The 144,179-nt window shown below is 44.3% G+C and overlaps 3 protein-coding genes and 1 pseudogene across 20 annotated transcripts; 2 read left to right on the plus strand and 2 right to left on the minus strand.

Moving 5' to 3' along the window:
- Positions 1 to 738: 738 nt before the first annotated feature.
- On the minus strand, positions 739 to 71,293 carry PECAM1 (platelet and endothelial cell adhesion molecule 1). Of its 17 annotated transcripts, none has more exons than XM_084837418.1 (17): positions 71,029 to 71,293; positions 70,904 to 70,930; positions 70,640 to 70,691; positions 63,828 to 63,982; positions 55,459 to 55,764; positions 53,294 to 53,563; positions 51,915 to 52,163; positions 50,639 to 50,923; positions 46,897 to 47,178; positions 45,537 to 45,644; positions 43,719 to 43,746; positions 41,145 to 41,215; positions 38,820 to 38,879; positions 36,906 to 36,974; positions 34,102 to 34,158; positions 20,961 to 20,983; positions 739 to 1,457 (listed from the first exon to the last, which is right to left on the minus strand). In XM_084837418.1, the coding sequence occupies exons 5-17, from the start codon at positions 55,721 to 55,723 to the stop codon at positions 1,428 to 1,430; spliced, it is 1,797 nt and encodes a 598-aa protein (XP_084693544.1). In that variant the 5' UTR covers positions 55,724 to 55,764; positions 63,828 to 63,982; positions 70,640 to 70,691; positions 70,904 to 70,930; positions 71,029 to 71,293; the 3' UTR covers positions 739 to 1,427. The 17 variants fall into 17 exon arrangements, with proteins under 17 accessions (XP_084693544.1, XP_084693538.1, XP_084693543.1 ...); XM_084837412.1 differs by having other exon boundaries at positions 63,828 to 64,121; XM_084837417.1 differs by lacking the exon at positions 70,640 to 70,691.
- Positions 71,294 to 83,202: 11,909 nt separating this feature from the next.
- On the plus strand, positions 83,203 to 83,301 carry LOC146353831 (U6 spliceosomal RNA; annotated as a pseudogene).
- A 32,076-nt stretch (positions 83,302 to 115,377) lies between these two features.
- On the plus strand, positions 115,378 to 126,213 carry MILR1 (mast cell immunoglobulin like receptor 1). Of its 2 annotated transcripts, none has more exons than XM_084837426.1 (8): positions 115,378 to 115,470; positions 115,548 to 115,595; positions 117,542 to 117,859; positions 118,156 to 118,269; positions 119,227 to 119,340; positions 120,814 to 120,882; positions 122,124 to 122,183; positions 123,991 to 124,753. In XM_084837426.1, exons 1-7 carry the CDS (start codon positions 115,428 to 115,430, stop codon positions 122,177 to 122,179), a joined length of 762 nt encoding a protein of 253 aa, XP_084693552.1. In that variant the 5' UTR covers positions 115,378 to 115,427; the 3' UTR covers positions 122,180 to 122,183; positions 123,991 to 124,753. The 2 variants fall into 2 exon arrangements, with proteins under 2 accessions (XP_084693552.1, XP_084693553.1); XM_084837427.1 differs by lacking the exon at positions 123,991 to 124,753 and adding an exon at positions 124,866 to 126,213 and having other exon boundaries at positions 115,421 to 115,470.
- Positions 123,463 to 134,294, minus strand: POLG2 (DNA polymerase gamma 2, accessory subunit). The gene is made up of 8 exons (XM_084837425.1): positions 133,411 to 134,294; positions 132,344 to 132,464; positions 132,078 to 132,183; positions 130,589 to 130,762; positions 129,765 to 129,905; positions 129,371 to 129,451; positions 127,279 to 127,379; positions 123,463 to 124,935 (listed from the first exon to the last, which is right to left on the minus strand). The coding sequence occupies exons 1-8, from the start codon at positions 134,129 to 134,131 to the stop codon at positions 124,770 to 124,772; spliced, it is 1,611 nt and encodes a 536-aa protein (XP_084693551.1). The 5' UTR covers positions 134,132 to 134,294; the 3' UTR covers positions 123,463 to 124,769.
- Positions 134,295 to 144,179: the final 9,885 nt, after the last annotated feature.

The raw sequence follows: 144,179 nt of genomic DNA on the forward strand, positions 1-144,179 counted from the left end.
TCATATGCAAATATGTCTCAAGGATCATTTCAAATACTAGCATGTCGACCAAGGATCTAAAGAGTAGACTATGCAGATGTTACATTAGGTAGACTGAATGTGCATAGGAGGGGAAATGGAATGCTGCTCACCAGTCCTATACATACTCAGCATAACTTTTGAAAGAGCAACGTATGTACAAACAGTCCATGCATACACTCTGCACAACTGAGAACCCGTGAGTATATTCTGTACGTGTGTATGTTTCAGAGAAAGGAGGATGAATGTGCATAGGGCAGGAGTGGGCAACTTGTGATCCTCCGAACGTTTTGGCTTACAACTCCCATCATCCCTCACCATCGGCTATGCTAACTAGAGCTGATGGTTTTGCCATGTGTATTCAGTCTGCTCTAATGAAACATCTGCACAATCCTATAGTGTTACAGTGTTACATATTTTGTGTCATCAGCATTGTAAAGAGCAGCCATTTCTTCAGAGGACAGCCAAGCTGCTCAACAGTTCATGAAGCCTTCACAGTAAGAAGGTTATTAGATGAAGAGCCTTTGATGCAAGAAGCTTTTTGACAAAGAACAACTGAAGCTCATGGCTGCACTGACATTACAAAGGCCAGAATCATTGCACAGATATTCAAGTTTAAAAGATATTCTCAGAACATTATTTGCCTTTAGTGTGACAGTGACATGCCCAGGTGGGCAAAGTAGGACGAAACACAAGAGCAATACTCATTTAGTCAGAACAGTTAATTAATAGCTGTTGTTTTATAATTGTAGCTTTAAAAAAGGCAACTCTTTTAAGGACATCTTTACTGTGCACTATAAGAAAGTGAACACTGGAGGCAGAAGATGAGCATATTAATAAACATTTTTTATCCACCCACTACAGCCAAGAAGCACCAAAGCATTCAATGAACTATGCAAAAATGACATGAAATGAAGATGTTAATGCTACTTCACACATTATGTATAAAGCACTCCTCAATCTGGGAGTAAAAACAACTCTGATGTTTTGCTACCAGCAACACTTCTACCCACACATAAATTGCCAGAATGCCTTGCGCCGTCCTCGGGGATCATAGGGAAGTGACTAGATGTTGCTTCACATTTTGGCAGGCTTCTCCTCTCTCCATAATTGCTTGGAAGATTAAAAAGAAGAAAAGTGGCAAATATTCATTATATGTACACATTTTGGTTGATTAGAGTGGCATTAAAGAAAATATAGAACAAAAATTTGGAGAGTGTACATCACTGTGTTAATTGGTGGGAATGGCAAAACAGCAATAATACTGTATAGATGTCAGGTTCACCCCACAGGGGTTACCAACAGCTCAAGCAAAATGTGACTTCTGAAGGCACCTAAATGCTGCAGAAGCTTTGGAACTGGTAGAACATCCTCCATCTTGTTTTCACGGATGTTTGTTGTCTACGTTTCTAAGTCCCATCAGGTGAGTCTTCTGTTCTCTGCAAACAATGAGATCAAAACATTGTAAGAACTAATCTTACAAGCTTATAACAAATATCATACAAAAATACAATATTCCTCTGAGTTTTGAACCCTCTTCCTTTAAAATCAGTAAGGGTGCAATCCTATCTAGATAGGCGGCCGCCTCTGAACTCGGAGGCGGCCGCCTATCCAAAGCAAGGCAGGAGAAGCACGGAGGGGATCGTTCCCTCTGCACTCCTCCTGCCCTGCAGTTTTGGCTAGACAGCTGCTTTTGGCTGTCTAGCCACAGGAGCACAGAGCGGGGAAGGAGGCTGCTGTACGACGCATAGTATGTGTTGTACAGGCAGCTACGCTCTCCCCGCCCCGGAATGCCCCCAGACACACCCCTTTCCATCCGCCCCACGTTCCTCTTGCGAGGCAGCGCAGAAGTGGGGGGAGGTCGGTTCCCGGAGAACAGCATATCCTATGCCTGTCTAGCGGCCATAGGATTGCTCCCTAAATGTATTTTAAAAAAACTAAACATACAATACTAATGTTTAAATGTTTGGCAACACATGCTGTTCAATCCCTACAACTTTCCTATATATGCTATAACTTCAACTCCATTTTATGGATTTCCACTTACAAAACAGGGAGCTTAGAACTGAACACATGAGTTCATTGTTCATTAGGACAATTCCAAGCATATTTTGAATGAAGCAGCAGCTACCAAAACAATGCATTACAAACCAGAGAAACCTCTCTATCTAGAAAGGTTTCGTATTATTTTAAAAACTCCCAATCAACAAAACACAATCTCCCCAAAGTTACAGGATCAAAAACCTGTATAAAAGGGGTGTAATTGCCTGGAGGCATTCACCAGTGTTGACGTCCAGCCTTGGGAGTATATTAAAGGATAACTTTTGGTATTGCACTTTGGCAGCTGTCAAGGGGATGCCAAGTCCTTTAAGAGGAAGAGGATGCTACGGGGTCCTCAGCTCTGCATTTCCTAGAACTGAGATTTCCTTTGTTAAAACTACCCATGCTTTGTTCTATGTTGAAGGATGACATTTTCAACATGCTATGATCTTTAAATGGTGGTTAACTGTGATTAAAATGACCAGATCAATGGAGGCACTGGAAAAAAATATTTAAGAGGGCAAAGCTATCTGAGGGGGAAAGCTATGTCCTGTATGCAGGAGTTATTGGGGAACACTGCACACTGCACATTACAAGAGCTATATAAATGATGAAGAAGTAACAATATCCCAGTAAAGGGCTAGCCTTTGAATGTTGAATGATTGCAGCAATTGGCTTCCTTTGTGCCTTGGTCTGAGATTCAAAGGACTGTTGTTGTTCAGTCGTTGTGTCCGACTCTTCATGACCCCATGGACAATAGCACACCAAGCCTTCCTATCCTCCGCTCTCTCCCGGAGCGTGCTCAAGTTCATATTCATTGCATCGGTGATGCTATCTAGCCATCTCCTCCTCTGCCATCCCCTTCTCCTTTCGCCTTCAATCTTTCCCAGCATCAGGGTCTTTTCCAGTGACTTTTCTCTTTGCATTAGGTGGCCAAAATATTTGAGCTTCAGTTTCAGTATCTGTCCTTCCAATGAGCAGTCAGGGTTGATTTCCTTTAGGATGGACTGATTTGACCTCCTTGCATTCCAGGGGACTCGTAAGAGTCTTCTCCAGCACCAGAGTTCCAAAGCATCAATTCTTCAGTGCTCAGCCTTCCTTATAGTCCAGCTCTCACAGCCATACATTGCTACTGGGAAAACCACAGCTTTTATTATATGGACCTTTGTCGGCAAGGTGATGTCTCTGCTTCTTACTATGCTGTCTAGGTTTGCCATAGCTTTCCTCCCAAGGAGCAAGCATCTTTTAATTTCATGGCTACAGTACAGTCACCATCTGCGGTGATCTTGGAGCCCAAGAAAGTCACTGCTTCCATTTCTTCCCCTTCTATATGCCAGGAAGTGATGAGGCCAGATGCCATGATCTTAGTTTTTTTAATGTTGAGTTTCAAACCAGCTTTTGCATTCTCCTCTTTCACCCTCAACAAGAGGCTCTTGAGATCCTCTTCACTTTCTGCCATTAGGGTGGTATCGTCTGCGTATCTGAGGTTGTTGATAATTCCCCCAGCAATCTTAATTCCGACCTGTGATTCATCCAACCTGCCGTTTCTCATGATGTACTCTGCATATAAGTTAAATAAGCAGGGCGACAATATGCAGCTTCGTCGTACTCCTTTCCCAATTTTGAACCAATCGGTTGTTCCATGTCTGGTTGTTACTGTTGCTTCTTGACCCTCGTACAGGTTTCTCAGGAGACAGGTAAGGTGGTCTGGTACTCCCATCTCTTTCAGAATTTGCCACAGTTTGTTGTGATCCACACCATCAAAGGCTTTAGCGTAGTCAATGAAGCAGAAATAGACGTTTTTCTGGAATTCTCTTGCTTTCTCCATGATCCAGTGAATGTTGGCGATTTGATCTCTAGTTCCTCTGCCTCTTCGAAACCCAGCTTGTACTTCCGGTAGTTCTCGGTTCACATACTGCTGAAGCCTAGCTTGTAGGATTTTGAGCATCACCTTGCTGGCATGTGAAATGAGCGCAATTGTACGGTACTTTGAACACTCTTTGGCATTGCCCTTCTTTGGAATTGGAATGTAAACTGACCTTTTCCAGTCTTGTGGCCACTGTTGAGTGTTCCAAATTTGCTGGCATATTGAGTGCAGCACTTTAACAGCATCATCTTTTAGGATTTTAAATAGCTCAGCTGGAATACTGTCATCTCCGCTAGCTTTGTTGTTAGTAATGCTTCCTAAGGCCCACTTGACTTCACTCTCTAGGATGTCCGGCTGAAGTTCAGTGACCGCACTGTCATAGCTATCAGGGACATTCAGATCTTTCCTGTATAGTTCTTCTGTGTATTTTTTCCACCTCTTCTTAATCTCATCTGCTTCTGTTAGGTCCCTGCCTTCTTTGTCCTTTATCATGCTCATCTTTGCACAAAACATTCCCTTGAGATCTCCGATTTTCTTGAAAAGATCTCTAGTCTTTCCCATTCTATTCTTTTCCTCGATTTCTTTGCATTGTTAATTTAAGAAAGGCTTCTTGTCTCTCCTTGCTATTCTCTGGAACTCTGCATTCAGTTGGATATATCTTCCCCTTTCTCCCTTGCTTTTCGCTTCCCTTCTTTCCTCAGCTACTTGTAAAGCCTCCTCAGACAGCCACTTTGCTTTCTTGCATTTCTTTTTCTTTGGGATAGATTGAGTTGCTGCCTCCTGAACATTATTACGGACCTCCGTCCATAGTTCCTCAGGCACTCTGTCTATCAGGTCTAATCCCTTAAATCTATTTGTCACCTCCACTGTATATTCATAAGGGATGTGATTTAGGTCATACCTGAATGGTTTAGTGGTTTTCCCTACGTTCTTCAATTTAAGCTGAATTTTTGCAACAAGAAGCTCATGATGTGAGCCACAGTCAGCTCCAGGTCTTGTTTTTACTGACTGTATGGAGCTTCTTCATCTTTGGCTGCAAAGTACATAATCAATCTGATTTCAATATTGACCATCTGGTGATGTCCACGTGTAGAGTCGTCTCTTGTGCTATTGGAAAGGAGTGTTTGCTATGATCAGCGTGTTCTCTTGGCAAAACTCTATTAGCTTTTGTCCTGCTTCACTTTGTACACCAAGGCCATGCTTGCCTGTTATCCCGGTCATTTCTTGACTTCCTACTTTGGCATTCCAATCCCCTATGATGAAGAGGACATCTTTTTTTGGTGTTAGTTCTAGAAGGTGTTGTAGGTCTTCACAGAACCGATCAACCTCAGCTTCTTTGGCCTCAGTAGTTGGTGCATAGACTTGAATTACTGTGATACTGAATGGTTTGCCTTGGATTCATACTGAGATAATTCTATCGTTTTTGAGATTGTACCCCAGTACTGCTTTTCCCACCCTTTTATTGACTATGAGTGCTACTCCATTTCTTCTAAGGGATTCTTGCCCACAGTAGTAGATATAATGGTCACCTGAATTAAATTCGCCCATGCTTGCCAATTCATATAACCATCTAGATACATGGGGACCATGGGAAAAATATCTCTATAGTGATTCCCATGTCCTGTGTGCCAGTTGTGTGCCACAATACAAATATGCAGGGATCAGCTTTCAGTATGAATTGATCAACACTGTTTTTCCTCACACAAGCTACCACCCATAGGGTTTTCAATTACTTTTCAAGACAGGCAGCGAGCACCCAATGGTCATGTGAATATTAGACTTTTTCTTGGAAGTAAGGTCAGGACTGACTGCAAATTTTCACACAAAAGACCTACCCAAGTGTACACATAGCTTCAGTTTTATGTGGTTATGCATTTGCTTGGTGTCTCACACACAGAGTGTAACATGTTCTCTGGAATTTAAAATGGATGCCTTATTAACTTGAATATCCTGTCCCATCATAAACAGTGCATTACTGGGCACTTCCTCTTAAAGGACATTCACATCCCCTTCTTAGATGTAGCTGATCTGAACACTGTCTTTTCTGCACTTCAAAATTCCTCCAGAACTCCTTGTGTGTGTTTGACCAGAATGAAAGCAGATCTCCAAAATGGATACAATTGTTCAAAATGTTGAATAGTAGATGCTACCCTCCAAGATGGCATCCTGTACATTTTTACTAATTTGCCACTGAAGATATACTATGCACCGACCCAAGATTATGAGACTACTTTTTGCATCTGTCCAAATAAAGCAAACAAGCAAGTCAAGATGACAAAGGGAAAAGGGTTGAAGAGGGGCTAGTAGATGAAGTCAAGCTGGACTGCTGAAGCAAATACAACACAATACCAAATTAGTATTTGGCGAAGTGGTTGTCTCATTGTTAAGATATTTCCTTTTAATATGTTTTCAGAAATTGGTGGTAGCTATTAAATAGCACAGAAAGATTGCCAGTTCTGATTTCAGGAAGGAAACCCCCACCCAGTTCCTCTCTGAGTAATTCAAATTTTGCCCATGATGCTTTCAAAACTAGCTTGAGGATAAGGAGGCTGGTGAGAGCATTTTCAAACAAGTTCAACATATGACAGTGAAGATGTCCAGCATCCTGAACCAATTAGAAGAGGCAGGCCCAGGGGTTCAAACACTGTGTCTATGGGATTGGGTGACATATATTAAAGTAATCCCATATACACCTGCAGTTCAGTATGTTCAGATCAGGGTTGCTTAAAGTTCTATTCTTTTTAAAATAAATTAAATTTAAACCTAAATAGGAATTGATTCCATTTTAATTTAAAGCAGTTTTATTCATTTTGAAGAAGTATGAATAATTAATATTTGACTGGTATACTGAAAACTATTTTGATAGTTCTTGTGATCTCAGTCCCTCCTAGGCCTCTTCACACACTAGAGTTTAGGCCTGTACAAGTTACAGATTTTGTGCGTACCAAATCTACCCCACAGAAGGGCAAACACACATGCCATAGGGCACTGGAGGCAACCATGGCTCCCTACAGTATGTTTTGCCTCTGAAGATGTGGTGAAAGAATTTTGTGTATCTATCCACCTCATAAGTTACAGGGTGCACTAAATTCTGCAAAGTGTGAATCAGCCTTGAACTCCTTGCTTGTGAGAAGTGCTGTTTAAATAAATGAAGGTTATGGCACTTGTTGTGGGAAAGCCCTTGCCAAAATAAATCCTTACATTTATAAAAACAGGGGATGAAGATAGCAAGGTCATGACCCATTGAGTTGCCAGATTCGAAGCCTGAGAACAGTCACTTGCCTTTAAATCTCCTAATGTGATGGACAATGAGACAGCTGCAGCGTCTCCTTGGGCCCCGTCGTCCATCCCACTCCCCAACTGGCTATAACTGATCAGAGCCCTGATGCGCCACACAGCAAGCAGGGGAGGAGAGTGGAGAGCATATGCAGGAGAAGCTGTGGCCACCCGACCCTCTGTTGCATCCAGAGAGTTAAAGGCATATGATTTTCCCAGTAGTGATGTATGGCTGTGAAAGCTGGACTATAAGGAAGGCTGAGCGCCGTAGAATTGATGCTTTCGAACTGTGGTGCTGGACAAGACTCTTACGAGTCCCCTGGACTGCAAGGAGGTCACATCAGTCCATCCTAAAGGAAATCAACCCTGACTGCTCATTGGAAGGACAGATACTGAAGCTGAAGCTCAAATATTTTGGCCACCTAATGCAAAGAGAAAACTCCCTGGAAAAGACCCTGATGCTGGGAAAGATTGAAGGCAAAAGGAGAAGGGGACGGCAGAGGATGAGATGGCTAGATAGCATCACCGATGCAATGAATATGAACTTGAGCATACTCCGGGAGAGAGCAGAGGACAGGAAGGCCTGGCGTGCTATGGTCCATGGGGTCACGAAGAGTCGGACACGACTTAACGACTGAACAACAATGACAGTTCTCTGGTTTTGAACCTGTCAACCCTGCTGGCCAAGCCAAAATTAAGCCTGCATAAGTTTCCCTGAATTCAGTGGAAGAGAGCTAAGCGTGTGCTTAAGTTTCCAATTGAAACCAAAAGTACTTTGCAGACCAGTCCTAAACATATTTACTCAGAAGTATGTCTATCTGAATTCATTTGGACTAACTTAAATTCACATATGTTTATGATTATAGCATTAAAAATGCTTACATTTGATTCAGTCATACTCTGTGGTATGTTTAAAAAGAAAAGCACTCTAGCTATCCATTTATTTTTTCAGAATCTGACCAAACACTTGGTACTAGTTTATAATGGTACTGAGTCCACCCCCTGCTGTCTCCTGCAGGTATATATATATAAGACATGGAACGCAGAGGCAGTGCCTCGACATCGTACAAAGTGCAGGATGCTGCAGGAGTGCACAGCAGAATCCCCACCACCACCTTGGAAGACGCAGGTACAACAGCAGAAAATAGCAGCAGGAACTTCTACGCTTGGGGGAGGTACTACCACCTGTGTGTCAATCTGTAATATGGGAGAGCGCCTGGAGTGTGGTTTTAGCGGGCCTGAAATGTGTTTACTGGTGGAGAAAGTTGGGGCCACTATAGATGTAGTGCACGGCAGAGGGTGTTATGGTGGTGGGAGGCGATGACATCGAGAGAGGGGACAGCGACTGAGACACCTGCATGCTCTATCCCCTTCCAATGTGCCTTCCAACCTCAGTAATTCTGGTGGCTTGCCTGCTGTCCCCTCTCACCTGAAGGTGCTGCTGATGAATGCCAGGTTGGCTACTAAAAAAGATAATATCATTTCTGAGCTTATTGCTGAAGAGCATGTCGACCTGGCTTGTATTACCAAAACCTGGTTGGATGAACAGGGAGAAGTGAGTTTCTCCCAAATGTGTCCGCCAGGATTTCTTATGCAGCATCAAGCTCGACTGGAGGGGCGGGGAGGGTGGGTAGCCTTGATCTATAGGGATTCTATCCCCCTGGTCAGATTCCCTATCCAACAGAGCCAGTGTTGAGTGTCTGTACCTGGTGTTGGGCACCTGAGACAGGATAGGGATTCTGTTGTTGTACTGCCCACCCTGCTGCCCAACAGTCTCCCTGCCTGAGCTGACTGAGGTGGTCTCGAGCATGATGTTGAGGACCCCAAAGCTTATGGTCTTGGGGGACTTTAATATTCATACCGAGGCCACTTTGTCAGGAGAGGTTCAGGATTTCATGGCCGCCATGTCAGCCATGGGCCCATCTCAAATAATATCTTGCCCAACACATGTGGCAGGACACACTTTGGACCTGGTTTTCTGTGCTGGATTGGGAGTAAATGATCTGCAGGTAGGGGAGCCAGTAGTGACTCCTTTGGCATATGGACAGATCATTATCTGATCAGTTTTGACCTTCAGGCCACCTGTAACCTCTGCAGGGGTGGGGGACCAAATTTGATGGTCCGGCCCCAGAGACTGATGAAACCAGATGGATTTTTGAGGTCTCTTGGGGATTTTCCTCCAGGCTTAGCCGGCAGTCCTACTGAGGTCCTGGTCACCGCTTGGAATGAGGTGACCCAGGCTAGTGATATGATGGCTCCCAAACGTCTTTGATCTAGTCGTAGAACCATGTCAGCTCCTTGGTATTCTGAGGAGCTGAGGGTGATGAAAGAACTGTGTCGATGATTAGAGCGCAAATGGAGGAAGACTTGGAATGAATACGATTGAACACAGGTAAGAAACCACTTGCAATCTTATTCTGTGGCAGGGATGGTGGTAAAAAAAACCCTACTTCTCTGCCACCATTGCATCTGCTCAGCGTCATCCAGCAGAGCTCTTTCGTGTGGTTAAAGGCCTCTTGTGTCAGGGTTGCCCCTGAGCACAGTGATTGGCAGAGCAGCTCAGCGTCTGAAGAGGAATCGCAAAATGTGGGGGAGGAAATTTCCCAGGCCTGGACAGAGATGGATAGGCCTACTCCTCAAGCTTCAAAGGCACAGCTGGATGGAGAGGGCCCCTCTTATTCCATCCCTGTGAGAGACAGCGAACAGGGGGGGGGGGGTTGGTAGAGCCTGAATTCTCAGGTGCTAGACGCAGACGCAGAGACAAGAGAGAAATGGCAGGGGCAGAGCTTAGGCGATCTGCCCGATTGGCCTGGCGGGAACAGCTGCACGTAGAGTCCTCACGAGATAGAGGCAGATCCCCCACCCCACCCCTTAAGTTAGGACAGCAAGCTCACCTGTTCCTCAAACAGTGGGCAACTTTTGTAGTTTTCCTTTGAACTCCCTGAAGGTATTTCCTTTCTGTACTGTGGGTCACTGACAATTAGCATCTGAATGACCCATTGAATTAAGTGGATTAAAAGCCTTGGAATTGAAGTCTCTTGTCTGTGTTTTGATTTGACTTTTGAAGTTTTACAGCAGGGGCAAAGGGAAATGTGACATCTTGGGCTTAGGCCTTAGAACACAAGAACTCGTGTTGTCAAAGGCTTGCTGTGAACAATTTGCCAGACACTTTGCAGATAAAATTGCTTGTATTCGTGCTGACTTGGATGACATTGTTTTGACAGAGTCTGATATGGACGGGTCTGGTGCACCATCTAGTCATGTTATGGATACCTTTCAGCTTGTGCAACCTGAGGATGTGGACAAACTGCTTGGAGGACTGAGGCCTACTACTTGCCCTTTAGATCCTTGCCCATCCTGGCTTGTGAAATTAGTCAGAGCTGGGCTGGATATCTGGACCTCTGAGGTGGTAAATGCCTCCTTGAGGGACGGTGAGGTCCTCGCAGCTTTGAAAGAAACTGTGGTGAGGCCCTTGCTGAAGAAACCAAATTTAGATCTGATGGTTCCAGATAATTACTGTGTCAAATTTGCCATTCTTGGGCAAGGTGCTGGAGCATGTGGTGGCCTCACAACTCCAAGCTGTTTTGGATGAAACTGATTATTTAGATCCATTCCAATCAGGTTTCAGGCTAGGTTATGGGATGGAAACAACCTTGGTAACCCTAGTTGATAACTTATGCTGGAGAATGGATGGGGGGAGTGCAACTCTCTTGGCTCTTCTGGACCTCCCAGCGGCTTTCCATACCATTGACCATGGTATCCTTCTGGATTGTTTATCTGGATTGGGCTTAGGAGGCACAGTTTTAAAGTGGTTTCAGTCCTTTCTGGAGGAGCGGTCTCAGAAGATGGTGCTGGGGGACTTTGGTTCCACCCCATGGCCATTAGTTTGTGGGGTGCCACAAGGTTCTATCTTGTCCCCCATGCTTTTTAACATCTACATGAAGCCGCTGTGGGAAGTCATCAGGAGGTTAGGGCTGAAATGTCATCAGTATGCGGATGATACTCAGCTCTACCTCTCATTTCCATCTGCACATCCCAGGGAGGCTGTGGAACTCTTGAATCAGTGTCTGGAGGCTGTTTTTGGAGTATGAGGGTGAACAAGCTGAAACTTAATCCAGACAAGACGGAGGTACTGTGGGTTGGGAAACCAGCTACTTCGGCTGGAGGTTTACAACTGGTCTTAGATGGGGTTGCACTCCCCCTGAAAGAGTACATGCGCAGTCTGGGAGCCCTCCTGGACTCTGAGCTAACTGGGGAAGGCCAGGTGGCTGCGGTGTCCAGGAGTGCTTTTTACCAGCTTAGGCTGGTACGCCAACTGCGGCCCTATCTGGAGAGGACGGTCCTTGCTTCAGTTATCCATGCATTAGTCACGTCCACGACTGTAATGCACTATATGTGGGGCTGTCTTTGAAGACGGTTCAGAAACTCTAGCTTGTGCATAATGCAGCTGCCTATTGGTGGGTGCAAGGCGATTCAGTCACATAAAGCCTATACTGAGCCAGCTGCACTGGTTATCGTTGTGTTTCTGAGCCCAATTCAAAGTGCTGGTTTTGACCTTTAAAGCTTTGAACGGTTTAGGCTGGTATGCCTAAACTGCACCAAGTTATTTGAAGGACCGCCTTCACCCATATCAGCCTGCCCACACTTTAAGATCAGAAAGAGAGGCCCTTCCCATTTGCCTACCCGTGAGAGCAGTCAGGTGGGTGATCACATGAGAGAGCTTTCTCTGCAGTGGCCCCACACCTTTGGAACAAGCTGCCATCAGAGGTCCGCCATGCTCCATCATTGCAGACTTTTAAGAAGGCCTTGAAAACCTATTATTTTACCTTGGCCTTCTCTTGATATGACTGCTATTTTTGCTGTTACTGCTGTTAACATTGTTGCTGGTTTTATTGTTGGCTTTTATTGTTGGCTTTTATTGTTATATTTTTATCACTTTTAATATTTTAACTGATTTTATGTATTTTATTGTTGTAAGGCGCCTTGGGAAGGCTGGTTTATCATAACATGGTGCACCCCCTTTTGTCATCAGGCAGTGTTTTAAAAGAAATGTGCAGATTGCATTTGCTCTAAAGAGTGTGATGATCCATTTTCTGTGTCCAGAGAAACCTAGACGTCTCCCCATCCCTGTGATTTCACTTTGATAACGGTGCCTTAATGCCCTGGGGAATAAAGACGTTTACTTAACCAGAGGTCAACAGCAGCCCTGTCCCCTTGACAAAGATTCCCAGTGGAATTTGGGAGGACCTGGTATGGGGTTACACGAGCTTTCTCATAAGATTATCATGCTATGAACACAGTTTGAGTGCTGAGGGCAATCATGGAATCTTTAACGGTGGAAGAGCCCACTGGTCCTAGTTCCTGCCTTGAGGCAGAATACCTTAGATGGGCAGTAGTCCATATTTTCCTTGAAAGCCTTCAGAAAAGGAGATTCTGCAACCTTCCTCAAAAGTTCATTCCACCACAGCTGGACTTGTACTTATGGAAATGTTCATAATGAACAACCTAAACATATCTTGGCTTGGATCCAGAGTTTGCTGGAGGAGGCCAGGGAGGCCATTTTCACAGATTCCTCCTCCCCCTGAAAAGGTGTTCTGGGGGGTTGGAACATCCTCTGCAACAGTGTGTGGGTGTGTGGGGGGGTGACACAGGGAGCTGCAGGGGAAAGGTGGAACTGGCAAAAATCATCTGCTCCCTTTCCTCCAGATGGGAGCCGGCACTGCATCTCTGTCCCTTCTGAAAATGCACCTAACCCCTCATAATTTGCTCTCATGGTTTTGTATCCTCCTCTCAGGGAATATGGTGGACATCTGTTCTTTCTACCATACTTCTAAATATTCTGAAAATTGTCACTGTTGGGCATGTTTTCACGATGTAAATGCACAAACAGGATGTACACCAGCAGTTATGGCACCATTCTCAAGTATGGGGTACATTTACTAGTCAAGTTAATATTTCTTCATATTTCTCTGTGTGTGAGGGCAACTTCCAGCCCTACCACATGTTCGTTCTCTCTCTCTCTCTCTCCCCCCCCCCAGATTACAGCCATCATAAAAACGTGACTCCAGTAGCATGCCACCTAAAAGCGTCTCCACTCCCATCTGTCTTTTTCAATAGGATATTGCTGGAACCCAGTTATTGTTATTGACTTGCATGTCCAAGTGGTAAGTCTGAGAACTCCCCTCACACACATTAAGAAAAAGGGACCTTGGGCCAACCATTTCTAATCCACTCTTAGATATACAAGATCTGAGCTGTTTAGGGGGTTATAATTAAAACAGAATGTTGAAATATACATGTGAGAGCTAGTGCAAAGGTAGAATTATTAGGATGAGTCTTTTTTGAAAAAGGGTTAGAGGTCAATGCCTAAGACAAATACGTTTTCTAAAGGAGGAAATTATGAAGAGTAGATCATTAGAATGGTTCTCCTAAGCACTAAGCCCTTTAGACAGCAAGGATCAGCCACTCCTGTTCATTTATCGATCCATCAAGCAAACACTGGTCAAAAATAAGCTGCTTTAGAGTATTGTTTCAGTGAAAAAGAGGGCAGAGGGCACTTTGCTCTTTTATATTACTGGAACAGCACTGGGAAGCAAAGAGGGAGGAAAAGGTCAGACATTCAGAGCACCGCAGAACTATTGCCAGAGAGAAGGCAAGCATTAAGAAACCATCTTCTTCCACACAATAAGACGCTGGTGTGAAGATGTGATTACTGCACACACATACAAACACACACACCAACACACACACAACTAGCCATGGTTCTGCCTCCCCCAAGACAGTTTAGGAAGCTTCTTTGGCCAAAAGCCCAGAGAAACCTGGAACAGGCCCTATACTTGCTGGCTTTCCCACAGCTGTGCAACTCCTTCCCTTTGGAAACAAGCCAAAGCCTCAATTGGAGCATCTTCTCAAATGTTGTATAATGCCTTGATTTGGGCTGGCTTCAGGGTGATCAGCCCTTCTAAGAGAGAACAACACAGTCAGACCCAAGGCAACAGAGATGCAAGTGTTAATGAACAGTGAGGAGGAAACTACCGTGCTTCCGTTAAGGCAGGTCTGTGTATTCTAATAGACTCAGTGACCTTCAGTCCTGTGCCAATCGGATGTAAACAATACAAAGAGTTTCTTGCTAACCTCATGAGGATATGAAGGTTGACTGACTAACAAGAGTGCTTTGTATGTTTGCATGTGCAAGCATTTTGTGTTACTGGCGGATGCAAACGATGCTAATGTGTGATCACTTACTTACACACGTATTCCTCTTTGTTGAAAATAAGAGCTTAACAGTCAGAACCTATTCACATGATTAGTGGGTATGTCATAGGCAAAAGGAAAACATTTGTGCTACCAGGTACAGAATGCAACTTTTAGCAGCTGTGAAGCTTGCTCTAGATATCTCCTTGCTTATCCAGTCCTCCCTCCTGACTATGCCCGAAGTCTACTCCTGTAGTTTAGCTATTCACATGGATGCATCACAGCATACCACAGCAAAGAGCACTCTTTCAGCATTTGTCAAATGACAGGGCATGTCAAAAGAGGCACACAATTGGCAGGTCATGATCTGGGCACTGCGATGTGTCTGCTTTTCCCTGGGGCTATTTTTATACTCATAACTGGCACAGGGATGACACACCAGGTGGGGTAGGGGAAAGCCAAAAGATCCCTCTCAACACATGGCTTCTGCTGTTGCATATTTTCAGGCCTATTGAACACACAAATGCTGCTGTGAGCTATGATGGATTCCATACTGCAGTAAAGCAATACTTTAAGGAGGATGACTAAAGATGCTTTCAGGCCATCTGCTATGCATGACTAATACTGTCAGGAAAACTGTTCTGATTTCCCCATGACAGGTGTGTTTATTAATAGACCACTGTGTATCTGTGTTGTTTGGGTTAAGTCCTAAGAAATGCACTGTTCCACATTCAAGGGTGGATTCACTGGGATTCACTGACGAAGCACCAATCAGATTCTGGTATGAGCCTAAGGGGAGTTTAGGGTTTATTTCCCTGCAGTAACATGAGCTACATATTTGGTGAAATTATACAATGACAGATTTTTGTTCATTGAAGCTACTGTCTTAAACACACTTTAAGCCCATTGAGCACAGTTGTACTCACTTCTAAGTAAAGGTGCATAGGGTTGCGTGGTTGGTAAGTGTTATTCTTTAAAGCAGGTGGGTTGGCTTCAGTCCTGTGTGGTCTACTTTATTTTTTAATACTAGAATCTCAGTAGTCCAAAGTGTATTACAAAGCAAGAGTGTGTACTCAGGGACTGTTAGGTATGAGGGCATAGCTTATCTGTGCTGAGTGATCCTGAATATAAACTCTTGCTTAAGAAAGTGCCTTGCTGGAGCAGATGAAGATTCACCTACTCCAGCAGTCTGTGCAATAATCCATTCCCAGCACCAAGCGATCTGCCAATGGCTTGTGAATTTATCTATCTTCTGCCTTACGTTGATCCTAAATTTTTCTCTCCCCTCTCTCCCGCCATTGTATCCTTCTTCTACTCACATTGGATAGGACCTATTAATTTTCCAGATATTGTGATGGTTCTGACAAGCCACTACAAGCCTCGCATCTCTATCTGAGGTCTATGGAGGGAGACAAGTTAGAAAAAGCTTGCCAAGGTTAGGTTTGCATTCGACGATTTTACCTCCCTAGACTCAGCAGCAGCAGCAGCAGCACCACTACCACCATCTGAAAGCTGCAGCTGTGGGAGATCTGGTGCTTTTCTAGATGAGGCTGTTAACCCACTGTATTTACCTTTGGTTTCACTGCAGAACTGACATCAGATCTGTACACAAAGAGCTTTTCCTTTCCTGCCTTTCCATACTTTCCACTACATAACCTCTAGGTAGCACTATGGTATAGCGGAATAACACAATTACACTAGTGGGGCCTTGTGCTTTGTTTCAGGATGAAAAAAAAAATACAGCATTTTCCCCTGCTCCAATAAAACCTGCAGAAGTGTTCTTAAGCGAAACTGGAGGGTCACAGCATTGTCTAAAGCACCCGTAAACAACTGTGCGTGAAGAATGACAAGCGCACAATAAAATCCTCATATAGAAAAGCCGCTGGAGTCAAATGGTGGTACACAGAACGTAACCTCTGTCTAGTATAGAGCTTAATTCCTGAAAACTTATCTATGGATGTATTTTGCCTTTATTTCTCTGCTGTTAAGAAATATGTCACATTCTGATCTAGAAATCATTAATCAAGCCTGTAAAATATATGTCTGCTCCTGATAGTATTAAAACCTCTTGCTATAACTATGCTACTAGGCTCATCTATGTGCTGAAGGTATTGCTAGAAAAGACAGAAGCCCCTCTTTGCTGTAATGTAAAAAAGGCATCCCCTATTCACCTTCAGGGAGATACGTCAGATGGTAGCAGTTAGACCACCAGTAGTTAATGCTGATTTTTACTGTGGGCTACAGCCCTCTTTTTGTCTCAATTGGTCTATAAGACAGTATGGCCACGGTCCCAAAGGAGGGGATTAGTAAAAGACAAAAGCAAAAAATCTGGGTTTATCCTGGACCCTTCACAGTCTCTAAGGGTGCAATCCTATGGCCGCTAGTCAGCGGCTAGATGGCCATAGGATAGGTCAGTTTACAGGAATCGACCTTGGAGCCCGCACTCCAAGGTCGGTTCCCTGAGAACTGTCCTCCACCCCCTCCCGCACTGCCTCGTAGGCAGCGTGGAACAACCCTGTGCTCCATGATCGGAAGAGGAGCACGGAGCGGCAAAATTGGGGTGTTCCTGGGGGCATGCTGGGGCAGGGAAGTCAGAAATGCCAGTATGACACATCTTACATGTTGTCTGGCTGCTGCTTCCTGCGCTCCGAGGTCCCATGGCTGGAACAGCCAAAATCAGCTTTCTAGCCATGAAAGCCAGGTGGGGGTGGCGAGGAGGAGATCCACTCCTCACCACTCCTCCTGCCCTGCATTGGATAGGTGGTCACCCCCGGGCTCAGAGGCGACCTTCGACCCAGATAGAATTGCTCCCTCCATGAAATTTAACATCATTTCATCCATCTGATGCTGATAGTACAGGTTTATTACACAGAAGGGGCAAAGCTAATCTCACCTAAATCAACTAGATAAAAGGCGCATCTATTGATTGATTGACTGATTGATTTAAAATCGCTAGATTCTGCCTTTCAATCTGACAAGTGACTTTGCAAGTTTAAGATTTAGGATGCAATCCAATGGGGGTAGTTGGCCACCTCTGAACTCAGAGGTGACCGACTATCCAACGCAGGGTGGGCGGAGCACAGAGGGTATCTTCTCCTCTGCGCTCTGGCCATCCTGCATTAGCGGCTAGATTGCCTATTTCGGCTGTCTAGCTAAAGTGAGTCAGAGCGGGAGGGGGAGGCCAGACGGCACATAGCAAACGTCCTAACGACACTTCCGCAGTCCCCTCCCCAGCCCCAGGAACGCTGCCTTTTGCCCCACTCTGGGCTGCTCTTCTGAGCGTGGAGCTGGGGACAAACTTCACCTCTTATGAGGCGGGGGGGGGGGAGGCAGTTTCCTGGGAACCGACCTCGGAGCACTGGCTCCAAGGTCAGTTCCCATAAACCGAATAATCCTATGGCCATCTAACCACTGTCTAGCGCCCACAGGATTGTACCCTTAAAGATTCCCCCCCCCGTCAATTACACGTTTTTGAAGAATATTTGAAGCCAAGTAATCCATATACATGACAAGAGATTGAGTTGATGTTAACTCTTATTTTTAGGATTACTGTGACATACTTCAGTCACTTCTCACTCTCTGTTTTCTTATACTTTGTATCCATGCAATCAATAGATGAGTTTAGACATAAGATATGTATACAAGTTGTTATGATGTACCAGAATCCTTTTCTTTTTTAGATTTATGAAATCTATAGGTTACTGATGTGAGGAAACAGCAACTCCTCATTCAATCTCATTGTGGGATGTGGAGAAAATGCCTCAGTCTATGAATCTATGGAGTTGTTCTCTTTAAGAACTCCATTTTGCCTGTCAGGGCTTGGCTGTGCTGTTTTACACTTGCCTACTCCTCACATTCCATGCACCTAGCCAGGAAATCTTATTTAATGGATCTGTCTACCAGGAAGACAGATGGACATTTTTCAGTTCTCATCTTTGCTTCTCTCCTTCTTTGATCAGAGGAGGGTACCAACTGCCCATCTCCCATGAATCAAATATATATATCCTTCTGGAACATGTCCAACCTCTGGTGTCAAAACTGCCCCAAAAGGCAAGTCCCAGCCCATCAGACCATGGGAATATCCAATCCCATTGATGAAATGCCCCATCCTGTCCCCCACTCCTCACACCTCATTGGTGGATCAAGCTCCCCTTCATCCCAGTTTCTCAAGCCCTACGGAAATCTGTCATCTTTAATTGACCTGCATGCATCTTTTGCATGAGAGTATAAATACTGGAAACGAGATGGGGTTAGATTGTCAAATGCATAGGCTCGTTAGAAACTATTTTTATTTGGGGGGAGGGCTGTTGCTTATCTGACCTCTATTTACTCCCCCTTTCTGATCCTAAATAAACATGTCTTAATTTTGATGTGGTTTTGACTGTTAACACTTTTGGAACTCAAGGAACCCTCTTCACTATGCCAGACTGCTCTTCATGCTACATTCTTAGACCAAGGACAAGGAATGGGAGGATGGGCCTCATGGCGACTGAGGGAATTTCAGCTAGCAGTTATTTTTATCCTGCTTGGAAATTAACTTGGACCCCCCATTAACTGGGTTCACACAACATGATAACCCACACTCAAGGTTGAGTATGGATGGGTTGAGCGTCGGTTGTCATTGAACCATGTAGGTTGTTGCAGAACAGGGTTGATGTTAAAATGTGTATTGTTGTGTTGTCCAAACCCAGCCGCACTAACAAACCATGGTTTGTTAACCATGAACAACCCATGAAGAGAACTCATGGTGTGTTGTTGGGTTGTGAACTGTGGGTTGCTGTTGATGAACAAACCATGGTTTGTTACTGTGGCTGGATGTGGACAACACAACAACCCACGATTCAACAACAACCCACAGTTCAACAACAACCACATTCATCGCATATTCAACCTTGAATGTGGGGTATCGAGGTGTGTGAACCCATGGTGTCTCCTGCTTAGGTGTTAAGAGTCTACTTTATGTGAAGATGGTAAACTTTGACAGGATTGGAAGCCAGTTGTGAGCCAGCCATAGTCCTAATCCAGGGGTAGGCAACATGGTGTCCTCCAGATGTTTTGCACAACTCCCATAAGCCTCAACCAGCATGGCCAATGGCCAGGATTTATGGGAGCTGCAGTCCAAAACATCTGGAGGACCACAGGTTGCCTACCTCTGTCCTAATCCATTTCAGTGCAATTCTTTTAATTCTTTAGAGTGCAATCCTATGGGGCTGGCTGTAAGCCTCCAAATTCGGAGGCTTATGGCCATCCATTGCAGAGTGCGAGGAGCAGCAGAGGCGATCTTCACCTCCATGCTCCTCCTGCTCTGCATTTCAGCTAGACAGGCTTTTTGGCCTGTCTTGCTGAAGTGTTAGGGAGGGGGAGGGAAGGAGGCTGGGGAGGCCAGAAAATTCCTCATCAACTGGTCTCCCAGTCCCCTCCCCTCCCCACCCATGGGAACACCCCCTTTCCATTCCCCCAGAGGTCACCTTTGCAAGCCTGAAGAGGCAGGCAGCATGGTTCTCTCCACCCCAGCTGCTAGGGGGAGGAGGAAGGGGCAGGGAGCTCGGATTCCTGGCTCTGAGGTCAGTAATGTCTCCAACCTTGGATCCAGGAATCCAAACTATCCTATCCCCCCCCCCCCCCAGGCACTGTCTAGGGGCCATAGAATCACTCTCTTAAAGAATTATTATTATAATTTATTTTACTGTTTTATTTATTACATTTTTATACCACCCAGTAGCCGAGGCTCTCTGGGCAGTTCACAACAGTTACAACCACAAAAAACAGCAACATCATAAAACATAAAACTGGTAAAACTTTAAGATGACAATATAAAACCAGAGTAAAAATTTATAATTTACCAAATCTCTCTTTAGTTATTTATGATGCAAATTATGCTTACCACCAAAGACATAGCCAGCAGAGAAGAAACTGCTGGTGGAACAGATTACAGGCTTTTCTAGATGAGACTTTTAACCTGCTACTTTACCGTGGCTTCTGCTTCTGGAGAATTTGTGGGATTAAGATAGGGTCCTCTACACACATTTTTCCCAGGGGGTTTCCTTCTCTGCCTTTCTATATGTTCTGTTGCATAACCTCTAGGTGGTGTTATGGTACAGCGGAATTGCACAACTACACTAGCATTTCATTCCGACACTCCCCCAAATACTGGACTTTCCCAGATCAACACCCCACCCCCCAATGCTTGGAAAGCACGGAAGAGACCTTGGAGGATGAAGTTGTCAACTAAAGCACCCACAAACTACCGTGAGTGAGGAACCATGAGCACACAACAAATGCCTCATGTAGAAAAGCATTCCCTCCACCCTGCAGCCCCCAGCATGCCTCCCAAATCTGCTCTGAAGCAGATTAGCAGGGGCTGAGGAAGGGAGGAAAGCGATGTGAAGTCCCATTGTGACATTGGATTTGACCTATTCACTGTAAGAATGAATGTGCAACATGCTATTAAAAAAAGGCATTTATTCATAAAAGAAAGATATTTTGGCTTCTGCTTTGACAACCAAAGTATTTTCTTAAGCGTATTTTCCCAATTTTTTACAGCTCAAATTAAATGCTTACTTACAGAATGCCTGTATTCCCCAGCATCTGAAAATTAGAAGATACAGTTTAGAAACTGAAACATAATGCACTAACATTGTCAGTCAAAGGTTTTATTTCAGTTGCTCTCAGGATTTTGCAGTTACATTTGCAGTGCATTTAGCTCAAATGTCAAGGTAAGATTGCCCATTCCCTCAACCCTATTTTAAACAAGTTCTTTCTGTGTATCTACTTGAGTAAACCCATTTAATTTTTAATATGGAACAGAAGCAAAGTCTTCATTGCTTTGACAGCTCAATGGCATTTCTTTGTTGGTAGCAGAGGACAATAATTTTTGGTTAATTCCTTTGATTAATTACAGAAATTCAGGAAACTTTGATCAGAAGCCTCCTGATTCAGGTTACAATTTGTATGACTTTTGCTGCAATCCTGTGCAAACTTTCCAAGGAGCCAGTCCCATTGAACAAAGTGGGACTTACTTCCAAGTAAATATGCATAGGATTAAAATGCCTGATCTATTAGAATGCTTCATATACTTGCTGACTTCGTAGCATTTGCATAGGAAGCAGAAGAAGAAATGGGCAGGTAACATGATTCTTTCAAGGACAAATGTTATTTTGAAAAGCAACAGTGATCCTGGTGACACTAATAGCAGTGGGAAAACTTGAGAAAAGCTGACTAACAAAAGAAAAGCTGATTGACAGAAGCAGACACACACGATTTCTATGACAGGTGCATTCACTAGATGCAAAACCTATGCAAGTCTCTCCAGGTGATAGGCAGACACACTGCAGCAGTTAATGAGGCAACCTGGGTGATGGAAGCAAGACCAAGCTAGACAGCTTCATCCTAGTCTTGAAAAGCAAGGATTTCCCTCACCACATGTGGTCCTCCTGCTTTCCACAGCATATATACACTACCCATTTGAAACTGGTTCAATGGGAAGGGAGTTCCCTCTCCCTAGGGAATCCTGGGAACTGTAGCTGAAACTAAAGTTCTCTAACAGAATTTTCAGCACTCTCCTCAAACTACCGTTCCCAGGGTTATTTGAGGGAAGTCATGATAGACATGACCTCCTCGTTAATATATGCTAATTCATCATTTTCTTTTGTATTCATTTTACCCATGTATCCTGTTGATATACTGAATTAGAAGAATTATAGTTATAAATGAAAAAAATACTATATAGCCAATAGAAGTTTTTACTATAGATATACCCTCACACTCTCCCCATCTCTCACTCTCTCTGGGCTTCTCTACACCAGGGTTTTATCCTGCACCTTTACCAGGGCTTTTGCTTCGGGGATCTTTGCGGGATTAAGATCAGCTCCTTTACACATGCATACACGTGCTTTTTGAGGGGATTTCTTTTCTCTGTGAGTTCTATATGTTTAATTATACTGTCACTAGATGGCACTGTGGTATAGCAGAATTGCAACACACAGCCTTTGCAGTGCTTCACTCGTGGTTCTAGAAAAAATGCTGGACTTTCCCCGTCTTTAAAAAACAAACAGGATAAAGGTCATAAAGCACAGGGGAGGCCTTGAAGGTTGACAACATCGTGTAAAGGACTCGCAAACTTCCATGAGTGACCAACCATGAGTGCATGATAAAAGCCTCGTGTAGAGATCCCCCCTCACTCTGTGTGTGTGTGTGTGTGTGTGTGTGTGTCTTAAAACAGAGAAACCTACAACAACCCTTGCACAAATTTCTTGTGCCACATAAGTGCTCCGCTGCACTCCATGAAGTAGAATTAATGGTTGCTACCTCTGCTTTGGCACAGGAGTACCTCCTAAAGTTAGAGCAAAGGGTCAGAGGTTCCCATTGTTGATCATGATCCCAGATCCCAATGCTATGCCTTGGTCTCTTCATTTAAAGCTAGCAGGGGGGAAAGATGGAGAATTTGACTTAACTCCTTTCTCTAGACTGACAGAATCAAGACAAAATATGCAACACATTTGTGATTGTTAAAGTAGATATAGCTCAAAACAGTAATTTGGTTCACTAACAGATCAAAGAGGCCATTTGAAATAAACAAATCTGAAATAAATTATTAAAGTCACATGTCGTATGCTAGGTATTGTACTACCAGGAAGGAGGAAATTATAAATTTTGTATATTTCCAAAGCTTCAAATGAAGGGATGTTTGTTAAGTATACTGTGGCCAGGGGATGGGGAAACTAGGGAAAACCAACGGATATCCCATGTCTTTGTCACCCTATATCAAAAGTCTAGGTGGCCAGCAACATTTTATGACTAAGTCTAGTCTGATCTTTATCTGTAACATATCCTTTAGATTTCTTAGACTTTGATGAAGTGATACAATTCAATTATAGTTTAACCTCCAAAATCTAGTTTAAAAGAAAACAAAGTTTACATGGTTGCTATTATTTCAAGGGCATTGCATGTCATTTGGCAAGTCCCATAACTGGACTAGATGGACCCTTGGACCCTGATCCACCATGCCTTTCTTAAGAAGGAGATATATGTTACCAACATGCTACGTAAGATGGGTAATATACAACTCCCTGGAATGTGTCCAGCATATGCTTACAAAACTGCCTTTTTCACAAGGCACATGTGATTCAATTGTAGGCTGAAAGGTCAGTCTGCTTTACTCTTTACACACTTCCTAGCTTGGGAAGCACTTCAGCAAAGGAATCAGAAGGTAACCTACTTGTAGTTCAGCATGTGTGAGTTGTAGCAACTGTCAACAGCTTCTCAGCATGTAGTATGCTGCATGTGTATACAACAACGTATAAGCAATACACATGTGGTGATTATACATTGTGTTAGGCATTTCAGTGTAATTGATACATTCTTCTTTTTTTACATGCCATAAAAGTGAATACCCCAAAGACAAAGTTACATAGCATGAGTGAGTATAACGGAGCTGACATGAAAGATGTTATGGTTCAACATTAGTGGGTCAATTGGATTAGCGTTACTCACGTTAATTATCCAGCATATGTTTACTGTTACTTTAATAGCAATAAGTCATTTTTACAGATAGTTGGAGAATACTCTGGAGCAGATTTGGGGGACACATGAGAGGGACTGTAGGAGGGAGGAGAGCAAGGGGGAAGTTCCATTGTGCAAGCAGAGGTCCACTCACGCAATGTTGGATCTATCCCCATGTTATTCAGTGATGAAAGCTTATTGTAATCACCGAGGGTTTTTTTTTTAACCTTCAAAAGGCCAACCTGGAGCGTCTCTACACTTGTGTTTTGTTGTGTGTGCATAATTCCTCAAGCACAGAATTTTCTGGGTGCTTTACATGACATTGTTGTCCTCCAGTGGTTTTCCCGTGCTTTCTCCCTTCTTATCCTGTGCTATTTCAGTATGGGGAAAATGTGGCATTTTCTCTGGTAGTGCTTTGAAAGCGCCAGCCCCAGCCCATGTACTTGTACCATGGCAAAATGAGGTGCTGTCTGTGGGTGGTTGTGGGGGGTGTGGTTATGATGACGAGGGTAGTGATGACAAAAGGGGTGGGCGTGTCACCCCGCCACGCCTGCCCTGTGCCCTTCCACCTCCTCGTCATTCCCTACTGTTTGCCGGTGCAGCACAACGCAGTGGGAGTCTGCCATATGGAAGCCCAGTGGGTTGGCATGTCAGTCTACTGATGTAACCCATGTCACCATGCTCTGACCCTGTAACTGCGGAGGCAGGGTTTTGGTTTACGTTGCTCAGCAGAATGGCTGGCACAGCGGCATTCTGGTGCTCCGCCAGGCAACATGTGCAAAAGCCATGTCTCCGGAGAGCATGTGTTTGCCTTCTTCCCTGTCCGCCATACTGCACAGCTGTGTCAATCACAATGAAGCAACCAGTAACTGCAGGGGGAGGGAAAGGAGCAGGTACCACAGAGGTAGTTGTGCAAGTCACCCGCCTTGCGTAAGGGTTTGTCTCGCAGCATTCGCGATTTAGCGATGTTTACGAGATGCTCCACCCCTCTGTGAAAAGATAATAAGCAGGATGTAGTGAGACAAAAACAGGCAATGTGCAGAACCCATGCTTGAACAGGAAGTAGAAGCAGCGATACAGTGTTGGGATAAACTGGCCATGTGGAGAAGCCCCTAGACTATGGGCTCCTTCACACAGAGTTTTTTTTAGTGCGATTGTCATTCTTCAGTCATGGTTTTTCCTGCACGCAGTTTACACGACGTTGTTGCCCTGCAGCTGTTGTCCCGCCTCTTCCCCCATTTCCCCATGTTACTTTTTAATGGGTAAAATGCAGCATTTTCTCAGGTTACTCCAACAAAATGCCACCTCCTACCTGTGTACTTCTGCCATGGCGCAATGAACTGCTTTTGTGTGGGAGGATGTTGGGGGTGTGGTTATCAGGATGACACCTGTGACAATAATGGGATGGGAGTGTTACCCTGCCAAGCCTGCACTCTTTCGCCTCTTTGCCATTCTGCTATTGGTTGTCTGCAGAGCACAACACAGATCATAGAACCATAGAATAGGAGGGTTGGAAGGGGCCTATAAGACCGTCGAGTCCAACCCCCTGCTCAGTGCAGGAATCTAAATGGAAGTCTGTAAGCGTGGTAGAGCAGCTTTGCTGCCTTTTCTTCTTGCCTGCTCCCACCACAACCCCAGCAGCATTTTACAATGGGATTGGGGGATTGCTCTGCTCTGCAAGTGCTGCCTGGAAAACTGTTAACCCTTTCTATTCAATCCCCATATACTCAAAAACAAGAGAAGTGTAACCCCTTTCTATTCAATCCCCTCTCCCAGTGTTTACACAAATGAGAAAAGTGTTACTGTGTGCAAGTCAGGACAATACTGACTTGCACATATGGTGTGGGGGGGGGGGCAGCTGCCAAAGTTGCAAAGTTTCAGCGCTTCACGATGGGATTGGGGGATCGCTCTGCTCTGCAAGTGCTGCCCAGAAAACTGTTAACCCTTTCTATTAAATCACCATGTACATACAAACAAGAGAAATGTAACTGCTTGCTTTGGGCTAGAGGAGCAGACTTCCGACGTCGCGAAAGTACTGTGGAATAGCGGCCGTGGTAGGGATTGAAGGCAGAGGAAGTGAAAAGGGGAGGTAAGGAAGTTGAAATGAAAAAGTTCATGCCATACTTATAGATGAGATAACCTTTGGAATAGCATATGAGAAATATAGAGGCTCTGGCAAACTTCGAATCTAAAAGGCAATATGGAAAAGGGAACAAAATAAGCGTGAGGTGTTGACAGCAGACCTCTTTTTCTGGAAAACTATTCTATGCTTTTGTGGACCACCCACTCTTCCAGGTTTGTGCAATGTATCCAATCTAAGCTGCTTTTCAAAAAAAAAATCTGATTAAGGTCCAAACTAGGAAAGTTACTCTGCTGTGGCACTTTGTTAGGAAGGGTCTCTCAACTCAACAAGAAGTCCCTTCAGAGGTGTAATGTCTGGAGACTGGAAGCAGGAAACTCAGTAAAGCTGGTTTCCTGAGGGACAGAACCACTTCGAATAACTTATTCCAAAGCATGAAGCAAGCAGGGGTTTCTCATGCTTCTTTCTGCTTGAGAATATTTGTTTTTCCACAGCAGAGTGTGGGTGGCCATGGGATCCTGAGTGTTTCCTGTCTCGACACTAAAACTGCCTCCCAGCAACTGACTCATTTTTCCAGCGAAAGCACCCGCAGATTAGGTTTTGATTAGAACAGTTAGAGGTTGCCATGTTACTCTGCTGCAGCAAAGTGTCTTGTTGTGGCACCTTAAAGACTAACAAATTCATTCTAGCATAAGCTTTTGTGGACCAGAGTCCGCTTCATCAGTTGTATGAAGTAATCCTAAACTGGTAGGCATATATATATATACACTTGGTTGGGGTGGGGCTGAGGACTGAGGGAAACAAAATGCAACATGGACAGCAACAATTACATAAAAGGAAAATAGTTACAGTGACATTTAACAAGGTTGTGTTGGCCATACACATCCTGGCACTGGTGAGCTAATTAACACACGTAGTGTGATAAAAAATCCATAATGCCAATTCAAGCCAGAGGTGCTAGAGCTGAATCTCTTCATGAACTGTAATTCAGTGGTCTCCTTTTGAGCTTTCATTGTTCAGGGATGGCCACCTTAACGCCAGTTACAGAGTATCTTCAGGTGCTTGCAGATTAGGCTTTTATTGTGCAATTGCCCTGCCTCTTCCACAAAATTTTATAGGGGGTCCAGACATCATCACCTTCCATTTGTAGCCCTCCAGTGTTTTCCCACCACTTCTTCCGTGTTTTTTCTTACCATAAAAAAAGGTTAAGAAAGAAAAGACAGAATAACTGCACAATGCCTTTTGATTGTTAGCACTAGAAACCCTCCATCTGGAAGCATCCCTAGTACGCTGAAATGTTCTCCTACTGATCTCTGGATATTGCCATTAGGTTAGCCATGCCAGGATATTTGTATAGTTGCCTGGCAGCAAGAAACAAATTCTTAAGGGGTCCCATCCGGCCCAGGGCAGACAGGTAGCAATGGCAGTGGGTCCTGCTGTTGCCCCCAGAGCCCTGACTTTTGTCTGAAGATGCACTGTGCTGACACTGGGCCAGTTTCCCATATTGCATACTGCCTGGGGAAACCAGTAGAGGCAGACCACCCGAGTCTAGATGTGTTTATCAAAAGGCCACCGCCAATATACTTTTGGTGGGAGACAAGAGGAGGTTGGGGGATGTTGACCTGGTGTTGAATGGGGTACGGCTACCCTTGAAAGACCAGGTCCGCAGCCTGGGGGTCATTTTGGACTCCCAGCTGTCCATGGAGGCTCAGGTGTCAGCTGTGAGCTGGACAGCGTTGTACCAACTCCATCTGATATGGCGGTTGCGCCCCTTCCTTCCCGACCATCTGCTCCCATCAGTAGTACATGCCCTGGTCTCCTCTCGTTTAGACTACTGTAATGTGCTCTACATGGGGTTACCCTTGAAGACAGTTCGGAAGCTTCAGCTGGTACAGAACGCGGCGGCTCGCCTGATTACAGGCAGGCGCCGGTGAGATCACAGCACTCCAGTGCTGAAGGAGTTGCTCTGGTTACCAGTTGTTTTCCGAGCCAAATTCAAGGTGTTGGTTTTGACCTTTAAAACCCTATATGGTTCCGGCCCAGCCTATCTTAAGGAGCGCCTACAGCAACACCAGACAGGCCGCTTAACAAGATCAACCTTGGATGGCCGTCTCTCTGTCCCATCAGCCAGGACAGCTAGGCTGGTGAGGACGAGGGAGAGGGCCTTCTCTGTGGTGGCCCCCACTCTGTGGAACTCCCTCCCTAGGGAACTCCTCCATGCCCCCTCTTTAATGAGCTTCCGCCGCGCATTAAAAACGTGGTTGTTCAGGCAGGCGGTGGGTTAGGGTAGTTTTTATGGTGTTTTTAATGTAGAATCTTATTGTTTTAACTGTTTTGTTGTTGTACATCGCCCAGAGTGGCTGGGTGACCAGCCAGATGGGCGATCAATAAATAAAATAAAATGAATAAATAAATAAGGTGAAGTCTGGCATGTTGCATTCATGGAGAAATTAACAAAAGTGGTCAGACACAACAGGTCAGAGCAATGTAAGGATAGTTTTTACAAAATACGACAGGGGTTTATATGCTATGCATATCTTTAGTAATAAAGATATCACCTGTCCTCCATCTACACATGAAACATTATGGAGAAATTTCATGGGATAAAATAATTAACTTTCTCTATTTTGTATATCAGGCACTGCAATGAATTGGTCAATGATCTCATATCCTCCCATTTGATTAATATTTCACAAATGTATTTTGTACAGTATCCCATTGTTTAATTAATGTTGGATGTTTGGTCTGAATGAAACTTATGCTTGTATTTTGAAAAACTCAATTAAGAAGTGGTATTTTAAAAAAAGGACTCTGGAGACACTCATTCATTATAGTACTAATTAAGAACCCACCATGTGTATTTAATCTATAAAATTATATCCTGTCTTTCTTCTATATTGGAATATATACAAGGTAGCTTACAACCTCAAAAATACAACAATCAACCAAAAAACAACATAACAGATAAAATAGTATAAAATAACCAAATAAAATAAAAATTTAAAAGCAGCACATTAAAAGAGGGCCTTCCTGGAAAAATGCCTGCTGGAAGAAAATGGGATTAAAAGTCTGCCAAAAAGTCCCCATTCCAACATATTGTCTGCCTAAATGTGGGTAACACATTCTAGGCACCACAGTAGAAAACGGTCTCTCTCTTTCATACCGGCCACACATCTGACAGTGGAGGGACAGAAAGAAGGGCCTCAGGTGTGGAGTGAAGTTCCTGGGAAGGTTTATATGGGAGGAAGTAATTCCTACATTTAATGAGGAAGGGAGGGAGTGGGAGAGATATCCCATTTCCCACAGCCCTGGAACTGCCTTCAGAAGGGAAAGAGGGATACTGTCTCTTGTTGCTGATGGATGGACCTTTCAATGTCAGGACTACACATACATCCTCTCTCTCTCTCTCTCTCTCTCTCTCTGTCTCTCTCTCTCTCTCACTCACACACTCACACTGCAACACTGTCATCAAGGGGGGGAACTTCATGAACTTCAGAATGAGAAGCTCGTTGGAGTATTAACCAGAGTTTCATGGAATTGGCTTTGGTCCATCAGGGACACATGAAGCAAGAAGAGCTGAGCGTTCCATACCTTTAAAATCTGGTTTTCAGGGGTCACACAGCACTTGAAAGCAACACACTTCCGGGTTGGGTGGGGAGAGTAGTATTGAACGTCATCAACCTGGCAGGGGCTGCTCAACCAATGAGAGACGCTTGTTTCCTGCCCCTGTCCAGGCTCCCCCCAGCTACTATATTATTATGAATGGAGAGTAACTAATTCACAATTCCATTCCAGCACATTGTCAAACATCAGAGGAGTGCATAATCATGGAGGCTAATTATTTCCACTGGCAAAGAGGAAGTACAGCGTGATTCTAGAGGCTCGAAAGACTGCTCTAGTGCTTTGATGTGTTGGAAAAGGAGGCTACTTACTCTAGTTACCTAGGGGGCAGAGCCAGGTGAAAGATACACCCCTAGGAATGGCCCAATCATGCCAAATTTAAAGCAGAGGGATGGGCACACAGCAGCTGAATCGCAGGGGAGCCAAATTAAAGAAGAACAATGGCGAGAAAGTACTCTGCAAAAATGCGGCTTCCCCACAGGTAAACTCCAGGGAGGCTGCGGATTGGCCACGACATCATGTGTCCCTGATGACTTTAAGTCACAGCAGCATCAGAGAAAACCTCCTACGCAAGCAGGCCCTTGTGCAGCTATTTACTTTTCTCTATAGGAATTCCTGGCAGCTGTACTTGTAGAGGAAAAAAATCAAGACATGCAGTCAGGGAGTGGGAGCAAAACCATTCTCTGTGCAAGGTGTTCCCATACGAACCAACCCTGTTCCTATCTGCACAGCTTTGCTGCCCTGGATTGTGTTTCTCAGTTACACTAAAGGGTGACCGCATTTTATTACAGATGTGTTGAAAGGCTCCTGATTCACAAAGCCAGGAAGTTTGGCGTCCTCCATTTTTGTTGCATCCCCCTTCTTTATGGGCTCCACAGCCATATGCTTGGCTCCACAGCCATCTGGGCTCCACAGCCAGCCGGGTGGATGCTTTGATATAAATGCTATCAAGAGTCATCTCCATAAACAAAGTCAACATGGTTATGTTTCAATAAGTAATGCAATAAGCCTCCAAAATGGCTTTGCTGTTGTGTGATGCCCTGCTTATCTATTTGAAACACTTTTCCTGTGTATCACTCAGGAAAAGCAGACGCAATTAGAACAATACACTGTTATTACATTTCCAAAAATAACTAAAACTGCAGCCGGGTATGTGCAGGAGAGAAGGTGGAATGCAAGATTAAGAGGTGGTTGCTTATTGTCAGCCTAATCCAGCCCACACTTTTAATCAAATCTCATTTCTCTGGACTTCCTGCCCTACAACAAAGTATCATTTTAAAAGGATTTTAAATGCTGTCTGCCCTTCTCAAACTCATTTGAGCTGATAAAGTAGCTAATACAAAAAGTTTATTTTCCAGAAGTTGCTATAATATAAGCTTCCCTTAAGGAGATTTATTGCAGAAAATATGGCAATTCCTACTTCACCAACTAAATGGGGAACAAAAGAGAAAGGTGTTCATCAAGGTAATTTAAATCTTGTGATTTATTTTGCTTGTTTATTTTCTGTACTTCTAAGTTGCTTGTCAAGATATTACTTTTTACCAGAGTGGCTTACAAAAAACCAGAAATATTAAATCAAAGCATAACTTTCAATAGAGCCGCATTAACAATTAAACATCATTTAGAGTAGGCACAAAATTCATTTCAAGATCCAGATACAATGCGAAACCTCCAGATAAAATGTCATTGATTATGTCATTAGCTACAACTGGAGATTACACCCTCACATTTTAAAATTAAAAATTGAGAGGTATGCTTGCTTGCTACAGATAGGATAAGGCTCCTGAAATCTAAAGTTTAGTTCTTTGCAGCCATGTGAGAGATGTCACTGTTCAGGAGCTGTTTCTTCACACACACCCAGCACCAAAACTTTGCATCTGGAATGAGGTCAAGTTAGTTCATGAGTTTTCCCCAGCCTTCCCCAACCTGGGCCCCTCTAGATGCATTGGACTACAACTACAACTCCCAGCAAACTACAGCTAGCACTGCTATGCTGGCTGGAGGATGGTGGGAGTTATGGTCCAACACATATAGAGGGCACCAGGTTGGTTGGAATCCAGCATGAGCAAGAAATGGTACCCAAATTAGGGCTAAGTATGCCAAGGGGCAGGACTATATAGACAGAGGGAGGCTTGGTTCTCAGTAGCTCTCATTCAATTTCATGAGATGAGAAAGTGAGCATGCTACAATCATGGAAACATTGGACGAGAATTTGCCCCCTGCCCCAGATACCAGTCCCCTAGTGAACTCCTTCTAGTGCCTTTCAGTCTTATGGGAAAACATACACAAAACCTGACAACTGGTGACAAAACAATTGCCCTGTGGAGACCGTGACCACAGCCATGGTCTCTGCAGGGCAGAAGGGAAGAAGATGGGCTGACTCCTGTAAGGAAGCACTTACCTGTATTGTCAACATAGTGATGGATTAACAGAGTAACTATTTTAATAAGATTTCTTTAGTGATTGTTTTACAGTGCAATCCTCTACATGTCTCCTCAGAAGTAAACCCCATTGAGTTCAATGGAGTTTGCTTCCAGGTAAGTGGGCATAGGATTGCAGCCTAAGGGCGCAATATCGACCTCCGAACTTGGAGGCAACTGCCTCTCCAATGCAGAGCAGGAGCAGCACAGAGGGGATCGTCCCCTCTGTGCTTCAGCTGCCCTGCATCTGTGGCTAGACAGCCAATTTCGGCTGTCTAGCCTGGGGAAGTCGGAGTGGGGAGGGGGGTGGATGCCGGATGATGCATAGGAAGGAACACCCCGTTTTCACTGCTCCGCACTCCTCCTATGAGCGTGGAGTCGATCCGTGCCACCTACGAGGCAGTGTGGGAGGGGGTGGAGGTCGGTTCTCAGGGAACCGACGTTGGAGCATGGACTCCAAGGTCAGTTCCCAGAAACCGACCTATCCTATGGCCATCTAGCCGCTGACTAGCGGCCATAGGATTGCGCTCTTAGTTGCTCTTCTCTACATTTTCCACAGTGCAATCCTATACATCTATATTTTATTTGTATTTACTTCTTTGTTATGTTTATATTCTACCTTTCCTCCAAAGAGCCCAAGGTGGCATACATGGTCATCCTCCTCTCCATATTATACTCGCAACAATCCTGTGAGGTAGTTTAGGTTGAGAGTTAGTGACTGACCCAAAGTCACCCAATGAGCTTCATAGCAGAAGTGTGGGGGGGGTCTCTATGACAATGAAAGGAGACAGAAGGAAAAGACCATCGTGGCTTACCCGGATTTTTCAAGGAGCCAGCTTTGGTCTGTGCACGGCTCCACAAACAAGTGTATCACAGTCGCTTCACAGAACATACTTCTGGGGGCGGAGGTTGGAGTGAATGTCATCTGACTGGCAGGGGCTGCTCAAGAGCCTCCCCCCTCCCGGTCCAGGCTCTCCCCTCTTTCTCCTTTGATAACATCCTGGAAGGTTTCCTCCCCTGTATCCACTGAAATCACTCTCTTTCTATCTCTCTTCCCCGCCCCCCCCAACAATCATGAAAGGACCACCGTGTTCTAGCTGCCCTGCTGCAATCAATCAAAGCTTCGAAGCTTCGAAATTAAGGCTCTCTAAATGCGTTATTTTGATTCATGGGAATCTCGGGAGTGTGCAGTTTGGGGACAAGCCTCATTGACCACAATGGGAGTTAATCCCGAGTAGACACACATAAATTTGTGCTAGGAAAGACAGGAGGGGAAACGGATGGGAAACCAGCTCCCTTTCTAACCCGATGCTGCACAGGTTCAGGATGGCTGAAGGTGGAAGTAGTTACTTCCGAATGGCAATAAACCACTCAGTGGAGAATCACAGCTTCAAGAAAGCGCTTTACAGCCTTTAGGGAATTCGTGCTTTAAAATATGCTATTTCAATTGTGTGTGAGGGCGGAATCCCTGTAAATTCTAATATGCGCATTCAGGGGACAAGTCTCACTGATCACAATGGGAGTTACTTCTGGGTAGACACTAATTGATTTGTGCTGGGAAGCAAATGGATGGGAAACACACAGGAAACACCCCTTGACCGGGGTCACGGTAAAAGACACAACCTGGGCAGGGCTAGCATACCTGAGGTAAATGCAGGGGGTTGGGGCACACAACAACTATACCGGGAGGAGCCCGACTTAAGGAAAATAAATGGACTTTAAGCAGTCTCAGGAAATCCGGTTTTTCCATGATAAGTTCTGGGGAGGCTGCTGGAAGGCCACAACGTCATATATCCCTAATGACCTCCAAATGCAGCCAGCTCAGAGTAAATCGCTTATGGAGACACTCCCTCAGGTCTTCCCAGTCCTAGACCAACACTCTAAGCACCATGCCACACTGGCTCTCTATTGAAAAGTAAGTCCCACTGAATTCAATCAAGCTTACTCCCAGAAAACTGGGTATAGGACTACAGCCCATGTGAACTCATTGTTTAGGTTTTCTTTCTCAAAAAATAGAATTTACATACAAAAGTGCCCCATGGACACCTCCTTTATGTGTTTGACTTTTTCACTCGCTTACTCACCATTAATTGCTTTTCTGATTTCAGTATAAACTGTCTCGTTCTTCTTTGTTACAGGAGCTAGAAAATGTATTAGTATGGAATCAATTACTTTGAGGGGGCAGAAGGGTGTATTTTGCAATCCTCTTTAAACCAACAGACTACGCAGTCATTTCAGTAGAAAGATGCACATAAATAATAATAGTTGCCAATTGGGAAAAAATATATTTACCATCTAGATAGACCCTACACTATGAAGCGATGTAATGTTTCTCCATAACTAAATTGAAGTTTAGCTTTCTGATTTAAAAAATATGATTGAAGCATACCTTAGTAATTTTCCTACTATTCAGCTAATCCTTTTAAGGCTATATATAACATAAGGGTAGTATATGCCATAAGCATCTCTAAAGACAGCCCCTAATGCAGGAGTAGGCAACTCCTATAATCCCTCACCACAGACTATGCTGGCTAGGGTTGATGGGAGTTGTAGGCCAAAACATCTGGAAGACCACAAGTTGCCCACACCTGTGGAAAAGATGTGTGGAGAGGCCAGAGAGAGTTCTGGAAGCCTGTGTATGTGGGGGAGAGAGAGGACCTGTGAGAAGAGTTAGAGTCCTGGCATTGTATGATCAGTAGCTGACAAATAAAAACACCTGTTATTTTCATAAAATGGATCACTGTCTTTTCTGAAAATAATCTGCCTGGCTGAGTTGCTGGAGAAGGCCACAGGGCTACATAACAATACTTTACAAAACAGGGTTTTGCTGAACCTCTGGTGCACTACTTCAAGCTTTTTTAAACACAACACACACTATTAAACACACACTTGTGTTAAGCAATTCTAAATATGGATCACACATTTCTTATGTTTACCAGCATATATCTTCTTGAGCATATAAGACTGGATTTTGGTCTCCATGACTTGCTGGACTTTACTTTACAATAAAGTAAGACAGGATTTACACCTATACCTTCCTACTTTTCCTCCTGATAGTTTGTCATGGATGTCTTCTCTAACAAAGAACATCCTTGACTCAGGCAGTTAATCCCCTGCCAAGCCCTTCTTCTGCTCAAAATATCATGTGGTTAACACTGAGGTGGTCCTTTGGCTTCTCTACATGAAGCTAAAATCCTGCATCCTTACCGGGGCTTTCTGGTTCTGGATTTTTTGTGGGATTATGACCGGCTCCTTTACACGGGCAGACACATGGTTTGAATTGAGGACAGTCCTTCCTTGCAAGTTCTAGATGTTTCTATATGTTTCATTTTACAGCCACTGGAAGGTGCTGTGATAATAGCGTTTTTCTGTCATTACACACAGCTGATAGAACAGATTAACATCCCTTGTTGCTTTATCTTCGATCTTTTTGAAAGTGGGATAAAAGAGGGAAAGTGCAGGAGAAGTCCTGGAGGTTGACGATGTCATGTAAAGGACCCTCAAACTTCCGTGAGTGGCCAATCATGAGCATGCAATAAATTACTCATGTAGAAATGCTGTCACAAATCCCCCATGAAATCTCACCAGACACAAACTCATCTTACCAAGTAAAACTCATCAGTGGTCCATTAATAATTTCATATTGTGTGGGGAGACTATCATTAAGTTAGTCCATTCCTCAATACCATCTACACAGGCAATTTTTTAAAAAAGCGACAAGAGACTTGTTACTGAAATTGCTCCACCAAGTTGATAGCCTATAAAACAACTGGAACTTTACACTCAGCCTGGGAATGAGACATTTGGGCTGGTTTTATTGAAAAGGGAAATGTGCTGGCATGATAGCTTGGAGGATCTTTAACCTTGTGAGGCTTCGTGTTTAAAATATCCCATGAGATCATCACAGCTCCTTGTAGTGCACTGGAGGTTCAGCATGGGTGTGGCTACAGTTTCTTTATACGCACAGAGCACTCACAACAACTGACTGGGCACAATCCTGCCTAAGTTATTCACAGCTAAGGCTGCCAACCTAGGATTTCAATTGGTTTAGGTGCATCTAACTCGGCTAGGACCAGGCTGCGTGTCTAACTGAAAAGCAGCCAAGCAAAAGTGCACAGTCGATGCTTCAGTCCTCCTGGATTGCACACGCAGACTACAGTGGCAGCCCAAGTAGCTTCATTGCAAAGTGTCTAAGCCAAGACCGACTAACTGTGAATAGGTAACATAAAAGTTGCATTCCAACTACCATGGTGGCCTGGCTAGTCAAAAGTGAGCTTAAGAAGTGGCGGGGGTGGGGGGGGAGAAATAGTGAGACTAGAGGCTGGGAGGGGTGGGAAAGAGCAAGGAAAAGAGACAGAGGGGAGAGAAAGAGCAAGGCTAGAGGCTAGGAAGGGAGCGAAAGAAGACTACCCTAACATTTCCCAATGTTTTTCTTAAAACAATTGTTTTTAAGGGTGCAGGGAGGGGAGAGTTTCATGGGCACCATTGGGGATCCCCACAGGTGCCACACTGGGGACCACCGCCTTATGCACTTCTGTTTTTTGTAGTCAACATGATGCGAATTCGTCCGTAGGGAGGGCAGTGGATACACTGGAGGCTGGGAGCACTATTGCATCGCCTCATGTCCTTTCCACACATGACTGTATGCAGGTGGCCATTATGTCTCAAATGAGGGAACAAAAGGGTATATTAATGAATAAACAATCTAGAAGGAACACCTGCCTTGAACGAGAGGTTTTGTTTGTTCCTCTTTACTAGTATGGAATGGCTGTTTGGGGCCTATTCCTGCCTTTCTGAAATGCATTGGAGAATTACCATTGACATTAGACAATAGCAAGGCCCATTGCTATTCCTGTTGCACAATTGCACAAGTCAGCTCTGTAATTACCTCTAGAAGGGTTATGATCCGACACACTCACTTCAGTATATTCCACTTCAGAATTCCCAGGGTCAGGACCTGCCCCCAAAATAGTAAAAAGATATTCCTTTGAATAGCACTCTGAACCTACTAAGGACTGATCTTTGCTATCCCAGGAGCAAACCAGTCACGCTCCCACTGACTTTAATGAGTCCAGAACCAAGGCACGTGTTTATCACATTAAGGAGATGATTCATAAATTGGAGTCTCCCTTGACCTGTTTCAGAATAAGACCAACAAACTCCCCCACCAGTGACCAAAATAGACCCAGAAAGTTGGAGAAAGAGATGAGGGCTAGCTTTCCCCATGCATGTGGGGAGGAGGAAAGGAAGCCATCATACATTGACCTTCACAATGGGCAGTGATATGTACCTCCTTTAAAGCAGCAGTATTTCACTCCGGCCACAGCCACTTTGGCCAATAGTAAAAGGAGAAGAGTTTCTTGCCAGAGTAAATTTATTTATTCCATTTATATCCTGCCCTTTTTCCTCTTTAAGGAACCCAAGGTGGTGTACATAATCCTCCTCCTCCTCCATTTTATCCTCACAACAACAACCCTGTGAGGTGGGTTGGGCTGAGAGAAGTACTACTGCTTTTAAAGAGCTAGGTTCTGCTACTGAAGGCAAGGATGGCAGGTTTCCATGGCTCCTCTCTTCCTCCTCTTCAGAACTGTAGGGAAAGCCAAGAGTTAAGAGCCAGAGCACATGTTACTGGAATGATGGGATGCTCGGCATTGCATGTTATGGCTGCAGCAGATATTAATCATGATTTGTTACAAAACAGGTGAACGCCTTGCCCCCACTGATATCTGAACCACTACATTCTGTACTAGCTGAAGCTTCCAATTTATCTTCAATGGTAGCTCCATGTAAAGCATGTTGCAGCAGTCTAGTCTGGATGTAAAGAGAGCATGAGTAATTGAGGTGAGAACCATACTGCATCCAGATAGGGTCAGAGCTGCCACGCCTTCACCGGTATAAGGCAGTCCTGGCTACCGTGGCTACCTGTGCTTCCCAGAGAGCCCCGAATCTAGGAGGACCCTCAAGCCGTGAACCTGGTCTTTCAGGGGGAGTGCAACTCCATCTAGAACATTTCTATCCAGATCTGCTGGCTTTCCCAACCGCAGTACTTCCATCTTGTCTGGGTTAAGTTTCCACTTGTTCACCCTCATCCATCCCTAGGCACCTGTTCAGGAGTTCCACAGCCTCCCTGGGATCAGCAGGTGAAAATGTAAGGTAGAGCTGCATGTCATCAGCATACACATGACACTTTAGCCCAAACCTCCAGATGACTTTCCCCAGCGGCTTCATGTAGATGTTAAAACATCATGTAGATGTTAGGGGACAGAATGGAGCCTTGTAATATGCCACAGGCCATGGGTTGGCAGCCTTTTTGGGCCATGGGCACTTTTGTCAATTTGAGTAACTTCCCTGGGCACCACCACAAAATGGCTGCCATTGGAGGTGTGGCAAAGGACAAGTAACTTGCCCCAAAGACTGAGTATAAGGCAGAGGAGGGGACTGAGCCCAGCGTTCTAAACAACTCCTTTGCACCAACAGTCGTCAGCACCAACAGAAACTCCAGCTGCTGTTGATAATAAAAAGGTGTAGGGCACCTGGATGGGCACCAAGAAAGGTATATGAGGGCACATTGGTGCCCATGAGCACCATGTTGCCACCCCTGCCATAGGCTAAAGTCCCCTATCTCAAAATCCAGGCAATATCATGCAATTAAGTACATTTGAAATTCATCCTTGGAAAAATAGGTACAAGTAGAATAAAGTAACCCCAAGCTAGAGGAAATAGATTCTCTGTTCTAAACCTTCAAAAATGTCATGTCTTGAAACGTTAGAAATGCACTTAGAAATGAAAATAAAGGAATTACCTTTATCATCCTCTTTTGAGTTTATGTGATTTTTTCCACCATCTTCATTATAACCTGGTTCTAAAAAGTAGAAATGAAAACAGGAAGTGAGATGTCAAATTAATTAAAAGTAATTTTTAAAATAGCTACTTCTCCCCTTTAAACACAATATTTGTATCATTACATATGTATTACTATTATTATTATTATTATTATTAACAACATTTATATACCACTCCACTTCTAAACAGATTCCAGAACAGTGAACAGTAAAAGATAAAAAGATTTTTAAAAAAACACCACATTAAAAAAAAAGTTTTTTAAATAAAACAGAATACCAGTAAACACTGTGGCTAGTCATTCAAGGACAGCTTCTTGAAATAAAGGTGTTTTCAGGAGGCACTGACACACAATGCTGGTGCCTGCCTGACCTCCAGTAGCAGGGAGTTTCATATTACATATCGCTGGCCTAAAACCTGGGGTTTTGTCCTCCACCGTCTCTGAGGTGCTCCATTTCAACCCCAGAGTTACAGGACAGACTCGCCCTACCTTTCCTTAAGCTGATTGGCCCTTGGATGCCTGTCCTGCTATAAATACATCCAGAGTTGAGCTATGCTTCAGTGTGCTCGGCTGATGGTTACACCTCTTTCCTGCCTCCTGTGCCTGAACTGATTCCCTTGTTCTTTTGGCTCACTCCTTAGATTCTTCTTCTCTGCTTCTCTTTGACTCCTTTGACCAGGCTGAACTAACTGACAATTCTTCATGCTTTTCACTATGCATCTGTGTGATAAACTTAACTTTGACCATGATTGCTAAGGTTTGGCCAGCTTGATGTTACTGTCTTTCCATTTTAGACTCCATTTTAGGAGCATGCAAAGTCAGGTCTAACTGGTATATGTGTATTATCTTCAACTTAACCCAATAACGTCATACATACGCATCCAGTTAACACATCACATTGTCTAACTGGAAGCGCCCCACAGGCTCATACCCTCCACAGTCTTGTGCAGTCCTTATCCCTCCCTTTCCTGGCTCGCAGAAATTTACTGTGGCATCTGAACCACCATAATCATAGTTACTGCTAACCATTATTTCTGCTCAAACCAGAGGCTGAACCTAGCTTCTAAATCCTGGTTTCAATCTATGGTTTTTAGAGAAAACTATGGTTAGTGGTAACTCTGATTATGCTGGGTTCAGATGTCATGATCAGTCATAACTGGAGTTATGACTGGAAAGGGAATTCAGGAAAGGGAAGGAGGAATGCAAGCAGGTAGGGAGGCGAGGGAGGGGAAGGAGCCTTCCAGGCTCACACTGCAGTTTGATCATCAGAAAGCATTGCATCTGAACTGGGACACGAAGCAAGTAGGTTGGTTATGTCTCATGTGGGACTTCTATTTAAATATTAGTAAGGGCTTCTCCACACCAGGCTTTTAATCCCACAATTTACTGGGGCTTCTGCTTCTGGATTATTTGCAGGAGTAAGATTGGCTCTTTACATGGGCTGACATGGGCGGTTTTTTCGGGGCTATTTTTCTCGGCAAGTTCTCAGCAAGTTCTATATGTTTCATTTTACAGCCACTAGATGGCACTGTGGTTATAGCAGAACTGTGCAATTTCAGTATTTCACATGGCCATTACAGCAGATTTACATTTATTACTGCATTATCCCCGACCTTTTTAAAAGCAGGATAAAGGTCAGAAAGCACAGGAGATGCCCTGGAGATTGACGACATCATGTAAAGGACCCGCAAATTTCCATGAATGACCAATCACGGGTGTACAATAAAAGCCTGGTGTTGAAATGGTCTAAGAATGTTATCAGGCAGAGATGGTGCCTCAGCTCAGGTACATGATGCCATCCGGGATTTGCTCAGCTCTGTTTGGGGATGGGTGAGCACAGGCTACTCCTGAAAAGGACTCAGACCCCTTCAGGTGGCCCAACTGAATATCAAGACCCCACAGGGGAGAGGGGGTGGAGTCCCCCTGCCAATCAGCCCATCCTGGTCCCAAAGAGGAAAAAGGTTACCTTGGGGGCTAGGACAGGGTAACCAGTTCCACTGCTGCAAGCACAACAACGTCTTGGCCAAACCCTCCTATAACATATACGAGAACTTACTCTTTGCAGTACTGCCCACACTCCTATGTAGTACTTTACCATATCTATCAATGCCTACTTTGTCTGAAAAGCAAAACACAACTACCCTTTGGATATATTAATAAAAATCTTTCACTTGGGCCTGGTCCGGATAATGTCCCTTTGAACGGTGGAGGTGCTGAGATCAAGATTTTTTAAAAACAACAACACTGAAATAGACACAGAAATCAAAGTAATTAACAATAAACTACCATAATATTCCCCTTCATTATTCTGTACTGATGGCAGCTTCTCATCCATTGAATTAGTTGCTGGTATGTGACTAAAAAGAAAACAAATCAAGGAATTAAATATGGCAAAGGAAGCATTGATATTTTAGCAACAGAAGTTCATCTTTCTAATGATGTCAGAGTTATAGTTCTGGTGTGGCACTGAGGACAAGCAACCTGGAAAATCACTGAGCATTTATGGATACTTCTAAAGGTACGTTTTTTTTATTATTGATTGGTTGATTGATTGATTGATTGATTGCATTTATACCCCGCCTTTTTTCCTCTTGCAAAGAACCCAAGGCGGCTTACATTATCCTCCTCCTCTCCATTTTATCCTCACAACAACAACCCTGTGAGGTGGGTTGGGCTGAGAGTGTGTGACTGGCCCAAAGTCACCCAGTGAGCTTCCATGGCCGAGTGGGGACTAGAACCCAGATCTCCCAGCTCCTAGTCCAACACTCTTGCCACTACACCACACTGGCTCTTTGTGGTACACCACGTACTCTTTGATGGCAAACCCACTTACAAATCCCCTGCCCCAACCACCACCTTCTCTTCAGTTATATTCTGGGTTGGCTGGACCTGTGTGGTGAGGCTGCTTTTCCTTGGAAATGTGGAATCACATAAAACACATGAGAGTCCCGAGGGGGAACTTTACAACAATGGAATGAGAAGCGCATTGGAGTACTATTACTAGGATTTAAAATCCCGTTTTCAGGGGTCACACAGCACTTGAAAAGAACATACTTCCAAGTGGGGTGTGGGGAGTAGAATTGAACATCATTAACCTAGTAGGGGTTGCTCAACCGATGAGACAGGCTTGTTTCCTGCCCCTGTCCAGCCTCCCCCCACTACTATGTTTATATGAATGGAGAGCAATTAATTTGAAATTCTGAAGGCTCTCCCCCTGCTACTACATTATCTCCCCCCGCCTTTGCCCCAATGTGTGCACTTTTACCTTGAGAAGCCAAAATCCCCGACTCTCAAGGGCAGCATCTGATGGCTTCCCATGAGAGCATCCCACCCCTCCAATTTTACCCCATTCCAGCGCTCTGCCATGAAGTTATTGCTTCTAACAATAGAAGCAATAACTTCTCTCCCTGCTTGCAGTGAGAAGCCCCTGTAAACCCAAAAAATCATTACTGCGATATGGCAGAGAAGGGACTTTACATAACAACAGAGAAACAACTTTACATCAGAGAAACTATGGAACTTCAAAGAAGTAGAGCATTGCAATAGTGATTTAAGAGAGCATCAGAGAAGCGAAAGAGCAGGCAAGTTACTAAAGTTAGCCTTTAACCCTTTAGCGCTTTAGGGAAATACTGTGGCTCTGAATGCATAGAAATATGTTAAAGATTCACTGCAGGGAAGCGAGACTTTTTCCTTACTTCTGAGTAAACATGCACAGAAGAGGGGGATATGTTAAAATTAAAAGCAGGCTACTTAAGGTAAATGAATGTCCCCACTACTGTGGTAATGTGAGGGGTCGCTGCTACGTTCCTGGGAATTCTCTCAATGGGAAAAACTACTTCCATTGGGGAAGCAAGAGGGAATGGGGTGTCCCACCCCCTTGACCACATCACTGCCAGGTCACAGAGGCATGCCCACGATTTAATGTGTGTGTGTGTGTGGGGGGGACATGGCACACTGTGGTAAAACTGCCAGGGAGCCACTTTCAGTTAAAAAAAAAAAAACAGAGTAAAAGGAGTTTCAGAAAATGCAGTTTTTCAAGAGGGAAGCAGCTGGTTGGCAGCAGATTGGTGATGTTGTCATCAGTTGCAAAGGACCTTAGACTGCTCTAAGATCACACTAAATCGCTTGTGAAGACAGCCCCCCAGACTTGTAAACAATTAAAAACTGAATTATTGTTCTAAACAAATATTTATATACATCTTTATAACCTGGTTTGGGGGCCCAATGGAGCCTCCAAAGTGACTCACAAAACATAATAAAACAGTAAGAATTCAGAAGCAAAATAGTCAGAAACAACTAATTCTGTTCTTTGGGTTGTTAAAACCCAGGGCTCTCCCAGCTCACTGCATCACTTTAAAATGCTCCAGCAGACTCAGGTTGTCAGTTGCAATCAAGGCCTGGTGGCCCCAAGAAAACACTAAGGGCACAGTCCTGTCCTATGCATGTTTAGACAGAAAAAGTCCTACAACTCCTAGCATTCCCCAGCCAGCATTTTTCTGGACTTTTTTCTGTCTAAACATGCATAGGATTGTGCTGTAAGCTGTTTTTACAGATGTGTGAAGGCATCCTTGGATTTTTGTCATTACGTTACTAGGGAGGGGATTGCACCCCAATGTTGAAATATTCTTTTTCCTTGACCCTTCTAGCATTTTTAATTTAATTCTTCTATATCTGCTTAGGTTATTGGGCCATTTTCATGGCAGAAAATTTCCTAATCCTCTCAGCAGGTAGTCTGCTTCAATTAGCTGCTGCGTCCACGGGTGCAGATGAATGATGCATACACACAGACCAGTGTTAGGGATATATCATCACCACATTGATTTGAAAGACCTCCCCATTAACAGTAAGAAACCAACCTACCGTGGCAACTCCATAGAACCACTTCCAGCTTGATAAGGGGAAAAATAACAAAAAATTAGTGTACTGTGCTGCATATATAGAAAGACAGTTGTGTAAATAAATGAACAAGGACACAAGATTTTAACCTCTGTATATTGTATTTTTAATGTTTTTAATTTTTGTAAACTGCCCAGAGAGCTTGGGCTATTGGGTGGTTTAGAAATGTAAATAATAATAATAGTAATTAGTAGTAGTAGTAGTAGTAGTAGTAGTAATAATAGTAGTAGTAGTTATGATGTTCCCCAGTGCTGGATGAGAAACTCTGGATCCAGATGGTTGTTAGCCTAATGCAGCAGTGGCTTATTCCCAACATTAAGCGTTGGTCTGTGGTTGTTAATAATTGTTAATAATGGGTTACTAACCCATAGAGTTTACACATTATGAAAAGAGGGATAGTTATGAAACATCTTGTGAATTTTTAGTTGTGAACTATAACAAAACTATAAATAAGAGAATTAAACTAAGAAACCACAAGAATCACTTAGGGCACAATCCTATGGGTTGCACTCTGAGTACTCATAAGCCCCAAACTCAGAGGTTTACAAGTATCCTATACAGAGAGGGAGGTGCTTCATGCTTCTGACACTGCATTTTAGCTAGATGGGAGATTTCACCTGTCTAGCAGAGGCTTTGGGAAGGGGGTGGGGAGGAGGCTGGGGCAGCAATAGGAAAAGAGCAAGCCAGCCACCCCGGCCTCCTCCCCACCCCCATCCCCAGGAATGCCTCCTCCCCCCACATCTCTGAGCTCTGTTTACCACGCGCAAAGAGGCAGCCGGTGCGGTTCTCTTTGCACCAGCTACAAGGGGAAAGGGGAGGAGGTGGGGAGTGTGGTTTCCTGGCTCTGAGCTTGGAGCCCTGTCTTCGAGTGCAGAGCCAGGAAACCAAAAAATCCCATGTCCCCCAGACACTGTCTAGGGGACATAGGATTGCTCCCTCCAAGATTATAATGAGCACAAACATTTTCACCATCCACAATGTAAGAATATGCCCTTTTCTAACAATCAAAAAGCCCAAGAACGACATCGTTTTGAGCAGAAATGTTATTTTCATCAGAATAGCTATATCCAAGGTTTTGTGGCCTGTCTCAAGACATTACTTTTTCAATGTTTGCAGATTTGCTTCCCATCAGAAAATTTGAATAAAATAATTTGATCCATTCATTCCAAATATTATCTATATTATTTTTAGATATACAGCCTTTTCTCCTTTAGCAGTACAAGGCCATACCTAGCAGAGGCCATCTGAAATATCTGGATCATCAGAAGTTTGTATGAATAGATTTGCACCTTGCACAGAATTACACTGGTAACCTACTACAGACGTAACACTGTCTGAGGTCCAGCCCATGGCTAGGAGATTGTGCATACTCAACAGGCTCATGTACTCTTTCCCCTTTCCTCTTGCAAGTGAATTCTCCCTTTTCTTAAATTTTTGGAGCTACCCACATTGCAGCAGTATGTCTACACTAGGGTTTTTAAGAACCACGATTAGTTCTAAACCACAGTTTGCAACCATGGTTAGATGTGGGTTTGCAAACTTTGGTATCAAACTAACCACAGTTAGCAAAACTACCTATGCAGATGTGGCACCACAGGTAGCTGAGAAATTGAAAGGGAGTAAATTTTAGAGAGTGGAGGGAAGAGAGGGAAAGGGAGTGCTCCTATGCGGTGCTCCTAATGTAGTTGATGGGCTAACATTAATTCCAATAATCAGAAGATACAGATAAAAGGGCTTATGTTCTATTCACCAAATGAGTGAAAACAAAAGAAAATATTTTACATTTTTGCTTCTTATGAAAATACCACCAGAGAGCTGCAATACCAAGAGGGAGAAGAATCAGCAGGAAAACTGCTGCAATGAGCCATTTCTTCCATGAAGCCAGAACAACTAAAAATGAGGAGAAATGTATGTCATGATTCAGGCATGATACAGCATCAATGTCAGCTTTTACAAACAATCCGTCACTGTAAGATATAGAAATATTTTCAGATGTTTAGGGATGCAAGTCCACATAGTTATGAACAAACTGTACAAATACTGCCACCACCCAGAAGATCATTACTGTTCTTGGATTACATGGCCAACATGGTTACTGCTTTGTAGTGGCTCCACTGGATCCCATTCTGCCCCAGAAGTGTTAGACTGAGGGAGATCACATTGAAGAAACTTCCAAAATGATTACTTCCCATAGAAACATCACCTGCGCCCAGAACTGGGGGGCTCCCAGCTGCCCAGTGCTTTTTCAAAGGAGAGCACAGGGCAGGTATCAGGGTCCCTCTTGGATGCCCAAGGACATTGGGCCTGGATTCGTTTTTCATCAGTAAAGGCTGAGCACTTCTCCAGTTTAATTGCAAGCACTAATATAGCCCTTTAGAAAGAAAACTGTTGTGTGGAAGAGGGTATTTAGTGAGGTGTAATTTTTCCCATCCCTGCATGACAAACTGCACCTTCTGAAATCTCCATGTTTTCACAATTCTTAAGGAAGAAAACTACATATATAATCATATGACATGGCATCCCCAAAATAATCTGGGAACTGTAGGTTTGTGATAGTGCTGACAATTTTCTGTTATGAGACCTCCAACTTCCCTCACATAACAACATTTCCAGGGTTTCCTGGGAAGTGGGAATGACAACTGAGAGCTTTGCTACATGAGGCTGTTAATCCGCTGTATCTACTTTCGGTTTCATCACAGAATTGCAATCCAAGCACTACACGAGGAGCATTTCCTTTCCTGCTTTTCCCCTACATAACCTCTACATGGCACTGTGGCGGAGTTGCACAAATACATAAGAGGAAATTGCACTTTCTTTCGCTTTCACAATTAAATGCTGCATTCTCCCTGCTCTTAAAAAAATTCGCTGAAAGCGCTGGTTAGACACAGAAGTGTAACTGGAGGGTCATGACATCATCTAAAGAACCCATAAACAACTGTGAGGAGGAAATGATGAGTGTGTGATAAATGCCTCATGTAGAAAAGCCCCGAAACCAGTTTAAGTCTTCAGTGTAGATGTGCCTTGAAATGTATAGGAGCCTATCTTACTTTTCATCTGACTACCCTACTGTACAAGCCCTGGATATACTCACAGTTCTTATCGTCTATGCTTTTTGCAGAATAAATCCATGAGCAGAACTTACCGTTGACAATTATCGCCTTGCTCAGTACACGTGATTTAGCTTGGTTGTCAGCACTGCAAAAGTACTTCCCTCCATCTTGGTTTGTAAGTCCTTCTTTGTGCCAAACAGCTCCATGGGTTTTATTCTCTGTTACCTGATACAAGGATTTTGTGTTATTTCCTCTAAAAAAGTTGAACTCAATAGGAAAAGATCCTGAATCAACAGAGCAGAAAAGTATGAGATCTTGGCCGTCTTCCACATCCCCATCTAGAGGTCTTCCCAAGCTTATGTTAACAACTGGAGCTGTGGATTAAAAAAAGAAAAATAAAAGGCTCAATGGCAGATTTTAAAACAGTGTAGTAGAAATGCTTGCTATATGGCAAATTATGAAAGTGCTGGAGGGAAAGAGGTAGAGTAGGTAAAGTGGAGGCCAACGATACATGATGGAATGCATTTCTAGCCAGCATGAGTAAGCAAGAATTTGTTTTTAAATTTAGAAAAACAAAACAAATATTATTACCACTATGTGCTTATTTGTGAATTTTAAGATGTCATGGGAACTTTATGAAAATCCTGGAAAACGCTCAGCTCATGGTCATGATTCAAAATCGTCTAAACCCAATGGCAATAAGTCAAATGTGCTTAGGGTGGCCATGTGTCCTACTTCATAGAGGATTGTCCCCTAATTGAGGGGCTGCCAAACGACAATCCTCTATTTGAAGGCACCCTCTGTTTGAAGGCCTGTCTGATTTAAAGAGAAAGATCCATAAGAAAGGAGAGCTGGGCCTTAAAGTTGACCATCCACACTTAGCACCTGGAGACCAGACTGAACAGGCACAGAAGTCAGTGGATTACGGTCTTCTCTACTATGGTGAGAAGTATTGTATTACTATTTAAATTATAGTATCTATTTCTAAATCTATTTCTAAATTTTATTTATTTCTAAATATATAGATCGGTGTCCTCTTTTGTCCAATTTTTTGGTGATGCATTTCCTCATCTGGGGCTATGCATAAGTGGGCACCCTAAGGAAAGGAAAAGTTCCTCCTGTGCAAGCACCGGGTCATTACTGACCCCTAGAGGGACGCCGCTTATGCTGGCGTTTTCATGGCAGACTATAGTGGGGTGGTTTGCCATTGCCTTCTCCAGTCGTGACTACCTTTCCCCCAGCAAGCTGGGTACTCATTTTACCGACCTCAGCAGGATGGAGGGCTGAGTCGACCTGAGCTGGCTACCGGAGACCCAGCTTCTGCTGGGATCGAACTCAGGTCGTGGGGAGAGTTTCAGTTGCAATACTGCCGCCTACCACTCTACGCCACATGAGGCTTGGGCACCCTAAACATAATCTTTTTCTGTGTTTGGGCCTGCCTGTATAGGTCTGTAGTATAGATATGCCCCAGCTTTATTTACTGTCCTGTCCTTGTATGGATAAGGGTATGGGAAGGGAGGCATAAAACAGGCATGGAATAAAATTAATGGGATCAGAGGCCAATTGTATTAGAGACTGTAAGGGGGAGGGGCAGAATTCTCATTAATTTTGCACAGAAATGCTGAGGTTTGCAGTCATTACTATTAAAATGAGGGTTACTGAATCTCACTGCACGCTGGCGAAGAGAGACCTGAAGCTGCTTTGTGTGCTGTAACAGTTGGACATACTTTGGATGTGTAGACTTTCAAGGGCAAGAAAAGCCAAGAAATTTCAATAGAGTTTAGAACGAACGAACGAACATGGGTCAGAGCACAGCTCAGTTTTCTACAGACCTTTGGGCAATTTACATCAGTTGGATGTTACAATATAATTAGCATTTCAATCTAATGGTTTGACTTTAAAAAAAAGCTTTAAAAACATGTCAAATCAAACACATTCATGATTGATTTAAAAACAGAATGCAAAATATAAATGCTTAATATTGTAGAAGTTTCACATACGAAATATTGTTTAATTCCAAAATATTGAACCAAGTTGGACAGCACTGCTAGAAACACAGTGTTCCACTTGACTGGGGCTTGCACACTGATGGTGCACTCAGGATAGGAGCCAACTGGCTGGAATCATAGAATCATACAATAGTAGGGCTGGAAGGGGCCTACAAGGCCATCGAGTCCAACCCCCTGCTCAATGCAGGAATCCAAGTCAGAGCATCCCTGACAGATGGCTGTCCAGCCTCGTCTTGAATGCCTCCAGTGTGGGGGACCCCACTACCTCCCTAGGTAATTGGTTCCATTGTCATATTGCTCTAACAGTCAGGACGTTTTTCCTGACGTTCAGCTAGAATCTGGCTTCCTGTAACTTGAGCCCATTATTCCGTGTCCTGCACTCTGGGATGATGGAGAAGAGATCCTGGCCTTCCTCTCTGTGACAACCTTTCAAGTACTTGAAGAGCACTAGCCTATCTCCCTTCAGTCTTCTCAAGGCTAAACATGCCCAGTTCTTTCAGTCTCTCTTCATAGGGCTTTGTTTCCAGTCCCCTGATCATCTTTGTTGCCCTCTTCTGAACCCTCTCCAGCTTGTCTGCATCCTTCTTAAAGTGCGGTGCCCAGAACCGGACACAGTACTCCAGATGAGGCCTAACCAGTGCTGAGTAGAGGGGAACTAGTACTTCCTGGGATTTGGAAGCTATGCTTATTAATGCAGCCCAAAAGAGCATTTGCATTTTTTGCAGCCACATCACATTGTTGGCTCCTATTCAGCTTGTGAGCCACATATTCCCCATCTTGTAACTGTGCATTTGGTTTCTTTTTCCTAGGCGCAGACCTTGACATTTATCCCTATTAAATTTCATTCTGTTGTTTTCTGCCCAGCGCTCCAGTCTATCAAGATCACTTTGAATTTTGTTTCTGTCCTCCAAGTTATTAGCTATCCCACCCAATTTTGTGTCATCTGCAGATTTGATCAGCATTCCCTGCACCTCCGCATCCAATTCATTAATGAAAATGTTGACAAGCACTGGGTCCAGGACTGAGCCCTGCAGTACCCCACTCGTTACCTCTCCCCAGTTTGAGAAGATCCCATTGATAAGCACTCTTTGAGTCCAATTCTGTAGCCAACTGTGGATCCAACTGATCATTGAAGAAGGCATTGAAGTACATGTCATTGATTGCTCTACCTCATTACTATAAAGCCCAGGTCAGCAATTCATAGCTAGCAGGGGGCATTTGTTTCTTCAACAGAGCAAGAGATAAAGAGCTGGTAATGCTGGTTCTGCCCACTGACTGGCAGTCCAGGATCCCTTTAACCCTTTCTCATTGGCAAAGCCCTTCATTAGCCACCTCAGTTTCTCACTATGATTTCAAAACTCACTGGCAGTCCTTTGGCCAGTCACACACACATACAGCCTAACCTACCACATAGGGTTGTTGTGTGGATAAAAAAGGGGGGCCACCATGTGTGGTGTTCTGAGCTCTTTGGACTAAGGGCAGGCTAGAAATCTAATAGATAAATAAGATACCCTTGGTTTAGGGTTCTAAACAGGAGTGAGCAGCTGAGATGCACAGTTAAGGGACTGTGGTCCTATCAGAGCCTCTCTTGCCGTCTACAGTTATGCTGCAGGAGTAGGGGCTAAATGCTTTGGAGAAAATGGCTGAAGTGCATAACAGTGGGTGTGAGTGAGTCCTTTGGATCAGGGGCTCTGCTAAGGATCAGATGGAAAACCTTTGTGGGCCAAACTGGGCTCCCTATCCTTACTATACAGGCTTTGAAGCTTTTACAATTCTCAAATCCCGCCCCTGCTGCAAAAAAATGCAGCAACAAATAAAAACTTACCTATCACTGTGATGTTTTCCCCGATGCTTTGTTGTGTAATAGAATGGCCATTTTGAGCATGACATCTGTATTCTCCTGGAACATGCATATTTGTTGCTTTGACCTGAAACTTTGCTGGTAAATTTCTTTCTGCCACTGTCTTGTTCTTAAGTGGTACATCTCCTCTGTAGAGAATATATGTGATAGGCAGAGTTCCGCGGTCAGAGTGGCAGTTTAAATAGAAAAACTTCCCCAACACTACTACCTGGGAACTTGGTTGGAAAAGGACTGGCCGGGAAACAGGAGCTGAAATGAAATACAAAAATGGTGCATAAGTAACTGCATGAATCATCCAGCTCAGAGTGCGCTGCATCCCTGTGAGTCCTGGCTCTGTTACGTCTCTGTCCTCAAGTGGATGCAGCTGCACCTGCAGGAGGAGATCACCATAAACGGAGCCCTGTAGTCTTCCTCCCCTGCCCCTCCCCAGCCAGCCCCCACGTATGCATGCACAGCAGCGCACCAGCCATTACATGCAAGAGGCCAGTATGTGCCTCCCATATGCATGCACCAATCATTACATTTAAGCTCCTCTCTCTTCTGCACATGGGGGTGGGTTGTGCCCATTGGAAATGGAACACAGACCATGTGAGAGCTCCCTCAAATCCTCAACACATACCTGTAGCATTGAACAATGGATGGGAGATGCATGTTTTTTTGTACTTGGGTATCCATAAACAAATGCAAAAATGCCAAATGATAGATGGCCCTGGGAGTACTAAAACTATGTTGTTATGGTTAAAGACACTCTGGCTTGCCCCTTGTACTTCAGAGGGCTCAGGAACTGCTCTGCGCTCAAGTCTCTGCCCCCTCCTTTCTCCTGGCCAGTACCAGGGACTCACTCCTCACAGACGATTTCCTTTTTGCTTGGCTCCAACCATTGGGGCCCCTTTGGGCAAGCGTGTGACGTCACACTGGCTCACCTGCTGCTGCTCAACAGGCCACTCAAGCACCTATCCTCCTCCTATCACGCCCCATCCCATTCTTCTCAGCCTTGGCAAAGGCTTTATAGTCCCCAAGAGCATACGTCAGGGCACTCAAGCATCAGCATTGCTGGTGTTTGGTGTTGTGTCCCCTCTGGCCAAGTGTACTTCCAGATGGGTTCGTTGCACACCAAGATCTGTTGAGAACCATGAGCAGTGTGACAGCTGGTACACGTGAAGTCCTCATTCTGCAAATAATGATGTCTTTTCCTTTATCAAATAAGATAAGAGACACTTGCATCTCCAAATCAACCTACCATAAACACGTAGCCGTACTGGGCCACTCTCCTTCGCAATCCCTTTTACCTCAGCCCTACAAATGTAGATTCCGCTGTCAGCCACACGGGCTGTGATATTGTAGGCACTGGAGTTTACCAGCACTCTGTTGTCCTTCATGAGTGAGAAATGTATTGGCTGTGGGCTATTAACTCGACATTCAATATGTATCTGGCTGTTTTCATTCCAGTCTCTTTCAGGAAGAATCAGTATTGGTTTGGAAAATAGTTCTGCAAAATAGATGAAGGAAACATACAAGTAATCCAGTTAGAGCCTTTCCACGCTATCAATTTATAATGTAACAAATGTGCAGTTATCATCCAATAACGGCGGGGGATCCAGTCATCTTTCACATGAATAAATCATTTCTCTTGTGGGGATATCACATTTTTCCATCACTCAAGCAGTAATAGTTGTTGATACGAAGGTATTGGGCAGTATAGAAACGAAATAAAAAATAAAAAAGATAAAATTTCCATATTGTATCTCCATACAAAGGCACCCACGGTACATCAGAAATAAATAAATAAAGCATTCCTGAAAAACAAAGATAATGTAAAAACTCTAAAGCACACTAATTAATAATACAATGGCATCAATAATGGAAAAGAAACAGCACATCAAACATTAAATGTGAATGTACATCTACCCTTCTAGATGGCAAGCTCTCAGTCAAGCTAATAACAAGTCTGGCATGATATATATACTAGTGTCATTGATAAGTGCACACAAGTTCCATGAGATGGTTAAAAAAGCACCCTTAAGACTGTCACTGGTTTTGAAGGTGCCCTGAGGCTGCTTATGTTGTCTGTTGAACCCTTTGAAAAACTGAGCCTTTAAACTTCAGCTGGACAAAAAGAACTGGTTTATTAGTGGGTCTTTATGTAGCCTTCTGGTTTCTTTGCCCTCAGACTGCTGCAGCTTGCCTAAAGGCCAAACTACACATTACACACAAATACATGGAACTGTAGCCCACCAACATGCCCTCCAACAATAAATTGCATTTGAAATCTCAGAGGAGGAAAGGCATGTGTGGGTATGTGCATGTGTGTGTGTAAAATGTGGAGTGTGGAAACAGTGGGTAGAGAAGGGATGAAGCCCCTACTCTCCCATGATGCTCCCTTGCCCTCAGGCACTCTCACCTAAAGAAACTATTCAATCTGATCATACACAGGTGATGAGTGTGTTACAGAGGCACTCTGACCAGAACTCTCATCTAACTCTCCAAACTTTCAGATTACAGATTGCAGATTAAGTTCTTCAGAAAGTGCACACTCCAAGACAACAACAACAACAACAACAACAACACAAAAATGTCTGCCCTCTGAGCTAGCACAAGTGAGGCAGAGAAAACGCTTACCAGCTACGCCAACGTTTATTTCATTGGTTTTGGACATGCTCCCAAGTTCTGCTTTGCAATGGTAATTGCCATTGTCCTCCATTGTGGCTATTCTGCAGTATGTCACAGTCTCTCTACCCTTTGTGCTGTTAAGAATAATTCCGCCCTTCTGGATGATGATTTCAGTTTGATCTGGGAGACGTAAGGTAACTGTACATTCTAGGCACATTTTATCTCCTTCTGTAATGTTCTTTGGTGGATGGATGGTTATTTTGGGTTTGGAAAATAGTTCTGCATGGGGGTGGGGGTGGGGAAATCAAGCATAAATAAATAACGTATGGAAGGATGTTATAGGACTTACATTAGATATTTCATTTCTACTAGAAACATTTCTACCAATCTCCAAGGAATTCTTCAAGAATTTACTCAGTTTAAAATATCTGTTTTTGAAAAGGAAATGCACAGGAGAGGAAAAGGAAGGGATGATCCCAGTGCCTTAATAACTGTGGTTTTTCTTTAAGCGTGTGTTGCTATCATGTGCTTCTAGAGAAAGGGATACTTAGGGTCAGAATTAGGCATAGTGGCAAATCCCTGTGGTTTTGTTTTTTAATAACATTTTAATTGCATTAATACAATAACATTGGACCAGTAACAAATTCTACTCTGCACAATGGATAAAATAAGAGGTTTTACAAGTGACACACAATTAAAATAAAAAGATAGGTGATAAGATGCAAAGTACAGAGGACTGACTGTGCCCCAATCACATAGAATGCGGTCTGATTTAAGGAGCAAAAGGGACATGTGGGTGAGAAGCAAGACGCCTCCCCATTCTGTACCTTCCCTCACCACAGTCTCTTTTCTGAAGGACTTTTCTCCTAACTGTGCTCTGACACCAGAAGTCAGCCTGGCTAAGAGAGAAGAAATAGAAAAGAGCTTGCTCCAGGGAGGGAAGAATTCACTCCCCTGTGCACCCATTTTGCTCTGTAAATTGGACTCCACAAGATACCCACAACCGACATTCTATGTGATTATGCCCAACCTGAATCTATGCACAGATCTGGCATGGTTATGTCTCATCTGGGCCTTAGGTTCCTCTCCCAAACCTTGAGTTCTGCAGTCCTGCCCGTCCAACATAGCACCAGCTCCTCCAGCTATCCAAAGTATGCTGGGCATAGGAACTGCCCTGCTGGATCAGACCAAAGACCCATCTACTATGGCAGTCCATTCTTAACAGCACTCTGACAATTATATGAGGTCACGCAAGAATATTTGGTTGATTTGATCTTTGAGTGACCCTTAAGGGCCAACCTAGCCAAGAAGCAATGTGACGTAGCCCCTTATTTAGGCGCTTAGTAAGATTGTGTATATCTGGGGGGATTGGGGCTTATGGACCCAGCTTGCAACTCAGCACTAATTCAGCCATTCAGAGAATCTATGAATACATGGATGGACAGCATCACAGCAGCAGGCTCTGCCCTGATCTACGCCTTTCGTTAGAATTCCTGAACTGAGCCCCCATATATATAGGTCTACATGCAGAGGGCTCCATCCATGTGTCCCATGCCTTTGCTAGGTTCCAGTTATCTAGACAGAAGCCCTGCCAGCTCATAGCTATGTGTATGGGGCCCCCATTCAGGCATTCTAATGAACGCACATAGTTCAGGGGCAGAGCCTGCCCTCCCACACATATTTATGAAACACAGTGTTTGAATGCCCCAAAAGGGCTTCATGTTCTTGCCAATCTAATTTTGGAAGACATTCACTTGATGCTACTGCAGTTCAGCTTAGAAAAAAGGGGAAAAAGCTAAGAGGAATTATGGCTGCATTTTATAAATACATCAGGTGAAATCCAACATCGTGCAAGTGGTCTTCCACTTGTGCAATGGGAATTTTCCTTCTCATCTGCCCCCCTGCAACCCGCCCCCCCAATCTACATTGGAGGGTCCCCCCCAACCCCCTGGAGCAGATCTGGCAGGCTGAAGGAGGGAGGAGAAGTTTATCTGTCCCATGGTGTCCATTCCACTGATGAAAGGACATTATTGGATACAACCCATCATAATGGTTAACACAGTAGAAGATGATGAGGCATTTTGGGGACAAAAGATGTCATGAGCATAAGAACAAATAAATATAAAAAATAATTAAACATTAAAGAATGACTATATGAAGGAAAATTAACTTACCAGTGACAGTAACCATTGTTTTGTTACTGGGATTTGACATCTCAGGCCCTGTCATTGAATCCATTCGGACAGCACATTCAAAATACAAAATATTATCCCCTGCATCAATTGGAAATTCCACCTCTGCAAAGTTTTTATACACTAGTCCCCGCTTCCTCTCTTTTTTTGGCAGTTTTTGAAACTGTGGAATTTTATAAAATATGAAATAAAATGGTGGGGTTTCTTCTGGCACTTCACAGCGTAAAGACACTTTTTCACCTTCCATCACTGCAGTTTTCTTGACAGTCAGTATTGGCTGCCTTATTCCTTTTGAAAAGAAAACCACCATAAGACATTAATCAGAACATGCTTCTCTGAGGAACAAACTTGACATTAATTTAAACATCCTAGAGTTGAGATTCCCCAAGTTGTTTTCTTTAGAAAAAGCAGGTAAGTGGACTCGGATCCAGATCTTTCCCCATGCCATTTTTGCACCAAAAAATTATCTCTCCTGAAGAGGTTTTTTTTTTGGCCACTGAATGGCTATTTGCAGCAAATAGCACCTTTGAGGTCAAATAGCAGCTTGGCGGGGTGGGGGAAGGTTGGCAAGAAAGTGGAGGGGCAGTGGAGACTGGTGGAGAGGTGAATCCACTCCGGGTTTCAGTCGGAACCAGTCAGAACTCTAAAGGAGCTACCTAAGGTGCTGCTTTGAATCTTGGATAGCTCCTTTAGACTTCAAACTGAAACCCAGAGCAGATTCACCACCCCACTGTCATCGGAGCCACCAGCCTCCACTAGGCAGGGAGGAGGGTTAAGAAAACCTTGCTACAGTTCTGGGGCCTGTCTTCATGGGTGAACTGCTGCAGATTGGGACCATTTGGAGGTCCTTTGTAGCACACAATGTTGTGGCCAGTCTACAGCCACCCTGGAGTTTATCTGTAGGGAAGCCGCATTTTTGCAGTGTACTTTCAGTCCGTTGTTTTTCTTTAATTCGGCTCCCCTGCAGTTCAGCTGCTGCAGTTCAGCTGCCCATCCCTCAGCTTTAAATTTGGTATGATTGGCGTTCCTAGGTGTGTATTTCACCTGGCCGTGCCCTCAGTAACCTCGGTAACTAGAGTAACTAGCCTGCCTTCCAACTCATCAAAGTGCTAGAGAGCTCTTCCATGCCTTCAGAATTGCCCTGCACTTCCTTTTCACCAGTGGGAGTAACTAGCCTCCATTCCCCAGCCAGTTCCCCTTGAGAGCCTTCTCTGATGCTTTTGCAACTTTGCTTCTCTGATGCTTGGGTTACTTTGCTGCTTCTCCACCTGGAGGGAAAGGGCTGGCTAGAGTTGCCTCCCTCTGCTAGCGCTGCTGCTGCCTCTGCTGGCTGTGTCCTCTCTTCCCTCTCTTCATTCTTTTATTTTCACTGTATCGTCATATCGATTCAGTGAAACATCGGGGCTGCAGGCTCCCATTCCTCTGGTTGCCTCCTCTCACTAGATAGCTAGTACTTCAAACAGCCTGGCTCCAGTTTTCTCAGTGGGAAAAAGACGCTATAGATTTGCAGTGGGAGGAAAGCAGGCAACAGAGGCTGCAGACTGAGAATGGGTAAAGCAGCTAGATTGCTGTATTTACCTCCTGGAAGTGCACAACTGGGGTTTTATGACTGGGCAACACAGGCTGCAGACTGTCAATGGGTGAAGTAGCTAGATCCCTGTATTTACTCCCTGGAAAAGGAGAAAGGGAGCTGTAACTCCCTGACTGTTGGCTGGAATGGGCCAAAATTGCGCTGGTGGGATGGTCTCATGGGAACCCTTCAGATGCTGTCAAGGATAATAATGTGGGAGCCAGGGGGAGCCTGGACAGGGGTGGGAAACAAGCCTCTCTCATTCGGTGAGCAGCACTTGCTGGGTTGATGATGTTCAGTTCTAGTCCCCACACCCAACCCAGAAATATGTTGCTTTGAAGCACTGTGTGACTCATGAAAAATGGATTTTTAAGGTATGGTACACTCAGCTTTTCTTGCTTCATGTGTCCCTGATGGACCAAAGCTGGATTCCATGACAATCCAGTTAATACTCCAATGCACTTCTCACTCCAAGGTCATGAAGATCCACCCTACCCCCCCACCCCGGTCTAGAGTGGAGGGTGGGCATGGCTGTTATTCTAAGGGAAGAGATACCCTTCCCTTAATAATTACCCTTGGTAATTCCCAAGCAGGGGATTCATCCACACTTTTTAAAGCAGTTCTTCTCAATTGTTTGGAAGTGGGACCCACCTGTAAACTGACAACCTTTCAAGCCACACTTTCCCCCTAAATACCAGAAAACTCAAGAATTTATCACATTGGTAGTTAACACTGAACAAGTTTGTATCTTATTTTTCATTTCTCATTTTAATATAATAAAAATGATGATATAGGCATTTGAATAGTATTTAAGCATGATATAGAGCAGGGGTCTCCAATGTGGCCTGCAAGGCCAGGCTGAGGTGTTTGCCAAGCTATTTAGCTCCCTGTGTAGGCCTATAGGGCCATTCCTCAAAGGCCGGTATAGGGAACAAAAAAACCTGCCTGCCAAAAAATGGCTGGGGGTGGTGAAACTCACTGCTAACCAAGGACCTTTGGGTGTCTCCTCCAGCTTATTTTTGGCAGTGGCAGGTGTGTGTGTCTCACCCTTTGCAAATGAGTGGAGAAATTGCACCATTCAGTTGCATGGGGATGGGGAGAGAAAAATAAAGAGAGAAAGAGGAGCCAGAGAGAGAGAGAAAGAAAGAGGGGCAAGAAAGAAAGAAAGAAAGAAAGAAAGAAAGAAAGAAAGAAAGAAAGAGCCCCAAAAGGTTGGAGACCTCTGGCATAGAGGGGGGCGGAAATCTGTCTCTTAAAGGGTCCTTCCTTACAACAGTGCGCTGCCAGCCTGGTGAAGGAAACAAATAACCCCTGGAAATTAAAAGAGGAAAAAGAAAAGCCCCTTGTAGTGCAAGTCATCCTGAAGTACATCAGGACCCACCTGTGGGTTGGGATACACATTTACTGATTCAAAAAGTAACTTCTAGTTTGGTCCTGAAGAAGCGTGCTAGCTGCTATTTATTTTTTTAAGGAATGGATCTAGACAAAATAATCTCAAATGTCATCATTCTCTCATCAGTTTGGGCTGAGTGTTTTCTGCTCAAGTTTGGAAAGACTTGTGATCTATTTATCTATTGTAGAGCCTCTTTGACTTTCACTTCCCTCATCTCTATGTAACCGCACTTTCCCTATCAGCAACCCTGTGAAGTGGAGGAAACCATGGGAACTGGGTTCATAAAATAAGAACATAAGAAGAGCCCTGCTGGGTCAGACCAGGGGTCCATCTAGTCCAGCATTCTGTTCACACAGTGGCCAACCAGCTGTCGACCGGGAACCCACAAGCAGGGCATGAGCACAACAGCATCCTCCCGCCCATGTTCCCCAGCAACTGGTGCACACAGGTTCACTGCCTCTGTTACTGCAGGCAGCACAAAGCCATCAGGACTAGTGGCCTTTGATAGCCTTCTCCTCCAGGAATATGTCTAACCCCCTTTTAAAGCCATCCAAATTGGAGGCCATCACTACATGTGGTAGCGAATTCTATAGTTCAACTATGCGCTGTGTGAAGAAGTACTTCTTTTTATCTGTCCTGAATCTCCCACCAATCAGCTTCATGGGATGACCCCGGGCTCTAGCATTTTGAGAGAGGGAGAAAAATGTCTCCCTATCCACATTCTCCACACTATGCATAACTTTGTACACCTCTATCATGTCTCCCTTTACTCGTCCTTTTTCCAAGCTAAACAATCCCTACTGTTGTAGCCTTCCCTCATAGAGGAGTTGCCCCTTGATCATTTTAGTTGCCCTTTTCTGGGATGAGGCAGAAAAATGCTGACCCCAAACCAGCATGCGCTGTCTCCAGTCCACCAGAACCCCTGTTCCCTCATCAGTGAGCAACTTAATGGGATAATAAAATAAGAGGTAGGATTTATTTAACAGGGAAGGAAAAGGGAGGGGGAGGAGGTAAACGAAACATTCAACTGGGCAAACTATTTAGAATAAGTATCTATATAATAATATCGAAGGAATAGAGGCCAATAGTTCTATAGTTCACCAATGTAGGGTTATTTCTTAAGATCTGTCTCTAGTGGTGCAATCCAGGGCTCAAAATTAGCTGTACTAGGCATCAGTCACTACAGCTAGGGTGGTCACTTATGCACCACCAAAAAAGAGGATGGTGATTTGCATAGTATTTACATGTGCTAATTTTTATATATACATGCAAATTTAGAAATAACTATTATCATTTAGGTAGAAATACAATGCATCTCACCACAGTGGGGAAGACTGCGACCAGGTGGTCACTACTGATGGGCCACAGTTCTTATGCTTCTTTATCTTTAAACCAGAATTGGACAGGACAGCCCTTCAAATAAAGGACTGTGGTCTGATAGCCCTACAAATAGAGGACTATCCTCTGTAAAGGAGGGTGCACGGCTACCCGGTAATTAGTTATGGAACTGCTGCTGACTAGTCTCTTTCCTGGTCTTTTCTTACTGTCCTCAGGACCTCTCTTTTCTTTCTTTGTCTTTCCCTCATCACAGTCTCCTGAGAAGCCTTCTTCAGGATCTCTTTCCCTCCTACTCCCAGTCTCCTCAGCACTTCTACCTCCTGTCATAGACTCTCAAGGGGCATCTCTACACCAGCCTAAAATCCTGCATTTAAAATTGGGCTTTCTGCTTCCTTTTTAAATGCAGGATTACAACTCCCTTTTTCACCTGCTTCCTTTCCCCCCCTCCCCTTTCTCCCTCCTTCTCCCCATATCTGAGTCTTCCATTATCTTTCATTGATCTCGCTCTTCTTCTTGCCGCTTTCCCTCTTTTCACAGAGGGAACTTAAGTGGAACGCAATGGGGTAATTCGATAGCTCATTATCTGCTATCTATTTATAAACGGAACAAAGGGCATTTAGTGCAGGAGATGCCCTGGAGGGTCATGGCATCATGTAAAGAGCCCACAAACTTCCGTGAGGGAGCAATCTCAATCATGGGATAAAAGCTCTGTGTGAAGCCAAGGCCAAAAAGGGTTGAACTCTAGATATACTGCCAGGGGACTAAACTGTCAGGGTGGACACTGAGCCCATAGAATCCCAGAGTAGTTCTGATTCTGAGGAAGAGCAGTCGCTCCTGGGAGAGGAGCGCGCTCCGCTTTCCCAGGGCCCACAGCTGGCGGAGATTCCTCCCACCAGCATTCCTAGACTTGAAAGCAGTCCAGGGAGTGACCGAGCAGAGATAGCAGACTTAGTGGATGCGCGGCGCAGACGCAGAGAGCGGCGCCAAATGGAGAGCGCGGAAAGGAGGCGTAGCGCCCGGTTGGCGCTCAAAGAACGGTTGCGCCCAGAGAATCCAAGGGAAAAGGGGAGGGACTCTCCCTAGTCCTTAAGTTCAGGGGTCTGCCAGTAATTGCCTTTCAAACGGGGACCAACTGTTCCAACTTAGGGCGTAGGGATGCTGCTGCTCAGATCTAGTTGCTACCTGTAGAGTTGTAAGTTGTAAAAGAAGAATAAAGCTTTGAAAAGAATCCCTTTGTCTGCGTCTGGACTTGGCTACTGGATTAGACTGAGAGAGGCCTCCAAGGAGCCCTTGACATAAACTGAGCTGAGTGACGCCTATGAGCAGTCAGAGCAGGAGTACTCTGTGGGTTCACCACAGTTTCACAGCCAGAAGGCAATGTCTGAATAGGAAGATCCCACAGTGAAATCCTATGCATGTCTACTCAGAAGTAAGTCCCACTGAGCTCATTGGGGTTTACTTCCAGGCATGTGTGTATGGGATTGTAGTCTTAAATTCCCCTTAATTTGGATATTGAGCTGCTTCTCTAGCAGGTTCAGTCCCTGGGGCTAGGAAGAGCCCTTGTTCAAATAACTCAGGGGCAGCCCTAGGCTCTCTTCACACCTGGCAATTTATTCCACTACAAACCGGTCCTTTTGATTCTAAATCTCCTGTGAAAACCAGTGATTAAAGAAGAACGATCCTGCTAAAAAACCAGCTGCCACCAACTGGAGCCCTAGGTGAACCATGCAAACCCCATGGGCAGTTCTAGGCTGAAGTTTTTGGTAAACTGGGAAACATTTTGCCCCTATTTTAATAAAGAGGCAGCCCCCCACATTTTTGGAAGTAGAAATATTATCATTTAGAATAAAACACACCCATTTTTTTTTTAAAAAAACAACTAACAAGTTTTAAAAAAACTAACAACAGCACAGAGGGTCTGATAAAAACAACAAGGAAGATGATCACAGCCTGGAGGAACGGTGCCTGGAAGAAGGGTCCCGGTTGCATCCTTGGTGCAGCATGGCCAACAAGATGCTGCCAGCCCCTAGGCTCAGCCCTCTGAGGGCAAAGGAAGCAGCTGTTCTCGGGGGCCTCTCACTCCCTGCCTCCAACTGGGAGCAGCAGCAGAGCAGCAGCAGCATATCCTGCATCACCTGAGGGAGGACCAGGTCCCAAAGGAGGGCAGGCGGCCTGACTGAGCCCCACAATCCCGTTGGTCCCTCGCTCACCTCCACAGCCTCGGTCATATTCCCTCTATATGCACATGGGAATTGAAATAATGACATCTTCGTTATTTTATTTGTATTTTAAAGTATTTCCCCCCCTCACATTTGGCGCCCCACTGAACTTGGGGCCCGAGGCAATCACCTCGTTTACCTATATGGATGGGCCGCCCCTGAAATAACTGCAGGGTCTCCCTGTGCGGTTACTGCATTTGACAAAACATTGAGAAGGATGGGGCTGCGGAGTCAGGAAGAAGTGTGTGAGCCTCAGGACAAGTCCTGCCCTCACCATGCATAGAGGTAAGGGGGAAGTAGCATCTCAACGTGCCCCTTCCCTAGATTGCATTTTAAAAGACTACTCTCACTCTCTCTCTCTCTCTCTCTGACATAAATTCATAGAATCAAGGTAGGGTTGGGAGGGGCCTACAAGGCCATCGAGTCCAACCCCCTGCTCAATGCAGGAATCCAAGTCACAGCATCCCTGTCAGATGGCTGTCCAGCCTCATCTTGAATGCCTCCAGTGTGGGGGAGCCCACCACCTCCCTAGGTAAAGTGGAGACAATGTAAGTTGTTGGAGTTATTTGTGTAGCTGAGTGGACACACAGCCTGAAGGAAAAGGATCCTTCCCCCTGATCAAATTTTTAAATCAGAGAAAGAGGGAGGGTTTGTATGGGCCTCAGGATCTAGTAAGGGAATAGGAAGTGCTGAGGCAGGAAGTCTGTGGGAGGAGGTCTCACCTTCTGCGGCAGGCCTACATGGACTGGTTGTGCACGCTTATAACTGAATAAAGGCCTTTCCTCTAATCTAAAGGCTGCCTGTGATTTATGCTGATGAAACACACTGGTAATGTTTTTTTTAAAAAAAATCTGAAGTGATTTTTAGAACAAGCAGGCATGGCACATGGACTGAAACCTTCAAGACTCCTGGGTTTTGCAGACAAGAGCTGGCCCAAGAATGGATCTGCTGGAAGCAGGCATTTGGGCTCTATATTGACCTCAGAAGAAGAAGGCAGGAAAATGAAACTTTTATTTTACCATATTGGGGAGCAGGGAAGAAAAAGATGTGCTAGCATAAAGCTCAGCACTGCCACGGGGTTGACTGGAGATGGGGCCTTTTCTGTGGTTCTGGTGCTATGCCAGTTATGAAACAGCCTCTCCAGAGATACTCACCTGGTACACATATGACTGAGCTTTAGGTCAAAACCATTTTATCCACTCATCCTTTAAACTAGCGATAAGCTGTTAATCAGCTGTTCATCCACTGTATCTACATTAGGTTTCATTGCACGGAACAAGGAATGTTTTCTTTCCTGCTTTTCCACTACATAACCTCTAGGTGGCACTGTAGTATAGCGGCATAGCACAAATACACAAGAGGAAATTGTGCTTTCTTTCACTTTCACAATCAAATGCTGCATTTTCCCTGCTCTAAAAAAACTCGCCGAAAGTGCTCCTTAGACACAGAAGCAAAACTGAAGTGTCATGATGTTGTCTAAAGAACCCATAAACAACTGTGAGTAGGGGATGGTGAGGAGCAGAGAGAAAAGGACAGAGGAAATAAAACTGGAGTTCATCGGTGTAAAAATGATACTATAACCAAGAGAAGGTTTAATGGAGCTAAGAAAAAGAATATAGTGAAGAGCAGAGGATCATCAAAGAGAGAAACCCTAAAGATACCCAACAGAGAGTGGGAAAACAAGATGGAAAAGAATAATTAAAACACACAATTACATAAAGACGCAAGGAGAATATAGTGCTCAATCTGTTATATCTATAAACAACTGCATTATTTTAGCACCAGTCATATTCTCTGCCACAAAACATCCAGGGGATGAAGAAACACCTACCTTTCACTTCAACAGTCAAAGGATCGCTGGATTTTGTTTTCCCCTCAACACTTAATTTACACTCATACTCTCCTGAATCAGAAAATCTAGCATTTGAGATTGTATACTGTGCCCGGTTTTGCTCCGATGTGTTAATGAACAGAATGTTGTCATTCCTGGAAAAAGAAAATGTATAATTCAGCTGGAAATGTTCATTCTTGCTGATGTCCACAGTGCAGTAGAGAGTGATTGGCTTTCCATTCTCCACTTGCTCAGATGGATCGGCACGGAGTGCAATTTTATTGATGGTGAACACTGGAAAAGAGGAGAAATGTTGGTGACATTTAGTTTCATTAGTAATCCAGTAGCAGTTTATTCAAAAATGGCTGCATATGATTCATGGCCTCAGTGGAATTCACATCTATGGTGTCGGCCATTTAAAGAAATCTGTGTTGGTTAGTCAAATATATTTTATTTGATAAATCAAACAATTAAGCAATTGAATCAGCACAAATTTGCATATGAATAAAGCAACTGTACTGAAGCAAAGGTTATAATACTTTCTTTGTTTTTAGATGATGCATGTACATTTTGCAGCAAGCACCATCTTAGAGGAGATATTCCCTTCTGTGAGAGAGGAGAGAAGAGTCTCTAATAAGATTCCACCTGTCACCTGGACAAGTACTTGTACTAAAAAGAATTGCAACTTTTAAAAAACCTGCTGATTTGGTGCTGCTTATTTACTGACCGAAATGTTTTTACTAAGCTAATATTAATTGACGAAACAATACAGCCCTAATTTCCACCATGTGGGTGTATGTGTCTCCCAACAGAGAGGGCAGCAGCAATGAGAGGGGCTAGTGGTCTAAATATGTCAAAAAGTTCATCCTCTGGTTGTCTGAGATGCCATGCTGTTTGATTGTTCCAGTAGGGCTATAGGAGAAATACCCTTCTCCCAGCTAGTTGGCGCAGCATCACAGGACTAGTACTCAAGACTCCCGTTTTCTAATGCAGCATTCCTTATCACTGCATTTCCACAGCAAAATGTAGGCGCCTTGCTTTGATCTCACTCTGATAGTGTCTGAATGACTCCTTTACCTTCTGCCACAGACACCTTTATTGCAAAACAGTTGTTTCTATCATATAGAATACCTGTCAGCTGAGCATCATAATTGCAGTTGTTAGCTAAAGGCAGGTATTAGAATTCAAATGGTGTCATGAGATCTGAAATATGTCTGCTCCTGCCGTTCATGGGGGAGCCCTGCATTGCACCCCATGGTGGGGTGGCCAGGCAGACCACGTGCCAGGCTGGGCTGGCCAGCAGGGTGTGGCAGAACCTCCCCTTCACCATGCCCATGCTGGCATGTTTCTCTTTTTCTGGCCAATCAGCACGACTGGTTGACTAGGGAAGATCTACCTTCTGCCCTAGGGAACGCAAGACCAGAGACGATGACGAAAGGAGGGACCAGTGGAAAAGTGGGGTTGTAAGTCGGAAAGCTCACACAGGATCTGAGGACAGGAGAGGCTCCATGCTGCTGCTGGCAAAGGACCAGACAAACAGGGCACTGGCTTAGGGTCCGAGTGACTAACCGAAACTGGAAAAGAGAAGTAATGGATTAAAAAGCAGTGGATTAAAAAGCTGAGGAAACAATAAGAGGAGGCGGCACATGCTCAAGAAAGGAGGGGGCCAAAGAGACAGGGCTGGCCCAAGAAACACTGCTGCCAAAACAGAATATCAAATGCCGCCCCTTCTCCAAGTAAGGTGCATAGTATCCAAGGCTGCTTAAGTTATTTTGGCACCTGAGGCAGAAAATTCCACAAGAGCCTTTGACTGGAAGGAAAGATATAACAACAACTATTTGATGATGATGATGATGATGGTGGTGGTGGTGATGGTGGTGATGATAAAACAATTTGCCCTTTTGCAACATCCAAATCAGCTGCCTGAGGTGACCACCTCACTCTTTCTAATGGAAGGTTTGGCCCTGCAAAGAGAAAGTGAGACTGAGGCAAAGGCCTTTGGCTCAAAAGAAACTCTGTGCTCTGGGTTGGAAGAAAATGAACAGATAACAGAGCTTTGGGAGTTGAAGGACTATGGGCAGGACGTCCAGGGGCCTCAGAATTGCCAAGCTCAAATGTAAGAGGCCTTCAATACCTTTAAGAGTTAGAAAGAAGGGGAAATCTTGACCAGGTGCAGTTTCTCCCATTACTGCAGTGCTATAGTGGGAAAAGCCACAACTGGTAGAATATTCTCTTTAGTACAACTTTTAAGGTACAGGGTCTTGACCTGGAAACCCCAAGGAGTAGTGGGGATGGCTGCATTTGACAAGCTGAATAACGAGCTGAATCCAGCCTGGACTTAAGTATATGAAGCAAACCTGGGCTCCTTACAGCCATAATAGTACTATTTCATTTCCTTAATTCTACAGGTAAGCTGGCCACAGCACAGTTTAGCAACTCCCACCGTTCGGGGAGTTGCTAAAGCTGGGATCGGCAACTTGTGGGCCCTCCAGATGTTTAGGTCTACAACTCTCATCAGCACTAGCCAACATAGCCAATGGTAAGGGATGATGGGAGTTGTAGGCCAAAATATCTGGAGGGCCACACATTGCCCAACCCTGTGCTAGACCAAGCTGTTAGCAACAGTTACAGAACTATTGCAGGAAATGTCCGTGGGCAAGAAAACCCTACAAGTGCCTTACCGCTACCATCAGCCAAAGATTCAAAGCTCTGAGAGAAAGGCTACGGCGCTCTAAGAGAGAATGTTCACACCCATAACTACAGTTCTCAGAATACTTGGCGGGGAGGGAGCCATGACACCGTATAATCCTATGCATGTTTGCTCAGAAGTAAGTCTCACTGTATTCAGTGGGACTTACTCCTTAGTAAGCATGTTTAAGGTTGCAGTCTGAACCTGGTATAAAAGTTTTATAATCTAGAAGTCCCCTTGTTTCTGTATCCGATTTCTCTCTGTGGCTGGGATCAGCCTGTTGACAACTTGCTTCCCTTATCTGCAAAACCCAGCCCCTGCCCTGAGCCTAATCTATTCGCCTGACACAAGGTTGGTTAATAAGCCATGGTGGCCTTGTTGGGCGTGGGTTATCATGGCTATTGGTATATGAATATGTTTAAAATTCCCTACACCCACTACACAATATAGCAATGTCAGCACGCATTCTGAACAGATTGGTAGAGAATATTTAAGCCACTCTGGAATCAAAATAGCGTTGATGTGTGAAGTATTTATGTCTATAGTATACCAGTTGGGGGAGGGGGGTTTGATAAATTGCCGTAAATCTTGTCTACATGCCTACAAGTAAGCCTTGGAAAACAGTTTACAACCTGCTCTAGCTTCAGGCTTCCTAGAGCAAATACCCCATGGTTACAACCCCCTTAATGCCTAGATCAGGCTATTGTGTGGAAAGAGCACACACAGGTACAGCCTGATCAATGAGGGGAGGAAGGCTACTATTGCTGCTCATCCTCTCTCATAATTGTTAGCACTCGCCTGCTTGACAGGCAAGAGAGCCATCTACTCTCTTCCTTCTTACTTGGGCCAGGGTGAAAGGCAGGTGAATAGGGGGAGCAACTCTAGGGGGCTTTTGTCAATGGGCCCCTGCTGGGGCGTGGGCTCTCAGCAAGTGTCTGACCTACCTTGGGCACCAGCCCTGAGTAGAGAGTTGGTGGAAACAGCAGATTACAGGCTGAAGGAACTGAATGTAGTTCAGAGAGACCTTGGGGTGGGGAACTAGAAAGAGAAGGTAGCTGATAGGGTGCCGGCCTGTGGTAGTCTGCGTGGAGAGAGAGAAAATAGAATGTGTACTGTGGGGGGTGGAGAGAGGAAAAGAGAGGTTGTTAAAAGAGAGACCATGCTATGGAGAAGGAGACAGGTTTAACAAATAAGAGAACATATTGACCAGGTTTGCACAGTCGCCATGGGTTAAACAAGCCACGGTGGCTTGTTTAAGCCATGACACATGCCAGGGGCCATTTGCCTAATCACCCCCCAGGCACTGCTTGTTGTGTCATCCAAATCCAGGAGGCATGACATGTTGGAGTGGGAAACAACCCCCAAATAACCCAACAACAGCCCAAGGGCAAACCGGCCCAGTGAGTTATAATGGTAACAAAATGGCCACATTCACATGTCACACTAAGCCACCCTGAGAAGAAGCCACAGTGGGTGGGGGCTTGTCTCTTACTCCTGACAAGATGATTGCCCAATCAGCAGTTCCCTGGAGCTTGTTTCTCCCTCAGTCCTCCAGGCCGCTGCCAGCAAGTATTCCAGGAGCCTTTGCAGCAGAAATCCCTGTTTCCTTGTTCCCTACATCAGCACGCTTTCTGCAATTGATCCGCTGCGGTTGCCGGCAGACAAGGGAAACTCCTCCCCCACACATCAGATCACAAAAAAGAAATAATTTTCTGAGACCTTACGAATGTGGGAACGCTTTTGCAAGCTTTAAAAAAAAAATGGGGGAGGGAGCTCTTGTGCAAGCACAGAAGACTATCTTTCTGATATTTAGCCAGGCACACTGGTGTCCCTCTCTTGTCAATTTCAGCCTCCATTCCAAGCTTCCCTTGCTAGCAAACTCCTTTAAAAAAATAAAAAGGCTGTTTCACCTTACACTGAAATAAGAACACCTGTCCCTAAAGTGCCTTCTGTCCTGCAGCCCCCAGCTGCTTGTCATTGTCAGTTTCATCTTCCACTTTGGCACTTTCCTTCCTAGCAAACACCTTTTATTTTTAAAGGCTGCTTTCATTTCCCTTTTTGTCATCTGATGTGGAGGGGAGGGGGGAGTGTCACTCATCAACTGGTAGCTGCAGGGGAACTGAAGAAAGCATGCGTCCCTTCCTAGCAAACATCTCTTATTTATTCTATTTTTTTTTATTTTTAACTGCTTCATGTTACACATTACACTGAAGTAAGCACACATGCCCGTAAAGCTCCTTATCTCCTGCAGCCACCAGCTGCAAAACTCCTGGTAAAGCAGTAAAAGAGAGGGGGAAATTGTGCAAACCTCACGGCAAAGCAGTAAATTAAGGGGAAAATTGCACAAATCTCATTGCAGGGCAATAAAATGGAGGGGAGAATTGCACACATTTCATGGCTGAGCAATAAAACAGAAGAGGAAATTATGAAGAATTCCGAGCAGCAGTCATTCACTCCTGCACACCTGCGCAGGACTGGGGGGGGGGAAATATTATGAATGTGTTTAGGACACTCTCTGGTGTCCTTTCTTCAAGATTCATATGAAAATATTTTTTAAATCTATCCTTAGGCTGAGAAGGGATGAGGAAGAATGGCAGTGGCATTAGTGAGCGCGCAAGGAACGCCAAGGATTTTTGCTGCTCTTGCCAGCCAGCTCTCTAGGAGTTCCCGACAACCCATGAAAAAAATCACCCTGCCGGGTTCAGATGTCACAACGAGCCATCCTGAGAACAAGCCACCCTAAACAACCTTACAACAAGCCATGGGTTCTGAGGATTACTTGTTTGCGCAAAACTACCCATGACGGGAAACCGCTCCAGGTTTGGATGTCACACTAAGCCACTCTGCAGCCACCCACGATAACAAACCATTGTGGCTTAGCATGATGTGCAAACCCAGTTTGTGGCCGGGTTTGCATGATCAGCGGGGGAAACTACGCAGTATGGGTTGTTTCCCCCACCCCACACGTGCCGCTCGCATACCTGGCATTTCCTTAATTACCTGTGCCATATTATGGTTTGCTATGTTGTCTGAACCCAGTGCGTGGCATGGCAGGGGTGGCTTCTAACCCACCCCACAAGCTCTATTACAAGCCATGGGTTATGGGGTGGGTTAGAAGCCACTCCTGCCGTACTACATACCGGGTTCGGACAACATGGCAACCTGTGATGTGGCACAGGTAATTAAGTTAATGGTGGGCACACATGGGGGTGGGGGAAACAACCCATACTGCATTGTTTCCTCCGCTGATTGTGCAACCCGGCTTATGTTTTTCTAGGTGGTGAACAGAGCAAGACAGCCTTCTTGAGTACTTCAAAATGAAAAAGTGGTGTTGTGCACTTCTGCCTTACATAATCTGATACAATATATTATAACACAAATATAACTGACAGACCATACAGAATAGAAAACCTGTTTGCAGCAACTCATATTTTGCTCTAAAGCTAAGCCAACAAATTCTGATAATGCTGTCCTTTGTATATCATAACCTCCATGGAGTTTCAGCCCATTGCATAAACCCTAAATGAAATGTGATGCAGCAGATCCATGAATAGGATCTCCAGCAGTTTTTAAAAGAAGAGTTAATAGCATAGAAGGGGTAGAGTCAGGTCAGACACTTTTTGAAAAGTGTTAACAGCAACTTTGTGGGGGTCAAGTTCAGACTGGAGGCACACTGTTGGGGTGGGGTAGTTAACTCTTTCCCCCCCACCATTTTACCTGATTAAAATCACCATGAAGCCGCTATTTGTCTTGCAGAGCAAAACCACAAACACGTACCCTTACAATACCCATTTCTTTTGCCATGCAGAGGAAACAGCTGCCTGAGGAAGGGTATGTATGATTTTAATCTGGAAAATGGCCCACAGTTGCTGTTAACACTTTTTCTTTAAAAAGTGAGAGACTTGGGACATTTATGGCACAATCATATGCATGGTTAGACAGAAAAAAAAGTCCTACAACAGGAAGGCTGGGAGTTAGTAGGACTTTTTCCTGTCTAACTATGCATACGTTTGAGCCCTTAATCCACTTTAGTGATACTGAAAGCAAAGGAACTCAAGTGGTGTACAACTAAGAATTTCAGCTTTAGTGGATTATTATGAGTGAGGCTGATAATTATACTGACCGTTTGGATTATAATACGGAGCTGCAATCAACAGATATTACGGACTCTTATACTAGGCAGAAAAAAAAGAACTATATGTTATTCTATGCATCCCTATTAAAAGCTTAATAGAAATTGTGACATTTATAATTTTACCTGGGTCAGTTTCTTCTCTTTGTTACATACATGCAAATCTAGAGTAACCAGCATTTTTCTAGCATACCCCGATAACCCTGCAAGTTTCCAGACTGGGAAGGCATACATTTTTAAAAGTTGCAAACTCACCATTATCTTGAGCTTTCAGCTTGCAACCTGAAAAAAAAAAATGAAAGGGAACATCATCAAATGGATCAATACGAGATTTTTTATTATTATTATTATTTAATGGAAATGTTCAGTCTGGAACTTACAATGTAAAAGGATCAAGAGCAAAACACAATACATCTCGTCATTGGAAAGCAGACGTAAAACTCCAGAATAAAGGAATGTTCATTTGTCCCAATAGTTCCCTCCTTCAAGGACCTTCAACCACAAAGAAATTTCAATTTTCTTCTAAAAGTGAAAAAAAAATCCAGTAGTGCGGCTTCACTGTAGAAGGTACAGAGCGCGTATGTTTTTACAGGACCCAAGCACTACAAACTGGCTGATATTGGTCAAGTCATCATTCCCATTACTGGAAACTGGAAGTGGCAAACAATGAGGATCTATCTGCTGCAAACAGTCAGATTACTGCTCAGGAAGTGACTGGCCTTTTCCGTAGGGACTCAGTGAACGCATTTGCTTTGTTCAGTTTCTTAAGGTACATTGAAAACAAGAAGTACCAATGACATTTTTCCGGTGACTCCGTTCATTATTTTAAAGTCACTCTTCGACTGTTTAATTTACAGAAGAACAATACACTATAATACATTTTTAATTCATTGTAAGAAAACTTTGCTAGAGCTCAATCATATGTGCCTTTGTCTGTAGCCAGGTTGCACAACACTGTGAAACTTTAAACAGACCGAAATAACTAAGGGTACTTTCACAAGTGATGCTAAGCACACCCTTTTCTCTAACTTCTAAAAAAAATTCTGATGATGCTTAGTAAACATACATAGATCGGGGGCAGCCATTTTTAATTAAAATCCCTAGAAACATATTATTTGAATTATATATATATGTGAGAGTTCTCCTGCTCTTGCAGTCAAAGATTATCCTTATGATGAATATTTATTTATTAGAGATTTTATCCTGCCCTTTTAGTCCCTATTTGCACCACTCAGGGTGGTTTACAAGAATGTAAAATCACAATGTCATAAAATACAATGAACATACAACAAAAGCAGAGACCACTGATAAAATATAATCTTTACATAAAACAGATACTTGGCAAGCAAAAGCCAGTCAGAATTAAAGTGTCGTTACTAATTAACAACAATTGTTTATTTATTTTTGCCAAACAGCGTCTCGGCTCTTGCACACTAGAAAATGTGTGTTATTTCTAAAGGCTCATGATTGTTGTCATTAAGTATGCATGAAATTAAATGTGCTATGCAACATCATAGGCAGTAAAATACATACACAGATTTAAGCATCTCTTGTGAAAGTAGAGCACTTAAGCGTGGGGGGTTTCCACACAACATTCCTATCAGCGATGGTGATCTGCATACAGATTCAGAAGTAGGCTTTCATAGTTGGAACTTCCTGCTGAGTGAGATCCTACAGCTATCTGCCCCCTATTGTCAAAATTGCATGCTAGTAAACCTGTGGAATGTTTTAATGGGGTTTCACATAAGAGAAAATGAAAACCAACATTTTGCTATGTGTCCTAGGCCAAATGAAGAGCTCATAGGGTTTCAAAACCTTTAAGGAAGTGAACCCCCAGTATCTTTTGATAGTTTGTTTTATTTAAAAATATTTCTAAACTTATTTATTATTATTAAATATTATTAAAATATTATTAAAATATTATTAAAAATAATCTGAGCCGTGAACAATATAAAACTTAAAAAGGAATACAAAGAGCAAGATAAAACCAATGAATCATATCAGTAACAATGAGGTACAAGGCCCAGCCAATATCAGTCACTGGGAAAAGCCAGAGTAAAAAGATGTGCCTTCAAACAACATAAAAAACAAAAGACGAACCAATGAGAAGAGCTCATAGGATCTCAAAAACTTCAAGCAAGTGAAACCCCCATTATCTTTTGTTCATGATAATTTCCCTCCACTCTCTCCCACACCCAGCATATGGCCTGGATCAGGACATGTTTGTTTTAGTTGAAGTAATTTTTTCCACAGGCTCGGCTACAAGGGTACTGCCATTCCCCAGCTACTCCACAATAATTTGTGAAGACTGGGTGCAAATTTTCAAGTCAGTCTCTTCAGATCCATGACATGCCTCCAAAAATCAACTCTGTTTTAAAGAAACAGAGAAAGAATACAAGAAATTTTTTAAACGATGGAAGAGAAACAGGAGAAGGGTCAGATCAAATGTAAAGAACAAGGAGAAGTGTAAAAGTTGCTCGGACAGTAGTATTTCCACAAAAGAGGACATGCATTATATTCTGTGAGTTCTGTACTGCGTCAGTAGGATACAGCCTTAAACATTAGGAACGTTAATCAACACTTAAAATGCTATTAATTCTAATTTACTTTTGCTCCTTCTTCATTCCCTAATCACACACACACACACCATATATATACATACATACATACATACATACATACATATATATATATTCACTCTCCAATTGGAGAATAAAAACAGCAACATGGAGACTACAGGCATCTCTACATCAGCCTAAAATCCCGCATTTAAAACGGGGCTTTCTGCTTCCATTTAAAATGCGGCATCACAACTGACTCCCTTTACATGCGCTTCCTTTCACACACACCCCTTCTCCCCCTATCAGAATCTTCCATTATCTTCCATCCACAGCTCATTATCTGCAATCTATTTAAAAACGGAACAAAGGGCATTTAGTGCAAGAGGGTCACGGCAGGGTAACAGTGTCATGTAAACAGCCTGCAGACTTCCGTGAAGGAGCCATCTCAGTCGCAGGATAGGAGCTCGTGTGACGAAGCTCTGTGAGGCCGAACCAAACAGCCATGTTTTACCATACCGACAGAACAGATGAGTGGTTATAGAAGCTGGCTTCACGAGCAATACTGTGCACAGATGGATAGTGTGAGAAGGACATCTTTGCATATAGGAGAGTACCATTATTTATAAAGTTAACCATTAAAAGATTCTTCATTAATAGCCACAGATAGCTTGGATATTATTATTTACTACGTTTGTATTGTTATTTATTACATTTCTCTACCGCCACACAGCTGAAGCTCTCTGGGCGGTTTACGGAAGTTACGGAAGTTACTTATTACTTAAATAAGCATTGATGGGCATTGATGCTGGTGGCTCTCAGATACTGAACACATCTTCAGTCTGCCTTCCTCAACCTAGTGACCTCCAGATGTTTTGGATTCCAACTCGCATAATCCCTGACCATTGGCTGTGCAGTCAATGATGGGAACTGCAGTCCAAAACATCTGGGGCTGATGGGAACTGCAGTCCAAAACATCTGGAGAGCACCGGGTTGGGAGAAGCTGCCCTAAATGCTTATGCCATAGCTGGAGAGAAACAGATTTTGAAAGTAAGAAGCAGTGACTCCGATGTCAGTGGGTGGAGAATCCACTCCAGGTTTCATTCAGAACCAGTCAGAACTCTAAAGGAGCTATCAAAGGTGTGAAGAATAGGGATGTATGAAAATCACTTACCTTTCATGGATTATGCTGATGGTGGGGGGGGAGGCGCTCCGTCCCTCCCCCCGGAATCCTGGATGGGAGGGGAGGCGCTCCGTTCCTCCCTCCCCCCTGGAATCCTGGCCGGCTGGCTGTGCTCCACAGTGATTCTGCGTAGCCGCCGGCCAGCTCCACCAGCAGCCGGACATCCGGCCGCTGGCTAGCAGAGACGCAAATGGCGGCGGCCATAGCCGCCGCCGTTTGCGTCCCTCCAGTCAGCCGTGATAGGCTATGTAAATGTTTACGTAGCCTATCACGGCTGACTTAAAAAAAAGACAACGCGCGTATGCAAATGGCGGTGGCCATGGCCGCCGCCATTTGCGTTCCTTATTTTGGCACGTCTTAGTCTACGTAAACATTTACGTAGACTAAGATGGCGAAAATAAGGGGAACGCAAATAGCGTAGTGTCTATGCTATTTGCGTTCCCCTTATTTGCGCCATCTTAGTCTACGTAAATGTTTACGTAGACTAAGATGTGCCAAAATAAGGAATGCAAATGGCGGCGGCCATGGCCGCTGCCATTTGCGTACACACGGGTGTTTTTTTTTTAAAGTCAGCCATGATAGGCTACGTAAACATGTACGTAGCCTATCACTTTTTTTAAAACCTATTTACGTAGCCTATCACGTTTTTTTAAAACCTATTTACGTAGCCTATCACGTTTTTTTTTAACTTATTTACGTAGCCTATCACATTTTTTTTAAACCTATTCACGTAGCCTATCACATTTTTTTTAAAACCTATTTACGTAGCCTATCACGTTTTTTTTTAAACCTATTTACGTAGCCTATCACGTTTTTTGTTTTTTTGTTTTTAACTGGAGATGGCGGCGGTGGCAGCCGGTCGGAAGACCGGCTGTCGCAGCCACCGCCGCCGAACCACCGCCGGAGCCGCCGCCGCCAGGAAGATCGGCCCAAGGTAAGTCTCTTCCCGAGGGGGGCAGGCCGTTCCACCACTGATTTCGGGGGGCCGAATGTGCTAGCATTCGGCCTCCCCGAGATCCGTGGCGGAACTTTCGTACATCCCTAGTGAAGAATCTTTAGAGGTCTGATGGGTTCTGACTGAAACCTGGAGCAGATTCCCTGCCCCACTGACATCAGAGCCACCAGCTTCCAGTGGTAAGAAGTAGGGATGTACGAAAGTCACTTACCTTTTAGCGAAATTGATTCGAGGTGGGGGGGGAGGCGCTCCGTCCCTCCCCCCGAAATTCTGGCCAGGGGGGAGGTGCTCCGTCCCTCCCCCCCGAAATTCTGGCCGACCGGCTCCGCTCCGCAGGGATTCTGCGGAGCCACCAGCCGGCTCCGCCAGCGGCCACACATCCGGCCGCTGGCTAGCAGGGACACAAATGGCGGCGGCCATAGCCGCTGCCGTTTGCGTCCCTCCAGTCAGCCGTGATAGGCTACATAAATGTTTATGTAGCCTATCATGGCTGATTTAAAATAAAAAAAATGTGTGTATACAAATGGCGGCGCCCATGGGCGCCGCCATTTGCGTTCCTTATTTTGGCACGTCTTAGTCTACGTAAACATTTACGTAGACTAAGATGGCGAAAATAAGGGGAACGCAAATAACGTAATGTCTATGCTATTTGCGTTCCCCTTATTTTCGCCATCTTAGTCTACGTAAATGTTTACGTAGACTAAGATGTGCCAAAATAAGGAATGCAAATGGCGGCGGCCATGGCCGCCGCCATTTGCGTACACACGGGTGGTTTTTTTTTTAAGTCAGCCGTGATAGGCTACGTAAACATTTACGTAGCCTATCACTTTTTTTAAAATCTATTTACGTAGCCTATCACGTTTTTTTAAAACCTATTTACGTAGCCTATCACTTTTTTTTAAAACCTATTTACGTAGCCTATCACGTTTTTTGTTTTTTTGTTTTTAACTGGAGATGGCGGCGGTGGCAGCCGGTCAGAAGACCGGCTGTTGCAGCCACCGCCGCCGAACCACTGCCGGAGCCGCCGCCGCCAGGAAGATCGGCCCAAGGTAAGTCTCTTCCCGGGGGGGGTGGGGGGGCAGGCTGTTCCACCACTGATTTCGGGGTGTAAATAATTTTTTATTACGTAGGTAAAAAAATTTACCTACGTAAATAGGTAAATAAACCTATTTACGTAGCCTATCACGTTTTTTGTTTTTTTGTTTTTAACTGGAGATGGCGGCGGTGGCAGCCGGTCAGAAGACCGGCTGTCGCAGCCACCGCCGCCGAACCACTGCCGGAGCCGCCGCCGCCAGGAAGATCGGCCCAAGGTAAGTCTCTTCCCGGGGGGGGGGGGCAGGCTGTTCCACCACTGATTTCGGGGAGTAAATAATTTTTTATTACGTAGGTAAAAAAAATTACCTACGTAAATAGGTAAATAAACCTATTTACGTAGCCTATCACGTTTTTTGTTTTTTTGTTTTTAACTGGAGATGGCAGCGGTGGCAGCCGGTGAAAATAAGGGGAACGCAAATAGCGTAGCGTCTACGCTCTTTGCGTTCCCCTTATTTTCGCTGTCTTAGTCTACGTAAATGTTTACGTAGACTAAGACGTGCCAAAATAAGGAATGCAAATGGCGGTGCCTATGGGCGCCGCCATTTGCATACGCGTGTTTTGTTTTTGTTTTTAAATCAGCCGTGATAGGCTATGTAAACATTTACGTAGCCTATCACATTTTTTTGTTCGTTGGGTTTTTTTAACTGGAAATGGCGGCGGCGGCAGCCGGTCGGAAGACTGGCTGCTGCCGCCGCTGCCGCTGAACCGCCGCCGCCGCCGCCAGGAAGATCTGCCCAAGGTAAGTCCCGTCCTGGGGGGTGGCGGGGGGGTGGCAGACCGTTCTGCCACCGATTTCGGGGGGCCGAATGCGCTGGCATTTGGCCTTCCCGAGATTCGTGGTGAAATTCTCTGACATCCCTAGTAAGAAGTAAGTGACTATTTCTGTAACCTGAGCAATTTTACTGCCTTAACTTGGGAAGAGCCTGAGAAACAGCTGTTTCTGCACAAGGCATTTAGCATGCACTCGTGATTGGTCACTCACAGAAGTTCATTGGTCCTATAGATGACATCCTCCTCCTCCAGGGTACCTATTGCTCTTTACAGCCTTTATCGCATTGTTTTTCATGATGATGAAAGTCCAGCATTTTTCCTCCTCCCGCTAAGAACTGCAGTAAATCTATGGTGTGCTGATGAAATGGTGATTTATTGCAAATAATACTACAGCGCCATCTAGTGTCTTTATAATGAAACATATAGAACTTACGGAGAAAGAAAAGGAAAAAAAAACATGTGGAAAGGAGCTGATTGTAATTCCGCAAGGAATCCAGAAGCAGAAGCCCTGGTAAAGTAGCAGGATTTTAGCCTGGTGCCCATATATAGGATAGACGATAGAATACAATCAAATGGGTGAGCAGATCCAACAGCCTCGCTAAGATGATGATGATGATGATTTGCAGTCGCATGTTCAAAACAAGATGGGAATTAAAGCTGTGTTTTGGCCTATATCTCTACTACTGTTGCTGGGTTTTGCAGTTTTGAGAGTAGCCAGTAAAGAAGAAGTCTGAAGTCTGAGTTTTTGCAATGGGCTGGCAAGAAGGAGGAGCTGGGGGTTGGTCTCCAAGGGTATGCTATCCATTTGGGTGGGGCTGCAAATGTCACTTTAAGATTAGCACTGTCACCCAATGATCTGGAAATTGAGTAATGGGTGGCAAGCAAGAAAATATCAAGACATTTTATGACATTTGGAAGGAGTTCTTGGATCCTTTTTGAGATTGATGGCCATGTTCCTATTAATAGTCTCACATGGTATGTCTGGCTTTCAACTGTAGCAAGCACTTAATTCATAGTAGTAGTAGTAGTAGTAGTAGTAGTTCTCTTTTGCCCTTCTTTTTCTTTGTCCTCTTCAGGTTTTGATGTGGGTCGGATGGGAACAGAGGGAGGGGAGAATGTTGTTTGGAACACAGTTCCAGCTGTTGATGTACAATTTGATATAAAACAAATAAAAGCCACAAACAACAGCAATGACAACAACAAATTAGCCCTGTCTGTTGGGGTGGAGGGGTGGGGTTGCCTGCTCACCCAGGCTCAGCATGTCTAAGTCAAAACAAACAGGTATTACAAAACACCACAAGCCCTCCGATGACGCTATCTCCTGACAAGCAAAAGTGAACCTGTAAATAACTGCCCCTGAAACTAGTTCCTACTAATCTTGAGGAAGGGAGAAATTAAAAACAGTCTCTCACACAGCAGCAAGTGGTTGAGTTTATTGTGCTGTGATACACATGTGGAACACAGCTATTTCACAGAGGCTAGCTTGGCAGGCAGCAAAATCTTACAGACCCAAAGTTAAGAATTTTCCAAAATGGGTGAGGCTTCTATCACATAAGACTCCTGAAAGGTGACACCAATGAGCAAAATCCAGTTTTTCCTGTCACTGCAACAGTGTGGTAGGGCTGGCGTCAAGGGTAGGCATGGTTGGGCACCTGCTGAGGGCCCACACCCCAGCAGGGGCCTGCGGACTTGCTCTTCCTTGTCACCATTGCAGCCTGCTTGTTAATCTGCCTGTCACTCTGGCTCAGACAATCAAGGCTGGTGTCAAGGGCAGGCATGGCTGGGCACCGGCGGAGGGCCCACACCCCAGCAGGGGCCCGCTGTCCAGAGTCCCCTGGACTTGCTCCTTCTCCTCACCATAGCAACCTGGTTGCTAATCTGCCTGTCAGTCCACTCCAAGGCTCTGCTCTGCAAGCAGCACACAATAGTTTCCGTTACCTTTGCAACAGGTTTATTTATTACTACAAGATATGACAAAACACTAACTTCTGAGGAGCTGCATGGCATACAGTCTCAGCTCCAAAGCCTGCACTCCAAAGCCATAGCAAGAGTTATGGGGAGAGTCTCCGCTTGGGTCTCCTGCAAGAGCTAAAAATGACAGGATTCTGTCCACACAAACAACCCCCTCTACCCTTAATAAATTGCACTGCCGCTACAATCAGCTTCACAGCACCATCTGCATTTCCCTAAAACATGAACACACCAAGAGACAGGATAGGACTGGTGTAACCCACACTTTCTCAGCCACATAATAATGATGAACTTTTAGCTGTACACATTGTCAGGGTAATCCTTTCACTGTTGATGAACTCAGGAAAAAAATATTAACAAGACCTGAGGTTGAAAGGTCATGAATTTCTGTCTGGTAGACGCATTCGTGCCCAAACTCTGCTACACTACACTCCTGGATTTCTGAACTTTGTTTTGTTTTGTTTTGTTTTGTTTTGTTATGAGGCTACAATTATTTCCTAACGAGGAAGACACCCCCCCCCAAAAAAACTTAACACACCCAGAACTGTTAACACACACAAATAGTGGGTGATTAACCATTGCTATGACTTCATTCATTGGCTAAAAACACTGAAAGGCGGGAGCAAGCTAGTTTCTCACAAAAGAAATGGGCAGAATACTGGGGGCACATTTTGCCTCGTATATCGGATTCTACATATCTCAGGTTTGTTTGTTTACTTATTTATGTATTTATGTATTTATTTATTTCATTTCTATACCGCCCAATAGCCGAAGCTCTCTGGGCGGTTCACAAAAATTAAAACCAAACAAGACACAATAAAACAATTTAAAATATATAGAACATTAAAACCACAATATAACAATACAACCACAATAAAACCTAGCAGCAGTGCAGGAGTTTAAAATACAGATTTAAAACAGCAAAGCTAAAAATTTTGAAAGCTAAAATGCTAAAATGCCTGGGAAAATAAAAAGGTCTTCACCTGGCGTCGACAGGAATACAATGTAGGTGCCAGGTGAACCTCACTAGGGAGCTCATTCCAGAGCCGGGGTGCCACAGCAGAAAAAGCCCTCCTCCTAGTAGCCACCTGCCTCACTTCCTTTGGCAGGGGCAAACGGAGAAGGGCCGCTGACGATGATCATAAGGTCCGGGCAGGCACATATGGGAGGAGGCGATCCTTCAGGTAACCTGGCCCCAAGCCGTTAAGGGCTTTGAATGTTAACACCAGCACTTTGAATCGGGCCCAGAAATGGACTGGCAGCCAGTGCAGCTGGAAAAGTACTGGCATAATATGAGCTCGCAGGCCAGTCCCTGTTAACAATCTTGCTGCCCTATTTTGGACCAGCTGAAGTTTCCAGACCGTTTTCAAAGGCAACCCCACGTATAACGCATTGCAGTAATCCAGATGAGAAGTTATCAGAGCATGGATAACTGGAGCTAGGCTATCTCTGTCCAGATAAGGTTCTACAGTGAAAGCTGGAAATCTGAGGATTAGGGCTCATCCAGGGGGCGGCAGGGGGGCGGGAGGACTGCACCCTCATACCCTTTTCTACAGATGCCCATAGCTCTACCAGCAGAATGGATACAGCTGGTGGAACGGGACTTCCCTGTCCAATCCTCCTGCAGCCCCCTGCTCACCCTCCAAAACTGCTCCCGAGGGTTGGAAAAGATTTGGAGGGTGCATAGGGGGCTGCAAAGGAGGAAGAGAGGATGGGAATGTCCTGTTCCACCAGTGGTATCCATTTTGCTGGCAGAATTATGATCCAACCTCAAATGCCTACATTTATACACCCACTAAAGTCAATCCAACAAAGAGTCTTGTGGCACCTTAAAGACTAACACATTTATTCTGGCATAAGCTTTCATGGACACAGTCCTCATCATCAGATGCATCAGGCATCTGTCCACAAAAGTTTATGCCAGAATAAATGTGTTTGTCTTCAAGGTTCCACAAGATTCTTTGTTGGTTTTGCTGCAATAGACTACCATGGCCACCCGTCTGGATAAAGTCAGTTCATCAGACAACAAGATATTACCCCATTCCTCCCACAGCAGCTTTTCCACACAAAGCAGTTAACTGCCTGCATCTACTTTCAGTTTTCTCGCAGAATTGAGATCCACGCTCTACTCAAAGAGCTTTTCCTTCCCAGCTTTTCCACTACATAACCTCTAAGTGGTGCAGTGGTATAGCGAAATAGTGCAAATACAGAAGTAGTTCTTTTGCTTTCCAAAATAATACCCCATTTTTCCCATTCTAAAAAAAAAACCTAGGAAAGTGCTGTTAAAAAACAGAAGCAAAACTGGAGGCTCACGACATCATCTGAAGAACCTGTAAACAACTGTGAGTCATGCCCCTTCATGGATCACTGCCTTGTTGTGGCAAAGGGGCTTGCGTAATTCAGTGAAGCCATAAGCTATGCCATGCAGGGCCACCCAAGATGGACAGGTCATGGCGGAGAGTTCTGACAAAATGTGGTCCACTGGAGAAGGAAATGGCAACCCACTCCAGTATTCTTGCCAAGAAAACCCCATGGAACGTATCACAAGGCTAAAAGATGTGACGCCGGAAGATGAGCCCCTCAGGTCGGAAGGTCTCCAATATACTACTGGGGAAGAGCAGAGGGTATTTCCAAGTAGCGCCAGAAAGAGTGAAGTGGCTGGGCCAAAGCTGAAAGGACACTCAGCTGTGGATGTGTCTGGTGGTGAAAAGAAAGTCCAATGTTGTAAAGAACAGTATGAACTTGAGCACACTCCGGGAGAGAGCGGAGGACAGGAAGGCCTGGCGTGCTATGATCCATGGGGTCACGAAGAGTCGGACATGACTTAATGACTGAACAAGGAATCATGAGCACACAATAAATGCCTCGTTCAGAAAAGCTCCAGTTCTGCATCTTGGTATGAAAAGAAGAGAAGAAAGGTTGGTAATAGGTGAATTTTTGGAGAGAGATGGAAGCATGGTTTGCAGACCCAAAGATGCTTCATTAACAGTTGAAGAAATCATTCTAGCTTAAGCTGCAATGTACATTAGTCCTTGGCAGGATAAATCAAGGAAGTCTCACAAGGCTTGAGTCTCATGGCTTTCCGTATTTACGTAACGTCTCCTTTGTTTCTCTTGTGCTCAATAGGAAGTGTTCTTCCCAAGTCTATAACTTCAGGTGTAATCTGTGCTACAGTCTTTCTATTACATACATTTCTATGGCATTTTGCAACAGGAAGCAGGAAGGAAATATTCTTCTGTGTAGCAAGTACCCGAAGTCACCATTTTACAAGTAGAGGGAAAAAATAACACAGTAGCCATAGCAATAAATGACCAGGAAGTAACTTGCAGGCTTGTTAGCATGGTGTTTATGTTCCTTATCCTGATTTTTTTAAAAAAATAAAATAAATACTTATCACACAGCTTTGAAACACTGGCCAGGTGCCATTCTGGCTCTTCAGAATGGAACAGAAGAAAATGTACAGACATACAGATCCCCAGGGACAGTGGCAGAGCAGACAGCCAATGTGGTGTAGCAGTGAGAGTCTTGAGCTAGGACTCTGGAGACCCAGGTTCAAATCCCCACTTGGCCATGAAGTTCACTGGGTGACTTTGGGCCAGTCACAACCCCTCAACCTATCCTACCTCACAGGGCTGTTGTGACAAATGTGGGCCAGGGAGAACTATGTACACCACCTTGAGCTCTTCATGGGAAAGACAGGATATAAATGTCATAAATAAAAATCAAACTCTCTGTGTAGCTCTGGAAGCTTTTTAAAATGTCTTAAAAAAGAGGGAAACTAGACTATAATACCTCTTGACAACAAATATTTAAAACAGTTCATAGTGTTTCAGAATTAATGTAGATTTTCATCTGTAACATTCCCAGTCTACCTCTCATTTCCAGCTACTTATTCCAGCAAGGGTGTGGAACTCTGGAACCAGTGGTGGTCTTGGGCTGGATGAGAGTGAATGAGCTGATGGTTAATCCAGACATGGTGGAGGTGATGTGGGTGGGGAAACTAGTTCTTCTGGATGGAGGTTTGCTCGCTTCAGTGGCACATATACTAAAATTGGAATGATGCAGAGTAGATTAGCATGGCCCCTGCACAAGGATGACACGCAAAATTCGTGAAGCATTTGGATGGAGGTTTGCGACCCAGCCAGTCTCGGATGGGGTTGCGCTCCCCTGAAGGACCAAATTCATAGCTTGGGAGATCATCCAATCAGTGGCGTAGTGGAGGCAGGGCTCGCAGGGACACCGCCCCGGCACTTTTTCATTAGCAGGGACTCTGATGTCTTCTGCCACCCCCTCAGAATTCCCTGTTCCCTCTGAGTTTAGCTGAGATCCTCGCTGTAGCTGTGGGGGGAATGAATTTTCCTAGCAACAATGTATTGTTCCATGTTGGAATGCAAAGTATTTGGGATGACTTGGTCTGGAATGGGCAATTCAGACCTATTCGCTTTACCAAAGACGTGCTCCTGGTGGAGATGAAAAGTCCTAGAACTGGTCTCTTGATATGGATTGACACAGCTGCCGGAAATTTTTGGACTGCCCTTGGAGACTGTCACAATGAGCTCCTGCATTTCCAAATTTACCACTACACCACTGTGTGTGTGTAGTTCAATCCAGCTGGGTGTGTGGATGTTTCTGTTGGAGGGGGAGGGGGGAGATATAATGAAGAAGCTTAGGGAAGGCTAATGGGTAATGTTGGGGCACTAAGGGAGTGTGCAAGGGGACTGTTTAAATGAGAAGGGATCTGTCCATGAGGGCTGAGTTGAGAGGGTGAAGCTTCCATAGAGTATCATATTCTGAAAACCTAAAATGTTTGTGTTTGAGTGAGTGAGTGGGTAAAAAAGATTTTAACACCCCTGCATTTTTTCTCAGATGTCCAGTTGAAATAGCCCCCGCCTTACTCTCAGCTGCACTGTTTTGGGATCCCAGTTGAAGGCTGCATATCTTACAAGGTTGCACAATCTTAGAAGGGGCATGGCTGTGAGGGGGCCTGGCTGTGGCTGTCACCAAGGGACCCCGCACTTCTGCATTTGCCACTACGCTACTGCTTCCAGTACTCAGCACTATGTGTAGAACCACAGATGGTGGTGCTCAGGAGTGCCTTTTACCAGCTTAGACTGCTATGCTAGCTGAGACCCTACCTAGAGATGGTAGAACTTGCTCTCTTACCTATGGGCTAAGGATTTCCATAATTATAAAGTGCTCTCTATGGGGTTACCTTGGAAACTTTAACTGGTGCAAAATGTTGACAGGGTCAAGATGATTGGGCCATGTGACACCAATATTGTATCAGTTGTACTGGTTGCCAGTGTTTTCAGGCCCACTTTTAAGTGCTGGTGTTAACCTTTAAAACTCTAAATGGTTTGGAGCCATATTATTTGAAGGGTGACTTTCTCCCATATGAACCTGCCCGTGCTTTAAGATCAGCTTCAGAGATCCTGTACTCAGTGGTAAGTTCTATTAAATTGGCGAACATGAGAAAGAGGGCCTTTTTGGTGATGGCCCCATGTTTGTGGAATGCTTGGAATGCTATTCTGATTGAGGTGCAGATGGCCCCCTCAATTCAGGCTGTTAAATGGGCTCTAAAGACTGATTTCCTCAGATTCACCTTTTCTTAAATGGACCATGCTACTGCAGGTCTAAATGGTTGCTGAAATGGCTTTAATATGGTTAATTATTTCATTGGTTTGTGTTCGCCAGATGTTATTACTGTTATTGATAGTATTATTTTATTGCTATCCGAAGTTTTTATTATTTTTAATGATGGTTTGTGTGTTTTAGATTATTGATATTGTTTTTTTTAATGTTTATGAAAGTATTCTTGTGAGGGCAGTTGCTCTAAATTCTAGAGTCTAAAAGATGGCCTAGATATATCTATTTATAGAAATAAATACTCATTTTTTTAAAAAAATCAAGCAAAAAAGTAGAATTGGAAAATCTAGAACAGATCTTATTGTTGCAGAGTGGCAGAGAAATATAGTGTAATTCTTGACTGTACCACACCTTGGTGTTTGCTTTGAATAAAACATCCACTCGAACTACCGTCTCTGGTCCTTTGACTGAAAGGGGAGAAGCAGGTGGCTTAAAAATTCTCCAACGAGAAGGAGAGCAAAACTGCTCTTTGCAATGGCTTTTAACTTCAGGCATGGAGAACAAAAGTTAATAATCTGTTGCTACCAGCAGCACTCATAAGAATGAAATATATTTACTCCTCACACACACACTGCTACTATTCCAGACAGTAAATGCAGGACAGAACAGCAAGCCCCACACAAAGGTAAAGCAGTCAAGTTTCTGACAAGATAATTATGGGGACTTTGCATCCTGTTAGCAGATGTTATGGAAGGCATTTGCAAGAAGTGCATCTGAGCTAGAGAAATACAAACTGAATTTGAGAAAAGCCATGGCAGCGTTACAATCTAGGTGAAATCTGAATTTGATCATCTAGGAATCCACCATTCTCCAGATATAATTTTTCTGTCAGAATTCTGTCAGAATTGCCAGCCTACATGATGTGGCCCTCCCTCCCCTTTTGCAGGACGGTTTATGAGGCACAGTGCTTGCATTATTATATTTATAGAGCACCACAGATGTATATATGATGTAAAATTAAATCAAAATGGAGCTCTTCCAAGAGTGATCCTAATCCTATTCCTGATTTATGCCCTTTGGGGCAGGGGTAGCTCTTAAAATGTTCTGTGTGGTAGAGCCCAAAGTTACACTATTTGTTTTGTTTATTTTAAATATTTCTAGGCCAAGATAAGGCGGCTTATACACATGGGCAGCACTGGCTGCCTATTAGCTACTGAGCCGTGTTCAAGGTTATGTTGTTGACATACAAAGCCCTAAACAACTCAAGGCCAGGATACCTCACTGACTGTCTTCCCCTATATACACCAAGATAGATTTATTTATTTATTTATTTATTCATTCATTCATTCATTCATTCATTCCTATACCGCCCAATAGCCGAAGCACTCTGGGCAGTTCACAAAAATTAAAACCAAAAAGCACACAGTAACACAATATAAAATATTAAAATATTAAAACCACAATATAACAATACAGCCAGAATAAAACCAGAGTAAAACCTAGCAGCAATGCAGAGATTTAAAAATACAGATTTAAAACAGCAAAGCTAAAAGTCTAGAAAGCTAAAATGTTAAAATGCCTGCAAAATAAAAAAAATCTTCACCTGGCGCCGGAAGAAATACAGTGTAGGCACGAGGTGAACCTCAATAGGGAGCTCATTCCACAGCCAGGGTGCCACAGCAGAAAAGGCCCTCCTTTTAGTAACTGCTCAAAGTTGACTTTTGAGATCCTCTGAGGAGGCCTTATTGGTCGTCACATGACCAACAGTGTGTCATCAAGTAATGGCCCATAAGCAGGCCTTCCCAGTAATGTCACCCACCCTCTGGAACGCTCTCCCATGTATGGTCCAAGAGGTGGAAACAGTGGTGAGCTTTAGATGCCTCTTGAAGAAACACCTGTATACTCAGGCTTTCCCTGACTTATAATTGCACTGCTTTATTCTACTGTTGTTGTAGTATCGTTTTTAATATATTTATGATTGTTTTATATTGCTTTTAATGTATTTTTATGTAAAACGTGTAGAGAACTGATGATAAAAAAACACCATACAAAATCAGCAACACTAGCAATAAAATAACCAGCCTAGACAATACTAATGTCTAAAACATGTTGTTGTGGTTGTTCAGTCCCAGAACAGTCCAATAGAACATAATCAAGAAAGGCCAGAGAAAACAAGTAAGGGGGCAATCCTATGCTCCCAGACAGTGTTTGGGGGTCATAGGATAGTTTGGTTTCCTGGCTCCGAGGTCAGAGCCAGGAAACTGCGCTCCCTTCCCCTTCCCTGGCTCCTCATAGGCTATGTGGAAAGAACTGCACCAGCTACTTCTCTGTGATCAGAAAACAGAACACGGAGACAGGGAAAAGGGGGCGTTCCTGGGGGCAGGAAGGGGAGGAGACTGGGGAGGCTATAATACGACATGTCCTATGGTGCCCCAGCGTCCTTCCCTCCCCCTCCTAAGCCCTGCCACTGGATGGGTGAAATCACCCATCTATCAGAAATGGAGTACAGCTGGTGCGCAGAGGTGAAGATCGCCTCTGCTGTCCTCCCACCCTGCACTGGATAATCAGTAGCCTCTGAGTTTGGAGGCTGCCAGCATTCCACATAGGGTTGTGCCCTAAGCTTGCAGTGACAGGGCCTGATGGGCACCCGATCATAACCCATTCCAGAGGTGTGGGTAGGGATGGATGGACTCACCTCCGTCCCCGGCAGGGGGAGTTTGGCGAGCTGCCCCCCCAGGTCACGTGGCCTGGACCCACTTGGCAAGCCTCCCTGCTCACCCCTCCCACTGAGCCACGCAAACCACCCCTCCTCTCCATGCTGAGGACACGGCAGTCAAGCCCTTGTACTTTATGTGCACAAGGGCTTGACTGCCATGTCCTTGGCGCGGCCAGCCGCCAGCGCTCTCGAGGAGGCCAGGGCGAGAGCGCTGGTGTGCCACAGCGCTCACGGCTGCTTGCCAAGCTCCAAGGTGCTCGGCGGCTGGGTCAGTCAGTGCCCCAGGGCTCAGTAAGTGGGGTCTAGGAGGCTGGACAGGGGGAGTCCATCAGACATCACCCCCTTTTCGGACTCCCATGCCATCCCTAGGTGTGGGGACACTGAGGAAAAGCCCCTTTCTTATGTACTTGTGCAATTCACTGCCCTCAAAAGTGTGGGCACCTTGATACAGGTCAAGGCAGTTCTTCAAGCAGTTTGGTCCCAGACCATTTAAGGCTTTCAAGGTCAAAACCAACACTTTAGATTGGGCCCAGAAACAGACAGGTAACTGGTGCAGTAATATGATCTGACTGCTTCACCCCCACCAGCACTTGGGCAGCCGCATTCTGCACCAGCTGAAGTTTCCAAGTCATCTTCAAAGGCAGCCCCATGCGCAGCGCATTACAGTAGTCCAGCTTGGACATGGATAACTAGTGCATGGATGACTGAGGCAAGGTCCCTCCTCTCCAGAAAGGGCCACAGCTGGCGTATCAACCTAAGCTGGTAGAATGCACTTCTGGACACCACAACCACCTCGGCTTCCCTGGTTAGCTCAAAGTCCAGGAGGACTCCCAAACTGTGCACTTGGTCTTTCGGGAGGAACGCAACCCCATCTAAGAACAGTTGCAAACTTCTATCCCGAGTAGTTGGATTTTCCCATTCCATAGTACCTCCATCTTGTCCGGATTACGTCTCAGCTGAACCAGCATCTCCAGTTTCCCAGTGAGCCACTGGCCAAATCACAGCACTGTCTTCTGTGAGCTTGCTGTAGCCGAGTGCATTTTTCCTTATCTAACTGGCATCCTTCCAAAATGTTCTTCCCCTCACACCAGCCCCATTACAAATATGTTGAGTGCAGATTTCCCAGCATTGTGTGTTTGGAAATTCTGGCCGCACAGCCGATGGTGCTAGATCTGGATTTAATGGTCCTATGGGGGTCCTGCTTTAAACAGCCATGTGTATCACTTCAGTTGTGAAACACACCACTAACATTCCTCTTCTCCCCCACCCGCCCCCGCTGGGCCCAACCACCATTCCATGTTTTCCAACTGGTTCTGCACACCTGATATGTTAGAGCAAAAAACAAAAAACAAAAATTGTTTTCCAGTCTTGCTTACTCTGCACATGTGTAGTTTTGCATGTTAAACTCACTTGAATCATAGCACCATCATGACTACAGCGATAAAATGGAGTTTGCTTCTGCTGCCCTGATGCTAAATACATTTAGGGTGCAATCCTATGCATCTTTAGAGAGAGAAAAGTCCTAGTTGTAGGACTTTTCTCTGTCTAAACATGTATAGGATTGTGCCCTTACTTGGGAATCAGCACCATTTTGTTGTAGAAAAAAATAATATATTTTAAAAGCAAAAATAATAAGATGAGGATTTGTAACCATTGTTGTAGGTTCCACCAGTCACTAGCTATTTATTTATTGTATTTATTTACAACATTTCTATATTGCTCCACATCTAAAGAGATTCTGGAGCAGTGAACAATAAAAGATAAAAAGAGTAAAACACTGTATTAAAGCATATAAAGGATAAAACAAGATATTAAAAGTTTTAAAGAACAGAATACCAATAAAAACCATGGCTGGTCAATTAAGGAAGGCTTCTTGGAATAAAGGGCTTTTCTACATGAGGCATTTATCATGCACTCATCATTCCCTATTCAAAGTTGTTTATAGGTTCTCTAGACAATGTTGTGATGCTCTAATTTCACTTCTGTGTCTAACCAGCACTTTTGGTGAGCTTTTTTAGAGCAGGGAAAATGCGGCATTTAATTGTGAAAGTGAAAGAAAGCATGATTTCCTCTTGTGTATTTGAGCTATTCTGCTGTACCACAATGCCACCTAGAGGTTATGTAGTGGAAAATCAGGAAAGGAAATGCTCCTCATGTAGCGCTTGGATCTCAATTCTGTGACGAAACCGAAAGTAGGTACAGAGGATTAATTACCTCCTGCAAAAAAGCTCAAAGATGTCTTCAGAAGGTGCTGAAAACAACAAAATGTTGGTTCCTTCAGCAGAGGAGTTACATGCTGAAAAGGGGCAGCTCCTGACAACAGCCAAGCTGCTGCGTTCTGCACTAGCTCCAGCTCCTGGACCAGGCTTAAAGGCAGCCCCGCATGGAGTGCATTGCAGAAATCCAGCCTTGAAGTTACTTGCACCTGTACCACCATGGGCAAGCTATTCCTATCTAGGAGAGGCCATAGCTAGTGCCTTCAGCAGTGGTCACACTACTGCCTCCTTAAGGACAGCAGGAACCACCCCTTCGGGCAAAGATGCATTTACCGCTCCCTGGACCCACCTAGTCACACCTCCTCAGCTAGTTCTTAGTAGCCAGGCGGGGCAAGGATCAAGAGGGCACGTGATCGGTCGCACTGCAGCAAGCACCATGTCCACACCATCGGGCCACAGCAGCTGAAATTCGTTCCACAGAATCAGGCAGACGGTGGCATCAGACACATCGACTGGAGCATTGCGCTCATGGTGGAAACAAGTGATTTTGTCCTCAAGCTGCTATTAGTCAGGATGGTAGGATAGGACTTCCATGTTTGGAGGCAAGATGCCACTAAATGCCAGTGGCCCTGGAGCAACAACCAGAATGGGCTATGGCCTTCATGCCCTGCTTTGGGGCTTCCTCCCATTATCTGCTCAGCCCCTGTGGGCAACAGGAGCCTGGCCTACACCAAGTTTTTATTTGATCCCAGCAGAGCTTTCTGACAGAAAGGAGCAGCTTGTGAATATTGGGTGTGAGAGAGCGAGTGAGCAGGGCAGGGTGACATTAGCATGTTTTGGTGATGGTAGAGTTCCTGGGGGGAGGCGTGAGAGTAAGGGTGCTTCCAGATGATGCTTTCACAGTGCCATTGCCCTGCCTCATTCATGGAAGTTTGCAGGGGTAGGTGGGGTCCAGACATCGTCACCGCTTCCTCCATCTGTTTCTCTTAATACAAAGAATCTGTTCAGGATGAAAAGAGCCCTCCATCTGGAAGCACCCTCGAGGTTTGTGTTCTTGAGTTATCGTTTGTTTCTACAACTCTTCCAGAGCTCTCTGCTTTGCTGCTGAGATCACGACGATGGTGTGCCGGTGTCCCCCCGAAAGAGCAATGGCGGCAGAGTGGGGCTACAGGAACAGCCTGTCTGTCTGTGATCCAGCCCAAGGGTGTGAAATGACACTTTCAAGTCCCTTCTGTTTCAAGCCTGTGTTTATCTCTGTACTTTTCATCAGTGTCACTTCAAAATGCTTAATTTTGGCTGGATCCAGTCTTAAACTTCTAATTGTGCATTTCATGTGGGATTTTTTAAATGAGCATCTTGGAGCTGAAAAGTCACAAGTCGACCTTAAAACGATGAAGTTCAATTGAGAAGTTTTAAATAACTGGGGACATGCAGTTCACATTCTGACATTTGTTTGGCAAGACATATAATGCACACACAACAATGGATATTTTCTTTCTAAACTTAAGGTTTTAAATAGCTCATCAAATGTCTTGGAGCTTGCCATAAAATCATGATACCTCTCCCTTGCACTAGCTTTTCTTTTAACTTTAAAATATGCAACAACAACAAAACTTCTGTTGCCCATGTTCTAGCTAGCTGCTTTGAGTTGGTTCATGCACAGGAAAATGCAACATAAAATAGACCTCATCTTGACTAAACAAGTGGCTTCCTATGGCTAATCCCACAACATGCAAAGGTGTACGTGGGGGGGAGAGACTCATGCAGAAAACTCTACTGCCTACTGCACAACCAATCATTGTCAGATGTTTACTGCATTTCTGTCTCACTGGATGCATATGTTAGACTGAACTAGGACCAGTCTCATGATGTGAAGAAATACTCAAAAGGCTTTCCAGATGCTCCTTTAGAGAACCAATGAACAGAAAAGAAAAGAAAAAACATGGGGCTCTTTCACACTGAGCTTTTATCCTGCGATTGCTCCTTCGTGGAAGTTTGCATGACACTGTGACCCTCCAGGGTGTCTCCTGCACTAAATGCCCTTTGTTCCATTTTTTAATAGATCGCAGATGATGAGCTATCGAATTACCCCATTGTGTTCCGCTTTAGTTTCCTCCATGAAAAAAGCAACAAGAAGAAGAGCGAGATCAATGAAAGACAATGGAAGACTCAGATACTGGGAGAAGGAGGGGGAAAGGGGAGGGGGGAAAGGAAGTATGTGAAAAAGGGAGTCGTCGTGATCCTGCATTTAAAACGGAAGCAGAAAGCCCCATCTTAAATGCAGGATTTTAGGCTGGTGTAAAGATGCCCATGGATGCCCCTAATTCCAAAACACTGGAAGCCTAGACATCATGGCTATGACTATGTATGTTTCATCATTCCTTCTAGTAGCGAGCTTGGATGGTTGAGTACTTATCGATTTGGAAGGGAAGCGGATGCACTCCCAAATAAGGTAGTAATTTCGATATGCTTTGCGGGTTTCCTAAGTATGCAGAGCAGGTGTGGGTGGGGAGAGAAGGACCTGGCAAGCACCTGTGACCTTCCAGGCTGTACAAAATATTGAGGTGTCAGCTGAGAGGGGAGTAAGGAAACAGAGTGGGTGGGAAGAAGAGGAAATTGGCTTGCTCAGGCATCTAATGGTTTACAGTAAGCATCCTGGAGCGGGGGTAGGGGGTAGGGAATTAATGTTGTAGGGATGCGTGTCTTGAGGATTAAACACCCCCCCCCCCGCTTTTCCTTGTACTACACAGACAAGCTGCAGGAGGAAGGAAAGGCAATGGGGTACCTTTTCAACTTCCCACTCTCCAGACACTCCCTGATCCATTATGTAGTCATAAAATGCTCAGCTGGCAGCCCCAAACCTGAGCTTGCTAACACAGGAACATAGGACACTGCCTTAGAGCAGGAGATCCTTTAGAAGAGGATCTAAAGAGCATTTTGTTGAGGGTGAAAGAGGAGAGTGCAAAAGCTGGTTTGAAACTCAACATTAAAAAAACTAAGATCATGGCATCTGGCCCCATCACTTCCTGGCATATAGAAGGGGAAGAAATAGAAGCAGTGACAGGTTTTATTTTCTTGGGCTCCAAGATCACCACAGATGGTGACTGTAGCCATGAAATTAAAAGAAATGCTCCTTGCTCCTTGGGAGGAAAGCTATGGCCAACCTAGACAGCATAGTAAGAAGCAGAGACATCACCTTGCCGACAAAGGTTCCTATAATCAAAGCTATGGTTTTCCCAGTAGCAACGTATGGCTGTGAGGGCTGGACTATAAGGAAGGCTGAGCGCCGAAGAATTGATGCCTTCGAACTGTGGTGCTGGAGAAGACTCTTACGAGTCCCCTGGACTGCAAGGAAGTCAAATCAGTCCATCCTAAAGGAAATCAACCCTGACTGCTCATTGGAAGGACAGATACTGAAGCTGAAGCTCAAACATTTTGGCCACCTAATGCGAAGAGAAAACTCCCTGGAAAAGACCCTGATGCTGGGAAAGACTGAAGGCAAAAGGAGAAGGGGACGGCAGAGGATGAGATGGCTAGATAGCATCACCGATGCAATGAATATGAACTTGAGCACGCTCTGGGAGAGAGCGCAGGACAGGAAGGCCTGGCGTGCTATGGTCCATGGGGTCACGAAGAGTCGGACACGACTGAACAGCAACTGTTTAACTCTGGACCATGTACTCTTACTATATATCATTGTATGCATTACTCAAAATTACTAGACATTAAATGTTAGCTCTAATGTATCAGTCGTCTAATATCAACTTGCCTTCTTTTTAAAGAGACTGAAATATCTGAATTATGAGAAAATAGCAATGCTTAAGAACATAAAATGACAGTTGTTTCGTGCGCTAAAACACAATGATTTAAAATCCATTACACTGCACAATGGCGCCATCTAGTGGAAGACAGCCAGCCATACAACGGGAGTAAGCTGATGTTTCTGCACCAATTTCTATATCTACATTAGGGTGGATTTTACCTATGGAAACTTACAGAACTGCTTTCTCCTTTCCTCTCGATCCTAGAGAGAAGATTGTACATCTGACCAAAATAGGGTGAATGTGGTTCCATAGTGGCCGGATTGCTCTCATGATGTATTAAAGCACTTTTGAACCCCTCTCCTGCTCTTGGTATGAACATATAAAAGACAGAAATGCACTTTTGTCAGGTTTTTAAATCAATTGATAAGTCATGTTTTGCTTCTCTCCATTTCACCTTATTTCATCAGGTTTTAACAACTAGTTATAAGTTTGCTGTATTATTATTTCTATACTATGTATTAATACTGAATTGTGTACTTTTTCTGTAAAACTGTTTTTAAAAATGAACTGCAGGAATGTAGATTTACAATTCCATGTCAACATCCCTGCTTTTTTTTTATCAACGTGTGAACAGAGATACATTCTGTCTCAAGTACATTTTTAGACCTCCATGTACCTTCCCCCCATAGAATTGTATTATTATTATTATTATTATATTTATTTATATCCTGCCTTTTCCCCAATACTGGGAATCAAGGCGGATTTACAACGTTAAAACTTATACAATTAAAACCTATAAATTGAACTATAAATACCACTGTACAAAAGTTAAAAATATAATTAAATCATCGATATTAAAATTGTAAAGATATTAAAAGACAACCAGAACAACAAAAATAGTATCCATATGTCACATTTTCACAGGTCCAGACTAGTTATCCCCAAAGGCCTGCTGGAACAAAAAAGTTGTACACATTTGGAAATGGTTACAAGTATTTTTGTCCTGATGCAATTTGAGAAAATCCATTTCTTTATCAAGGGATCTGTTTTAAGAAATACAAAATTATCCACTCTAAAGATACAGAATTATATTTTACAAGCCCCAGAATTACTATAGTACATCTAATTCCACCATACTCAGCCATAATGTATGTAAGACTTCAAAATACTATATTTAATTAAACTACATGAAAATATATAATTCAGAAAACCTCTAACAGTGCAATCCAATGGATGTCTGCTCAGAAGAAACTCCCATTAACTTCAGTGGGACCTTCTCCCAGGTATGGGTAGATTGTAGCCTAAAACTTAATATCATAATCACATCAACTGTATTTAGAAAGTCATAGAAACCCCGTATGTCTAATTAAACTCAAAACCAATTTCCTTCAGTGCTTCTCAAAAAACTGCTTGGGGCAACTTCTCTTGTAACTCACCTCAGCAGACTAAAGAATAATCATCACAATAGGATATATATGAAGTTCTCCTCTAACCCAGCTGTCTTAAACTATGTTGAATTAACAACTTCAGCTCTTAGTAAACATGCAATACATATGTTTCATTCCCTTTTTTATTTTCTAAGTGGGTAAGTAAATTATATTTATTCTTTGTTAATCCATTGGGTTAAGCCTAGTGCCTTCCAGATGTTTTGGACTACAACTCCCATAATCCATAGGCATTGGCCATGCTTATGGGAGTTCTAGTCTAAAACATCTGGAGGGCATCAGGTTGGGTTAAAGGATCAATAATTATGAGGCTTTAAAGTTTTCATTTTTTAGTGTACAAGTATGTTATGTGGGTTTGTTTTATGATTGGTTGGAGTTTATTTTATTAAACTATCTTGTATGCATGATAACCCCTTTTTAGCATGGGCTATTCTATTATAACGCTGCAAGCAATCCTAAGCGGGGTGGGGAGGGGGAAGGGAAGTGAAGTGAAGTGGCAGATCTTCTGCCACCACCAAAGTACTACCAGTTCAGGGTGGGGGCGTTATTGGACTTTTTTAGCCAGGCAGATCACTGTTTTTTGGAATACTCCCCTACTGAAATCAGTTTGTGGGGCTGGGGGCTGGCCAAATAAGCTATGTGAACTCCTGGTTGCTGTAAGGGAGAAGCCCAATCCTGGAGCTTCTCAAAGGGATGGAATAGTTTGACTCCAGCAGATCCAAAGCTGCCCCTGCTCTGCAACACCCCAGTTTGGAGCCTTCTGCAGGCTGTGTTACCCATACAGCTTTCCATGGGTGTAAATTAGGGTCACCAGGGCAGATATGACCACACACACACACACACACACACACCATCGATGGAGGGGTGCCTCCATCCTGTCTTAAGCCCCTCCAGCCCATGGATCTGTGGCTTAGGAGTATGCTGTATGTAATTCATATAATAATCTATACAATGGTTGATCCATTCATTTATTTAAGTTCTCTGATGAAGTCCACACTGAAATGCGTAGGGCATTTTTCTCTTTTATAAAGTTCTGTTTTCCAGTAACTTTTTGTGGTTTTCCCCTTTCCCCCGCCCACTCCTCCTGCTCTTCTGCTTTCCTTCCACAGACAGATATGTCACCTTCTTCCTCTTCCTTTCACCCATTTTGTCTAGCTGCAAACAAGCTTCCTCCTTCCCCCTACATGGTCACCCAAGTTAGCAGATGAAGTTGGAAAGGGCTGTGCAAATGTCATGAGGTTGGCCTTTCTCAAAGTACAAGTTTTAAAATTACAGTGTGACCCTCTCCCCTCACTTCAAATACTAGGGGTGCATCCAGATGAAGGGCTTCTCCACAACTGGCTTTTATCCCATAACTTACCAGGGCTTTTGCTTCTGGATTCTTTGCAGGATTAAAATTGGCTCCTTTACATGGGAGGACACATTCTTTGATTTGGAGACTTAATTTGTCTTCAAGTTCTATATTATACAGCCACTAGATGGAGCTGTTGTATAGCAGAACTGTGCAATACTGCCAATATAGTGGATTAATGTTCCTTATTGGGTTATCTCCAATCTTTTAAAACCTGAGTTAAAGGTCAGAAAGCATGGGAGGTTTCTCCCTGGAGGTTAACCCTGAAGGTTAATGACATCATGTAAAGGACCCACAAACTTCCAAGAGTGACCCATCACTAGCATGCGATAAAAGCATTATGTAGAAAAGCTTGAGGCTTTTATAGCGCCTTCTCCCTGCCTCATTCATGGAATGTTAAGGAGGATCTATTAGCAGACATCTGCAGTGTTCTACTAAATCAGCTTCCTGACATTTATCACATCACATTTGGTCTTTCCAAAACTACTTCATTGCATAATAATCATAGCTTCTCCATTCTTGTTTAAGATGCCTAAAACCCTAGGTATTGTGCGTCTCCTGTTTGCATATTGTAAGAACTTTCTTGTTATGAATGGTTCCTATTTCCAAAATGTTGACATTTGATTTAACCTTATTTTCTTCTTTCAGTGCATTCGTGTTTTCAGAACATGGAGAGTGATAGCAGTGGTAGTCATGGAAAAGATATGTTTCTCCTTGAATTTATACTAGTGAGATTCAAAAATTATTACACTAAAGTATACCATATAGTCAATCATCTGTATAAAGGCCAGTAGCAAAGAATCTTGGTTTTAGTGTATGCTGAAACGTAATAATTGTAGTGGATGTTCATATAACTAAACTACAAAGACAAATCTATGCAGGAAGCACAGAACCATCTGTTCAGAGTTGATCTAAAATATTTACTGGGACTCATAAATAATAAGAAAGGAACATGTTCCGGTTTTTATTTGTATTGGAGACGTGTTCTCTTCTGCCTGTGTTTTGATCACTGGTACTGCCTTTGGTGCTAATTACACGTTAGATGCAAATGTATATATGAATGTGCATATTAGAGCCCCAACACAGCAGAGGTTATATTCTTGAAAAAAAGCGCTGTGGGAGAGGAATCTGAGAAAAATCCCCCTCCACCAGGGTGTCTGCTCAAAATCACCCCTGCAAGCTGGATCCAAAACATGTGCTTGCTGTCCTGGAAGGGGTGGGGGGAGTCATGGGGAAAGAGGGCAAATGGGAGAAGAGATGCAGTGGGCAGGGAAAGGACTGGATATCTTCCCCACTTTCCCGGCTTCTTTTCTGCTCCAAATTTCTCCCACCCAAAACTGCTTCACGGAATTGTTACGTGATGTGCTGTAGTTAGACCCATGTACAAATTTGCACACGTTCTAACAAGACTCACACACCCGCTTATAAGGAATCTTTAGACATTGACGATAGAGCATCTATGGCTAAGAAGGCGATTCCCACCCAAAGAGATCCACACTGAGACACTGTTGGGAAGGATAATGCCACAATGGCACATTTACTGGGGTTCACAAAGATTCAGATGCACAAGATAGTTTTGGGGGAATTAGCTGAGCAAATGGATTTAACACATAAGACCAATTGGGGATGCTCCAGCCTTCACCAAGTTATGCTTTGGTGGGGAAATTAGTTGCATTCTTGGTGATGCTGAGCTCCAGGCCTAAAAAAGTAGTTTTCAAGACTGTGGGAAGGAGTCTTCCTGAGCCTTGAAGCACAGTGAGAGAGAGGGGGGGGGAAAGAGGGGGTGTAGGCTACAATTTCTAGTATGACCTTCTAAAAACAATTATACCGTTCCTTGGGCTGAAGCCCTTTCCAGGAGCCAGGAGCCAGCGTGCATTGCAATTCCTGGTCTCAGGTGAAGAGGAAGGAGAGCAGAGAGCCTTGACTGGGGGAGGCAAAGCACCCACTGTTGGCACCTTGCTCTGGCAAGCCAGGAGCTTCACGATTTCAGCGATTTCAGCATGGGGACTTTCCTCTGGGAGGAGAGACCCAGAGTGATTTCAGCAGCAGTGTGGCACCTTACCCCAGCAGGGGTGAGGCACCGAGTGAGTTCAGCAGCCCCCCACCTCTGGGAAGAGGGGGACCCGGGACTGCCCCAACCCGAGGCTTCTTACACAGTTCAGAGAAAGGCAGCAACATCACAACTCTGACAGCCAGGCACTGCTCCTAGGCACTGGAAATGGTGCTGCTTGCTGTGGGAGAAAGACTGAGTTAGCCTTCCCTCCCTTATAACAAAAGAAGGAGCTTGGGGATGATGGGTGTATTTGCTGGAAACAAAGGTCCTACTTGTATCTCTTACAAAAGATGACTTTCCATGTTAATGACTGTCTTAAAGACAGGTGTCAAGGCTGCAGTTCAACAATGGGAGCATGCTGCAGGTGGCTGACCAGGTAACTTCCCAGATATCACTCTGGCTATCCAGCACATTCATGTTTTGCTGAATTTTGACCCCCGCCTTCGCCTTCGGGGAATGCATTTTAAGCAGTCCATTGGAAACTGAATTGCCTGATCTAGTCTTGCATGATGCTGTCAGCCCCATTCCTGTGACCTTCTCCCACCTTTGCTCAGGCTGGGGATGAAGGCGCCTGGCTTTTTGGCTGCGTCTCAAAATGGAGTCAGTTCTGTTCACTCACAAGAGAGCTACTTCGGACAGAATTAGTCTTTTCCACTTCCACAAGAGGGGTCGGTGGCCGTTATCACTCTCTTCCGTGTCTTGCAAAGAGGTTTAGACAACGTTGAAACATCTCTGCTTCTCTAGTCCAAATCCCCCCCTCTCAAAGTTGCTTTTTGAATTAACAAAATTCACTGCCAAAGGATGACCACACGCTTAGATGTCTTTTCAAAGGGGATCAGACAAATCCACAGAGCACAGGAATATCCCTGGCTCTCAGCTGGACAGCTCTATACAGAACCTCTGTGCCCGTATACTTGGCAGTATACTTGCCTCGGGATACCAGGTGCTGGGAGCAGAGGGGCGGCACAGAGGGCTCTCGCCCTCAGCTCCTGAGGATTCCTGGGGGCTTCCAGGAATTTGATTTTGATTTTGGGTTGATTTTGGGTTGTATTCAATGTACAGTCCTACATGGAAATGAATGGGACTTTAGTTATGATTACAGAATCATAGAATCACAGAACAGTAGGGTTGGAAGGGGCCTACAAGGCCATTGAGTCCAACCCCCTGCTCAATGCAGAAATCCAAGTCAGAGCATCCCCGACAGATGGCTGTCTTGAAATTCCTCGTCTTGAATGCCTCCAGTGTTCTTAATTTAACTTAAGTCCTCCTCATTTCAATGGATCTACTCTACGTGGGCCTGACATTGGATACAATCATATACAGCTAATTACAGGTTACACACAGCCCTGAAACAGTAAGGATTATTTTGTTTTTGAAAAGCAACTTTGGAATGGAGGAATTTGAAACAGAGAAACAATGTGTGGGGTGCTTAACTCTCTCCTCCCCCCCCCATCCATAGTTTCTCTGCTCTAAATCAGAATTGCAAAGTGCTTTCCCTTCTCTGTAGGTTTTGAAATGTATGTGCACCTCTGTGTATGAGTGCGCACGTGTGCGTGCGCGTGCGCACATACATAGATGTGAACCCCTGAGGAGCAAATTGGAGCAGGGAATCAGTGCACAGGGAAAGGGTTAAGCATTTCCTTTTCCTTGCTTAGATGTCTTTTCAAAGGGGATTAGACAAATCCACAGAGCACAGGAATATTCCTGGCTCTCCTCTGTGCCCCACTTGCCTCAGATACCAGGTGCTGGGAGCAGAAGGCTCTCGCCTTCATCTCCTGAGGACTCCTGGGGGCTCCCCAGAGCCAGCCTCTGCTCGGCCACTCTGGGAAGCGGGATGCTGGACTCAATGGCCCTTGGTCTGATCCAGCAGGGCTCTTCGCATGGTCTCAATGCCTTTCTAGCAAACCCCCCAGCCCCGGTCTCAGGACTCTAATATGAATGCTTGTGGGCGAGGCATGGTTCGTGACCTTGTCATCCTTCCAGGAATCCTGCACGGCAGGCAACCATTTCTCCCCTTGGGAAGGGCTGGGGCAGGGACTGATCATGGCTCCCCTAAGGCAGCCACCCACCTAGCCAGTTTTTGCCACACATGGTCTTCCCCACGAGGCCACAGCCGTATTCCCAGGCCAAAGTGTATGGTGATTGGCACAGGGGCAGCACATGCCCCCGAGAAGTCCCCCCACTCCGCCGGACCTCCTTGCAGCAGTTTCCCATCATGGCGCCTCCCACCAGCCACGAAAGCTACACATTGAACCGCCATGCTTGCAGTTTATCAGCTGATGGGGGAGAAACGATTGTGTGGATTTATGCAGGAAGGTCGGGGGGAAACCATTTCTAGCTATGATGGTTGTGGAATTAAGAGCACTTGAAGGGCTGAGAAAAGAAGCCGCACACACAGAGGAATCCCAAAGGAATCCCATTCATAGTGCTTGAATGTTCATGACTGGGAAGCAGTGAGCACTGGTAATCACAGCCGGTGTGGGGAACTTGGGGTCCAAACACATCTGGAGGCCACAACTCCCATCAGCCCCAGCCAGCATGGCAAATGACCAGGGATGGAGAGCTGGAGTAAAACATCATCTTGTGGACCACAGTCTGCCCATGCCTGAGTTAGAGTTTTGCTTTATAGTACTCAGCAGATTGCAAGGAGATACTTGAAAACCAACATTCAGTTTTTGTTGCAGGTGTGCCTGAAACTGCCCCTTCTTGCTCAGAGCCTGTGGGTAAACTGCACATCTCCAGTCCCTCATCAGAAACCGCCATAGGCACGAATGTGTCAGTAGCGTGCATCTCAGAGACCAGGGGCCTGTCTACATAGGTGATTTGCTGTGGACTGGGACTGTTCTGAGGTTCTTTGGAGCAGATGATGTTGTGGCCAGTCCACAGCCACCCTGGAGTTTACCTGTGAGGAAGCTGCATTTTTGCAGAGTACTTTTACTCCATTGTTTTTCTTTAATTCAGCTCTCCTGTGGTTCAGCTGCTGTGTGCCCATCCCTCCACTTTAAATTTGGCATGATTGGGCTGTTCCTAGGGGTGTGTCTTTCACCTGGCTATGCCCTCAATAACCTTGGTAACTAAAGTGACTCACCTGCCTTTCCAACACATCAAAGCCCTAGAGCGCTCTTTTGAGCCTTCAGAATCACCCTGCACTTCCTTTTTGCCAGTGAGAGTAATTAGCTTCAGTGATTATGCAGTTCTCTGAAGTTTGTGTTACTTTGCTTCTCCTCTAGTACCAGAGGCAGTAAGCCTATGGACACCAGTTGCTGGGGAACATGGGCAGGAGGGTGCTGTTGCACTCATGTCCTGCTTGTGGAATCCTGGTTGACGGTTGGCCACTAACTAGATGGACCCTTGACTAGATGGACCCTTGGTCTGATCCAGCATGGCTCTTCGTATGTTCTCTGATGTTGTGTTAAATCGCTTCTCCAATCTTATGTAAAGTTGCTTCTCTGATATTGTGTAAGGTTGCTTCTCTGATGCATAAGAGCTTTATCGCAGTAGCAATCTGGCGAGGTCTTGTGATCATGGGAGCCTGTCATCACAAGCAGGGAGAAAGTGCCCAGAGAAGGAGAAAGGGGGTGCTGAAAGCTATAACTCCATGACAATTTGCTGGAATGGGGCAAAATTGTGGGGGAAATGCTCTCAGGGGGACCCTTCAGATGCTGCACTGGAGAATCAGGGATTTTGGCTTCTTCAGGCAAAAGTGCACACATTGGGGAAAAGGGGGTGGGAGAAATAACTCCACGACAGTTTGCTGGAATGCTGGATCAGTTTGATCTACATATGTAGCCTTTTGTGAGTAGACCAGGTGCACAGTCTTATCTGATTGGATATAGCCATATCCAGATATGTCTTTTGAAATTAATGGGATGCGTTTGGGGCTACTGGTAGTTATGTGTGACTAGCTGTTCGTGATCAAGGCCAGAGTCTACATTTGCTATATGGACATTTAAGGCTGAACAGCAACCTAGCAGAAATGTGTTCGATGATGTTAGGAATGGACACAAAAATATTGGGTGTATACCTCCTCAGCAAAAGCAAGAGAGCCTAGAAGGAAGTATTAAGCCCACAATTTTGAAGTGGAAGATGGTTTATATAGGAATAGCCTCAGCTTACAACCTTATGGACTGCATAGATGGTGAAAAGGCGTTGGCTTGGATCCCAACTTCCCTTTTATGAACGGAACAAGAATTTTGCTCACAGAACAGATCTTTCCTGCTTCCCCCTGCTGTCTGCTCTGCAATCCTGCTGTCTCCCCAGATATGTATTCCTGAGGATTGGGGGAACCCATGGGAATGGTGTGGATGGAGAGCAGGGGTTGATGGAAACCCCCCCCCCCAATGGTAACTGAAGAACAATTTATGATCCAAGGCATTGTTCTTTCATTTTACTTAAAAGCATGTCTCATTGGATAGGAAACTTATCCATGTTTGCCTAACATTCAGAGAAATCCCTTTCCTCCCAGAGGCAGAAGAACAGCCCATTTCAGAAAGGAATAGGAACAGTGGTTTGCTCCCCTTGTTGGTTGTGGAAATGCAACATACTTACTTGCTGTTGACACTGGTGCTAAATATTACTCTGAAATTGCAAGCGCAATAGCACTGGTCCAGGGCTGGATTTGGCGGCTGGAGACGCAAGCAACTGTTATGGACTATCTGCACAACCACTCCCCACTCAGCCCCTCACACCAATAGTTAATGAATATGAATAAATACAAGTTTGCAGATCCTAGTGTGCAAAATTATAATTTGATGCATGCAGATCATGCATCAAAGTTATGAACTGAGTTACAATGACAAAAAATAGTATTTAAAAGTAGAACAAATAGAGGGAGCCATTTTCTCAACTCACTTGCTTTAATGATGGCTACACCGCTCCCTTGTATACTTTAAACCACAGAATTGGTTAAATAAACCCTGAGTTAGCGTTATGTGTGAACCAGGTCATTGGTCCTGGCAGTACATTAGCAGATATGCAAGCAGTAAATAGTACAGTCCTGGATGTTACAGCTAAGATAGGAATCACTTGCCATAAGAAGGCAATTTTTATCAACATAGCTGTGGGACCTGTTATGTGCTCTCTTTTTGTTTATTAATTCCCAAGAAACCATCCTTGCTCACTCCCAAGTCATAGAGACTACTTTGATGAAGACTTCTCAGTTTCTGTGGCTGAAGGTATCAGTGGTGCAGCCATAATTAAAACAAGTGAGTTGAGGAAATGGCTCCTCTGTTTATCACAAAAACGTAAGCAGAGCCTGGCTGAATCAGACCAGAGGCCTAGTCAAGCATCTGGATTCCCACATAGGCAGCCAGATGTCCATGGAAAGTTCACAAGCAGGACAGAAGGGCCATAGCTTTCCCCCACTGTTTCCTAGCAACTCATTTTTAGAGACATAGTGACCATCATTCAGAGCTATCATGACCTGTAGCCACTGATTTCGAACAGCGTTGGGCAACTTGTGGCCCTCCAGTTATTTAGGCCTACAAAGTGACACTTTGTACGACAAGGCTGCATATTGTCACCCTGCTTATTTAACTTATATGCAGAGTACATCATGAGAAACACCGGGTTGGATGAATCACAGGTCGGAATTAAGATTGCCGGGAGAATTATCAACAACCTCCGATATTCAGACGATACCACCCTAATGGCAGAAAGCAAAGAGGATCTAAAGAGCCTCTTGTTGAGGGTGAAAGAGGAGAGTGCAAAAGCTGGTTTGAAACTCAACATTAAAAAAACTAAGATCATGGCATCTGGCCCCATCACTTCCTGGCATATAGAAGGGGAAGAAATGGAAGCAGTGACAGATTTTACTTTCTTGGGCTCCAAGATCACTGCAGACGCTGACTGTAGCCATGAAATTAAAAGACGCTTGCTCCTTGGGAGGAAAGCTATGGCAAACCTAGACAGCATAGTAAGAAGCAGAGACATCACCTTGCCGACAAAGGTCCGTCTAATCAAAGCTATGGTTTTCCCAGTAGTAACGTATGGCTGTGAGAGCTGGACTATAAGGAAGGCTGAGCGCCAAAGAATGGATGCTTTCGAACTGTGGTGCTGGAGAAGACTCTTACGAGTCCCCTGGACTGCAAGGAAGTCAAATCAGTCCATCCTAAAGGAAATTAACCCTGAGTGCTCATTGGAAGGACAGATACTGAAGCTGAAGTTGAAATATTTTGGCCACCTAATGCGAAGAGAAAATTTTCTGGAAAAGACCCTGATGCTGGGAAAGACTGAAGGCAAAAGGAGAAGGGGACGACAGAGGATGAGATGGCTAGATAGCATCACCGATGCAATGAATATGAACTTGAGCACACTCCGGGAGAGAGCACAGGACAGGAAGGCCTGGCGTGCTATGGTCCATGGGGTCACGAAGTGTCGGACATAACTAAACGACTGAACAACAACAAAGCATACCAGCAGTAGCCAGCACAGCCAATGGCAAGGGATCATGGGGGATGTAGGGCAAAATATCTAGAGGGCCACAAGTTGCCCACTACTGATTTACAGCCAGAAATATAGAACTTTACATGAGAAAGGATGTGTTTACCAGAACCACATTTTTTCCACCACTGGAATTTGGTTTCTTTTAGCTAGAAAACTGAGGCCAATTCTAATCAGTTACCCACCCTCAGAAAACTGTCCAAATTATGATGATATTGCTAAGGTCTGAGTAATTCACTCTTTGATGATAAAACATGTATATGCAAATATTGCTGCTGCACTAATATGTGGGAAGGATTTTTGAGCTTTAAAAGGAGGAAGTATGGAAATCGGTGGCCCCTCCCAGCCTTATTCTGATATGAATGAAGTTACAGGGCTTTCCAGTGTCTTTTGACATCTCTCGGCCTATGCAGAGCATCAGGGATGAGTATTTTAAAAAAGAATTAAATCAGACCATTACGTAAACTGTACTGCAAAATTATTAAAGCCCATCTTTCTGGGAACCACTTCAAGAGCATTACTATGAAGTGGTATAGAAATCCAGTGTTTCGTATTTGTGAAGATTGCCTGGCTCTCGGGGGAAGCTAAGCAAATAAATGAAAGAGATGTCCTCCTAGCTCTGTCTTCTAGGCATAATAATGAGAATGGGATAGAGCTTCTCTAGGATTAAAAATCAAAACATCCAGAATGGATGTCCACTCATTCCTCTGGCCTTGTAGAGAATCAGTGATATCAAAATTTACCAAGAACCACTTGACACTGCATTGTGGCTCCGTACAGAATAGCAGTATGCTGTGCAAGGGGCTGCAGACTGTGATAGAAAAAACATGGCTCTGGTAAACCACATTTTATCTCCTGGGAGTGTGGGGTGACATGTGGTATAGGCAGCATTAGAATTCTACCAAGCTGTGAAAGGCCCCAAGAGACAGCGTGGTGTAGTGGCGAGAGTGTTGGACTGGGAGCCGGGAGATCCAGGTTCTAGTCCCCACTTGGCCATGAAGCTCAATGGGTGACTTTGGGCCAGTCACAGACTCTCAGCCCAACCTACCTCACAGGGTTGTTGTTGTGAGCATAAAATGGAGACGAGGAGGGTAATGTAAGCTGCCTTGGGTTCCTTGCAAGAGGAGAAAAGGTGGGATATAAATGCAACAAATAGATAAGTGCAAACTTAGGAACATAAGAAGAGCCATGCTGGATCACACCAAGGGTCCATCCAGTCCAGCATTCTGTTCACACGGTGGCCAACCAGATGCCCACGGGAAACCCACAAGCAGGACACGAGTGCAACAGCACTCTCCTGCCCATGTTCCCCAGTAACTGGTGTACATAGGCATACTGCCTCTGATACTGGAGGTAGCACATAGCCATCAGGACTAGTAGCCACTGAGAGCCTTGTCCTCCAGGAATTTGTCTAAGCCCCTTTTAAAGCCATCCAAGTCAGTGGCTATTGCTACATCTTCTGGTAGTGAATTCCATATTTGACTCTGTGCTGTGTGAAGAAGTTCTTCCTTTACCTGTCCTGAATCTCCCACCAATCAGCTTCATGGGATGACCCCAGGTTCTAGTATTATGAGTGAGGGAGAAAAATGTCTCCCTATCCACTTTCTCCACACCATACATAATTTTGTACACCTCTATGTCTCCCCTTACTCGCCTTTTCTCCAAGCTAACAATCGCAGCTGTTGAAACCTTTCCTCATAGGGGAGTTGCTCCAGTCCCTTGATCATTTTAGTTGCTGCCCTCTGCACTTTTTCTAGTTCTGCAATATCTTTTTTTTTTTGGTGCAGTGACCAGAACTGTAGACAGTATTCCAAGTGTGGGTGCACCATAGATTTCTTTAGGGGCAGTATGATATCAGCAGTTTTATTCTCAGTTCCTGTCCTAATTGTGCTTAACATAGAATGTGCCTATTTCACAGCAGCTGAACAATGGGTTGACATTTTCATTAAGCTGTCCACTACAACCCCAAGATTCTTCTTGGTCAGTCACCGCTAGCTCAGATCCCACTAACTTATACTTGAAGTTGAGAATTTTTGCCCCAACATGCATCACTTTACAATTGCTTACATTGAAACGCATTTGCCATTTTGATGCCATTCTCCCAGTTTGGAGAGAGCCTTTTGGATCTCCTCACAATCCCTTCTTGTTTTAACAACCCTACATAATTTGGTGTCATCCACAAACTTGCCCACTTCACTGCTCACTCCTAATTCCAGATCATTTATGGATAAGTTGAAAAGAATTGGTTCCAATACAAATCCTTGTGGGACCCCACTATTTACGTCCCTCCATTGGGAGAATATGCCATTTATTCCTACTCTCTGCTTTCTGTTCTTTAACCAGTTACTGATCCCCAAACACTAATGCTATAATAAATACATTTATCTTTAAGCCGTGTTGTTTTCACTGGTGTTTGTGTCATTTCTCCACATAAGCATGATGCAATGATGTGGCTTGCTGTTTTGTTATGATAACTATATTTCCCAAGGTGAATCACTAATAAGGACTGAAGACATGGTCATTTGTAAATTTTATATCTTGAGGGGTTGGAGGGGGCGCATGAGTTAGTGCTATTGAGCAACCTGTGACTTACTTCCAAATACATAGGCACAGGATTGTGCAATGTAGACTTTTTACGCCCATGTCACTGATGTTTAATCATGGGTCTGTGTGTCTGATAGCCTGCGGCAGTGCTCACAAGCCATGACACAACCTCAGACAGCCATCTATAGTACTGCTTCCAGAGACAGGATGTGGAATATCTATCTTCTACAAAGACATCTGCATAATGCAGCTTTGGCCTTGCATTCTTAAACATTTTATATAGCAGTTGGCATAATGGTTAAAAAAAAACCTTTTAAATGCAATTCATTTTGGTAACATGTACACATTTGGGAATTGATTCTCCCCCACCCAAGTTTTAACTTTCCTTCTCTACACAGAAACGTCTCTTTGGACACTGGAAACAGGCATGGTGGCATGACCTGGTTTCTCTCCTTTTTCGTGACCATAGATAGTTGCATTATGGCCATTCCCTTTTCTTCCACCTCCCTGTCTCCAGTGAAACTGCCAAGGCATGGAAAAATCCTTGTCAGTTTCACTGGCCTGGAGAATTCTTTGTTCCTTGGTAGTGGTGGGGTGTTGTTTGCAAAAGGGGACATATGTATTTACTAACGTTTTAATTTTGTAAAAAGGTGCATGGTACACTTTCTCCCGACCTTGGCAGTTTCACATGTGGAATAGCATACCACGATTTTCTCTCAGTTGCAAGAGCACGTGCCATGAAAAATGCGGGCAGGGTGGAGTGAGAGTGCTGTCGAAAGAAAGTACACAGCCTGTTTGGGCACCAGAACTAGCTGTGTGGTTCTTTGGATCTTGGCCTTCATCTTTCAGGTGTGATTGTAGTTCGAAATTTTTTTATGGGAGGTCAGTGGCAGCTGGTGCAATTTGGGGGCTGTCCTCATTTCCTCCCCCAGCAGGGGAACATCAAACCCCTCATCTCCCATCCCAGGAACGGAACTAGGAGTCAAACAGACAAGTCAATAGTTTAATTGGCCCCCCACATTTTGTCACTGGGTTGCCTCTCAGTAAAGTCCTGGGCTTAAGGCAGGGGCAAGGAACATGTGGGTCTCCAAATATTGTTGAACTCTAACTCCTAGAATCTCTCACCGTTAGCTATGTGGCTAGGGCTGATGGGAATTGCAGTGCAACAACATCTGGAGGGCCTTAGCACAGATCGATCAGGATGTCTCGTCCCTCTGCACTGTTAAGCAGGTGATTTTAATAAGATCCTGATTAAGAAACATCTGTGCCTGTGTGGAATTGGAGTCTGTAGATCATGTACTTCTGTATTGTAATTTGTATAGAGACTGCAGAGAGAGGCTGATTCTCCCTCTGCTAAGAACTCCTTTAGGAAGATCTTCTGAAGATCTGGTATTGTTCTGCTTAAGGGATGATTCATTCTATATCACTGAGTGGGTTGCTAAATTTTTTTTTTTACATCAGTGCAAATTGAGGGGGGGGGAATGTTGGTCTCCTTTTAAAATGCAATTATTTTACCTCTCTGTTCTCAGCTTGCTGTATTTATTTGTTCATTGTATCAAAGTTCGTATTGGCCTGTGACTGTAATAAATCATTCCTTCCTTTAGGATGTCTCTTGTTCCTTGTTCTGCTCAAGAGTGGTACATCAATGGTTAATCTAATCTAACTGGATATGATATTTGTGTTTGGCCTCAGCCAAACAAAATGTCAAGTGGGTGACTTGATAATTCACAGGGGTTCATCACATGGAGCTTTTATCCTGCTATTGAGATGGCGCTCTCTCTTGGAAGTTTGCGGGCTCTTTACATGACACCTTTAACCTCCAAGGGTGTCCCACAATTTTCCCCAGCCTATCTCGTGTTTTCCCCAAATGCAAAAAATGTGGTATTTTCCACAGCCCATGGAACAGGAGCGCCATAACCTCCCCGTGAAATTCTCCAATCGCGGAAGAAACTGCTGTGTCTGCCTGTAGTAGGTGTTTGTTTTCAGTTGTTGGCGGTGCGGTCAGGATGACGATTGAGGATGGGAGCAGGGTTGTACGGAAGGAGACCAAGCAGATTTGACAGGTGCGAGGGCACGAATCGCCTGCTGACTGCGACTCCTGCCTCCGCATTTCTCAGTTGGAGGGAGAAGAGGGTAAGATGCCTCCCTGCAATGAAGGGAAACACATCTGACCCCCTACCCCACCAAGCTCAGAAGCAACGTCCTCTGTTGTTTCAATGGGGCTTACTCCCAAGTAAGTGTGCCAAGGGTTGCAGACTTACAGCACAATCTTACATTTTATGTCTACTCAGAAGTAAGTCAGAGGTTTCCTGGGAGCTGTGAGAAAAGAGTACAGCAGAAGTTAAGCTATGAAAGCAAGACTCCCCCGCCCCCGGCCTTTTCACACATGCCAGGGAGGGAGGGGGGGACTCCCTCAGTTCAAATCACATGGCTTCCTTGTAAAGAAGTCCTTCTTAATCCTACAAAGAAAATGAAAGCAGGAAGCTACGGAAAGGATGTCAGTTTTTGTGTGGTTTTTGCTTTATGTAGAGACACCCATGGAGTCCATGCAACCAGCCAGGGGTGTCATTATGAAGGGCCTACCTGGGCACGGCCCCCAGGACTTTTTTGAGCTGTGCCCCAGATCACTGAGCTGCCCTAATTGCCTTTTTTTTTTTTTTTTTTACATTTTCCCATTGACTTGCATTGGAAAACAGAAATGGCCATAACTTTTTTAGTTTGCATGATGAATACATGAAATTTGGAGACCTGGTAATTCCCATGGAGCTGATTGAACCTGACCAATTTCAGGAAGTTGGGTCTAGTAGCTTTTGTGCTAGTCACAGGTAAAATTTGCTTTTTCAAGAAAATATTTCAAAGTAAAGAGCTATAATTTTTTGTGCTTCCACTTAAATTCATGGAATTTGGGAACCTGGCAGCCCCTATGGAGCTGACTGAACCTGCCAAATTTCATACAGTTAGATCCACAATAGGCATGCATAAAGTTTCCTTTTCTCAAAGACTAAAACAAAAGTAAAAAGCTGTCAAGCCACACAGTGGATTAGAGATCCTAATCAGAAGGTGTTTAAGGTGACCATTAGGAGGTCACTATCCCTAATCTCTGGTGTAGGGTTTTTTGTTTTGTTTTGTTTTTTGACGTGCAAAAAACTTCTCTCCTCCTACTTTTCTTACATGCCCATTGTTGGGAGCTTGCTGCAATGAAATTTTGAAGAGGGAGAAGAAAAGGAAGAAAGAGCTCCACATGAAATACTGGTATTTCACACAGCATGTGATTTTACTGCCCTGAACTGGAACCTTTGGCTTCTGCAGGAGTTTAGTAGCTTCAGTACAGCAAAGGATCCAATCAGCCTCCACAAACTTCTTTCTCCCCATCCACTTTAATTTCTCCTAAATAGCTGTAGGTCTCAAATTATTCCAGAAGGAAGGTTAGGACTTGTGGCATCATGATCAAGGAACTGCTGAGGCTTTTAAATGGGTTCTACAGTTTTTTAAAACACATTGTACTTCAAGCCACCAAACAGTATCAGTTATTTGTTGTTGTTGTTCAGTCATTAAGTTGTGTCTGACGCTTCGTGACCCCATGGACTATAGCACACCAGGCCTTCCTGTCCTCCGCTCTCTCCCAGAGCGTGCTCATGTTCATATTCATTGCATCGGTGATGCTATCTAGCCATCTCCTCCTCTGCCGTCCCCTTCTCTTTTTGCCTTCAATCTTTCCCAGCATCAGGGTCTTTTCCAGGGAGTTTTCTCTTTGCATTAGGTGGCCAAAATATTTGAGCTCCAGCTTCAGTATCTGTCCTTCCAATGAGCAGTCAGGGTTGATTTCCTTTAGGATGGACTGATTTGACCTCCTTGCAGTCCAGGGGACTCGTAAGAGTCTTCTCCAGCACCAGAGTTCCAAAGCATCAATTCTTCGGCGCTCAGCCTTCCTTATAGTCCAGCTCTCACAGCCATACGTTGCTACTGGGAAAACCATAGCTTTGATTATACGAACCTTTGTCGGCAAGGTGATGTCTCCGCTTCTTACTATGCTGTCTAGGTGTGCCATAGCTTTCCACCCAAGGAGCAAGCGTCTTTTAATTTCATGGCTACAGTCACTGTCTGTGGTGATCTTGGAGCCCAAGAAAGTAAAATCTGTCACTGCTTCCATTTCTTCCCCTTCTATATGCCAGGAAGTGATGGGGCCAGATGCCATGATCTTAGTTTTTTTAATGTTGAGTTTCAAACCAGCTTTTGCACTTTCCACTTTCACCCTCAACAAGAGGCTCTTTAGATCCTCTTTGCTTTCTGCCATTAGGGTGGTATCATCTGCGTATCTGAGGTTGTTGATAATTCTCCTGGCAATGTTAATTCCGACCTGTGATTCATCCAACCTGGCGTTCCTCATGATGTACTCTGCATATAAATTAAATAAGCAGGGCGACAATATACAGCCTTTTTGTACTCCTTTCCCAATTTTGAACCAATTGGTTGTTCCATGTGTGGTTCTTACTGTTGCTTCTTGTCCCTCATACAGGTTTCTCAGGAGGCACCTCAGGTCATACAGGTTTCTCAGGTGGTCTGGTACTCCCATCTCTTTAAGAATTTGCTGGAGTTTGTCGTGATCCACACAGTCAAAGGCTTTAGCGTAGTCAATGAAGCAGAAATAGATGTTTTTCTGGAATTCTCTTGCTTTCTCCATGATCCAGCGAATGTTGGCGATTTGATCTCTAGTTCCTCTGCCTCTTCGAAACCCCCCTTGTACTTCTGGTAGTTCTCAGTTCACATGCTGCTGAAGCCTAGCTTGTAGGATTTTGAGCATAACCTTGCTGGCATGTGAAATGAGCACAAATGTGCGGTACTTTGAACACTCTTTGGCATTGCCCTTCTTTGGAATTGGAATGTAAACTGACCTTTTCCAGTCTTGTGGCCACTGTTGAGTGTTCCAAATTTGTTGGCATATTGAGTGCAGCACTTTAACAGCATCATCTTTTGGGATTTTAAATAGCTCAGCTGGAATACTGTCATCTCCGCTAGCTTTGTTGTTAGTAATGCTTCCTAAGGCCCACTTGATTTCACTCTCGAGGATGTCTGGCTCAAGTTCAGTGACCGCACTATCATGGCTATCAGGGACATTCAGATCTTTCCTGTATAGTTCTTCTGTGTATTCTTGCCACCTCTTCTTAATCTCATCTGCTTCTGTGAGGTCCCTGCCTTCTTTGTCCTTTATCATGCCTGTCTTTGCACAAAACATCCCCTTGAGATCTCCGATTTTCTTGAAAAGATCTCTAGTCTTTCCCATTCTATTGTTTTCCTCGATTTATTTGCATTGTTAATTTAGGAAGGCCTTCTTGTCTCTCCTTGCTGTTCTCTGGAACTCTGCATTCCGTTGGATATATCTTCCCCTTTCTCCCTTCCTTTTCGCTTCCCCTCTTTCCTCAGCTACTTGTAAAGCCTCCTCAGACAGCCACTTTGCTTTCTTGCATTTCTTTTTCTTTGGGATGGGTTGAGTTGCTGCCTCCTGAACAATGTTACGGACCTCCGTTCATAGTTCCTGAGGCACTCTGTCTATCAGGTCTAATCCCTGAAATCTATTCCTCACCTCCACTGTATATTCATCAGGGATATGATTTAGGTCATACCTGAATGGTTTAGTGGTTTTCCCTACGTTCTTTAATTTAAGCCGAAATTTTGCAAGAAGCAGCTCATGATGTGAGCCACAGTCAGCTCCAGGTCTTGTTTTTACTGACTGTATAGAGCTTCTCCATCTTTGGCTGCAAAGTACATAATCAATCTGGTTTCGATATTGACCATCTGGTGATGTCCATGTGTAGAGTCGCCTCTTGTGCTGTTGGAAAAGAGTGTTTGCTATGATCAGTGTGTTCTCTTGGCAAAACTCTATTAGCTTTTGTCCTCCTTCATTTTGTACACCAAGGCCATGTTTGCCTGTTATCCTGGTGATTTCTTGACTTCCTACTTTAGCATTCCAATCCCCTATGATGAAGAGGACATCTTTTTTTGGTGTTAGTTCTAGAAGGTGTTGTAGGTCTTCATAGAACCGATCAACCTCAGCTTCTTCGGCCTCAGTGGGTGGGGCATAGAGTTGAATTACTGTGATGTTGAATGGTTTGCCTTGGATTCGTACTGAGATCAATTTATCGTTTTTGAGATTGTAGCCCAGTACTGCTTTTCCCACCCTTTTGTTGACTATGAGTGCTACTCCATTTCTTCTAAGGGATTCTTGCCCACAGTAGTAGATATAATGGTCACCTGAATTATATTCGCCCATGCTTGTCCATTTTAGTTCGCTGATTCCCAAGATGTCGATGTTCAATCTTGCCATCTCATGTTTGACCACTTCCAGCTTACCTTGATTCATTGATCTTACATTCCAGATTCCTAAACAATATTGTTCTTTACAGCATCGGGCTTTCTTTTCACCACCAGACACATCCACAGCTGAGTGTCCTTTCGGCTTTGGCTGAGCCGCTTCACTCTTTCTGGCGCTACTTGGAAATTCCCTCTGCTCTTCCCCAGTAGCATATTGGACACCTTCCGACCTGAGGGGCTCATCTTCCGGCGTCATCTCTTTTAGCCTTGTGATACATTCCATGGGGTTTTCTTGGCAAGAATACTGGAGTGGGTTGCCATTTCCTTCTCCAGTGGACCACATTTTGTCAGAACTCTCTGCCATGACCTGTCTGTCTTGGGTGGCCCTGCACGGCATAGCTTATGGCTTCACTGAATTATGCAAGCCCCTTCGCCACAACAAGGCAGTAGTTTTCTATATACAGGTGTGTTAAATATTACAACAATTCTAATATAAAATTAAAAACAAGGTTGTACTTCAAGGCCTGCTGTACATGCTGTTGGCATGTGGCCTGGGGGCATCCCATAGTAGGTTATCCGTGACTTCCTAAGACAGTCTGGAGGTCTCCATACAAGTGAAGCCATATCTTCTATTACTGGAGTCTTCCCGTTTTTTAACTCACTTTGCAGGAAACTGTTCATTCATCACAGATGCCTCAAAAATTTGCTGTAGGGAAGCCTTCCCCAACCTGGTGCCTCCAGATGTTTTGGACTTTAGCTTCCACACTATTCACACAGTGGCCAACCAGCTGCCCACGGGAAAGCCAGAGGCAGGACATGAATGCAAGAACACCCTCCTGTCCATGTTCCCCAGCAACTGGTGTACATAGGCATACTGCCTCTGGTACTGGAGCTAGCATAGAGCCATTAGGACTAGTAGCCATTGATAACCATTGATAACCTCCTCCAACCTGAGGCCCTTCAGATGGACTTCAGTTCCCATCTGCCCTCACCAGCATGGCCAATGGTTAGGAATGCTAGGAGTTGTAGTCCAAAACCTCTGGAGAGCACCCAAGTTGGAGAAGGCAGCTCTACATCTTCTCTCCAATCTCATTTTTCCCATCCTCCAAAGCATCCCTTCACTTCCACAGTTTGTTCCTACTCTAAAATCACAAATACTGCCTGAAAGTGGGAAAAATAATAAGTTAAAGCAAACTAGTTAATGATGCCTATATACAGAACTAGTGTCATTTGAGGCTCTTTTAAAATCAGGCTTTAAAAAAAAAGAAATTGCTTATATCTTGGTTCCTTGCCTTTCTCCTATTAAAGAAGCACCACCACCACCACCGGACCTGAACACCAGACTTCTATCTAGGACACCCACATATGCTTTGCTGCCCTGGAGGTCTACGTCACTTTCTTCTCTGCTGCTCTTCTGCTTTCCTTCCAGGCACAGACATGCCACCTCCTCCTTGCATTCATCTTCCTCCCTCCCCATGCATGCACAATGGCTGGCTGTGCCAGCAGCTGGAGCTGCAAAGAGTTATGGCAGACTTAATGAGGTTTGCCTGGGAGGCGGACCGTTCTCAGATAAAAGCTTTTAAAACCACAGTGTGGAGACCCCCAGGGCTTACATTCCAAATACTAGATGATATATACATTATCAGCAGCATACTCTAGACTGAGCAGAAACGTCATACAGATTTTCTCAGCAGAAATCTTCAACTCTCCACTAAATCAACTTCCTCACATTTATTGCACAATATTTTTTAAAAGAACACTTCTTGGCCATAGCCACAGCTTTGCAAACCCAATTAAACAACTTCCCCATTCTTGTTTGAGATGTCTAAACGCCTAGACGTCGTGTATCTCCTGTTAGCGTACTGTAAGAATCATTCCTATTATTTATGGTGCATATCTCCAAAATGTTACCATTTGATTAACTTTGTTTTCTCCTTTCAGTTCATTTATGTCTACAAAACATGGACATTGGTGGTTCTGATAAAAGAGGTACATTTCTTGAGTTTGTATTAGTAGGGTGTTGCTTTTTTACAAAAATTGTACTAGAATGTATAACAGGTTCAACTGACTGTAGTAAATCTTGGTTTTAGCGTATGCCAAAATATAAATGTAGTTTGTGTTTATATAAGCAAATTACAAACGTCTGTGCAGAAAGTGCGGGGCCATCAGTTCAAACTTGATCTGAAACATGTATTGGAGCTTAATGAAAACAAAACTGGAACCTGAGGATTTCTATTTGGGCTGGGCTTTAAAATATTATTAGACTTTTAATTTATAGGAGAGATTTATTGTGTTTGATGGTTGCATTTCTGTATCTGTGTCTCTTTTCTTTTAAGCTACTCTGAGTATATTGCAGGAGAGCAGAATATACATGATTATTTTTATTATTACTACTACATTTTCATTATGTTTTGTTTTGATCACTGATACTGATTTTGGGTTGTATTCAATGTATAGTAGTCCTACATGGAAATGAATGGGACTTTAGTTATGATTAACTTAAGTCCTCTTCATTTCAATGGATCTACTCTATGTGGGCCTGACACTGGATACAATCACATACAGCTAATTACAGGTTACACACAGCCCTGAAACAGTAAAGATTGTTTTGTTTTTGAAAAGCAACTTTGGAATGGAGGAATTTGAAACAGAGAAACAATGTGTGGCGTGCTTAACTCTCTCCTCCCCCCCCCCCATCCATAGTTTCTCTGCTCTAAATCAGAATTGCAAAGTGCTTTCCCTTCTCTGTAGGTTTTGAAATGTATGTGCACCTCTGTGTATGAGTGTGCACGTGTGCGTGTGCGTGCGCGTGCGCACATACATAGATGTGAACCCCTGAGGAGCAAATTGGAGCAGGGAATCAGTGCACAGGGAAAGGGTTAAGCATTTCTTTTTCCATGCTTAGATGTCTTTTCAAAGGGGATTAGACAAATCCACAGAGCACAGGAATATCCCTGGCTCTCCTCTGTGCCCCACTTGCCTCGGGATACCAGGTGCTGGGAGCAGAGGGCTCTCGCCTTCATCTCCTGAGGACTCCTGGGGGCTCCCCAGAGCCAGCCTCTGCTCGGCCACCCTGAGAAGCGGGATGCTGGACTCAATGGCCCTTGGTCTGATCCAGCAGGGCTCTTCGCATGGTCTCAATGCCTTTCTAGCAAACCCCCCAGCCCTGGTCTCAGGACTCTAATATGAATGCTTGTGGGCGAGGCATGGTTCGTGACCTTGTCATCCTTCCAGGAATCCTGCACGGCAGGCAACCAATTCTCCCCTCGGGAAGGGCTGGGGCAGGGACTGATCATGGCTCCCCTAAGGCAGCCACCCACCTAGCCAGTTTTTGCCACGCATGGTCTTCCCCACGAGGCCACAGCCGTATTCCCAGGCCAAAGTGTATGGTGATTGGCACAGGGGCAGCGCATGCCCCCGAGAAGTCCCCCCACTCCGCCGGACCTCCTCGCAGCAGTTTCCCATCATGGCGCCTCCCACCAGCCACGAAAGCTACACATTGAACCGCCATGCTTGCAGTTTATCAGCTGATGAGGGAGAAACGATTGTGTGGATTTATGCAGGAAGGTCGGGGGGAAACCATTTCTAGCTATGATGGTTATGGAATTAAGAGCACTTGAAGGGCTGAGAAAAGAAGCCACACACACAGAGGAATCCCAAAGGAATCCCATTCATAGTGCTTGAATGCTCATGACTGGGAAGCAGTGAGCACTGGTAATCACAGCCGGTGTGGGGAACTTGGGGTCCAAACACATCTGGAGGCCACAACTCCCATCAGCCCCAGCCAGCATGGCAAATGACCAGGGATGGAGAGCTGGAGTAAAACATCATCTTGTGGACCACAGTCTGCCCATGCCTGAGTTAGAGTTTTGCTTTATAGTACTCAGCAGATTGCAAGGAGTTACTTGAAAACCAACATTCAGTTTTTGTTGCAGGTGTGCCTGAAACTGCCCCTTCTTGCTCAGAGCCTGTGGGTAAACTGCACATCTCCAGTCCCTCATCAGAAACTGCCATAGGCACGAATGTGTCAGTAGTGTGCATCTCACAGACTGGTTGTCTGCCAGTTAACTACACGTTATTTTTAAATAAAAGCAGAGCCATACGCAATGCAATCAAGACCAAGAAGGAAGAAATCATTACGTTTAACTTCACTATCAACTCCACCAGTGAACTGGGTGAATATAAATGCAGAGCTCAAAACAGATTTAATAATGCACCCAAATACAGTCAAGGTTTCTACTTTACATTAAGAGGTACGTATATTTTCCAGTAGTGAGAAACAGAATTCTGATTTTAGGGTGTGATCTTGGGAAGTGCCGATTGAAACTCCTCATTAAGATGAGACATTTGAGAGCCTGAGATGTCAGGCACGAACAGCTTGTAAGAATATAGCCTATGAGTGGGGATGATAGTTACACTTTAAAAGAAGCGCTCCACTTCTGCAAGACAGATCCATGTGTGTTGCTTTTTGCAAGAGATCAGGAGCACATTCTGATCCGATTGTGATATTTATTTTGTTTACCTAACATCAATATACCTTTTCTCACAGTGGCAGAGAAGGACAATTGGGTAGTGCTCATTGCACTTCCTTTGCTTCTGCTGCTGGTGCTGATAGCAGTAGCTTTAGCAATTCCACTGCTGATCCTTCCGTGGTGTAAAGCAAGTAAGTGTGGCTTTGCTTACCTACACTGAGTCCCTTTCCTCAGCAGCATTTTGTGTCCTGTGAACTCTTGAAAATAGAACATATTGCTTCTTGTTTGCCTTCCCTTTTCTTAATGGGCCCACATACATCGCCAATTATACTGGCCAGAGAGGAATAGGAACCTCAATTTGTTCCCCGTGCAGGTTGTATAAATTCCTACATAGCATTTTGCTGCTGATACAAGTGGTGAATTTTACGCTGGAACAAGAGCGGACACTTGATTTGGTTACATCCACTAAGGAAACACCACTCCAAAACCTCTGTCTCGGTACTGACACATATATGGGCCCATTACCAGATTGTAGCAACTACTGACCTGTTGAACTATACTGGAGAGTGACCAGTACAGATTAAAGTTCCAGTGAGTCCAACAAAAGCAACAGCACATGTTAAATCAGTATAGGGCTACGGCCAAAACCTGCCTCCTTGGGTTCAGTAATTCCCCCGCCTTGCCATAAACATCTAACTTATTTGTGGCCCCCACACTGCATGTCTCTTTGCAGTGTGCCAGGAATGTGGAGCAGACACATCGATACTGGCAACATGACAGCAAATATTCAAGTAGTAAGCACATCACGGTGTTACAGCTAAGATAGGGATCGCTTGAGAAGATAATTTTTGTCAACATAACTGTGATACCTGTTGTGTGTTCCTATTTATTCATTTATTAATTCCCGAGATGTCCAACAACCATCCTTACCCACTCCCAAGTCACCCAGGCTACTTTAATGAAGGCATCTCAGTTTCTGTGGCTTAAGGTGTACAACAGAGTGGTGTAGCCACCATTAAAACAAGCGCATTCGTGGCTCCCCTATTTAGAGTCATAATGAGAGGATTCAGCTTTATAGCAGAGAACAAGGCCTTATTTACTATGGAAACACATTTTTTCTATCACTGGAATCTGTTTTCTTTTTACAGGAAAGCGGAGGACAGTCAGTGCGTCTGCTAGTTTTGTTACAAGTTACCCACGTTCAGAAAACAGTTCAACAAGTTACTCACCCTCCGCAAACTGTCCAACTTATGACAATATTGGTAAAGTCTGAGTAATTCACTCTTTGATGATAAAACATGTATATACAAATATTGCTGCTGCACTAATACGTGGGAAGGATTTTTGAGCTTTAAAAGGAGGAAGTATGGAAATCGGTGGCCCCTCCCAGCCTTATCCTGACATGAATGAAGTTACAGGGCTTTCCAGTGTCTTTTGACATCTCTCGGCCCACACAGAGCATCAGGGATGAGTATTTTAAAAAAGAATTAAATCAGACCATTACGTAAACTGCACTGCAAAATTATTAAAGCCCATCTTTCTGGGAACCACTTCAACAGCATTACTATGAAGTGGTATAGAAATCCAGTGTTTCGTATTTGTGAAGATTGCCTGGCTCTCGGGGGAAGCTAAGCAAATAAATGAAAGAGATGTTCTCCTAGCTCTGTTTTCTAGGCATAATAATGGGAATGAGATAGAGCTTCTCTAGGATTAAAAATCAAAACATCCAGAATGGATGTCCACTTGTTCCTCTGGCCCTGTAGAGAATCAGTGATATCAACCCCCTCCCCGCAAAGCATTTGACAGTGCATTGAGACTCTGCACAGAATAACGGCACGCTGTAAAAAAGGTTGAATACTGCAGCCAATCCATTATGAGCAGCTTCTGCAAATAGCTATGAAAATGGTAGGTAGCTGAGAAGAGAGAGCAGAATTAAAAGACTGAATTAAAAGCATTGCGATCAGACAAGTGGGTCATGGCTCTAAGATCATGTAGTTCAAGAACTGGAGAGGCCAGAGTTTTAAATTTCATTTTGTACCCACCCCATGCCAAGGACTCTGTGCTAGTACATTATGAGGGAAAGTTGTAGCAACACAGTAAAGGGTGTTTACAGTTTTATAAATGGAACAAATTGGTGAAAAGGGGATCAGAGTAAGGACATCTCTCATTTGTGAAGGAATAAATGCACAAAGAATCAAGGCGCCTCAACTCTAATCCTTTCTCGAAAAGTGATTCAATTGATATCCCAGCAACCTCAGCAAGTTTAACAGCTACCAAAATTTTATCCAGAGTCAAACTTCGACCTTCCTACTGTTCTCAATGGGGAGGGACCACCAGCCTAAGAACTAAGCAATTGCGAGAGATCGATAGAAAAACCACCACTTGGTATTCTAAGTTGGTGGGGGAAGAAATTATCTCTTTCCTCTGTTTTTTTTCCTGTGTGTCCCATCAGAAGAGATTTAATTTCAGAGTTTTGTTGAATCACATCGGCTCATTTCTCACATTCCTGATCCAGTTCAGTGCATGGTTTACACTGTAAAGGGTTTAAAAAACATGTCTGAATTGTGGCATAGCATATATAAATTAATGTTAATCCATATAAATTGGCAGAATCAACAGAGCTTGAAAGGTTTCACTTCCACATATGGTTCACGTATTACAACCCAAGGTATGGCAGGCCAGAAATGCCCTCTAACGCGTATTTTCACTGAGTTTTTTCTTTGCATTTCATTCAGCACGTGGAAAAAATGAAGAAACTGAGTACTGCAATGTGAACATTTCCAAGGAAAAACCCTGCAGAAATGGTAATGTCTGTCTGGTCTTCTATATGTGGAACAAAACCAGATTGATGACCTGGTGATAGATTACTTGCAATGAAGGCATTTCAGAGATTTGCTAGATTGAATGCAACAGCAGCATAACTGAAGTTCACAACATAGACCAAAATAAATATCTGCAATTTCCCTTGATGCATTCTAGCTGGAAATCGAACTCTGTACCTGTAATTCTTGCAGCCCAATCCTACATATATTTACTCAGAAGTGAGTCCCATTAATTTCAGTGGGACTTCCAAGTGTGTTGCCCTGATCCAGGTAAGGACAGCTGCATGCAGATTACTTGCTGGATCAGAAAACATGGGGTAAAATCCAACATCAGTCCTACTTATGAGTAAACCCATTAAAGCAAATGGGACTTAAGTTTGTCATGACTAACTTAAATCCAGTGGGACTACCTAAGTAGGCCTTATGTTGGATTTTACCCATGGATATCAATCAGCTGCACGGCCCAAGTGCAGGTACCATCCACCTTGCACTTTTCACATTGGGATGCCCATTCAAATGCACATTCCCATCCCGGTACAAAATAGTAATGCAAATGCTTTTTAAAAACACACAATTAAAGGTAGATGAAGGCAACCTGTTTAGGATTGCACCCTGAGTATTATGACTCCTCCAAAGTGTTACATCACAGGACACTGTACCCTGTTGATAGCAACAGAACTAGTCACAAGATTGTAGGGACAGTCCATTACTAAAAAAAGCATCCTTTCTTGGTTAACATTTATAAATAGAAGTTGTGTCTTAAGTGTGGGGGGTTGAAGAGCACATTCTGGCACATATACCAGTCATTTTATATTTTAAAATCTTTATATGAATATTACAAAGGTCTTTATAGCCAACATTAATATATCAAAAATAATGGTTAATATTTTTTATAATGTAAGGAAAAGTTACAAGCTGTAGTTGACAGGGTGCTCTCCATAACTGACACTGAAATGAATGGATAGTGCATATGAATTGTATTCTAATGTTTGGAAATTTAGGTCAGAAAAAATTGAAGAGACTCTACCCAAATCAACAAAGTGGAGGAACCTGTTACTAGCTATACTCCTTTGCTGAATGAATGATATTGTGGCACTATGTGCAACCGTTCTAGAATGACACAGGGCAAGCTATTATGACCCAAATCCAAGAGTTATTTTTAGAGTCTCATTTACAGTGTTTTCTTTATCTTTCTTCATGTTGTTTATTTCCAATTACTCTAGTCTTCATCAATGAGGATAGTACAGTGAACTATGCAGAAGTTATTATCAGAAGATAAAAAGGTACAATTATTTCCTTGAGATTTACATGGTGCAGATTTTTTTCTTTGGATTCTTTGACTCTGTTTTGTTCATGTCACTCTATACCTGGAGAGCAAGGGTGGGCTGCATGCAACCTCTACTGCCCCCAAAATGCCAGGGGGAAAAATGGGCAACAAACCATTATGGAGGCTTATTAAGGACAAATTTAGCTTGTTTCCTCAGTAAGTTTCTGTAGCGATTTACTACCGGATTTCAGCAGCAAAGCACAAATTTTCTTATGCTGCCATGGGGGGGGTGCAGCCCATGGGGAGGGGTTCTGGGAGGCAAAATGGCGCCCATATCCCCCTCAGTTGCCCACCCTGGGAGGCAACTTGTGGCCCTTCAGATGTTTTGTCCTATAACTCCCATCAACCCCCACCACTGGCTATGCTGGCTAGGGCTGATGGGAGTTGTAGGCCAAAACACCTGGAGGGCCACAAGTTGCCCACCCTTGCTGCAGAGGAGGGCCACAAATGTTTACACCACTTATTTGTGTTGAGGATAGTCATCACCTGTATAAGAAAAATGCTGTTTGATAACCAGCGTCAACAACTGGGATGCTCAAAGCTTGGTTCAGATATCAACCATGGCATTACATCAACAAGGCTTGGGCTCACTTGCTACCTCTTTTACAGCAAGTCATTTGAACCAAACTATGGTATTGCAACCGAAACTCTCCCCACAACCTGAGTTCGATCCCAGCGGAAGCTGGGTCTCGGGTAGCCGGCTCAGCCCTCCATCCTTCCAAGGTCGGTAAAATGAGGACCCAGCTTGCTGGGGGAAAGGGAGTCACGACTGGGGAAGGCAATGGCAAACCACCCTGCTATAGTCTGCCATGAAAACGCCAGCGCAAGCGGCGTCCCTCTAGGGGTCAGTAATGACCCGGTGCTTGCACAGGAGGAACCTTTCCTTTCTTATGGTTTATTATAGGGCTTAAGAACTGCTACTTCCTAAACCCCACTGGCTTGTCTTGGCCAGAGTAGAAGGTAGAGGGGGCAGCCATTTCCCTCCTCCCATTGCTTCCACTGGGAGAGACTTGACTTTGCCAGTATTCAGGCTGGTGTAGTTTCCATTTGTATTTGGAGACATGCCAGAACAAGGGGGTCTAGGTTCCTGGACTGCCTCTGACACCCCCTCCCTCCCAACACGCCATTTTCATAGGCAGCAGCCATAGTGGTGGAAAACTCTGCTGCTGTCCAGAGAGAACCTCCCTCTCACCCATTGAGTTGTAGGAGCTAGGGAAGAACCATTCAGACAGGAAAAATATAGAAAATTGTCTTTATTACAGCTCAGACATTTTTAGTTGCTGAAATATACTTGGTTAAAAAGTCCTCTAATCTAGATATATGCATCATTTCTTTCATGCTGGTGTCCCTGCTTCTCAGCTGGACTATGGCCCCTTGGAAGGCATCTCAGGGACCACAGGATTATTTTCAAAACTAGTTTTGAATGCTGTGTAGTATCTTGGGCAACAAATCCCTTACAAGGTATATAACTACAAACAAGATGGATACTGTCCTATCCACTGTGACTGTTAAGTCAGCAAGGCAACTTTTATTTTCTTAAGGATCATTTCAGACGCCATCTCTTAGAAATCAAGATTTTTCTTGTACTCTGCTTCAACACCCACCTAATCCCATTATGTAAACATATACTTCATATTTCATATGTCAATTAGATTACCCAGTTAGCAAGAATTTGCCAATTGTTTATCTAAATCTGACTCATAGAAAATTGTTACACACTGTAGCTTTATAATATTCATGCCCCTGTTTTTGTGCCTTTACAGAATTCTGGTCTGATATCTGTTCTCTCAAGATACAGCCAAAAAACACATCAACTTTTTCCATGTAACATTTGAAAAGTTCAGTATTACCAATTTGCACTTACTAATTTGTCTCCAAGCTGATGTTCAGGTTTTATTCAAGTCACACAAGACCAACACAGCAGAAATCAAGGCAACAAACAGCAACTTTATATTTCCTGATGGCCTCCCTTCCCCCCCAACAAATACAATGCAGAATTTAATATGGACCTGGGGACACTTAAACTAGCACACATTTGAGATTATGCCATTTATATATTTTTATGTTGAAAATGGACACAATTAATTTGGTGAACTACAGGTTTAGTATGATCCCTCTTCAGCTGACAGCAGTTTCACTGCACACAATTCACCCATGCCTTTTTCTACTAGCATGTATTACAGAAAACGACAACAGTGCACACATCCCTTCCATGTGAAGATACTAATACGATGTGATAAGAACTAGTTATTTTTAAGTCTTGAAGACTCCAAACTGGCCATCTCTGAAGATCAGTATAACTCAGCTTGCTCACTCCTGTTTACATTAGATATGGCTCTGTAACATTACGATGAATCAGTGTTGTGGCCTTCCATATGCAGGGTTCACCTCTCTCTAAAAGCTACCTTCCCATCTCACACTGGAAAAGAGTGCCCCCTGGTGAACAGAGCTGGCATGAGAACTCAAGTTTCCTGGCTTTAATTGTAGGAGCTAGGGAAGAACCATTCACAGGAAAAATATAGAAAATTGTCTTTATTACAGCTCAGACATTTTTAGCTGCTGAAATATACTTGGTTAAAAAGTCCTTTAATCTAGATATATGCATCATTTCTTTCATGCTGGTGTCCCTGCTTCTCAGCTGGACTACGCCATTCTCTAGTGTGGCATCACTGACCAGGATTGTGAAAAGGACACTCATTTCATCATACCTGTAAATAAGTAACAAGAGTGTGGAGCTTCTGTTCTGGTATATACAGTAGAAGAACAGGATGTTTATATTATGAAGGCATGCATCAGCAATCTACTATATCGGGGTGGGCAGACTTCAGACTTGCAGAATCTACTTTGATTATTACTAGAACCCCGAGCTCCACCAACTGGAGCCTGGTGTCAAAGACATATATACTGAGAATTAAAGGATTCTGAGCCCAGGAATTGGGAGAATGCATTTTGGCCTTTTGGCACTTGTGCTATGGGGTGCTACAGGGTGCTATTTTGTGCCCAGTGCTGTTCAACATCTATATGAAGCCGCTGGGACTGATCTCCCAGAGATTTGGAGCAAGGTGTCATCAGTAGGCAGGTGACATCCAGCTCTATTTCTCCATAATGTCTGAATCAGTTGTGGCTGTACAGGCTCTAGACCAGTGCTTGGATGCAATGATGGGCTGGATGAGAGCCAATAAACTTGAGTTTGAATCCTGACAAGAGGGAAGCATTCTGAGTAGGTGGGTCACAGGTCTGGGCAATAGTTCAATTGCCTGTTTTGGATGGGGCTGCACGCCCTCTGAAGTAACAGGTACATAGTTTGGCGGTACTCCTCTTTCCATCTTTGTCACTCAAGTCTCAGATGGGCTCAGCAGCTCGGCTAGTTAACAAGCTACAGCCATTCCTGGCCACAGTGGTTCAAGCATTAGTAACCTCAAAATTGAATTGTTGCAACGTGCTCTATGTAGGGCTACCCTTGGGCCTGGTCTGAAAACTACAGCTGGTACAGAACACGTCTACAAGACTATTAACAAGTCTACAAGACTTTTCAACAGCGTGTTATACCTCTGCTAACTGCACTGCCTGCCAATAAGTTATTGGGTCAAGTTTAAGGTTTGGCTGTTAACATATAAAGCATAAACGACTTGGGACCAGGTTACCTTAGGGATCACTTCACCCTTTATATCCCTACCCCGTCTTTGTGGCTCTCAGAAGGTGCACTTCTGAGGGTGCCACATGCTCCCGAGGTTTGCCTCAGGAGTACCTGTCACAGAGCATTTAGTGGTGCAGCATCCATCCTCTGGAACACACTTCCTATTAACATTAGATAGGCATCTTCAGTTTTGTTCAGTTTTCACACAGGGTTTCCCCGAAGTGTGAGCCAGCCAGTAGAGTTATACTTTTATTGCCTACCAGAGATTATTTGTATTGTTATATTTTTATGGTTATATTATGTTAACCACTTTAACAGTTATACTGGAAAGTGTTATATAAATCTGTGTAATAAATATAAAAACAATTTGGTTTGAGTATCGCTGCAGCTGAACACAGCTCCTTCCGCACAAAAATTAATTCCTGGTTACCGTCCCTCAAGCTTTCTTCATGTCTGCAGTATGATTTAGAGCAGGGTAGAGTCATTTTGTTACTGTTTAACTACAGGGAGTCAGAAATTCTTGCTGATCTACTGTAAACTACCCACAGATTTACCTGTAGATCCAGATCTACCATCTGCCCACCTCTGTATTAGATAACAGTAGGAGTGCTGTATTTAGAAAGCAAGTATATTCCTGATTTTTCTGTAAGTTTCTCTATTAACTTCCAGAAATATTGCTATAAGATGTTAGCTTCCTCTTGGGAAAGATTTTTCATCTAGTAACCTACTGTATTGCAGTGGTTTCCAGGATCTGTGTTACCACAGTTAACCCAAGCCAAGTTTCACTTAAAATGTTAGCTTCTGTACTGGAGTACCTAAAGGTAGTCCATAAGTGCAATTTCTCATTTGCCTCCAAGACAAGATGAGTGGCAAACTGCACCAGGCTGTTTCTTTCCCAGCCATAATTTACTATCCTCTTCTCTTCCCATGGGCTACCACTATGCTATCCCTCATCCTTTAAGGGCAGGACAGAGAGCATACACATAAGCATGGCTATAGCATTATTACATCTGCTGTTTCCCCCATTTGAAAACAGCAACACAGGGCTATACCAGTTGGTGAACTAGCACAGCAGCCGTAAAACGGTTTAGGGCTACAACCTACTCTTGGGAAAGGGCATGTGGAGATATGAACATCCATTTGCAACTGATACAAAGTAATCTAAAAGTGGGGCTTTTGCTGAAAGCAGTCCTGATGATTTCCAGAAGGCAAATGAGACTTGAATAATTGTAAGGAACACAATTATCCAAACACAATGACAAGTCAATTAAATAATCAATTATATTGGTATCCGAAGGTTAATTTACTGAAGAGGCACTCTTCCATTTGACAGTGCACCTACGCTTTTCAGAAAACAACAGCTAACACTCAGGTTCTAAATGAATTTCAGAGCATAGCCCTTTTTCCTCCTTACTTTGTATACAGCTGCTCCAGTGATGACTGCATGGTTTCAAGATATCCAGGCCAAACAGAAATCCCGTTTTCTAACAACTCTTTGAACAATTCTTGACACACCTTTGAAAGGAAAACACTGACACTTACTTGAAGCATTAAATGGGAAAACAAATCTTTACAGAGTGGGCTTATTGTCAGCATTAATGAGGTATAAACATTTAAGAGACTTTCTGGAGGCAGAGAAGGGAGAAAGAGAAATGGCTAATGCCACCAATGTCTTCTTCATTCACTCTCCTCGTATATATTTGACCCTATCTTGTTTTGTTTTTGGCAAAACCTCAGGAATTGATAAATATTATTTTTCCTTATAATTTCATTTGCAATTCACATTCTGCCCTCAGATCATCAGTTTACTGAAGTTTCTTCCCACTGCAACTTCTTCTGGAAGGTAATAACTAGGCATAGGATGCATTTGCTCCTGAGCAGCTTCCATCCACTGCACTGCTGCTCAAACAAGAGAATTTTCCACTATGTTTCTGTCTGTTAGTTTTCTTCTTCCACTGGCTGCCCTTAAATAGGCTTAGAACTCTGAAATAATCTCACAAAGTAATCCTATATTTGAGATCTGCCAGCCGATAGGCCACGAGATGGAAGCCTTGCTACACCAGCAGAATGCAAGATACACTACCATGATGGAGAAGCTGGTGTCACTGTCCAAATAATAAGGGCACAATCCTATGGCTGCTAGTCAGTGGCTAGGCAGCCACAGGACAGATCAGTTCCTGGGAACCGACCTCGGAGCCTGAGCTCTGTGGTCGGTTCCTGAGGAATCGACCCCCATTCCCTTCTGCGCTGCCTTGTAGGCAGCGTGGAATGGCCCCACACTCCACGCGCAGAAGAGCAGCAAGGAGTGGCGTAAATGGGGCGCTTCCGGGGGTGGGCGGAAATGCCGGTACGACACATCCTATGTGTCGTCCAGCTACCACTGCTCTGACTTCCTGCAGTTAGACAGCCCAAATTGGCTGTGTAGTCACGAATGCAGGGCAGGAGAAGCTCGGAGGAGACGATTCCCTCTGCGCTTCTCCTGCCCTGCACTGGATAGGTGGTCACCTCCGAGTTCGGAGGCGACTGCTTATCCCCATAGGATTGCTCCCTTAATGGCTAAAACGGGGTGGAGTCGTCAGTGGGATGAGGATGGCACAAGAAAGGAACATGTTCTGATCTGTCCATAGCAGGTACCCACAAGGCAAGGTGGCAAGGCAGGCTACTGCAAATTAGAGTTGAGCCTAATCTAACAGTGGCTAATTGCATACTGTGACCCAAAAGCACACATCTTTTTTTTAGCTGTATATTTCACCATCTTTCACCCATGCTTTGTTATGATGTGTGCAAATTCTATGGTCAGAGTACAGAGAAACAGAAGTAGAGAAGTGTGTCCTCTGTGGTGCTCCCAATTCTCATCCAATGTATTGAGGTGGGACAGCAGAAAGCTCTCGCAGCCAGTCTAAGAATGGAGCGGAGGGTGCTCAGTCCAATCACCCTAATTTTCTCTCCTGCGCGATCTACTGTGAAGGGCTTATGTCTGTCACCTTTTGGAGAGGGTGTGTACGTGCATGTGTCCACTCAGTCCAAGAAACCCCCTTCTCCTACTCCTAACTGCCTAATAACCAACAGAAACTCCTCATAGTGTCAAGAATAAAGCCTTTTTCAGAGGTGAGCTGGTTGTAAAGGAGACGTACATAGACCTTATTTACACAAACAAGCTGCTGGATCAGAGATTTGTTTCTCTGCACAACAGCTTGTGGGCAGCCCTGTTGAAACAGGAATATACAGGGAAACCTTGTTTGTAAGCAAGTTGCTTTCCTGGATTAAAATGTGATGTTTGAAACTAGATCTATCCCATTACCATGAAATCTTTACTGGAAACACCCACAGCACAGACTGTAGTTTCTGGCCTTATGTTACACAGGGGAAGGGCTTGTGTCTTCCATTACAACTAGGACAAAAGGATCCAATGCAGTGTTTGATCCAAATGAACTGAAGGTGTTGTTTTCTCCATTCAAACAGCTGCATAAAGTATAGAAATAAATGTTCTTGCTTCCATAGCTCACCTGTCTCAACTCTATTGTTGGGCCTCTTCCCACATCCAAAGATACTTTGATCGGTGTCAAAGCTGGGTGTAGCTTAAGTACCTGAAATACAATATTATAAAAAAAGCAATAGTGAATATTCCCAGAACTAGAAAAACACTGACAGTGTGCAAAGTTAATTTATATATTTGAACTCATGGAAATGAAGTCTTCAAGGCAAGGACTCAGCATTGCCAATGAAGTCTTGAGCAGGAGAGACACAATCCAACAGAAGAGTCACACACCATTAAATGCATTGATTTTCAGCTCTGTGTACGAGTGTGGCCCCCATGTTTTAGCTACGGATGGCCTCAGTGTTTGAATTCTTCAGCCTCTTAGCTGGCCTGCACACATATTAACTGAAGAGGCAGGTCACCTTTCTCTGCAGAGATTTCTTCCTTGTTAAGGCATTTTCAGCCAACTGCAAACCATCACAGAGATATGCTAACACTCCATTGTCCAGATTGCCACTCACAGACAGGGTATGAGGAACAACATTTTTCCTCCCATCTCGACCCTGAAGAAGAAACACCAAAATGTGCAGTCAGGAACTTTAAAAACACACGCACACCTTACATTTCAGCATTAGAATGTAAACTGCCTAGAGCACTATATTGAATGGGTAGTGTATTAAGTGTTGAAAATAATAATTAAATGATAAAATTAGAATAATACCTATCCCAAAGCCAGAAAACTTCATTTAGCTTTCTACAGGAGGAAACTGGTAACTCTCCATCCTTTGACATGAAGACTCAATTTAAAGTGTTCATAGAAGATGAACATAAAAAGTGTTTCTAGAAGGGCTAGAGTGTGTAAGAAGCAGAGGTAGGGCCTATATATTTCATCTGTGCCTTTCCAGGGAAGCACTCTACCCAGGTGCCCCCTGCCCTCCCACATGTTACCTCTGTGATAATACTGCCTTGGCTCACTGCGAGTAGGGGATGGGTATGAATTTCATCCCCAAACAAAGCATCACCAACAACATGAAAGCAATCCCTAAGTATTCAGCTATCGGTGAAACAGAAAGGTGGAATAGATATGTTGGGAGAGGAGCAAGGAGAGGTCAGCTAGCATGATGTTGGATTTAACCCATTGCCTCTACTTTAGAAATAGCCTTGTTTATCCATTTTTAACCATGAAACTGTCCCCCCAGGAAACTATCTGATTCAGTTAAATGATGAGCTATTTAGTAAAACTTACATGCAATCTTGAAACTCTTCTTGGATACATTTGTAACAGTTCATTATCTCCTAGATTCCGCAGAGTTTCTATTATTTCCTTTCCCCAAGGAAAACTATAAAAGAGATTGCTTCCTCTTCTCCCTTCTTCATCATGATAATCGGTACTGCTGAAGTTGGACGGGCTTATTGCAAACTACAGAAAAGCAATGAACTACAGATTAAGCATATGCCAGGTACATCACAGTTAACAATGGTCTGACTAGAAGCATGTGCATGATTAATCAATCTTATTCTCTACTCCAGGGATGGGGAACATGGGGCCCTGCAGTTGTTGTTGGACTGCAGCTCCCATAATTTCTCACCACTGGCTATGCTGGCTAGGGATGATGAAACCTGCAGTCCAGCAACATCTGGACTGCTCTACACAGTTGAGAATTGGCTGTCTTTTCACTCTGAAAGGAAGCTGCATATTCATTCACTAAGAAAAGTCAGATAAGAGAAAGGCATTCTGTGTATTTGCTGTATCTCTCCAAACTGGGAGAATGGGCATCCAAACAGCAAATGCGCTTCAATGTAGGCAAATGTAAAGCAATGCACACTGCGGAAAAAAATTCCCAACTTCAAGTATAACCTGATGGGACCTGAGCTAGCGGTGACTGACCAAGTAAGATATCTGGGGGTTGTAATGGACATTTGATGAAAATGTCAACCCAGTGTGAGGCTGCCATAAAAACAGCAAACTCCATGTTAGGCATAACTGAGAATAGAACTGCCAGTATCATACTGTCCTTATACAAATCTATGGTGTGACCACATTTAGAATACTGTGTACAGTTACTGTCTCCACACCTAAGAAAAATATTGTAGAACTGGAAAAAGTACAGAGGGCAGCAACTAAAATGATCAAGGGAGTGGAGCAACTCCCCTATGAGGAAAGGTTACAACAACTGGGATTGTTTAGCTTAGAAAAAAAGACAAGTAAGGGGAGACATGATAGAGGTGTACAAAATTATGCATGGTATGGAGAATGTGGATAGGGAGACATTTTTCTCCCTCTCTCAAAATGCTAGAACACGGGGTCATCCCATGAAGCTGATTGGTGGGAGATTCAGGACAGATAAAAGGAAGGACATCTTCACACAGCGCAGAGTTAAACAATGGAATTTGCTACAAGACATATTGATGGCCACCAATTTGAATGGCTTCAAAATGCTTCAAAAGACAAATTCATAGAGGAGAAGGCTCTCAATGGCTACTAGCCCTGATGGCTCTTCGCTACTTTCTGTACCGGAGGCAGTATGCCTATGTGCACCAGTTGCTGGGGAACATGGGTGGGAGGATGCTGATGCACTCGTGTCCTGCTCGTGGGTACCTGGTCAACAGCTGGTTGGCCGTGTGAACAGAATGTTGGACTGGATGGGCCCCTGGTGTGATCCAGCATGGCGCTTATGTTCTTATTTTTATACTTTAAGAACATACAATGTAGGTACAATAACCACGCCAAATACCTTTCTCCACCACTGAAGCCTCTGACGTAACCAATAGTCAAGCCACTGTCCGGCAGTTCTGGCAGAGCTGTACCACACTAGAGAGGCCATTGTCCTTTCACCTGTTCTTTAAATAATAGCAAGAGGCCAGCAAATTAACACTTAAAACAAGAATTCAAAGGATTGTTTTTCTTCCAGAAATAGAATAAATAGAATAAGCATGTAGAGATAAGCACCTGTAGCTAAATATTGCATGAAAAAGAATGAAGGAAGCTAAATTACTGTACCTGATATGATTCTCTTTTTCACTTTTTATTACCGGATGGAAACATACCCCTATCTGAGCAATCCCAAAAGGCAGTCTCTTGTTTACCAGTTCCAGGCACTCAACATAATGCTCTAAGGCACCTATCAAAAAAAGAAAACTTGGCTTCAGTTTTCATGGAAAGTCTTAATTGTTATTGTAGATTAGCCTAATGTGTAGAAGGGGAAAAATCCATACACAGGGCGAGGGTAAAATTTAGTGACATAACTACATGCGCACTTATCTTTTCACACACTCATGATTACTGTTGCTTATTTATACTACACCATATGCAGCATGGTCTGCTCCTGCATATTGCTGCTAAGTTTGAAATGGTGGAAAGATGTCTCAAGCCAAAAAGACACTGTTTTGTTACAGCGGAAAGTCTGGCTCCCCAAACAACACTCAAACATACTCCGCTAGGAGGTATCCTAACAGCCAACCATGAACAAGACTTTGGGCACTGCATCCTTAGAAACATGCCAATGTTGAACTCAGAGACTCACCCGTTATCTAAAACAGGGGTGGGCAAAGTTCAGGCTTGTGGGATCTACCCCCCCCCTTTAAAACAGTACTCACCACAAACTAGAGCCCGGTGCAAAAGACATATAATTTAAATGCTCTGAACCTAGGACTTTCTTCGAGTACCAGAACTGAAAGGCGCTCATAGTTCTTCCAGGCAAAAATCCACTTCTGGTTATCCTATGTGCTCTTCATTTCAGCAGTATAACTTAAGGTAGTGGGGCAGGGTGCATGCATGTGGGGTGAGATGGAATCATCTTGCAGCTACTGCTGTTAAAATAACTGGGAGTCAAAAACCCTTGTTGACCTACTGCAAATCATCAAAACACCTACCTGTTCTAAAAGATGTATTTCCTTTAACAATAAAATGTAAATACAACGTATTTTTTCCCCGTAATCACTGTTCAAGATGCAGACTCCGGATCATGTATTCTCCCGCCCATTCCCTCCCGCAGAGGTAAGAGCGCAGTAACCCAGCCGTGGTTAAGGAACCACATGTGGCTTTCTGAAAGGAGTCCGAAACCCTACCGTGCAGAAGGCTGTCCCGCAGCACCCCAGCCGCCCCCAGCATCTTCTGCAGGGAGGCGGGCGCCTGTTCTCTGCTTAACTCGCCATTCTCCAAGGCTTCCCAAAGGGCTCGCGGGTGCACCACGCGAATAGCCTCCGCCGGTGGCCCTCCGCCCGCGTTTGAAGAGCGATGCACCGGGGCTTCCACGCCCAGCACTTGCTCCCTGAACATGACCACGGACTCCCACCACTGAGCAGCGAGGTTCTTCCTCAAGTCCACCCCCAGAGGCCCGAAGCCCGGGTGGTCCCCATTCAGGTAAGAGTCCCAGGTGAACTTCTGGCCTTCCTCCTCCTCCCCTCCTCTGAGGAAGTGCCTCCTCTGGCAGACATCCAGGAGTGCTTCAGGGACCCCACGGTGCTGCTCTCCGACACTACTGCGATTACTGCTGCTGCTGGGGGAAGGCGCGTAATGGCGCCGCTGGGCGACTAGGGGAGCGGCAGGCGCGCGGCGAAGCCTCGACCGCACTCCCCGGTCCCCCGCAGGGTCCCCGGCATGCACCCGACGGACTCCCACCGGCGGCCTCTGCTTCTCCAGCCGCCCCCTTCCGGCTAGCGTTTGGACGCCGGAGAGCCCAAAGCGCCTCCCGCACAGGGAGCAGCCGGCGCCACGCGCGCCACGGCCGGCCCGGACCAGGAAGGCGAGAAGGCCGCTCCCCCGGCAAGGAGACCCTCCGGGCGGCATCTTGAGGATTAAATGCGGCGCTCTTCGCAGGAGAGGCGTGTTGGGTCGCAGCAACCCGTGAGGAAGGGGGGAGGAGCAGCGCACGCCGTAGGCGAACCCGCTTGGCTGGTTTCCGGTTTCAGTGGCACTTTATGGGTTTCTTTCCTTTCCCATGGCGGACGTGAGAGCTGCCCGTACAAATCCACAGGAGAACGCTCCCTCCCCCCGGAGATTTTAGCGCAGCAGGTGTCCCTCCCCCCCTCCCCGCCCGTGCCAGCGAAGAAAGGAATCTCTGCTCTTTCTTACCCAGGTGTTATTTTGTGTGAGGTAGGTACGGCGCAATGCTATGCATGTTTGAAGAGAAGAAACTCCTACAACTCCATCTATGCCGGCTGGGGAATGCTGGGAGTTGTAGGGCTTTTTCTGTCTAAACATGCATAGGATTGCGACCTCATAGTGCGACCCTAGGCATGTCTATTCAGAAGAAAGCCCCGCTTTGTTCAATGGCCAGTGTTTGCAATTTACAACGGAGGGCACAGTCCTATGTACAGAAGCAGCTGCCTAGCCAATGCATGGCAGGAGGAGTGCAGAGGGGAGACTCCTCCACGCTCCAGCCACCGTGCATTCAGGGCTCGATGGTGGATTTCGGCCTTCTAGCCGCAGGGCTACAGAGGTAGGGAGGCCAGATGACACATAGGAAGCATTGTACCAGTACTTCCGCTCCGCGCTGCTCTTCTGAGTGCCATAGGATTGCACCCTAAATGCTTTTGAAAATTTTGAACCTTGATAAACTGATTTTGATTAAGCTGATAAACTCTTAATTTAAAGGCGTGTGGAGAGAGAAGGTGGCTGGATTGAGCGCTGGATTTGGCCTGGGGGATGGCATGAGAGGGGCAATTTGATTGTTGTAACCTGACAGCTGTTTTATGTGTTTTTTGACTGGATGCCCATATCAGTCTTGGGGGCTCATCACACGGAGCTTTTATCTTGCTATTGAGATGGCTCACTCATGGAAGTTTGCAGGCTCTTTAGTTACCCCCCAGGGTGTGTCTTGCAATTTCCCCCAGTCTATCCCATGTTTTCCCCAAATGCAATAAATGTATTTTTTTCCACCCCATGGAACAGGAGCGCCATGACCTCCCTGTGAAATTCTCCAATAGCAGAAGAAACCGCTTTATCTGCCTGCTGTGGGTGTTTGTTTTCAGTTGCTGGGGGCGCACACAGTCTGGGAGCAGGGCGTGCAGGAGCAGGTTTGATAGGCGGGAGGGCAAGAATCGCCTGTTGATTGTAACTCCTGCCTCCACTCAAGTCTTGCTGAGGAAGGACTTTCTTTGATTCCCAGGTGTCTGCCATGTAAATGCTTGAACACATTTCTCAGTTGGAGGGAGAAGAGGGTAAAATGCCTCCCTGCAATGAAGGGAGACACATCTGATCCCCCACCCCACCAAGCTCAGAAGCAATGTCCTCTGGTGATTCAGAGCACCCCATTAAGTTCAATGGGGCTTATTCCCAGGTAAGTGTGCCAAGGGTTGCAGACTTAGAGGGCGCTCTTATGTCTACTCAGAAGTAAGTCCCATTGAGTTCAATGGGGTTTACTCCCATGTAAGTATGCCAAAGGTTGCAAACTTACGGCACAATCTTACATTTTATGCCTACTCAGAAGTAAGTCAGAGGATTCCTGGGGGCTGCAAGAAAAGAGTACAGCAGAAGTTAAGCTACGGAAACCAGACCCCACCCCCACCATACCCCCACTCCTTTGCACACATGCCAGGGAGGGAAGGAGGTACTCCCTCAGTTCAAACCATGTGTCTGCCTGTAAAGGAGCCCTTCCTAATCCTGCAAAGAAATGGAAAGCAGGAAGCTCTGGAAAGGATGTGGATTTTTGCGGAGGGGGGGAGACTTAATGTAGAAACACCCTTATGGCGACATTCAAACGAAAAGCAGACTGAGGGCTGAGTGTAACTCGCTATGATCGCTAATACAGAGCTAGGATAAACAAGAATTAGGCATTATGCCAAACAACAAATAAGCTTTTGGGGGTCACAGTCCAATACATGGACTCAAGTCCACGAAAGCTTATGCTGCAATAAAGCCGTGAGTCTTTAAGGTGCCACAGGTCTATGGTTTTTGCTTCAACTAATACCCCTTTGAAAAATATCCAGCGCTGCAAGCCAATCATGAGTCAAACGCCCCCATTTTTCGGATAACCAATGGGACGGAGAAGCGTTGTTGTTGTTGTTGTTGTTCAGTCGTGTCCGACTCTTCGTGACCCCATGGATCATAGCACGCCAGGCCTTCCTGTCCTGCGCTCTCTCCCGGAGCGTGCTCAAGTCCATATTCATTGCATCAATGATGCTATCTAGCCATCTCATTCTCTGCTGTCTCCGTCTCCTTTTGTCTTCAGTCTTTCCCAGCATCAGGGTCTTTCCCAGAAAGTTTTCTCTTCGCATTAGGTGGCCAAAATATTTGAGCTTCAGCTTCAGTATCTGTCCTTCCAATGAGCAGTCAGGGTTAATTTCCTTTAGGATGGACTGATTTGATCTCCTTGCAGTCCAGGGGACTCGTAAGAATCTTTTCCAGCACCACAGTTTGAAAGCATCAATTCTTCAGCACTCAGCCTTCCTTATAGTCCAGCTCTCACAGCCATACGTTGCTATTGGGAAAACCATAGCTTTGATGATACGAACCTTTGTCAGCAAGGTGATGTCTCTGCTTCCTACTATGCTGTCTAGGTTCGCCATAGCTTTCCTCCCAAGGAGCAAGCGTCTTTTAATTTCATGGCTACAGTCACCGTCTGCGGTGATCTTGGAGCCCAAGAAAATAAAATCTGTCACTGCTTCCATTTCTTCCCCTTCTATATGCCAGGAAGTGCTGGGGCCAGATGCCATGATCTTAGTTTTTTTTAATGTTGAGTTTCAAACCAGCTTTTGCACTCTTTCACCCTCAACAAGAGACTCTTGAGATCCTCTTCTCTTTCTGCCATTAGGGTGGTATCATCTGCGTATCTGAGGTTGTTGATAATTCTCCTGGCAATCTTAATTCCGACCTGTGATTCATCAAACCCAGCGTTTCTCATGATGTACTCTGCATATAAGTTAAATAAGCAGGACGACAATATGCAGCCTTGTCGTACTCCTTTCCCAATTTTGAACCAATCGGTTGTTCCATGTCTGGTTCTTACTGTTGCTTCTTGACCCTCATACAGGTTTCTCAGGAGACAGGTAAGGTGGTCTGGTACTCCCATCTCTTTAAGAATTTGCCACAGTTTGTTGTGATCCACACAATCAAAGGCTTTAGCGTAGTCAATGAAGCAGAAATAGACGTTTTTCTGGAATACTCTTGCTTTCTCCATGATCCAGCGAACGTTGGCGATTTGATTTCTAGTTCCTCTGCCTCTTCGAAACCCAGCTTGTACTTCCGGTAGTTCTTGGTTCGCATACTGCTGAAGCCTAGCTTGTAGGATTTTGAGCATCACCTTGCTGGCATGTGAAATGAGCGCAATTGTACGGTAGTTTGAACACTCTTTGGCATTGCCCTTCTTTGGAATTGGAATGTAAACTGACCTTTTCCAGTCTTGTGGCCACTGTTGAGTGTTCCAAATTTGTTGGCATATTGAGTGCAGCACTTTAGCAGCAGCATATTTTAGGATTTTAAATAGCTCAGCTGGAATACTGTCATCTCCGCTAGCTTTGTTGTTACTAATGCTTCTTAAGGCCCACTTGACTTCACTCTCTAGGATGTCTGGCTCAAGTTCAGTGACCGCACTATTATGGCTATCAGGGACATTAAGACCTTTCCTGTATAGTTCTTCTGTGTATTCTTGCCACCTCTTCTTAATCTCATCTGCTTCTGTTAGGTCCCTGACTTCTTTGTCCTTTATTATGCCCGTCTTTGCACAAAACGTTCCCTTGAGATCTCCGATTTTCTTGAAGAGATCTCTAGTCTTTCCCATTCTGATGTTTTCAATTTCTTTTCATTGTTCATTTAAGAAGGCCTTTTTGTCTTTCCTTGCTATTCTCTGGAACTCTGCATTCCGTTGGATATATCTTCCCCTTTCTCCCTTGCTTTTCGCTTCCTTTCTTTCCTCAGCTACTTGTAAAGCCTCATCAGACAGCCACTTGGCTTTCTTGCATTTCTTTTTCTTTGGGATGGATTGAGTTGCTGCCTCCTGAACAATGTTATGGACCTCCGTCCATAGTTCCTCAGGCACTCTGTCTATCAGGTCTAATCCCTTTAATCTATTTGTCACCTCCACTGTATATTCATAAGGGATATGATTTAGGTCATACCGGAGTGGTTTAGTGGTTTTCCCTACGTTCTTCAATTTAAGCCGAAATTGTGCAAGAAGCAGCTCATGATGTGAGCCACAGTCAGCTCCAGGTCTTGTTTTTACTGACTGTATGGAGCTTCTCCATCTTTGGCTGCAAAGGACATAATCAATCTGGTTTCGATATTGACCATCTGGTGATGTCCATGCGTAGAGTCGCCTCTTGTGCTGTTGGAAAAGAGTGTTTGCTATGATCAGCATGTTCTCTTGGCAAAACTCTATTAGCTTTTGTCCTGCTTCATTTTGTACACCAAGGCCATGCCTGCCTGTTATCCCGGTGATTTCTTGACTTCCTACTTTAGCATTCCAATCCCCTATGATGAAGCGGACATCTTTTTTTGGTGTTAATTCTAGGAGATGGTGTAGGTCTTCATAGAATCGATCAACCTCAGCTTCTTCAGCCTCAGTGGTTGGGGCATAGACTTGAATTACTGTGATGTTGAATGGTTTGCCTTGGATTCGTACTGAGACCATTCTATCATTTTTGAGATTGTACCCCAGTACTGCTTTTCCCACCCTTTTATTGACTATGAGTGCTACTCCATTTCTTCTAAGGGATTCTTGCCCACAGTAGTAGATATAATGGTCACCTGAATTAAATTCACCCGTGCCTGTCCATTTTAGTTTGCTGATTCCCAAGATGTCGATGTTCAATCTTGCCATCTCATGTTTGACCACCTCCAGCTTACCTTAATTCATTGATCTTACATTCCAGGTTCCTCAACAATATTGTTCTTTACAGCATTGGGCTTTCTTTTCACCACCAGACACATCCACAGCTGAGTGTCCTTTATATTTTGATTTTCTTTTAAAGGGACTGCAATAATGTTTTTGTTCATTGGAAGAATTGGATGAAAATTTCATAATTTGTTGCCCCATCAGAAGGGAACATGCCTGCCAAACTGCAGAATGATAGCCACAGGGGTTTTGTGCAAGGGTAGCCTTGACGTTTTTAGGGTCTCCAAAACTGGACATACATATCTCCCTGTGTTCCATGTGGATCAGTGTTCTGAAAATTACAGGCAGCCTGGAGATGTTCCTAAGTAAGAAAATAGCAAAGTTTCAGAAGGATAGGCGCAGCAATTCATGTGGAAGGGGAGCTCTCAATTTGGGGGAGGGAGTGATTTCCTTTCCCTTCATTTCACCTCCCCCCATGTTTTTTGCGTAAATTTGTATGAAAGTGCACAGGTCATAGAGGTGTCCCGAGGCAAGAAACCTGCAAAATTTCAGAAGGATAGGGGCAGGGACTAGGGAATTATGATGCTTTAAATCCAGTTTAAAGGTAAAGGTGTCCCCAACCAGTCGTGTCCGACTCTAGGGTGTGCTGCTCATCCCCATTTCTAAGCCGAAGAGCCAGCGCTGTCCGAAGACGCTTCCGTGGTCATGTGGCCAGCATGACTGAACACCAAGGTGCACGGAACGCTGTTACCTTTCCCGCCGAGGCGGTACCTATTTATCTACTTGCAATTTCTTGCTTTCGAACTGCTAAAAATCCAGTTTAAGGCTTTTCCATAATGAAGTGTGCAGGCATTGGAAGAATGGCCATCTTATGGTCCCAATCGTTCTCTCCCCCAAAGCAGAATGATTGGAGCCTGTGGTAAAAAAGTGCTGTAGGATTAGGTGGACCTGGAAGTCATTGAACCACACTCCCTCCCTCCCTCCCTCCTTCCTCCTCCTGCAGCACTTAATGAAAGGAAACCAAAATGTTATTTTGAGACATAAAGACTGCCCAATTCTGCTTGGTCCAAATTCAAAACACATGGAAAAGGAAAGGTTCCTCCTGTGCATGCACCAGGTCATTACTGACCCCTAGAGGGACACCTGCTTACACTGGCGTTTTCATGGCAGACTATAGCGGGGTGGTTTGCCATTGCCTTCCCCAGTCGTGACTACCTTTCCCCCAGCAAGCTGGGTACTCATTTTACCAACCTCGGAAGGATGGAAGGCTGAGTTGACCTGGGCCGGCTACCTGAGACCTGACTTCCACTGGGATCAAACTTAGGTCATGGGGAGAGTTTCCGTTGCAATACTGCTGCCTACCACTCTGCGCCACACGAGACTCCCCATATATATATGCAAATTTAGAACCACTGGAATTTATTTACATTGCATCAATGTCAGCATGAGGGGAACATTGGGTGGAAGGGTACTTTTGCATTCATGTCCTACTTGTGGGTTTCCCATGGACAGCTGGTTGGCCACTGTGTGAACAGAATGCTGGACTAGATGGACCTTGGTCTGATGCAGCATGGCTATATTCTTAAATATAGAATGCCTCTGAGCATATGCAGAATGCTTTTCTTTCAGCTGAGCATTTAGCTGAAAGAAACTGAGCATTTAGTCTCAGTTTAAACTGAGCATTTAGTCTCCCCCTACCCACTCTGTTCCCTTCCATACAACAATCCCTCCTCATTCCTCCAGTAACTCTTCATAAAAACAATGTTTTGTTTTGTGCAACTCTCCTCTACCTCCTCACTATGCACAAGCTCTCATTGTATCTTCCTCCCCATAGCTCCATTTGTGCCAAGTCTTCACCAGGATTCAGCCAAGGAGTCTGTTTTGAAAACTAGGACTAAGTTATGGAGAAACTCCGAGCATGTACCAAGTGCCTTTCCCTCACCACTGAAACTAGAGTCCATGCAAAATGAAAAAACACAAATGTCAAGACATGGATAGGACTGGGCCGAAAGGGTAATCAATTCATTGGATTGGAATCAGGTAGGCAATGTATTAGGCCTGCAGTAGCATGCTCGCAACTCTGGACTTATTTCTGAGTAAACATGCAGAAAATCAGGCTGCAAACCTTCATGCAACAGTAACTTGTGCTAGAATTCTATGCACACTTTCCTGGGAGTAAGCCCCATTAAACAATGGGGCTTCCATCTGAGCAGGCATACATGGGGTTGTATAAATGAGCAGTATTTATCTCCCCTCCATTAAAAAAAAAAACCACTCCTATTTTTTATTGAAGTTTTCTGTTCATTGGAACATAGGAAGCTGCCTTAGACTGAGTCAGGCCTTTGGTCCATCTAGCCCAGTATTGTCAACACTGACTGGCAGTGACTCTCCAGGATTTGAAGCAGGATTCTTTCTTATCCCTACCTGGAAATACTGGGGATTGAACCTAGGACCTTCTGCATACCAAGCATGTGCTGCACCACTGAGCTACAGCCCTTCCTTTCCTATTGCTGGATAATGGCAACTGACAAACAAAACAGCCCCAGATTCATTCCTCTGCAACCATGTGAACCCACTTTTCTCAAAGACCTGGGTGAGGAGAATGAGAAAAACAAACCCTCTTGTCTGTTTGTATTGGCCCTGTTCAGACATCACACTAAGCCATGATGCTTAGGAGTTTTGAGCTAGCCATATTGACAAAATGTGCTGTCTGAACAGGTGTCTAAACCATTGTGGATTATTAACCACATACTAAACATGTTCACTAACCACTTGTTGCAAGATGGGTTAGTGGGTTCTACCACTGCTTAGTATAACTCTTGAACAGCCTCCGTGGTTAACTGACGACTGCCATAGAGCTCCACAGCAAGAGTGGCCAAAGGAGTAGCTGCTGAACACCAAAATGGCTGACAGCACCAAGCACTAAAATGGCCAACAGCACAAAGGCCGCTGGGATGCATGGCCTCCCATCTGGAGGACTACGGGTTCCTGTGGGAGGGAGAGTGGTTAGAGAATGGTTAGTCTAACCAAGTTGCAGAACATGGTTACCTGCACGTGTGGCAGTAGCACTCACAGTGGTTAGCGGTAACCACCATGCACTATTGTTAGCCTAACCACCCTTCCCCAATGTGCATCTGAACAGGGTCATAAAGTCAAATACAGTTCAGAACTTCTCTTGCACAATGAAGGGAATTATCTTTAAAATTTCCCCAAGATATGCTCTGGATGGAATGGAGAAAGAAAGACCAGGATAGGGAAGTGAAGGGAAAAAGAAGAATGGTGATTGGAACTGGAGGGGGGAGCAAGAGAGCCAAATGGCTCCTTTCAGACAGGTAGCACTTCAGGGCAATTTAGGAGGCTGTGGAGTGTTTGTAAGGATTGCACATACTTGCATTTTATGAGAAGTGGCTGTGGGCTTTTTCTTGCTTTTAAAACAGTAAAACCTATTTAAAAGCCCCAGCAGTTCCTCGATCACAACATCACATAGTCCTAAACCTCCTTTTGTTATAACCTGAGACCTGCAACTTTTTAGGAGAAATTAAAGTGGAAAGGGAGAAAGAAGTTTGTGGAGGCTGATTTAATCCTTTGCTATGCTGAAGCTACTGAACTTCTGCAGAAGCCAAAGGTTCCAGTTTGGAGCAATAAAATCAGATGCTATGTGAAATACCAGTATTTCACGTGGAGCTCTTCCTGCCCTTCCCTGTCTCTCTTTAAAATTTCATTGCAAGCAAGCTCCCAGCAGTGGGATGTAAGAGCAGAAAAGTAGGGGAGAAAGAAAAAACAATGAGCAGACTGTGGAAGGAAAGGTGGCAGCCTCCCCTCCAGTTTAAAAGGCTGGTGCATTCACTCTACACTCCTTATTTGTCTGCTAAGGGAGCAAGTCCTAAGGTCTCCTAGTAACTGGAAGGCTAGTGAGCTCAGAGGGAAGATGCAGGCTTATATTAAGACAGATGACGGCAGCTGGGACAGCTCTAAAGATCCAGGACACAGTTTAGAAGATCTGGGCCCATGCCCAGGTAGGCCTATCCTTAACAACACCCATGGCCTCAGGTACCAAAATAACTTGCCTTGCTTTGGCTACTACCCACTTTTGACAGGGGAAGGAAGAATTTGCTGCTCTGCCCAAGGCAGAAAAATGTCTTGGGTAGGTTTTGCCTACCTCTTGCATTATGAGCATATATTTCAGTCTTGCCCCCTACAAAACGTGGCCAATACGGAACAATTTATCTATCCACTATTATTACAGGTAACTAAAACATACACAGACCTGAACATGGACATTGTCTTTGGTTTGGGTGCAGAGTGTATGTGGTTTTCAAATTATTGCAATTATAAAGTCTGGCATTGCTATATATTACCTTTGATTAGCTATAACTCTTACTGCTCTACCAAGCTGTAAAAAATGAGGAAATCAGCCTTGAACAGTCATAAGCAAGTTACGGAGTGCTACTATTGTCCTGCAAGTCTGCTGGATAAAGGTCGAGATCCTGTAGCTGATCTGATACCTTGCTTGTCCTTCCTCCTTTAGAGAATAGGACCACTTTCCGGTGACTCTTGTGAGGTTTTGGTGTTCTGCCCCACCCACCAGCATTCAAACACTGACCTCCTATTGGGGAAAAAACACTATCTGTTACATATATTTAATATTTATTCAGATTTTGTGTGAATAAGCATTCATGATTAAATATATCCATATAGGCCCCCTAATTCCAGTGTTTAGAATGCAAAAGAGAAAATGAGAAGAGAGCAGATGGAGGGTAAGAAGAGATGAAGTCAAGTGATGGATGAAGCCTTGAAACACAGTTGCAGTTGGGAATGAAGACAAAGGTAACAAAGGGCCGCTCACAAAAGTTGGATGAGGGACTTCATAGAAGAGGTGGCACAGTGGGTTCAGGAAAGGAGTTCTATGCATATGGGACAGCAGAAAAGAATAGAGAGCAAGAGAGCTTCAGGTATATGAGCTGAAAGAGAAGTTACCGAAAACCAAGGGCTTATAGGTAGGGTAGGACAAGTCCATGGCAAAGACAATAAGCAACTTTCCATTCCAGGGATTAGCGAAGTATC

Source organism: Heloderma suspectum, chromosome 2 (genome assembly GCF_057233095.1).
Source record: "Heloderma suspectum isolate Gila_16-S chromosome 2, 16-S_ref, whole genome shotgun sequence".
In the NCBI taxonomy this organism is placed as follows: domain Eukaryota; kingdom Metazoa; phylum Chordata; class Lepidosauria; order Squamata; family Helodermatidae; genus Heloderma; species Heloderma suspectum.

What these genes read in the sequence shown, in the direction of transcription:
- PECAM1 (XM_084837402.1), bottom strand. Translation starts at nt 71,062, where the DNA reads ATGTATTGTGTTTTGCTCTTGATCCTTTTACATT. An exon ending in GCTGAAAGCTCAAGATAATG is followed by an intron (nt 64,122 to 70,903) that starts GTGAGTTTGCAA and finishes CCTCTTTTCCAG; the next exon opens with TGTTCACCATCAATAAAATT. An exon ending in GGTTCTATGGAGTTGCCACG is followed by an intron (nt 41,216 to 43,718) that starts GTAGGTTGGTTT and finishes TTTTCTTTTTAG; the next exon opens with TCACATACCAGCAACTAATT.
- MILR1 (XM_084837426.1), top strand. Translation starts at nt 115,428, where the DNA reads ATGTCTAAACGCCTAGACGTCGTGTATCTCCTGTTAGCGTACT. An exon ending in TGGTGGTTCTGATAAAAGAG is followed by an intron (nt 115,596 to 117,541) that starts GTACATTTCTTG and finishes TTTTTGTTGCAG; the next exon opens with GTGTGCCTGAAACTGCCCCT. An exon ending in GGAAAAACCCTGCAGAAATG is followed by an intron (nt 120,883 to 122,123) that starts GTAATGTCTGTC and finishes CAATTACTCTAG; the next exon opens with TCTTCATCAATGAGGATAGT.
- POLG2 (XM_084837425.1), bottom strand. Translation starts at nt 134,131, where the DNA reads ATGCCGCCCGGAGGGTCTCCTTGCCGGGGGAGCGGCCTTCTCGCCTTC. An exon ending in AGAAATCTCTGCAGAGAAAG is followed by an intron (nt 129,452 to 129,764) that starts GTGACCTGCCTC and finishes ATTGTATTTCAG; the next exon opens with GTACTTAAGCTACACCCAGC. An exon ending in CTGGAGCAGCTGTATACAAA is followed by an intron (nt 124,936 to 127,278) that starts GTAAGGAGGAAA and finishes ACTTATTTACAG; the next exon opens with GTATGATGAAATGAGTGTCC.